General features: G+C 36.0%; 5 protein-coding genes and 1 pseudogene across 5 annotated transcripts; 3 read left to right on the plus strand and 3 right to left on the minus strand.

The window, feature by feature from the left end:
• Positions 1 to 40174: 40174 nt before the first annotated feature.
• Positions 40175 to 46414, minus strand: LOC144346265 (neuronal acetylcholine receptor subunit alpha-2-like; annotated as a pseudogene).
• Positions 46415 to 62139: 15725 nt separating this feature from the next.
• On the plus strand, positions 62140 to 64223 carry LOC146735559 (collagen alpha-1(XII) chain-like). The gene is made up of 3 exons (XM_085505919.1): positions 62140 to 62461; positions 63319 to 63594; positions 63907 to 64223. The coding sequence occupies exons 1-3, from the start codon at positions 62140 to 62142 to the stop codon at positions 64221 to 64223; spliced, it is 915 nt and encodes a 304-aa protein (XP_085362045.1).
• Positions 64224 to 65048: 825 nt separating this feature from the next.
• LOC102809419 (receptor-type tyrosine-protein phosphatase O-like) lies at positions 65049 to 68249 on the plus strand. Its single transcript, XM_085506151.1, has 8 exons — positions 65049 to 65123; positions 65481 to 65571; positions 65702 to 65790; positions 66239 to 66373; positions 66512 to 66634; positions 66791 to 66939; positions 67092 to 67233; positions 67350 to 68249. The coding sequence occupies exons 1-8, from the start codon at positions 65082 to 65084 to the stop codon at positions 67437 to 67439; spliced, it is 861 nt and encodes a 286-aa protein (XP_085362277.1). The 5' UTR covers positions 65049 to 65081; the 3' UTR covers positions 67440 to 68249.
• A 2321-nt stretch (positions 68250 to 70570) lies between these two features.
• Positions 70571 to 90908, minus strand: LOC144357724 (uncharacterized). Its single transcript, XM_085506441.1, has 17 exons — positions 90811 to 90908; positions 90370 to 90486; positions 90014 to 90136; positions 88627 to 88734; positions 87432 to 87554; positions 86434 to 86577; positions 75101 to 75256; positions 74557 to 74857; positions 74357 to 74469; positions 73894 to 74057; positions 73713 to 73802; positions 73105 to 73210; positions 72851 to 72923; positions 72657 to 72714; positions 72453 to 72523; positions 71232 to 71307; positions 70571 to 70840 (listed from the first exon to the last, which is right to left on the minus strand). Exons 1-17 carry the CDS (start codon positions 90881 to 90883, stop codon positions 70697 to 70699), a joined length of 2040 nt encoding a protein of 679 aa, XP_085362567.1. The 5' UTR covers positions 90884 to 90908; the 3' UTR covers positions 70571 to 70696.
• On the plus strand, positions 76790 to 78589 carry LOC146735560 (uncharacterized). The gene is made up of 5 exons (XM_085506265.1): positions 76790 to 76998; positions 77156 to 77276; positions 77424 to 77672; positions 77768 to 77954; positions 78306 to 78589. The coding sequence occupies exons 1-5, from the start codon at positions 76790 to 76792 to the stop codon at positions 78587 to 78589; spliced, it is 1050 nt and encodes a 349-aa protein (XP_085362391.1).
• A 13116-nt stretch (positions 90909 to 104024) lies between the features above and the next one.
• Positions 104025 to 112099, minus strand: LOC146735561 (uncharacterized). Its single transcript, XM_085506152.1, has 6 exons — positions 111897 to 112099; positions 107620 to 107747; positions 105938 to 106103; positions 105248 to 105427; positions 105022 to 105132; positions 104025 to 104617 (listed from the first exon to the last, which is right to left on the minus strand). Exons 1-6 carry the CDS (start codon positions 112068 to 112070, stop codon positions 104441 to 104443), a joined length of 936 nt encoding a protein of 311 aa, XP_085362278.1. The 5' UTR covers positions 112071 to 112099; the 3' UTR covers positions 104025 to 104440.
• Between the last annotated feature and the right edge of the window lie 32080 nt (positions 112100 to 144179).

Genomic DNA, 144179 nt, shown 5'->3' on the forward strand with positions numbered 1-144179 from the left:
TAATTATTTGCATATTGACATGTATGTTAATTATTTGCATATTAACATGTATGCTAATTAGTTATAGTTTATTTACCACTTTGCCGCATGACAATACAGAAAACATATGCATCACAATTGAAAATAATTGTTATAGTTCCATAATGTCAGGGTGAAGCATTGTAGCCACGTCACTCACAATTTATGAAATATGTTGATTGAAATTGCAGCATTGTGATTTGTTGTGACATGAGACATTCATTTATGATGTGTGCTTATAATAACCATGACAATTCAAAAACATATTGTCTAATTTTAAATATACAATTTACTAGCTTTGTTTTGGTATATAATAATATGGGGTTGGATATAGTGTAAATAAATGAAATAACTACCATTTTAAATAATCGTTGAAACTAAAATATTTCAAAAAGTATTACTCCCATTTATGATAATAATTCAGATATGGATTCTATATTAAAATACCTTTCATGTATGTACTACATGATATAATTTGATTCAATAAAGAAACATTAATTTAACCCCTGTTTTTTCGAACATTAGGATCCAATATGTTTCACAAAAATGTTCTGTGTGTTTCCTTTTATTTTATTTTACAAAAATTCAACTATAATTGGTGTGAATAAAATTTCGGAAAAATTGTTTTGAATGACTTTTGATAAATAACAGTCCCGCTTAAATTGTTCATGAATCAAGTTTGAATTTCAATGGTATTGCTACTTATGAAAATGAATGTCCGGGCAATAAAGCTGTGAACACTTCAAGAAGGCAGATTATTTTAACGAAGTGGGTTTGATAAATAAACATAGATAATGGAGGAATAACAACATAAGTTCTATTTGTTAATACAATTTACGATTGCTCGGGAGAAGATTATTTATTTATTTATTTATTTATTTATTTATTTATTTATTTATTTATTTATTTATTTATTTATTTATTTATTTATTTATTTATTTATTTATTTATTTATTTATTTATTTATTTATTTATTTATTATCTTTTCATTCACAAAATAATGGTACATGTCAGAAACGTTTCAGTTCAATTCACTAGAGTAGGGGTTTAGAAAACGTTGGAACGGTGCATTACCTAAAAAAAGTTAATGTCATTTCTAAACTCACTGAATCATTCAAACTACAGTATGCAGAAATTTTATTCATTATTAAATAAATTTTCTAATATTCAATCTACGCATATTACAGCAGCGGTGCAACAATATTATAAACATGCATGTACAGAAATAACCGAAAATGTCATGCGATGAGACAATCCGACTATAGTTAAGTGACGTGTTGAAATTATCTAGAAAACCAACGTATGGATTGTTATTTTTCTGATCTGTCTGTTTAATTTAATTTGTAACGGCATGTTTCGACACTAGTTTTGTGCATTGATGGAACATGGATTTCGCCTTTGAAAACTGAGCTGATTTGACAACACTTATAATAAATGCTGTATAGATACCTTATCTGTTTCAATACCGTGATTCTTCAAAATAGCAATTCCGTCTGTCGACAATGCATTGGATAGGGACAGGGATAACGATTTAAGATGACATTCATCAGTGTTTTCCCGGGAAACGCTGCAAGGCGCGAAATCGATGATTTTAGAGGGATCCATTCTGAAGTGTTGTTCCATATATCGGTGCCCAACTAGAGAGAACAAGGTGTGCCTTGCAAATCAAATACTGCCTACCAGAACCGCATATCAAAAGGTGTATACATACGCCTTGTGTAAAAATAAAGCTCTGCTCATTTGCATTACAGAAATCTAAAATATTACATGGATGACGTCACTGAAACTATTGCAATACCGTGCCCAACGATGCTCATCGAGAACGCTCTAAGCTGAGTAACTTGTGAATGCAAATAAAAGCTGTGATACGTCACTTCAACGACATACTTATCTAGCGAGTGATGAGAATTTCGCAATTCATCCAAGTTTTTTTTCAGCGCACAATGTATTATTTTGTTATGTAAGACATGATGTCAGTACCAAAGCTCACCTACTTGAATAATTAATTAATTACATGCCAATATTTGTTCATTGGTGGGTGATTCCAATGCCATAGAACCATGTAGAAGTTTGATGACACAATTCACAGTCACAGTAAATCAATATACAATCACTGTACAATCAGTGTACAATCAACCATTGTAGGCATTCCGTAAGTTATTTTTGTTTCCAATAATTTCCTTAAAATTGAAGTTGATAATATTTATAATCCCATGGAGGTGACTATACTACTCAATTCACTCCAGTTCACCAGTTTGGTGTGGAGCGATGATATTGATAGATGTTCGCAATCAAAGACTGTACAGGTAATTATACTCAACTGACTGTGTGAGAATGACTTCGGTGTTTCGTCTCAAGATCTAATGGTACCCTCATACTAGAAGCGAGTATTCCCTGATATCCCATTGAATGGCAAGAACGTGTTCCTTTTTTATTTCACAGATGTATGCCAGTTACAGGGCCAATTCACAGTTTTTATTTTAACACAGTATTACTGTGTCACATGATTTTTTATGCTTTAAAGTTATTTTTGTTACCAATAATTTTCCTGGAATTGTTGTTGATATGATAATAATAAAAATCCCCCAGAGGTGACTATACTACTCATTTCACTCCAGTGCACAAGCACACTCCATATATATTATAGTTTGTGTGTTTATGTCGTGGTATTTTCGCCTCTGCGGTTGTTGTTCCTTAAATAAATAAATACATATATATATATCTGTTTAATTCGTTTAAAAAATTCCTCTCATTGGTAAATAGCGCCCTCACTCAACAATATTTAGAATGAGTGGTTGGTCAAAAGTTTGATGAATCAGGTGCATCTATTGGCTAAGCTTGTTGTACATAGATGCAAATGAGTATAGGAACCATTAATGCTGTAGGGTGTACTGGGAGGGGTGGATGATTTCATGTTTGTAATTACTGGTTGTAATGCGGTATCTCGTTGTTTTCAAGATGCAGCCTGATATTTGTTGCTTTCTTGGTTGTTCAATTATGGCTAAAATTTGTGTGGTGGGTGGAAGATGTGTTTATTGTTTGTTGAGTCATTGTTTAGACACCTTGCAGCTTGAAATGGTATGGTCCAAATCCAAATTCGATATGGTGATGTTGAATATCTGTGCGATATGGCAGTGTCGTCTAAAAACCACGCATCAAAATGATTTCTGTTTATTTATTTACTGCAGTAGATCCTGAGAACTAGCCATTGAATATGATGTCGGGAATAAATGGTTTTCTGAACAAGCTTTATTAATTATTGCTGGCAATATTCCAGTATGAATTGGGAGCAAACTGTGACACCAAATCTAGTCGTTGTATTTTTATGCTTCTAAAATATTTTTTTTTTAAATAAAATAAATTAAATAGAAATATTATGTGTATTTTTGTATGTGGAAACATGGATTGCCCACTAAAAAATATAAAGAAGTGTGGTCTGCAGTTCTTTTTTTTTAATTTTTTTTATTTGTGAAAAAACTGGTATTTTACAGAGTGTAAACAATAAAACACTCACAGTGCAAGGCTAGTTCACCAACATGTCTATTCTCTAGCTTGAGTGTGAAAGTACATGGTTTAGTGACTACCTCTTATATTTTTAAATTTTAGAATTTTTTTTTATTTGGGAAGGTTCTTCTATAAAAATAGAACAGATTTAATGAATTAATTTTAATATTTTATTTTAATTTCAGAACTAAAGCAAATTCACTACCTGAGACGTATATCGTGCATGTATTCACTGCGCCTAGGCTACAAAATCTATAGGAACAAGTTATAAGTCATGCCATAGTATGTTTACAGGTGAGTGAATTGTATACCTTCTCTAATTAAAGCATAAGTAGATACTCACTGCGTGTAATATTAATGAATTAATTTTAATATTTTATTTTAATTTCAGAACTAAAGCAAATTCACTACCTGAGACGTATATCGTACATGTATTCACAGCGCCTAGGTTACAAAATATATAGGAACAAGTTAAAAGTCATGCCATAGTATGTTTACAGGTGAGTGAAATGTATACCTTCTCTAATTAAAGCATAACTAGATATTCACTGCTGGTAATATTAATGAATTTAATTTTAATATTTAATTTTAATTTCAGAACTAACGCAAATTCACTACCTGAGACGTATATCGTACATGAATTCACTTCGCCTAGGCTGCAAAATCTATAGGAACAAGTTAAAAGTCATGCCATAGTATGTTTTCAGGTGAGTGAATTGTATACCTTCTCTAATTAAAGCATAACTAGATGCTCACTGCTGGTAATATTAATGAATTAATTTTAATAATTTTATTTTATTTCAGAACTAAAGCTAAATCACTACCTGAGAAATCATATTTTAAAAGATTTCAAATGTGGCTAGACTGACCCCCCCCCCCCAGGGCTAAAAGTTATATGTCATGCCATAGTATGTTTACAGATGAGTGAATTGTATAATTTCTCTAATTAAAGCATAACTAGATATTCACTGCTGGTAATACTAATGAATTTAATTTTAATATTTTATTTTAATTTCAGAACTAAACCAAATTCACTACCTGAGACGTATATCGTACATGTATTCACTGCGCCTAGGCTACAAAATTTATAGGAACAAGTTATAAGTCATGCCATAGTATGTTTACAGGTGAGTGAATTGTATACCTACTCTAATTAAAGCATAACTAGATATTCACTGCTTGTAATATTAGATCTGTTTAATTCGTTTAAAAGATTCCTCTCATTAGTAAATAGCGCCCCCACTCAACAATATTTAGAATGAGTGGTTAGTCAAAAGTTTGATGAGTCAGGTGCATCTATTGGCTAAGCTTGTTGTACATATATGCAAATGAGTATAGGAACCATTAATGCTGTAGGGTGTACGGGGAGGGGTGGAGGATTTCATGTTTGTAATGACTGGTTATAATGCGGTTTCTCGTTGTTTTCAAGATGCAGCCTGATATTTGTTGCTTTCTTGGTTGTTCAATTGTGGCTAACATTTGTGTGGTGGGTGGAAGATGTGTTTATTGTTTGTTGAGTCATTGTTTAGACACCTTGCAGCTTGCAATGGTATGGTCCAAATCCAAATACGATATGGCGGTGTTGAATATCTGTGCGATATGGCAGTGTCGTCTAAAAACCACGCATCAAAATGATTTCTGTTTATTTATTTATTTACTGTTGTAGATCCTGAGAACTAGCCATTGAATATGATGTCGGGAATAAATGGTTTTCTGAACAAGCTTTATTAATTATTGCTGGCAATATTCCAGTATGAATTGGGAGCAAACTGTGACACCAAATCTAGTCGTTGTATTTTTATGCTTCTAAAATATTTTTTTTTTAAATAAAATAAATTAAATAGAAATATTATGTGTATTTTTGTATGTGGAAACATGGATTGCACACTAAAAAATATAAAGAAGTGTGGTCTGCAGTTCTTTTTTTTTATTTGTTTTCATTTGTGAAAGAAACTGGTATTTTACAGAGTGTAAACAATAAAACACTCACAATGCAAGGCTAGTTCACCAACATGTCTATTCTCTAGCTTGAGTGTGAAAGTACATGGTTTAGTGACTACCTCTTATATTTTTAAATTTTAGAATTTTTTTAATTTGGGAAGGTTCTTCTATAAAAATAGAACAGATTTAATGAATTAATTTTAATATTTTATTTTAATTTCAGAACTAATGCAAATTCACTACCTGAGACGTATATCGTACATGTATTCACTGCACCTAGGCTGCAAAATCTATAGGAACAAGTTATAAGTCATGCCATAGTATGTTTACAGGTGAGTGAATTGTGTACCTTCTCTAATTAAAGCATAACTAGATATTCACTGCTTGTAATATTAGATATGTTTAAATCGTTTAAAACAATCCTCTCAATAGTAAATAGCGCCCTCACTCAACAATATTTAGAATGAGTGGTTGGTCAAAAGTTTGATGAGTCAGGTGCATCTATTGGCTAAGCTTGTTGTACATAGATGCAAATGAGTATAAGAACCATTAATGCTGTAGGGTGTACTGGGAGGGATGGAGGGTTTCATGTTTGTAGTGACTACCTCTTATATTTATAAATTTTAGATTTTTTTTTTATTTGGGGAGGTTCTTCTCTAAAAATAGAACAGATTTAATGAACTAATTTTAATATTTTATTTTAATTTCAGAACTAAAGCAAATTCACTACCTGAGACGTATATCGTACATGTATTCACTGCGCCTAGGCTACAAAATCTATAGGAACAAGTTATAAGTCATGCCATAGTATGTTTACAGGTGAGTGAATTGTATACCTTCTCTAATTAAAGCATAACTAGATACTCACTGCGTGTAATATTAATGAATTAATTTTAATATTTTATTTTAATTTCAGAACTAAAGCAAATTCACTACCTGAGACATATATCGCACATGTATTCACTGCGCATAGGCTACCCAATCTATAGGAACAAGTTAAAAGTCATCGCATAGTATGTTTTCAGGTGAGTGAATTGTATACCTTCTCTAATTAAGGTAGCGAGATAGTTTTTTGGCATGGAAAATGTAAACATCTATAATCGGAGTAAATTTTACAAGAACCTATACAATCTATATATGTTTGGAAAGCCCTTGACTTGTACTTTTCTATTATTAATATTTTGTGAACACTGTGTTTGTTTTAGCGTCACGTGATTCTGAAAATCGGCGCGGCTGATAATTAACTAACGTGAATACATTTTTAAATGTCAGCTCTACGGTCATGCATGCGGCCAAAAACTTTACACTGTTTTGAAGCAAAGGTCATGAAGTTTAAATCCGTATTTCTATTTTTTAAATTAAGTTTTTTTTTCCTCTCCAAAAATGGAAAATTTCAAGCACGTTTTTTGGTGTTGAAGTTAGTGTATACCGGTGGTTTGCGCGAGGTTTGTGAAAATACGCGATAGAATTTCGCAAAAATGTAAATACGGATACGAAGCCAACATATTCGAGAGTACGGAAAGCCAAACGGCGACATCGTAGCGCTACTCACTGAAACGCCATTTAAAATTAGGTCAACGGCAATTGCCAGAAATCGAACACCGAGAAATCGGCACTTTTATGATTTTAAACTTCAATCAAGGTTAACTCCCGTTTTAGCAGCAACAATTATATAGGTTGGCAGTAAATAAATTACCTTGAAGGTTGTTTTCAGAAAAAATCATGATTCGACATTTATGTCTGTGAAAAAACTGTATTTTTACCGTTTTCTTTCACGCTATGGAGTTTTGACACGGTCTGTGCTGATAACGAACGGTGACGTCATTCATTACAGCTGGGATTATGCAAAGTGGGCGGTTCTGTTTGCAGGTAGCAAACAACACAAATACTACACTGGGCAGTTGAAGTGTTTGTCAACATAGCGTATTTATGTTTGGGCCGTTTTATTTGCAAACTTATTTTCTTGAGTATTCCACAAGTTTCAAAGTCTTTTAGAGACACAAGAACACTTTCCGACAATAATTATCAGACTCCCGCGAGCAAACTTGCGCAAATTACGGTAGAATAAGAAAATGGAATGACGGCTGTGGGGTAAGTTTTTTTATGTGTGGAATTGGAAGAAATGCAAAGTAAATTTTCAACACGAAAATATTGTAAATCATCATCCGACGAGACCGTTTTTGTTGGACTTGTTATTTTCGGGATGGACCTTTTGTAGTGTTCGAAGGAAACGCTGCCCCTCCTTACCAAAGTGTTCGTCTTACAGCACATTATATGCACTCTTTTTGCAGGTACGTCGGACTTTGGTTTGATTTTATTTTAAGATAGTAACAACCACCATCAGCTAAATTCAAGTCCATTTTGTTCGCAAATAATTGTGCTGCATCAAGTTTTAAACTTGCCACTTTATCGTGAAGATTCTGGCGATCTCGGCAAAGGAAGCTACCGTAGTGTGGCTCCCCAACAGCAAGTATATTGCGGATAACTCTTTTTTTCTCATGATGATAACAGTGATCAATCACTGTCAACAGACTGTAATATTTGTTTCAATTGACGACTCTTTCAACGTAATTCGACCAATGAAAATGCAGTGTTCTAAAATATTGACAGACACTAAACAACCCCACGTGGTTTCTTGTTATGGCTATGACGGGGCTTCAAAGTGTCTTTTTGTCGTCTTTTTGATGCTTTAACCGGACTTTTCTGGTCTGTTTATAATTCACACTTACGCATTGAATACGTCGTACTATCTTGGGAAACATCCTTTACCATTGTGAGTACCGCCGTTGAGGAAACGAAAACTGCTGTGAATGACGGTGGAGTCAATGAAAGTAAATTACTGAACAGCAAACTTCAAGAGGTGTTAGCTGGGGAAGCTAACTGTGGAGAAGAAGATGGCGAATTTGACTTTTTAGACGAAGACAGTTTGAAGGTGAAGATATCACAGATGCCCTTCAAGTATTTGTGAATGACGCTGACGAATCCGACGTTGGGGGCTTTTAGTTTTACAGCCAAAACAAAGTCAGCTTGGACTTTCAGTTGCGAGACGTGACCCAAAAAAAAAAAACGCAGCGAGTGATACATTTCGAAGACAAAAATACAAAACAATCGCAATCAAAGACGCCGACCACGCGCGTTAGAAATAAATAGAACACGCTGTTTCACTGGCTTCTTTCACTCACGCAACATAATTATGCTATTTCCAAACGCTTATATTAATCACTGTGAAAGTGGATATATTCAAACCAGCCATCAAATTAAAAATTCGGATCTCGTTGAATGTCAATCAACACGGAACTCGGTAAGGGTCAAGGCCCCCTGATCTGATCCTAAAAAGCATATAATGTATCAAACAGAAATAAAAAAAAATAAAAAATCTCCAACTGTGACATTGTACTTTTATTTTGACAACAGATTTATTAAAATAACATTTAGAACATCAATTTGTCTTTCCAAAATATTTTTAAAAAAATCTTAAAAAATACCAAACTGCCGTTAAACGGCCCGGGCGAATTTATGGCAAAATCCGGTAACATGTGATACACTCATGTACTATTTTGTTTATACAAAATTTGTTGTGTTTCGAAAATGTTTTTTGTTTTTGTTTTTGCTGTACAGCTTCCTCCTCTTGAAACGAAGCAGTGCACACATCTTATCAGCTGTGTGTAAACTACAAACAGATATCTTATCAGTTGTTTGTAAATAGCTTAGCCCCAGTTCAGTTATGTTTGTTACCATGAATATTAATGAGAAGCACTCATGGGGTGTACACTGGATAAACAAAAAACTTGGGTATTTGTTTGCACACAAGGAAAAAACCAGTTTACTTGTACAAGATATTATTTTTTCAATAAAATAAATACACTAATGTATGTGGCATGCCTTATGGAGCTATGCTTGTGATTTTCAAAAAAAAATGTGAAAAGTGCCCAAAAAACTATTCCGCTACCTTAAAGCATAACTAGATACTCACTGCTGGTAATATTAGATCTGTTTAATTTGTTTAAAAGATTCCTCTCATTAGAAAATAGCGCCCTCACTCAACAATATTTAGAATGAGTGGTTGGTCAAAAGTTTGAACTTTACTTAGAAGTACATCGATTTGGGGTCTTGTTTTCACTGCTGGGACGCTGTAAATATATAATGAAATAAATCAAAAAGACATGTTGATTTGATTGAGAATCGCCCATTTTAATGAAATTAATTTAATAATGTGAATTATTCATTCCCGTCGATCACTGTACAAATATAGTTTATTCCACTAATATTTCCACTACATTGAACAAGGAATGCCTTTCATTCCAAACACTTCCACTTCACACAGGTGTAGATAGTTGTTATGACCTTTCAGTTGTACGGCAACATAACGCCCACTGAGCTGACAATCAAATGTGATCTTTTCTCCATATGTGTTTGCGTTCCAGTCTATTTGATCACCACATTGATCATTTTGACTTATATCAGAACTGTCACCAACTGACACCACTGCTCCATCAATTCTCTCAGCTGAAATATCGAATATGCATGTTTTAAAGGTGTTGAATGTGTTGAGATATATTGAAAACAATAGTGCACGGCTGATTTATGGCATAAATTCAATAAACTATAATTCAATTCAACGTGTATGTGATTTCGACATAATTCAAGATATATGGCATGTTATCATATTAAAATATCTGCTTACAACTGGTTTTTCATCCGTGTCGAAAATAAATGGTCCTTTTGTGCACGTTTTCGACACGGCTTATCAGCAACGTCAAGTGCCAGAACCACGAAATAAACAGCCAATGTCAATAGAGTAGCCTAGGTGTTAAATGGATTAGGTACTGGCATCCAACTACTCTAATCGCATGCTTTTTGGTTGATTTAGCAATCTTTTTTGAACTCATCAGCCCTCAAAACCTAATATAAGAATGAAAGAAATCTGTCGAGATTTCACGTTGGCTGTTGGGGGGTTTGCTGTTCCCTCTCTGGACTCCCTCCCGGCATATACTACCAACTCCTACCATGTCCATGACACATGTCAAGCTATAAACTGGCAACTGTCACTGAACAGTACTCATTTCGCCCAATTTCTTAATTTCCGGCCGGTAAACGACTATATTTTCTCGCTCGCTTGTCCAAAAACTGATCACTGGCACATGAGTTGTCAATATGGTTGTTTTAACGCTAAAGTTTGAGGATACAACGAGTATTAACCATTATTTAATTCTGAACGACACTTCAAATCAAGCAACTTTTTTATCGTTCGCGAACGCAACTTGAACTATGACCTCTTGTTGCGTTCCACAACAAGCTGATAAAGAGCGGGACTGTGTTCCGTTTGAATCCAGGGCTGCTACCTCGTTTCAAAAATATGTTTATCGAGACATTTACGTGATACAGGCAGTGCTAGGGCTAGGGATAGGGCCTTAGGACAGAGAGCAGAGAAACAAGAAACATATTGATGCGTTTTCCGAAAAACAACGATTCTAAATCCATGTATTTAAAATGCGACCGAGCAGATGGGCGATATTTCCGGGTTCGGGCGGTCAAAAAATAAACCGGAAGTTATTTAATAAGCGGTTACAAAAGTGAGTAAAAAATAATCGAAAAGCAAAAGCGAGCAGAAGTTTGGGTGAAATTGGTGCTGTATATTTGGTCGGAATAAACAAGTCCTTTGTGAAAATACGATCGGCCAAGATCTAACATTCTGAAGCACGCCAATTACAATCTCATGGTCCAATCAGTACTGTTGTATTCGTCAACCGAACGTTACAATCCGGACCTGCTAGACGAATATTATTGCAAATGTCATTACTTTCTCCCTGAACAATGAATTCAGAAGCAATTTGGTGTTAGTACATGTATGTTATTTTAGATTGATTTTTATTTGGTTTCACGTGATAGTGAAATATATCATTACAAACTGGAAGTTTACGGCATCGATCAGAGAATGGAGGTAGAAACACTTTCACGATCAGAGTATACACCAGACCACGTTTGTTTTTTGGAGGGACTGTGCTGTGCCCAGACTGCTCGTTTTGATGATTGGTATGGGTGTGGCTTGTGGGTAAGAATAGAAAATGTATTCCGATGAGGTTGTGATTTTTACTATTGATGGGTGGAGTGATGTTAAAAAATAAGTCGTTCATCGTCTTGCGTATACCGCAACAACAAAGGATTACTTTTCAACACAGATCTCCAGTCAAGAGAGTGGCGTTCGATACTGATGCTGCCTTGAGAGGTGTGACGCACAGATTTTAATAAAGTGACTGTGTCTGCAGCTCACTTGTCATTTTTATACCTCGCTGCTGTTCCATTTATTCTCTTTTTATTTAATTCAGTACTATCTCCAGAATATGTATAAAGTAACATTCATGGTTTAGTTGTCGGAGCGAATCAATAAAGTTCACCGCGGGTATTATAAAGAGTAATTCGATTTTTTTTAGAATTGTAACGGATTTTATATTCATTTATTTGTTTGTAATAAATTAACTTTTCCATAGGCTAATTTGTGTAATTTTGAAACTTTTAAATAATCCGATGAACTGAAACACACTTCCCTTTCTACCTTCCTCCGGCACTGCAGTGCATTGTGTACTTTTACGGCGTTCGATCATAGTATTTATTGATCTGCATAGAAAAACCTCTCATTGTAATTAAAATATCTTAATCTGTTGTGTTTAATAAATGATGAGTGGAAGTTTTCCAGTGTTCATCATAACCCTCCTACCCCGAAGTAAAACAGGGCCTAAATTTATATGGAGTAAAACGTAGAATTGGAAGAGCTGTCCATGCATGACCAATCGCACGAGAGTTCACAAATACCAATGAAATATTTGTTATTGTACTTAACAAAGAGGCTTGGCACAAACACAATGGACCGATTATAGGCTTAAAGTTGGATCCGTGTATCATTGTTTAAGGTAGAGATGCAGGTTCGTGGGCACTTGGGAGTGAATTTTATTTTTTTTTGCTTTTTATTATCCAAACAATCTTGGCTATAGACTGTTAAAATTGTGTAGAATTATGAATAGTAGAACATACTCAAAAAACGATTTTAATATATAGATAACAGGTACAAACATTATCTCTTTTGAATGCTTAGCAAGATTTAGCAAGGCTGTACATAATAATAAAAAAGGAACATGGTGAAAAAAAGAAATCACGGGATCTCCATATTATGCACTATATAACTTTTAACAAAACGATAATACATTTAAATTTGGAACTGTTACAGGCATTTTAATTATGAGCATTAGCATTATTAGCATTTTTATGCAAATTAGCAATTATCTCAGCTTCTTGTTAGTGCACATCCCAGAAAAAAATAGCTCCTAGACGCTTTGACCTTTTGTTTTGAAATTTTCAAAAAATGATTGACAATGTGTTTAACTTCAAAACGCCGTCGGGGCATTGTTTTTGGTTGAACAGTGTTACAGCAATCGTACAGACAATTAGCCTGGGTGTTGATTTATGCATAAACTTGAAGTAGTGAAATTTGAGCTGCTGCCCTTCAAAATTGACAACTGGTAGACAGTTTTCAAGACGGCACTTTTTTCATAGTAAACAGATGTACCCATAAACCAATTTTGACAGGAAATAGATGCATGGCTCAGAAGCTATTTTTTTAAATCGCCTTTGACCAAAAAAGCAAATTTATGTGCATACTTCAAACTACAGTGTTCGTAAAAACAAAATTTAAAATTCATACAATAAGCTTTTCGGAAAAATATAGTTTTGTGGACAAGGGAGGTCATCTTGGTTTCCTAATAAAGTAATTAAAATACCTGTCAGGTAAACTGCTTCTCTACCTTAACTGGTATATACTTACAACAACAATCTTGTCGATTGGTTATTACCACTTGACATATAGAGTATCTTTCTCCCAAATCTAGTTTCCACCAAGCATCCTGTTCCTTATCAGTATGGCTACAACTTTCATGAGGATATATAGAATCATAATTTCCATCAATAGCGTAATTAGCTGGACCATTAAAAGCAGTACTGCTTTGACTTGCTATTCCTTTTATTACAACATTTTCTATTTAAGTACAACATAGTAACAATTGGTTAGATCTTATAGGAATGTCATATTTTGCCCAATATACGTTTTTTCATGTTTGTGCTGTTAGTGAAACTAAAGTGTTTTTTTTCAATAATTGATTCATTATCACGCAATTATCAGTTGGATGATCGAAAATATGAAGTTCTCAATTCTTGAACACTTACATTCATCTTCTTTGATATTACTTACTCGGCGGTTTCTCTTCAAACACTTCCACTTCACAAAGATGTAGATAGTTGTTATGACCTTTCAGTTGTACGGCAACATAACGCCCACTGAGCTGACAATCAAATGTGATCTTCTCTCCATATGTATTTGCGTTCCAGTCTATTTGATCTCCACATTGATCATTTTTGCTTATATCAGAACTGTCACCAACTGACACCACTGCTCCATCAATTCTCTCAGCTGAAATATCGAATATGCATTTTTTTATGGTGTTGGGTTTATTGACGGATATTGATTCCTATGGGCGATGAATAACATAACTTCAATAAACTATAATGAAATGAACAATTTAAAGTCTGTGTTATTTAGTCATGAAATTATGATCCCCATTTAATAAATAAGCAGTGACATCTATGAACATAGTGCGTCAATTTTAGAAATATGGGATATGATATATTTCATTTTACGATTCAAATTGTTAATTTCAAACATCTTACAAAGAACGAAAACTGAAATAATAATATTACGTTCCGTGTATTATTGTTTAATTGGTATATACTTACAACAGCAATCTTGTCGATTTGTTATTACAACTTTAGATATAGAGTTTGTTTCTCCTAAATCTAGTTTCCACCAAGCGTCCTGATCCTTTCCAGTATGGCTACAACTTCCATGAAGATATATAGAATCATAATTTCCATCAATAGCGTAATTAGCTGGTCCATTAAAAGCAGTACTGCTTTGACTTGCTATTCCTTTTATTACAACATATTTAAGTACAACATAGTAACAATTGGTTAGATCTTATAGGAATGTCATATTTTGCCCAATATACGTTTTTTCATGTTTGTGCTGTTAGTGAAACTAAAGTGTTTTTTTTTCAATAATTGATTCATTATCACGCAATTATCAGTTGGATGATCGAAAATATGAAGTTCTCAATTCTTGAACACTTACATTCATCTTCTTTGATATTACTTACTCGGCGGTTTCTCTTCAAACACTTCCACTTCACAAAGATGTAGATAGTTGTTATGACCTTTCAGTTGTACGGCAACATAACGCCCACTGAGCTGACAATCAAATGTGATCTTCTCTCCATATGTATTTGCGTTCCAGTCTATTTGATCTCCACATTGATCATTTTTGCTTATATCAGAACTGTCACCAACTGACACCACTGCTCCATCAATTCTCTCAGCTGAAATATCGAATATGCATTTTTTTATGGTGTTGGGTTTATTGAGGGATATTGATTCCTATGGGCGATGAATAACATAACTTCAATAAACTATAATGAAATGAACAATTTAAAGTCTGTGTTATTTAGTCATGAAATTATGATCCCCATTTAATAAATAAGCAGTGACATCTATGAACATAGTGCGTCAATTTTAGAAATATGGGATATGATATATTTCATTTTACGATTCAAATTGTTAATTTCAAACATCTTACAAAGAACGAAAACTGAAATAATAATATTACGTTCCGTGTATTATTGTTTAATTGGTATATACTTACAACAGCAATCTTGTCGATTTGTTATTACAACTTTAGATATAGAGTTTGTTTCTCCTAAATCTAGTTTCCACCAAGCGTCCTGATCCTTTCCAGTATGGCTACAACTTCCATGAAGATATATAGAATCATAATTTCCATCAATAGCGTAATTAGCTGGTCCATTAAAAGCAGTACTGCTTTGACTTGCTATTCCTTTTATTACAACATATTTAAGTACAACATAGTAACAATTGGTTAGATCTTATAGGAATGTCATATTTTGCCCAATATACGTCTTTTCATGTTTGTGCTGTTAGTGAAACTAAAGTTGTTTTTCAATAATTGATTCATTATCACGCAATTATCAGTTGGATGATGATATGACGATATGACGATTTATAGAATCATCATTTTCATCAATAGCATAATTAGCTGATCCATTATCAGCAGTGCTGCTTTGACTTGCTATTCCTTTTTTTAAGTACAACATAGTAACAATTGGTTAGATCTTTATAATTTGAGATACATGTGGAATATCACAATGACCATTCACAGAGACCTACACTATCTCAACTAGAAAGGTGTGACCAGATTAAATTAAAAATCAAACCATATGTAGAAATATCGGTCTTCATATTTTGGCAAATGATATATGCGAGGTAATGAAAAATATTCCAATGAAACCAAAATATGCATACACGTAACAGTGCATGGACCTCCATTGTGGTGGCCTAAAGGCGAGATGAAAACTGGCGGTACAAGCGCGTTGAATGGGTGAAGCGAGAACGACGAATGGGCAACACATTCATATGTTTACACTACCAATACCATGAGGCGGAATTTGTAGCTCATAGTAAGGCGCTTTAAAATGCAGTCAGTACGTTTTAATTGTTGAATGATTACGTACTCGAAGGTGGTGGTGGTGCTTCTGTTGGAGCCTCCGTTGGTGCATCTGTTGGTGCGTCTGTTGGAGCCTCGGTTGGTGCCTCTGTTGGCGCATCTGTTGGAGCCTCGGTTGGGGCCTCGGTTGGTGCTTCTGTTTTTGGTTCTTCAGTCGGCTCAGGGAATACTTTAAATAGAAATATATATGTTGCTTTAGCTAGTAATTATTCTGTTTCATACACTTAAGATTAATACATAGTTCACCTATTTTAACCTTGCCTTGAAAATTAATAAATAAAGTAATAATATATGCAAACAGTTTTTGCGGAGGTAATTAACTATTGATACTATCAAATACAGATTAAAACAATTTTGTCTGAAAATAAACAGAAATAGCTACGTCGTAATATGAAAATTAAAATAAATAATATTCGTATTCGCCACCAAATAAAAGATACTTTTAACTAGGTAACAATTCCTACTGATCACTCAATTACGCTTTCCACAGACATAATCGTCTTCAGAAAGTTCTCTTCTTTGACATATGGTTCAATATTAGTTTGAGGGACAGTCTCAGAGGAAGTGAAACAATTGACAACCTAGACATATACATACATATATAACATTTTTTTAAAGATTCTACTTGCTAATTATGGTTAAATAAGAAATATAAACTCGTGATTACATGTTCCATAACATTTATCAAATTGTACACATTTAAAGTACAAAAAAGTCAAATTTAATGACCAAAAATGTAATATACATTAGTCTCATTCACCTAACAATTATTAGTTATTAGTTTTTAAAATTCTGCGAGTTCATATTTAGTTCACGAGCTTACCTAACTAAATTACAGTCATTTGCATATTCACCTCTATTTTTCATCAAGTATTTTTTGTACATTCAATTATATCATATGTCACAAAGTGAAGATAATAACTAATCATATTTTCATTAAAAAACAGTTAGTATAATATATAATATGTTGCTTTGTTTAGTAGCATTTGTACTAAAATTTATCTTACTTAAAAAACAAGAATTCAAATAATGATTATGTAGTATGTATGAACACTGTACTCACTCAAATTGCCAGGAGACGCAATAGCTGTTACACATTCAGATTCAGGTAATTGTTCTCCCCATTTACCAGTCTCTAAGTCAAGGGCGTGAACACCACATCCGCCTTTTCCAATACCTAGTACGATTCCGTCGGGTTGAATTGAAATGTCGTCTGCTTTCATACCATAAGTTTTCTGGTATTGCCATGTACCATCAATTCCACCAACACGTCGTTTGAGTCCACCAGTTTTAGTAATACCTAAAAGTGTGTCGTCTGGCAGTACATCAATGCGGACAACATCGTTGAATTTACGGCTGGTTGTCCATTCACTGTTCAAATCGGGACGAGTCATCAGTTTTGTGCCTGTGGCGGAAGATACAGCGATGATTGTACCGTCTTGATTTACAGTCACATCCTGAATGCAACAACTGCCGTCAACGACCTTCCAATTGCCAGAATAAATTGACGTCTTAGTATATAATTGATTGTCTTCACCGACTCCAAGTAAACTACCGTCAGGCATAACTGCAATTCTCATCATACAGCATGAATTTTGAAGAGGACCATCCCACTTTCTATCAGCATAACCCTTGGTGTACAACTTCATATCTTCGCCAGTACCAATCAACGCAGGTCCTGAAATAAGAACATATAGTATTGCGTGTTTGTTTGTATCATATTTTATCTATTGATGTATGTAACTACAAAGACGATTCATCTTGGAATGATTAACTCATATTTACCATTATAGTTTCTGGGAATCCGACCACCAATAGTTGCCTATTCAGAAAGTATTGATATTCATAATAATCCGTAATAATAAAAGATGTAACAGGGGCAGTACATTGATATGACCGTGTAATATCTTAACCATACAATAATAGAAACGTGGTAATATAGATGACATATAACAAAAGTATAATTAATTCAATACACTTGTTTTTCTCTGATGTCAGAGAGTGTATTACTCCTGAGACCGTAATACATGTTAACATCCAACAACTTTGGGATTTGTTCATGTCTTTTTACGAATATTTATAGATATCGATCTTTCACTATGATATCGACTAATATGCTTTTACCTAAAAAGCGATGTCAGGTCTGCCTGTTAACTGTGATGGTGTTTTTTGTGTGGAATAGTATATACACGTAACTTAATCATAGAATTGACCCGAACATGACGAACTGACTACCAACACAAAGGAAGTACTAACCGACGTCGCTTGCATTGTGCAAAAACGGCGGTCATTCAATTGGTTCTCCGAATAGGTTTGCGGAATTTGAACCCCCCCCAACAAAACATATCTGTGTAGTGTCAATCAGGAGTTATTACATAACTCACAGAATCAAAATAAAATAATCCACCAAGGATTCATGTGACGACTTTATTAAAATTTACAAGCCAAAATATTATGGTGTATAACATCACAACATTTATGAACTCATTCATTATTATTGACAGTAACAAATATAGATTAACAAACATTAACGATATCACATATTCTTTCCAGTGGACATTAGCACAAAGCATAAAACTATAGCTCCACATAATATAAATGATAGAAGGTGCTTCTAAATTCAAAACTATTGATGATTACTGTCATCTCAATTAATCCATTGTTTTTGAGGTATTGGCGGAAAAAGGCACATCACACATCTAAACATTCATACAGACATATATTCGTTGATTGCGGTCAAAATAATTTAAACACTTATAAACAACATGTTGCAACAATGTAATACACATTGGATGTTCAACGTCTATTAATAAAGAGAAAATATTTAGAAAGGTTAATAAAAGTATTATTAGTCCAGTACTGTGTAGTAATGTACAACAAGAACAGCTCTACTCAATGTTCACAGAGAAGACACTTCAGAATATCGTTTTGATAAACATATATCGTACACTAACCTGCACCTGGAAGACTGCTGCGAGGAGAAACCAAATACCGACCATTTTTACTACGATGTGGATTCGAAGACTGTGGTAGCGCAATCTGTAATGATAGCATGTATGTGGGGCTGTATTTAAATGCAATGTTGATAAATAACCAAGGAGCTAAGGGGTCGCAATGACAGCCCAAACTTAGACTATTTCAATATATCAGCAATTAGACCCTATCTAAAAGCGTAAACGCATTTTTCTTAAGAAAATGTTATGCAATTGTTGTTTGAATAGTCGTTTTTCCAAGTTGAAATAATATTTCTTCCTTATTTTCCAAATGTGATTTGTTATTCTCTCGTCTCTTTTTTTCCGGTTTGCAATTTGAAGCTTACCAGATGTCTGCTAATAAATCACACTATTTCTGGAGTCTATAATTATCAATAAAAGTGCTTGCAATAAGTTCGTGATACCAGCGGTTTTTCATAAAATATTCTGGTAACGTACTACAAAAACATAATTTAGAAGATAAATAGAGCTTCTACAATATGTTGAAAATAAGACAAAATAGAATATTGGATAGATGTAAAGTGATAGATGGGTTCAAGCTTGTAACAATAGGGTGTCGTGATCCAAATAGTAAAATAGAAAACAGAATTAGAACCTGGATTTCTGTACTAAAATAACTAAAAATAATATTTTGAACAACAATATTATACAAATGAATACCAATTTGGCTACTGGAATTAATATCAAGTAACGGAATGTATAAGCGTCCTGGTGAGGGTTTAAATGGTTCGTGTTATTTTACTTATCCCAGCAATGTAAGAAAAGGCTTGTTAATTTGTGAAAATACACTGGTTGATGAGAAGGTTACATGATGGAGTAATGTAAACGCCATTTTGTTTCATTGAATTTTCTTTTGCGAGAATATTGTTATTATATTACACTACATCATGGGGAAAAGGGTCACGTTATATATTGACTAGGCAATATAAGAAATTGGAACTTTTATTGATGAACAGTTGTACCTATCTGAATATTGCTTGAGGTTCACTTCCGCCCATATATTGCAAATAATTCTCTTCATTTCATTTTATAAGACGTGTTACTAATACATTGACGTCCTTCATCAAAGTAAATATTTATTATCACTTCACCAAGCATTATTAAACACCAAACAACAAAAATCACAATATTTGATAGAATGCAAATGCGAATCTGCATATGAAATCCATACAATTTTGACACCCTCAAACAGCTGACCCTGAATTACATTGTATTATGAATCCAACGTAGTAGTGGTATACTGAGCTACAACTTTGTCTATTTCACTTAGTATGATTGTATTAAGAACACAAACACAATGATATTTTGAAACAACTTTACATCCTTGTAAGTACTCACAAAAATAGTTGTGTGGAAGTCGCCAGGTTGTTAGTGGGAGACCACAACATTGAGAGAGATGCACCTAATTTTCATTTTCAAAATGATCGTAAACAATTTTATTTTCAAAACTTGTTTTTTAGAACTGAAGAATCAAATATAATAATATTACAAGGATACCGAAAAAGTTTGCATGAAGACAGTACAACGGGAGTATCGACTGACGCAGAGCGGAGGTCGATGCGACAGCTTACTGCCTGGGTGCATACTTTGTAATATCCTCGTAATAACATTATTATAATTGCCAGCATCCTTTACTCTATGTTTTTGTCATATTACTTCATATTAACTCTATAAATAGAAGTGTGCATGGAATCATGGGAAGAAACGGTGTGCATTGGCGTGTGATAACTGTCATAAATTGACAGGTCATACTTATTTACCATTCTTGAAGGACAATTTGAATCTACCAGGTGTGATTCATATTTACATAACAAAGGATGTTTATAACTTCGAAAGGACAATTGGAATCCACCAGGTGTGCTGTTACAAAACAAGATGTTTATGATCTACTCGCCTAACCAATTGCTTCAATCATCATTCTATGGGACTTGTATGAACTGCTCTGCAATCTCCTACTCTCAGCAGTGCCCTCCAGAATAACAGCGTTCCTCTGCAAGCAAAGACTTCTGTATTTCTTTGTTGTTGTGTTGAAGAAGCCATTGAATGTCCACATCCAATTTCCACATTCTGGAACTGTGAGTTATCACCAATGCACACTTCCCCAGGCAATCCCCTATTATAGTGAATTCATTCAGTGTTTTTTTCTGTGCTTTGTTTCTTGTATTTATTTTAATGCCATTTTAATATTATTTTAAATTGCTCCGCAATCTTCTGCTCTCAGCAGTGCCCTCCAGAATAACAGCGTTTCTATGCAAGAAAAGACTTCTGTATTTCTTTGTTGTTGTGTTGAAAAAGCCATTGAATGTCCACATTCAATTTCCACATACTGGAACTGTTAGTTATCACCAATGCACACCTCCCTAGGCAATCCCCTATTTTAGTGAATGTATTCAGTGTTTTTTTCTGTGCTTTGTTTCTTGTAATTATTTTAATGCCAAGAGCTTTAACTAGAGCTTTTGGTGTATGTGTATTTTATGTCCAGTACTATTGTCTTGTCTAGCCATTCTAGCAGTGACAGAACCCCCTGTCTAGTGTGAGTTCTGTGGGCGGCCCTCTAAATTGCAATAAACAGGCCTTACACTGTGACAATTATACATTTTTTTCCTCTCAAGGATACGTCATGCGAATGCCGAAATTCAAAAAGTTTAGAACAGATTTGGCGAACTTCTTTGTATGGAGTCTGGTCAAACCCTTGGGGCTGCCATGTTTGTTTTCATTATTAGATGACGCTCGCATTTTCTAATATGGTTGGATGAAAATACTCAGTGCAATACCGCAAAATAACTATGGAGTTACAGTAACAGATACAATTATACAAATTATCTAGGTTTGTGTGTCTTCTTATATTACAAGAGTGTCGAACAATGTATCAAATTGTCTGAAAATTCTGAAAGTTAGAAAAGGAAAACTATTCCAGATTGAGCAGGTAGCATATTGAATGATTGACCAATTAAATGTCACCGAGAAAGTATGAATGAGATTTTTAAACCACAAATAAACGTTGTGTTCACAAAATGTCATACCTTTAGGGCTATCAAATCTGTAAACATCTTGCCAACAAAAACTTAATCAACCATTGGATTCTACTCATTCCATGCTATTTATATTTTAATATATTCTGGGTATCACTGTAACTGTCGAAAATAATTATATCAGAAAACATGCTCTTGTTGTCCTTAGGCCCCACTTTGGCAAACCAAATGTTCACTTCCATCTAGATGCCCTTCAGATCATTGTATTTAACGCTTCCTTTTCAATGCAGATTACATCTGTCGTCAACTGACTGGCAAGTGTGAAACAAATCGCAACAAGTATTTTCAAAATTTGAAGAGGGTAGAGATATTTTCTTAGCGGAAAAACAAAATGACTTTGACCTTATACGAATTAACTTATTTGAATATGATGACCAATACCACAACAACTGTTCTATATTAGGGAATCGTCATAATGACATGGAAAATCAGGAGTTATGGTGCTGTGAAAACAACACATGAAAGAGCACAAGATGTAGATGTTGCTTATCTGAGAGTCGATACGAGTCATATTCCCAAGGAAACAGGGAACAGAATACAAGGACATACAAAAGTGAGAGATATGTGACTAAAGATACGGATTCAATAAACAATATATTATCAATTTAATATTGCAGACTGTGATGAACTATGCTACATTTTCTTAGGTGCACCTTCCCCCAGCCTAGGGATAACTGACTGATCAGTATGAAATTGCTGTTTAGGGCAAAAACGGTTTACACCGACTGAATTTTTTCTAGTAGGTGCCCAAGAAAGAGGCAAAGTGCCTACGTATGTAAGCGTACATACCAGTAATCAAGAAGCCTCTACAGAGTCTGTAACCAAGTGAAAGCAATTTCAAATATACGAATTTGAATATAGAGTCATAAACTACAAAATACATGCCATATTTAAAGTGATAAGATAGTGAAGGAAATGAACATATTATGACCGAGAACAGACAGTTCATGGCAAACTAATACTGGAAGCACAAATGGTGTTGATATCGAGCACATGTATTACAACCCAGGGGACAATTGATTGAGGTTTGACATCTGTGAATATTGTGTGATATTACATCCCATAAATCAACAAGTCACGTAATAATAGCAACAAAGTGATTGTTATTGTCTTGCTCCAAACGTGATAAGATTATAATTAGTTTTGATCGCATGACTTTGGTTATTTTTTATGGAATTATATTATGAGCAATAAATACGTCAGCTGTTTTTAATAATGTACTAATATGGTTAACCAATTAAATGTGGTAATAGAGAAGAAAATGAAACGGAGAAGCGGGTACAAAGTAAACAAAAACAAATAGACCGAAGACAGAATAGACAGGCGTGATCCAAAGATCAAAATAGAATGAAAAGAGGATCAATGTGTGAAAGAATCAAAACACACTTAGGTCAAGAATGTAATCCTTATTCTAGTGTGGCTAATTTTGCTAATATTAAGAAGTTCAATAATTAATCGATATAACATACTGGAAAATGATGGTATTGTATTGTTTATGTATTAGTTATTTCAACATTTATTAATTATTTCAATCTCGAGGCCCAAGCGTTGAATTGATAATTGCTACGCCGAATCATGGAGTGTACGTATCTAGGTGGTGAAAAAAAGCAAATGAAAATATTTAATTCGCGCCAAGATGATCTTCTACATGTCTAAGTGACCTGCATCAATTAGCAGGTCAAAGTGCATATCGGCTAGTCTCGTCTCGATTTACCGGTTCATATGGGACAGTTGCATTTCAAATGCGCGCAATGACTCCAGACCAGACATAATGCGAAACGTCGTACAAATAATTTATAGGCTGAAAACAAAATCATGTGTTCCATTCAAAAACCATGTTTCTGTGGGAGGAATTTTTCTTCAATAAAACACCTAGTGGGGGCGGTTATTGCCTAGTCATAACATTAACTGTTTTTTTTTAGTATAATGTTATTATCTGGTTGGATGGTTTGTTGGCTGCTCTTGACGTGATTTTGAATATCGACTTTCTCTACTGAAGTATTATTGTTTACAGTAGCCGATAGACAACTCTTTCATCTAACTTAACCTCACCACTTTAAGGCCAAGGTTTGCCGCGTATTTCAGTACTCTTAGGCACGTAGAATCGTTCATATATCACTGAAACAGCCTAATAATTCTCAATTTTTAGGGATTCGGATATTTAATATACACCATTTTCAACTATATGAAAACAGAATTGACGATTATACCAGTGCATATTTAAATATATTTAAACATCGCCAGAAAAAATGGGTGCAACCTCACAGTTATACAAAAAGTAACAAATTGCAAGAAATGATAATAATGTAAAAAAATAATAATCTAATCTATATTTTTTCACAATGTTGTGTTTTTTGTAAGGAAAATAACAGTAGAAAACGCTTTTGACGTTCTGGCCCTAAAATAAACACATTCAACACACAAAATATTCATAAATCATGTAAACCGTTCATTGTTCAATTTCTATGGAAAAAATATTAGCAATAAACAAGTGATACCAGTAGTTTTTATTGAAATACAATAATAATGAATGAGAGATTATATATACAAGTTGTACAATAGAATGGCGTGTCCAAATACCAAAATAGAACACAATACCAAAGCTGCAAATCAGTGGGGCCCAAGCTAGTATACATCTTTTCTATAATACACGTAATTAGCCTTAGTTTAGTTTAAATCATCAGTAACATTGGGTCAAAATGCAGTCGGCTCTTCTTCAGAAATGTCACTTATCCAATATGTTCATAATAGCTCAGTTTGCATCTCTTTATCTAATAACAGTGCTTGAGATATAACAGTCATACATACTGATGAGATCCGATGACCCCAATCCCATGGGTTTCGAATCCTCTGACCTACCGATATTATATTGCAAAGAAAGAATACATACTAAGAGTGAATTACACTTCCAGGTCAATCGCATCAATACAAATATATAATTGCACATTTTTTTTTAAATCTTGAATTTTTAAAACCACTAAACCATAGGACTTATATCATTTTTTCTTTTAAAAAATGTGATCAAACATGCTACATACCAAATATGATGTTGAAAATGAATTTTCATGCCTTTTTTTCGTTTTAGAGGCCTTCATTGCGGCCAATACCGCATAATCGCTAAAGATAATAATGAGTATTGTTGTAGAACATGATATGTTGTTTATGTCAAACAGTAAACTACCTGTTTTGCCTAAATTCAAAATGGCGGCCAAAATTGTGGACTATTTTGTATGCTGAGGGCAGATTTCTGAAGGTTAAACTACGGTTCACGAGCTCACCTATTTTAGACTTCTAACTACAATTCTAAAAAAATACGCACAATGCAGGATAATTGGACCCTTTAATCGACATTTTCACAATTTTCACGTTTCACATTTTCTACATGTCTGAGTGACCTGCATCAATTAGCAGGTCAAAGTGCATCTCGGCTAGTCTCGTCTCGATTTACCGGTTTATGCAGGACAGTCGCATTTCAAATGCGCGCAATGACTCGAGATCAGACATAATGCTAAATGTCGTACCAATAATTAATAGGCTGAAAACAAAATCATGTGCTCCATTCAAAAACCATGTTTCTGTGGGAGAGGGATTTTTTTTACAATAAAACAACTGGTGGGGTCGGTTTTTGCCTAGTCATAACATTAACTGGTTTTTGTTTAGTATAATGTTATTATCTGGTTGGATGGTTTGTTAGTTGCTCTTGACGTGATTTTCAATATCGACTTCCTTTACTGAAGTATTATTGTTTACAGTAGCCGATAGGCAACTTTTCCATCTAACTTAACCTCACCACTTGAAGGCCAAGGTTTGCCGCGTATTTCAGTACTTTTAGGCACGTAGAATCGTTCATATATCACTGAAACAGCCTAATAATTCTCAATTTTTAGGGATTCGGATATTTAATATACACCATTTTCAACTATATGAAAACAGAATTGACGATTATACCAGTGCATATTTAAATATATTTAAACGTCGCTAGAAAAAATGGGTGCAACCTCACAATTATACAAAAAGTAACAAATTGCTAGAAATGATAATAATCTAAAAAAATAATAATCTAATCTATACTTTTTCACAATACTGTGTTTTTTGTAAGGAAAATAACAGTAGAAAACGCTTTTGACGTTCTGGCCCTAAAATAAACACATTCAACACACAAAATATTCATAAATCATGTAAACCTTTCATTGTTCAATTTCTATGGAAAAATTATTAGCAATAAACAAGTGATACCAGTAGTTTTTATTGAAATACAATAATAATGAATGAGAGATTATATATACAAGTTGTACAATAGAATGGCGTGTCAAAATACCAAAATAGAACACAATACCAAAGCTGCAAGTCAGTGGGGCCCAAGCTAGTATACATCTTTTTTATAATACATTAGTTCACATAATTCGCCTTAGTTTAGTTTAAATCATCAGTAACATTGGATCAAAATGCAGTCGGTTCTTCTCCAGAATGTCACTTATCCAATATGCTCATAATAGCTCAGTTTGCATCTCTTTATCTAATAACAGTGCTTGAGATATAACAGTCATACATACTGATGAGATCAGATGACCCCAATCCCATGAGTTTCGAATCCTCTGACCTACCGATATTATATTCCAAAGAAAGAATACATATTTAGAGTGAATTACACTTCCAGATCAATCGCATCAATACAAATATATAATTGCACAATTTTTTTTAAATCTTGGATTTTTAAAACCAGTAAACAATAGGACTTATTTCATTTTTCTTTAAAAAATTGTGACCAAACATGCTACTTACCAAATATGATGTTGAAAATGAATTTTCATGCCCTTTTTTTGTTTTGGAGGTCTTCTTTGCTGCCAATATCGCATGATCGCTAAAGATAATAATGAGTATCGTTGTAGAACATGAGTTGTGCTTTATGTCAAACAGTAAACTACCGTTTTTGGCTAAATTCAAAATGTTTGCCAAAATTGTGGACTATTCTGAATTATCTCGCAGGAAAAAAATTTAAAAAAGGAAATGGCAAGGATTATACAAAGGTAATGAATGATTTGAGTAAGGTGTTGAGTAGAGGAATTTTCTATATGAAGAACATTGTTGAAATAATGCTTTGGAAATGTTTGGACTTTCCATTATTAAGTCTTGAGGCACATTGCAAATAACTGGTAAGAGGATGCTTAAAGGTAAATTAGTGTTGTAAACAGAGTGTTATGCTTAAATCTGGTATGATGGGCATGGAACGACTCATGGTGCAAAAGCGCACAAGTGTTGACGAAAGACCCAAATGATAGGTATCACCACCGCAATCCATTTGGTCGTAGTCATATAGCCGAAAATACTCAACGTTGTTGTTTTCAATAAGTATATGTGCAGCAACAATAAACTGTACAAAACCAGTAGTTAAGTGTTTACAACATTGTACAAGACAGTATTAAAGACCCATATCAGGCAAAGTTACAAGGTGTCGTACAAATATACCCCCTTAATTTTAGGCTATTGTATCTTCATCCAACTGTTCATTTAGAATGAATAGGTAGTAAAGTAGGTGCAAAGAGTCTATATGAAATATAATTGTACTACATAGGAAAATCACTGCCTTATATGAATGATATCAATCCCATCAGACTGATCGAACCCGTAAATGTCATAAATTTATCGCATGGCAATGGCAATGTGCCATCTGACATACGACCGGAGTGAATTGACAGCATTTTTGGTTTGCATAAGACAGCCAACCCACATGCTATAGGAAGTAAAATCTTGGTATCACTAATGACAGGGCTGTAAATGAGTCAACATCAAACCAGAAACATAGAATGTAAATGCATGGACCTGTTTGTATAGAATACCAGTTCATCCCTCATTATTTATGTGGACCATGTTAAACACTATTATGTGGTCAATAAAAACAAATTCGGTGTTTCCAGTATTAGGGAAATAATTATTGGGTAGCTTGGGCTATTTATTATTAATTTAGATTGTTTTCCCTGTTCAGTCTACATAAAATACAATCATTTTAAACAATTGTTTTTGGCATGATGATAATAATATCTACTTTTCTTCATTTCCATGAAAAAAAGATTTTGACTTAATAAAAAATGGCAACACATGTCATTGTTTCAGATTGAGGTGAGTGACAAGAACTGTTGATCGGTGGCACAATTTCAAGAATGGCAGCTGGCGACATCAACTTTCACTGATGTTCATGTATATGTAGACATCAGCACAAGGAATTGGCCCATATCAGTTTATGCCTAATAAATGACAGTTATGTACATTCCTGCTGTGGCCATTTACCTACAATAGCAACACCATATACATGATAAGAGCATTTCTGATGTACGCATTGCAGCCTAAATCACAAGAAAATTGTAGTGGGCAAAACAATGGCCATGAAAAAGTACGAAAAAGGTACAGCCAACAATGCCAATTCATGTGATGAATTAAATGCAATTATTGCATGACTTTCTGCTCAATATTATAAAATGTATCGTAACCTATGCCGAATAATCAATGGCGTGGTCACAAAGATTAATCATGATCACATACTTCATAGACACTATAACATTACATTAATGGGAAAAGACTATAAATCATATATATGCCCCTAGACACGGGTAAATCCATGGTCATCATTTTGCCAATGCCATTCTCGCAATGACATTATTGCTGGCTGCATAGACCAGACTATTAATGTACAAGTATTTCCACATATCGGCCCTAATTTTTGGCTTTAGATGTTAAATTGAGATGCATCGTGACAACGATGGCCGTGTAGGTCCGGTAGGTTAGGTAATTGGTACTAGTCGCACCGTGCATATGCACATCACACAAATCATATGAGTTCACAGGTCATTGGCCTAGTAAATCGCTGTCATCATTTATGTGCGATGTAATGTTTGCCGATGACATGCTGCCGTGACCGCAATGACAGGTCACGTTTATTTTTGGTCATTAGATTCCCTGATTCATGACATCATTTGCCAATAAATCCTGAAATTCGGCTTTGTTAAGCAATGAAGGCGTTTAGTTCAAAGCTCTGAATAATCATAGCATAGTGTGCAGAGTTTTAGAGGTAAGGCAATTGTTAAGAATATATTTAAATTTGTTGAAAAGAGCACGAGCTTTTACCAATAATATAATGTCTGTACGGCGTCTTCGGCTGGCTGCAAAATAATCTACGTCATCGAAAGGTGTGTGTATGTGTACTGTAGGCAATCTCCATGAAGCTGCATTGCATGCGTGGAATCGACGTCACGATTTTTGCGTGTCAATTTATCTCCGCTTTTTTCAACAAATAATTCACTTTTTTCTCCCACGAAAATGTCGTCAATCTTATTTCATTAACTTGAACTTTGTCTTGAAAGCGCAAATTACATCTAAATAAGCGTCCTTGGTTGATTTCTGGCACCCAAAATTGATTCTCGATTCAGTCCTAATTCAGTGTTTATGAATGACCTGACCTCGCATGAAAATACTGCCGTCTACGGCGGAACCCGGTATCATTGCGTTTAATATCTCGAATGTCACTTTAAAACAATTGAACTAATATGTATTACGCTTGCAAATATCAATATAAGCTCATATAATTTATATATTTTTACTGACCACAGGATGAGTAACGCGCTTCACTTGACCTTTTTTGACATCTTGGCAATCTGGAAATTGCGCGAGAAATCCCACAGAGCGTAAGTGACGTGAATTTTATCTCGCAGTCTCTTAGATGGAAGGTTAGTGATTATGTTTCTTGTATTCAAGCTGTTGAATTTTTGACCTCAATATAAATAATATGCTTTTGAAATGTTGAAATGCATTTTTCTCGCCATCAAAGACCGAAAAAACCAATCAAACACCAGTGTCGATTTGTCATTGTAAAATGAATAATTCACATGTGTGATCAGTTTGTGGCTTGTGACGAGCGTCTTAGAGCGCAGTGACGTTGTTCTCAACTGTTCATCCTCTAGTCATGTATACAATTAACAGCTATTTGACTGACCAAACTATTGTCTTTTCCATTCGTGAGTGCTTATTTAAATGCTAATTACTTGTGTATTCATCGCGTGGCAACTGCAGTGTATAAATACTACTGATTCAAACAATTGAATTTAACATAAGCAATTGTTTGCTATAATCTAAATAACGTAGAGTGCCTAGAGTAATATTACTTTTGGTTTGCTTTGATATTGTCATTATAACTAGAAAATCAAGTTGAGATTATCCCATTCAATTTGGAATGAAGCAATTAACCATTGCTAAAACTCTGCTTGTTCATGTAAATGTTTTCCTAAATATTAAACTAACATACCCTAATGCAATGCATACTAAGGCATTGATGTGAATGATGATCGTATGTTCCTATTTTCCATATGTCAGTGGTACTGGCATTTAATCTATACTATGCAAACTAGTATATCTGGGCCCAATCGTAACCATCTTTGGTCAATAAGGTACTCTTACTGAATGCAGTCCAGATTTATGAAGGCAACTGTGTTTCATTATGGGATTGAATAATTTATTATTATTTTTTTTTATTAGTTCATATGTTCTCAGTCATTTAATAACGCAGAATAGAACAAGTAATGAATTTTGGGTAAGTATATAACTTCAGAGTTTTCAAGTAATACTTGCAGTGTTGTAGTGTTTCTTTAAAATTACTCTTAACAAATTGGAAATAGTACAACCAATTTGTGAACCTTAACTGAGCATGTATTCTTCATTCCAGGTCTACAAGTAAATACTTATTGTTACAAATTTGGGTATGTTTAACTTTCTTTTCTCATATCAAAGAGGTTAAGTCAAAAAGGTTAAATGTATTGTTTCCAAACATTTGGAGGAGAAGCTATCTGCGCATATAATAGCCAAACAGTTTATTTTAAAGGGCAAGCATGTCCATCTATAACTGCTATTACAAAGAGTGTCACAAAAGTGATTCAAGAGTATCGCATGCTTTGCAAAAATAAGATAGAGAGCAGGGTCTGAAAAGAAGGGAGGAGTTTATGGGTAAGGAATACACACTACCATGTCCCAGCCCTACCAGCAAAGCTGTTCAAGTACACCAAAGGGTGGCGACATGGAAGCCTTCGGTTATAAAGATGTTGCATGTACTGTGGCGGGAGAGTTGAAGGAGCTGGCGCAAACCAAAGAGCAGGAGTTTAAATCCCTTCATCAAGTGATTAGGTCTAAGGAAATAATGATTCAAGCACACATATGTAAACTTGAATCTCAAGTATCACAGATTGCGTCAATAGCTGTTCGATTGACCACAAAAAGTTCTGAATTAAAACGGTGCAGAAGTCGTGAAGAGTATTACCGTTCTAAAGTTCAGAAGCTCTCTCACAATGTGGCATCCAACGTTCAAGAATCTCAAAACATCCAAAAATTAAAAAGCTCAATAAGAAATATTTGACCTCAAAGACCGTCTGGATAAGTTTCTTACTGACAAGGAAGAGCTGCTACTACTGTCTGAAGAAGAAGTCATATTGTATGATATTGATGAAAAATGCTACATGTCTGAACTCCAGCATTGTGTTTACACATTGCTGGAGAATCATGTTGGATTGGCACATGTAGGTCCTGTCATTGAGACAGTCTTGAAATTTCAAGCCGCTCCACAGTAGCAATATGAATTTGCAGAGGCTTTCATTGGCACATAAGCATAAGCTGTCAAAAGAGAACCATACAACCTTGTGTACTGATGAAACCAGCAAGTTTGCTTCCAAATATGGCGGTTTTCATGTCATTGATTCCACTGGAAAGTATTATGTGTTAGGTTTGCGTGATATGGTTACCAAGTCCGCTCAAGACACTCTGGAGGTCTTTCAAGAGATTCTGACAAGTATTGATGATGCCTCTAAAACTCAAGACAACGTAACCTCTCGCAGAATTTTGAGCAACATTCCAAGTACCATGTCTGATAGAGCCAGCACAGAGAAGAAATGTAATGTCCTATCAGAAGAGTATAGAAAAACGGTTCTTCCTTACACCATCCACAATTACCATCTATCAGAGGGGGAAGACAAAGGTGTAGTTGGCCGTCTTTTCAATTTCTTTTGTGGCCTCCATAGCCTTGACCAGTATGCTGAAGTCAAAGATGCTCGTATCCTTCAAAGTATGGAAGCAGAATTTGGATCAAATATACCATCATTCACTCCAGCATAAAACAGAAAACAAGTGTCCCCAGTGGCGAGGCTTGTCTGCACTTCTTGTAAAATCTTTGTCATGGTCCATTCAGTGTCTTTGCCAGAGATTTCTTGCAAGAGAAGAGTTTCAGATCCCTACCATTGGTGCCGTACTGAGGTAATCGTTTTAATATTCTTTTTACAAATGCTAGTCATGTGTATTTTCTGCATAAGAAGATGATAGAGCTCTTCGATATTCACAAGTCAAATGTTTTGCATAATGCTGTTCCTCATGATCTTGTCGCATACGACTTATTTACTACTTCCGTGTCACTGAGAATGTTCTAGAACCATACTGTGTTTGGGTGGAATATTCTATATTTTTTTAGAAACTGTTTGAATAGGTAATAGAACACTGTAGTAGGCAATGGAAGGTAATGGAACATTCTAGAAATTTGTAGTAAGATCAAGACTCATTATGTATGCTGATGTAATGGTCTATTTATAGACAGTGCGGGTATATATAGGGGAGTTGTTCAGCACTGAGATCAGATCGGAGATCTCGTTGAATTGTGTTGGAGTTTAAGTATCTAGTTATTGGAGGTTTGTGACGTGTATATTGCATGGACGCCGCAAGTCTGATGACATGTGAAATGTACTAATTTGTCAATACTGTGTGTTGTTGTTTTTGTTTTGGCTTTTTTAAGTTGAACGTTAAAGCAGGAGGGTGGTCACCTGTGCACGCGCGGGAATTGAGTCCCAATCGACGATAACAACACACGCTAAAAACGCAAAGGTTCATGGGTAGATGCTTGTTTGTAAACAATGACACGCCATGGCTATCTTACGCATGCGCAGGCGACGACTCCCCCGCTTTGACATCAATGGAGATATGTGTGTATGATTGTTACGACTGGAACGTGCTACACCCAAGTTGAATGTCAATATGATTGTAGTGTGACGTTAAATGCGGGGGGGCCTTTATGGGGCTACACCGTATTCAGGATCGGGGAGCTTGTCTTTAATGCCGGTCTAATAGTCTTTGTCTTTGGTAGCGTGCTTATCTAATAAGTCTCCTCCCTCTCAGCTCGTCCGCTGTCACGGGGTGGGGATCGTTTGGTGAATGCATATCACCACAACTGAGACTGTGCAGAGAAAGAAATATACCAGTAACGATTATAACAAATCAACACAACACAATATATACGGTTTCCTGTACTTTAATAAACAAATAACAGGGATGCTGGTCACTGGAACCAGCAAGGAGGGGAATACACTGTAAAATAAAATAAATTAGAGACTTGATCGATGCTGCAGGGAACACTCCACTCTCCATTGGACAGCAATGTGCAATGTTGCGTTCCTTCGTATCTGGCACACTGGCGAAGCAGCTGCACTACAATTTAAACTCGTGCTCTGTGTCCAGGGAGTATCGGCAACCGCACTGCTATCTGCTGCTACTGGTAGCACTGGTACAACGGGAGTAGTTCAGGCAGTGAGCTTCAGTGGTTCCTGTTGATCAGCAGGGATTACTGCACAGCACGTCTGCATATGTACCCCTATATAGGGTACAGCTCACTGGAGTCAGGAATCAGCATCACAAGATGTTACAGGATCAAGTCAGGTCACCTTCCTGACTAAAGATTTTCCCTTATGTCTCAACTTAAATACCCTAGCTAATTTATGGCCATGCAAATAATAAAATGTATATAACGAAATGATTGGTTATCTCGAAATAGCCGACAAATCAGTGTACAGAGGATGCCAATTTTGGTAGTGGAAAAAACCACTGTTAATCCAGGCTCTACCAATTTAAAGTAGGAGACTCAGGTCAATGATGTCATATCTATTTTCATTGCCAACAACACTGGGCTCAGCACATTCCAAGGTATTTCACAATCACCATGTCACTGTCTGAGACATACCATTATGCCACAGGGAGAGACAGGATGTATGTATCTCAAATTCTGCTGACAACACAATCCAGTGACTGTATCAGCAGTCTTAAAAATAAACATGTGCAATGGGTTGTTGCAAAGTATCCAAACATGTGCGCTTTTATTTCACACAGCCAGGGCTCTGTACTTTTCACTTACAATTTATGTCACATTATTCCCCCCTGAGTTCAACACACCGGGGTTGATTTCATAGCATTTTTTCACAGACATAAATTATCTTGAAAAATTGAAATTGGTTATACATTTAGTGGTAATTATTATCTGAAGTATATCCTCTCAATCGAAATAGTACACAAAATCAAGGACAGAAGTCACAGCTCAAGTTGACTTTTGACTGCCATTTTGTTTGTCAATTTTAACCTCTCTCCCCAAACTCCCAATGCTGGTCTGCAGCCCAGCAGTAGGAATGTGGTTTGAGATCTTTCTGGCCACAAATAAAATAAAAACTAGTTTTCATGAATACGTCAAAAATAATTAAATATGGAGTAGTTTATTCTTCACGCACAAGTGCGGGTTTTCTACTTTTAAATTTCTAGTTACACTAAATCCAAATGGAAATATATATATGCCACCCAAATAAAGGTAAATACATTTTTCACGGCAGTGCAAATTTCCCATACAGGGTTATTCACTCACAGTTTACAGTTCAGTTCTATTTCATGTCTTCCTCATCTGATTCCACAAAAATGCACTTTGACTGGTTCATAATTTTCACTTTCATCCGATCTCTCCTAATGTCTTCATCACAACCGTCGCATACTCTCGACCTTTCTTTATTCCGAGTTGCTTCCAGCTTCCCCAATTAACTCTCACGGCAGGCGCCAACCGTGACATCTCTTTCCATTTTGGTCTGATTCCGCATTCCTTCGCCCTCTTTACTGGACCTATTTCCGCATCAGCCGTCTGGGCTTCCTTTATCTGATCACCGCTCACCTTAGGTTGAATTCTGACAGCCCGTATCTTGGTCTCCATTTCCGCTTCCACCATCCTGGTTTCCACTATTCCTTTTCCCATATTCACCTTTTCTGTGTCCCTCATGCAAGTGGGAGTATCCTGCAATGAACTGCTATACTCTCCGGCCCTGGAAATCACAGCGCTATGTTTCCCCTGCCAACCACATTTCCCGCATGGTCTCCGTATAACCCGTCAGTTTTCCCGTGGATTTTCCCTGGCCTATAACCTTATACTCGGATTCCCCAAGGACTTCGATCCACCTGGCGAGTTTTCCTCCTGGACACTTAAAACTCAACAACCACCTTAGAGCTGCATGATCAGTCCTGATGGTGAATTTCCTACCGTACAAGTACTGCCTGTAGTATCTCACGAAATTCACCAATACCAGTAATTCTTTCCTTGTGACGCAATAATTCCTTTCCGCTTTACTCAGCGACCTGCTGCCATACCATATCACCCTTTCCTTTTCATCCTGGACCTGTGATAAGACAGCACTAATACCTGTTTCACTTGCGTCTGTATCCAGCACATATTCTCCTGTTTCCTGTGGATACGCTAGTACCGGGGCGGACATCAGACACTTCTTTATTACCTGGAAAGCAATCTCACATTCTGTATCCCAGTTAAACACTTCATTTTTCTCCGTTAATCTGTGCAAAGGTACTGCTATTTTGGCAAATCCTTGTACATACCGGTGGTAGTAGGACGCCATCTCCAAGAAACTTCTTACATTCTTCACACTTTTTGGCGTTGGCCACTCCTTTATGGTTCTCTCGCTTTGTCTGGATCCGTCGCTACACCATCTTTTGACACTATATGACCCGAATACATTACACTGGTTCTGCACAGGTCATATTTCTTTGGCTTGAGTCTTGACCTGGCTATCAGCAATCTGTTCAATACTTTTTCCAAACGCTCTAACTCCTCATATACATCTCTGTCGTACATAATAATATCGTCTAAGGTCTAGGAACTACAACTTGGTTCAATAATACTGGCGTTTAGCATCTTTCTACTTCCAATGCAGGTCTCTGCACCACCTGTTGATATTGTTTTCTTGACAGCAGTGTTTCTGATGCCCCAGTATAGTCATGTACGGTAGGGAGGGGTCTACTTTCCGTTGGGGGGGTCTCTATATCTGGTTCCTCTAGTTTCATTTCTCCTTGCTGTGTACCCTGCCCCTCCGTCTCTGCACCATTTTTACTGCTTGTTGGGGTTGCCTGGGCCTGTCTGCATTTCCGACCCAGCCCTGGTCCATGGGGTTAGTTTTGATGCGTTTCCAGTGTATCTGCTTGGTGGGGTGGTACAGTTTCTCTTTATATGCCTCCGTCCACCACATCTATAACACTCAATTCCTATCAGGCGCCACCTTTCTGATCCTTCCTGGTCCCCTACTGCATGGCTGTTCTGCTATTAGGCTTGGTTGAAATTGTCCTACCCCCATTTCTTTCATTCCTTCATTCAGCTCCATCACCTCCGAGTCACAATCAGCATTCAGCACTCTGCTAAATTTGGGGTACTGCTCAGCCAGTCTTTGTTTCTCTGACATCACGTGTGACTCAGTCTCCAATGCAGCCTGTATCTCCTGGTCAAAAGTGTTTGGATTTGCTCTAAATATACCGTCTCTTATTTCTTTCTCATGGATTGCATTTTTGAAATACTGCCTGCCCAGCCTTTCTTGGGAAGCAGGGTCCATACCTGGGTAGTTCATCTCTGTTAAATCACATATAGCTTCACCCAATTCTTGCAAACTTTCATCTTTCTTGTGCTGCCTAAACCATAGTTCTGCCGCATAGGTATCTGCTTGCCCACTGGGACTAAATCTCTTGTCCAATCTTGCGACTAAGTCTTGGTGTGGTATTTCTCCACCATCTGTTTCTCGGGTCAGCACTTTCTGCGCCAAACTGGACAAACTCACTGCTAAATACCTGGACTTGTGTACCATATCCCAATTATTTACAATTACATTTTGCTCAAAATAGGCTTTGTAATCTCTCCATGGCGTTTCACCTTTAAATTTTTCTGGAATTATGTTAGGCTTTGTCACAGCATACATGCCCCTATGACGGAAAGCCTCCTCTCCTTTCAGTGCTTTTTCTCTGCACAACTTTGGTCTAACTACCAGCTCTGGATCCTCCTTTACCTCCTCAAATAAATCTGAGGTGGGGTTTGTCAGCCATCTGCCAGTTGATTGTGCCCGGGGGTACCCAAGCCGTAAGTCATCTGCTCTGTCAGCTGGTCTCCCTCTCAATGCTGATCGGTACCGTGGTGTGGCTGTATCCAGCCTCCATGGTATATCTGTTTTCCCTGCCACTGCTGGCTTACTCCGCTTTTCAGATGTAAATCTACTGTCAGTCAACAGCTCAGTTTTACTCATTTTTTGGGTCCCATAGGCAGAGGTTGGTGTCACCTGTGGTGGCAGCTCCTCTGCTTTACCCTCTGACTGCACAACCCCCTCTTTTTCAGTCTCCACTGGATCTTTAAGATCTGTAGTATCACCAGCTGCTGCCTGTGCAAACTGTATTTCTCTTAATGTATCAACAAAAATTTGCTGATCATTTCTTTGCTCTGTATCAGCTACTGGTTCAATCTGGATACTCTCTACTGTAATCTGCTCTGCCATATCTGGATCTGCTACTGGAGTCGCCTTGATCTGCTTTCTCTGGTTCACCTCCTCTGCACCAGTTGTATCCCACCGCTGCCACCAATGTGACGTTAAATGCGGGGGGGCCTTTATGGGGCTACACCGTATTCAGGATCGGGGAGCTTGTCTTTAATGCCGGTCTAATAGTCTTTGTCTTTGGTAGCGTGCTTATCTAATAAGTCTCCTCCCTCTCAGCTCGTCCGCTGTCACGGGGTGGGGATCGTTTGGTGAATGTATATCACCACAACTGAGACTGTGCAGAGAAAGAAATATACCAGTAACGATTATAACAAATCAACACAACACAATATATACGGTTTCCTGTACCTTAATAAACAAATAACAGGGATGCTGGTCACTGGAACCAGCAAGGAGGGGGATACACTGTAAAATAAAATAAATTAGAGACTTGATCGATGCTGCAGGGAACACTCCACTCTCCATTGGACAGCAATGTGCAATGTTGCGTTCCTTCGTATCTGGCACACTGGCGAAGCAGCTGCACTACAATTTAAACTCGTGCTCTGTGTCCAGTGAGTATCGGCAACTGCACTGCTATCTGCTGCTACTGGTAGCACTGGTACAACGGGAGTAGTTCAGGCAGTGAGCTTCAGTGGTTCCTGTTGATCAGCAGGGATTACTGCACAGCACGTCTGCATATGTACCCCTATATAGGGTACAGCTCACTGGAGTCAGGAATCAGCATCACAAGATGTTACAGGATCAAGTCAGGTCACCTTCCTAACTAAAGATTTTCCCTTATGTCTCAACTTAAATACCCTAGCTAATTTATGGCCATGCAAATAATAAAATGTATATAACGAAATGATTGGTTATCTCGAAATAGCCGACAAATCAGTGTACAGAGGATGCCAATTTTGGTAGTGGAAAAAACCACTGTTAATCCAGGCTCTACCAATTTAAAGTAGGAGACTCGGGTCAATGATGTCATATCTATTTTCATTGCCAACAACACTGGGCTCAGCACATTCCAAGGTATTTCGCAATCACCATGTCACTGTCTGAGACATACCATTATGCCACAGGGAGAGACAGGATGTATGTATCTCAAATTCTGCTGACAACACAATCCAGTGACTGTATCAGCAGTCTTAAAAATAAACATGTGCAATGGGTTGTTGCAAAGTATCCAAACATGTGCGCTTTTATTTCACACAGCCAGGGCTCTGTACTTTTCACTTACAATTTATGTCACAGTAGGAATTACACTGACTGGCGACGGACAGCCATTTCCAACAAAATGTTTGATGAAGAGACTTGAAATCCATCTATAAGTGTCTGCTATATAATCTATAATCGTCCTCGTCATAGGATTTTAGGTAAAATGATGCCTGCTCCTATTATGAACGTCACCACAAACACTGCCAGTAGAACACGGTCAAGTACAGCGGCAAGGTCCATCCACTCTTGATGAAGCTAGATTGAGAGATAAAATACGGCATATACAGTGGGTAAATTATAAAAACTGTCATGAAATAAAATTAGTATTATTATCTAGGTAGCACATATATAGTAATAATATTCATCATAAAATATAGTGTTATGGACACAAACATAGCAATATTCGTTTGAGAAAGCAAAGCAAAATGCAAATCAGCCCCGAATGAATCTATGTGCACGAGTAATTTGGAGCGCATGCGCATTAGCGTTTTCCTTATCGCAATGAATGAATTTTATATTTACAATAAATCATATAAATAATAATAATAATACTTTTTTTGTCGAAAAATGAAAATTATTTAAACATATTGAAAATACTCACATTTATTCACATTGCCACTTTAAATGGACTGAAGGGGCAATGTTATCATATTACTGCTAATTTGACAAACTTGTGACTAACGCTATTGCTGGTTTCGCATTACAGTAGTTATTTATACTACGAGGATACCGAAAATATGCAGGGAGGCAGTACAGCGGGAGTATCAACCGACGCAGCGGAGATCGATGCGACGGCGTATATCAGCATTGCGCTAACAAAAAAGTCTTCGAACAAACTTCGAAATACAGGTACAATTTGCCCCGCTGCTCGATGTGTAATAACTTTATGTCTGTCCAATGACCCATTTTTATTTCGTCACAGTTGCAAGTGAAACGTTGCAGGAGCCATGTCACATATTTACATAATTGTTCATGCTTTAAAAATTATATCCATGTCTCAGGAATACTTTTAAAAAAGTTAGAGTAATGCATGCGGCTCGTGCACATATGTCGCGAATTATGTAATATCTATCTGTACATCCCAGTACGGTGGCGGTTTGTTCATTAACTATAGTTACGATGACATAATATCAAGTCTCGAAAGACAGCATTAAATACTGCCATGTGGATAGTGATGATATGTGATAAATGAGTAAAATCGTGACGTGGCTTACCATGATCTTATTCTTGTCCGGTATGAAGTGCGTCACCAAAAGTTGAAGCAGCGCCACCATGCGATCTGAGCTCGAATTCCTTTCGTTTTTGGAGATACACAGGTAACTTTTTCGGAAATTGAAATTTTTTCCCAGGTGTCGATGTTCCCCAATATATCGAATCGGAGTTCATTTTTAATTGTTTCTTCGCCAATGTTGTTCTCCCTCTGTCGGTCTTTTTTTGGCTCAAACCGTTGTCAAGGTCAGGAATGGACAACTTCGATTTGATAGTCACAAGCAGAATATTTGCCAGCTTTCCCAAAAACAGATTGTTAATAACACGTGGCATGGGATTGTGATTCATGGGCGTTTTGTAAATTTTAAGGACCAGCATCGTGAATGCAACGGAAAGTCCAATGATCGCCATGTTGAAAAGAAGATACCGCGTGAGATATGGAACCGTGGACGAGGTTGCGGGTAAAAAGTCAATAACCAAGAGGTTGAAGACGTACATCGTAAGCAGTAGCGTTATACTCAGGTCAAGCTTCTCAGGAGAAGACGAGGGGAGGAAGAAACTGGCCATACTAAGAATTGAGACAACTACGCAAGGTAGTATAACATTCATAATATAATAAAGAGGTTTGCGTTCGATGTTGAGCGTAATAATTATACTTGTAAAACTATCGTATCCCTCGTCCATGGCAATGAAAACCTTCGGCACCGCCTCGGCTGTTGATCCGGTAATGTCCCATTCAACGTTTTGAATATAATTTTCTGGCGCCAAATTATCAGCGCCCGGTGATAGACGAACCAATCGATCGAAGTATTTCCAGAGCCCGAACTCGAAGTAGCATGTCTGTATGTCTACGGGAAAGTACGTAATATCCATCAGCAAGGTGTGCGTAAAATGCCAGGTGTCACTTTCACGATATGGCCATCCGGAAACACCTGTACGTCCATGTAAGAAAGATGTACCATGGGATACCCTTGAAAATCACCATCCGCACTGTAATATAATATAATATAAGAAATACGTTACTGTAACAGTATTATCCCCTATTTGTATATACCACTAATTGTCCTCGCCATCGCATTCACTGTTCGAAATAACAGGATTGCATATATCGATGACGGGAGACAATGACACATTTGGGGGAGGCAAACATTCGTGGCTCTTTCGTTTTCAATAAGATAACAGAGACCATGGACGATTGAAGTCTATTGAGATGTAACCTTTCACCTGTTTAGCAGTGACGTGTCAGGGTTCCATATGTAACTCACTGGTACAACTATTACAGTGACGTCATCGTAATTGGAAAAATTCCAACTTAAACGATAGTCATTCCATTCCTGTAATGGATCGAGCAGTAAAAAAATATTCTATCAATTGTGAAAATGTGATATGGTAACGTAATTACACTCAAACTTCTATACAATTCATTAATCCAACCAAATATTACTTATGGCTTAGACATCTGGATTAACACGCATTTGAAAGCATTTTGTTATCGCGCGAAACAAAATGATAGTGCGTTCTAGGACGTTCTTCAATCGAGACGTTCGGTACCTTCATCTAAAAAAATAAAAAAGCCATTTGACATTTATCAACTGCACAAATCAAGATGTAATTCACAATAATACAGCACATTGCCTTATTTTTTCAAACTCCCTGACCATTGAATTTCTTATAATAATTGAAATGCAAAACCTTCTCATTTAGTGTTATACATTGGGCCTAAATTATGGAACCACGTTTGAAATATAATGACCCCCCCCCCACTCATATCATTCGAAAAATTTACTAAACAAATATTTGTTGTCCGATTATCAAAACTTGCCAATTTATTTATTTCCTTTTCTTTTAATTACTGTCCATTTATTTATTGTTTTGGCATTTATAATTCCCGTCAGCGTTTAATATTATCATGTTTACAAGTAGTCCTCTAAAAATATATTTCTTTCCAGTTATTCACAGGAAACCAGACTAGACTAGCTCTATGCCTTTTCCTCAAACAACATATCTTCTCGTTACCGTGTAATTGTTATTGAATGAATGCACATTTATATAAATATGTAAACGTTGGTGTGACGTAGCGAAATTTATTGCTGGTAGATTAATCAAGCATTATGTAAATCAACTTGCGAAAAGGCAGCAAACGACAGGCGCTGTCCTTACCACGGGGTGAGTATGTCATAATATTCAAATGGTGTGGAGTCACAGTCATAAATTGAGATTCATTCATACCCAGCTGCGAATGTTAATGTCCGCAGGCTCGTGCGTCTAGAAATACCCTGCTGCTCACCGGAAGGACATGATAAATGGTCAGAATAGCGATGTTTAGCAACATGTTTGCACTTATATTGAGCACACACACGAGTCAGGGTAATCAACACGTACACGGTTTAGTCGTTTGAGCAAAGCCCACTTCACATACACACACACCGTTCAGTTTCAAATAATGCGGAATTTACCTGGTACATCCATACGTTGATCTTGATCATCTGCATTTTTTCATCCTGAAAATTTACGGTGACAATGTTACAAATGAATGTGGTGAGCACGAGCTAGGACGAGTTCTGTCCATCGTGAAATATGTACGCGACTTTCATAGGATTTCATTTTGTTTTTGGATATCTCTTTTGTAATATCTCAATGTCAAAGTTCGATCTTTCAGTGAGGAATATTGTGTTTTGATACTCGTGCTTTATCAATATTGATCATCATAAAATGTTTATAGCATACTATTATACATCTGTCACCGTAACGCCATAAGTTACAGAGTGCCGTAATTTTGCGGTGTTTTACGGGGTATTTTCATCCTACCATATTAGGAAATGCGAATTCCAAATATGGAATGATTACGCGCGTAAGCGTTCTCTAATGATAAAAACAAACATGGCTGCCACCAGGTTTTGACCGGACTCCATACAAAGAAGTTCGCTGATTCTGTTCTAAACCTTTTAGATTTCGGCATTCCTATGATGTATCCTTGGTAGGAAAAGATATATAATAATAAGGTTAATACGAAGATACCTCAAAGTATGCACTCAGGCAGTACGCTGTCGTATCTTCGTAATAACCTTATATTATTGTGATTGGAAATACCCCAGAAATAGTTTCGCGTTTGTTCAATCCCATGCGATGTTTAATACCACTGCGACGCTATGCTCTTTGTTCTGTTTTTACGTTCGATTTTAGGCAAAACGCGGGATCTCGCAGTGAAAGGGAAATGGTCTACTTAAAGCGATCTGATCTTCTAACTACATCCTATATTCAATCAGACTGTCTGCACAACATTGTTCAGACGCGACTACCGCCATCAACGTCGAGACTTACCACATCGATAAGCTGCACCATCGTCATGTAAAATGAAACCTCGACAGTGCCACCAACGTCGGCAACCGGTCTTACGTCCTTACTATAACATTGGAATAAGTGACGCAGCAGTCGATATTCCCCATTCACACGCTCCCCTTCTACAAATTAATTAGAAAGTAATTATGCATGAAATACGTAGAATGCATTCAGGAAAATTAGTATATACAAGTTGTTCGTCACCTCATAATATAGTAGGGTAATCAAAGCAAATACGTTGAGAGATTTGGAAATATACAAATAGCAACGCGATACAAACAGATATTGTGTAGTGTTTGTTTTTGAGCAACATGTTATAATGAGGTAATAATATTTGCGCTCGGGTATGTAGTAGCTATCAAATACCCTTGCTTGTTGATTCTAACCTCTAATTAATTTTCGCTTTTAGTGTATTTATGTGCACAAGTAAATCGGTTCTGTTATTTTGCTGATTATGAGCACACGCACAAAGTGGCGTTTTAAAGTAAAATATAACGCTATATTTATTCGTTTACGTGTGAAGTACGAGACTGTATTCCCACTGGACGCACAGAGTTTTCCTCTACGCAATCGTTCCACCGCCCGTGCATTAGAATACCACACATTGATAAAAATGACGTATCTTTACAAATAGGTCTGGTCAACAAACATTATTTTTTTTAAATACCTGGTACCTGGTTTCATTATCTAAATTTTCAACAATTCTGAAAGATTACTTTTTAATTAAGTCGTGTTTTACCTCGATAGAGTCCGATGTATTAATTTTTTTTAATAAATTCGCAAAATAAAAAAAAAAACATTCTGAAGATTTTCGAAACACTGTAAATAGCAATCTTGAAAAATCATATACCATTTAATTCAGCTCAATCTTAACATCTTTAAATTTGTCATATGTTGAATATGACATTTAGCTAACGCCTAACGCGAATATCACTCAATTATATGGAGTCTTTCTTCTTTCTTGAACTTTGTTGAGATTTACATATAGCCGACATGCAACTAACGACGAATCTTACAAAAATAGTATAATATGAACAAACACGGATCAAAATATAGTAATTCAGTCGAGTGTATGTTAATATGCTATATATGTAATGGACAACATTGTTATTGTGTCATTTTACGAAGAACAGAGTGGTATTTGATGATTACGTCAAATCACGTGACCTGTAATTGCTGATACACACATCAAAAACAACTCGATGACATGCGTCTCGGGTGACATAATATTATTAGTCTATGTTTATTTTAAATAATAAATATAATACGTTGACATTTACAGAATTAAAGTATACACGATACAGCAACATTAGACGGTGCGAATAACACACACACGACATTATGAATTTTGTTTAATGTATATTATGCATGGCCATTACAAATTGTGGACAGAAGTGAGATAAGAGTACAATTTAAACGTAAACATGTCGGCGGGAAACACTTTCAGGGCAAATTGAATCTAACCCGCATGCATGTGTTCAAGGGAAAAGGGGAATTATAGTTCGTGAACTCGGAAAACGCGGTTATACAAGTATACAACTTGGAACCGCACTCAAGACATGGATGGAAAGGGTGCATAATTGGAACCTGACCGTTGACATTCCGTGGCGACGTCCAAGTTTTCTAAGCGAGAGTGCATGATTGTAATAAAGAAATACGTGACACAAGTAAGAATACACCAGTTCGTCAAGTAGAGTGTCACCGTGGGATTTGTAACTACCAACTAATAGTGGTTTTAGACCAGGACTATCGATGAATGTATAATTATGAATGATCATTTTCAAAATTGTTTCCAAATCCAATAATGGTGTACAGAGAGAGAAAAAATGGGGACACAAAAATATTTTTATAGAAGCTGATGGTTAGTCATGACGATCATTTTGTTACTTGTTTGAGTTCTAACAATTTTGTCATCTCGTATTTGTGTTACATTTGCGTCGCAGTCGGACACTTTTCGTTGTTTACTTCGAAAACAGAAACAAAGTATCCCGTGGATGGATCAATTACTGAACGCAAACGATCGCAGGAAGTATTTTCAGAATAACCACGTGTTATAATTGCACGAAAAAAAATCTGGGTAAATCCATATTATATAAATATTCCACTGCGTTAGTGAATATAATTTGGATACACAAGCAAATTGTGAGCCAAAACGAAAACCATTAAAAAATTGACATTCAGTATTCATTTCGCACAAATTCGTTGATCATTTATTTTTAAAACGGGGGCGTCGTCACCTGCACATGCGTTTACAACCAAACGTTTACCCAGGAGTCTTTGCTTTTTTAGCGTGTGTTGTTATCATCACCTGGGACTCAATTCCCGCGCGTGTGCAGATGACGACCCTCGCGCTTTAATATCTGTCTCAAAATCCAAATGAAACTTTAGCAATGACCTCGAAGTGTATCTTTATCATTCGTATCATTTGCTAAATTATAAAGTAAGAACCACAGGGCATGACAAACTTGCATTGGATTCAAATGTTCATATCAATCCGTGATATTAACAATCTAACGCGATAACCCTGTAAACGAGTAGTGCTCATTATTGACGTCTTCGTTGACCTGTGTTTCTATGGAAACGAATCTGGTCATAATCTCTGAGTCGGAGCTACGTCACAGAACGTTCCACGCTACTAAGACGCGTACCATCGTACCTTGTATTTCTATGGGGTCTGCGAGAACTGCTGTGGAACGCCGTTCGAATAACCGGTGAAAAAAGATAAAGTCGAGAAAACAGCACAAACTCAACTTGGAGGCTAAATGTTGCACACGTACTCTGTTCAGGGGAGTCTCTCAGCATATATCCCAAAGTACCTTTTTCTAAGACTCGGCCTTTGTTTTCACCGTGATGGTTGCCTCCCGGATGTCTGCCCCCAGGAATATCTCCTTCAAGGTTTGATTTAGAAAACATAATGTACTAGCACATTGTCGTACATTTAAAACGTGGTCACTTAATACTGCACATGGCTAGGTACCGTGTGATTCAAGTATATTATCACAACTGTGACGGATATACTCGCCAATCACGTGTTAACCTTCGATACAGCAGCAGTGAGATTATCGTTAGGATATTAGGTTCTCCACTGAATGTGGGAACTATAATTGAAACAAGCATCTGCCAAAACGAGGCTTATCATACGCATTCAAGTTCAAATTAAACATGTCAGGTTTAAAGCCTAACAGACAACTTTCGTATCAAGTCTTGTCTCATTGATCAATTATACTACATGCAATTGCGTTGTTGATGCTGGTCCGTCTAACCCGACTGTACGTGTGGTCATCATCGTTTTGTAGCGTGGGAAACTGTATATCAGAGTAACAACTTCACGTACGCTGGGGTTACCCTTATCAGCTATGTGAAGCATTTCAGTAGTCTGAGCAATGTTCGGGTTTGACTTACGAGTACAGCATTTTGTAATATTTTGTCTGAAGGTGCATTTAATTCTGCATTTGTGTCACGTTCTCGTCACTTTTTCGTCGGCTTGTAGTGGCAAGTCATTAATTGTAAATCGTAGTCAAAGTAATCAGAAGTAAATTGTAATGAGACTTCAGACCGAAACAATGCTTAATATATACCAATCGGCGATGAATATTTACGTCGTATTCTGCACACTCACTGTTAATAGTGACGTCACGTCCGGTGAGTGGGGATATTTCATTCAATCATCACAATAAAGCTAATAACATCTTTTGAAGATGTTCTATGATTATAGTAGGTTACAATCGAATATCATTGACACGAACGTAACTAACAAATAGAACTAGAAATTTAACAAATTGAATTTCATCAAGTTGTGAAATCGAGATAGACATGTAAGTTTTCCCATGTTTTACATATTTCAATATCATTTTTGCCAGAATGTTTTCTTTGTCTTCAAAAAATATAATGTATAAATATATCCGATTGAGTGATTCAAACTAACCATTCCATTTGCTAATAATTTTTTTTCAAAGAATCTTCTTAATGTGTTTCATAATGTACTTTTCAAAATAACAAAACTTTCTTTATATGTTATGTACAACCAGCACATTCTGTTCGGTGTAAAAACTGGCATAATGGCAACTTCATCTAGATCTTCAACTAAAGAGCTTAAGCAAAATGAAGACTTTGTTACTGAATGCGTGTGTTTTTTGAGTCATTGTGGAATTGCATTAGAACTAGTAGCAGACTAATTCTCTAATTCTTCAAAATATTTAATACGGATTTCATAACAATAGCTGCGATTTTTTTTGCAATTTAATTATTATGTAATTGCCAGGGCTGAGAACTAGTTTGAAATGTTATTAATGATACCATATAAGAATAGAATTATGCGAGAAATAGTGGATATTAATGGTCGATGCTTTGAATTACTTTTAGCAGATGTAATACACCGTTTGCGGGTTTCTGGTGCATGTGGTATTTTGTTTGATTACGTCAGTGACGTCTAGCCTCGTCCGTTTTTGCTATATAACACGCACGGTCACGGGTCAGTGGAGCTTGGATAACATGGCACTACTTAACTACAAAGAGTTTCTGATTTCTCGGTATAATTACAAGTTTACTTTTCAAGTTTTATTTATCTGTCAAATTTTGTTTACCTGCCTATAATAGTTAGTACAATATTACAAGCTAGGAACGAGACTTAATAATATGACAAATTATTTGACGTACACGCACAAAAAGATATGTGAACCTGAAACAGTGAATTGTATATTAGGAAATTGTGATTCAAACGTCAAAACGCAAATATGGCAAACATTGAGACGTGCTGAAAAAATGATTGATACTGATTCACACTACATTTCTAATTTCTGTCAAACATTGAGTCGTATGTAATCTTCTTTATTTTGAAAGAAAAAAATATTTTACAGTGAATGACACGCTTGTATATCTGTTATATCAAATGGGATAAAAAAAATAGACGCGCTTTAGAAGTGGAGTTTTAGTGAAACACATCAGATTATAAAAATGACAAAGCATTTAGATGAAGTATGCTGCTGTCTCAACCTTTCCAATATTGCCGTTATCAGAGTGGTTGAATGGGTTTCATTTTTGAAATCATTTCGTTTTATATTTGGTATATTCTTTCAAATTATTTCTATGTGTAAAGTAAAATTGCTTTTCCAGTAATCACATTGTCGTGTGTAGGAATTTAAATTATATTTGAGACATGTGCATCGTCTTTTATCGAAGTTTAACTGTAGCATGGAGCCTTTCTGCGAATGAATGCGCAAATTTGACTAATTTCGGTTGGATTAAATCGCGCGAAATGTTCTGTGCACATATATCATATGTATAAGTCGTGACATTCAGTTGGAATTTTCAGCATCTATTAAGCAAGTGAACTGTTGAGGAAATGTGCATAGTTCACGTAATTTCCGGCTTATTAATTGATATTTACGTCACTTGAATTATTAAGATTTGTTTTTTATTACCTTAGTCTGCAAGGGTTAAGCCACGACAATTTCCCATTGGGCTTATATTAAACACATACTGAGTCAGTGCGCGATGGTCCGCTAAATATATGATCAGTACAAATCCTGTGTTTAAAATGGCGGCCATTTTATGCAAAATGCCTGGTAATCACAGTTTGAGTAAGCGAGCATAATAAGCATTCATTTACTTAGTGGATAGAGGCGTAGTTAATTACCCATGATCACGTGGTGCAATCCATGGGATTGGGCGTTTCCCCTTCAAGGTTTTTCGCATATGTCTACTTCAGAAACGAAAACCGAAAATGTGCACTCCATTAAAGACAACTAAGTACATACGTTTTAATTCAGGCAATTCCAAATCGTGTTAAAACATTGAGTGGGACACTGGCCTTAATTGACGTAATATTGATTTACGCTTTATTTATCCTGTGTCGCTGTCGAGACTCTACTCTGTCAATGTATGTAACGGCGCGTGGCACTGTTCAAGCACGTTGTTGCCCTTAGTGAATTATTGTAAGAGGTCCCTCTCGTTAACCAGGCGCGGACCTCTTTAAATGTCGTGGTTGACAGCTGCATTGCTCATATTTACATGAAAGAGACATGGATAGAACACAGAACTGTGTGCATTTCCTTTCTACACCATTCCTAAGAGATTAACGCGTTTTCACATGTTAACTATAAACACTGATCTTTTAGTTAGGGTTCAAATGGCCAGAGAAAAAATACAGACACACAAAATGTGTAAAAATAGGTACAAAACTAACCTAAAAAAATAAACAAAAATAAATTATAATATATTAATTAATTTAATGAATGGCAATCATTAAATGACGAGAAAACTTCCGTCACTCGACACAAATGTTTTAATTCTGGATATGCTTGAGTTTGTTTTAAAATTGTTGTCACTAGTACCATGTGTGATACCCGTAAGACGCCGTATTTTCGTTAAAAGAACTGAGAATAAATCACGAGAACAGAACTTTGACCGTGACGTCATTATTTAAATTGAATCTTACCTATTTGATACAATAGGGCGGACTGCGACAAAGAATATAGAATTGTTTGAAATCATCTAAAGTTGTATATAAGCTATAATTTCATTTTGTTATGAAAACATATGCTATTTAAGTTCGGCCTAAACAAATTGCGCTCAAAATGCATTTAACACCCGTGAATGTCATCTAATTTCTCACATTTCAATATTATTGCAATTGTTACAGAATTGACGGATATCTAGGCTTTTATACCTAAATATGTAATGTAGATCGATCTTAGAATATTCGCAATGCATTTAAAAATTGTGGGTGTTATCTAATTTCTCACATTTCAATATTATGCCAATTGTTACGCAATTGGGGGATATCTAGGCGTATACACTTAATTATGCATATTTAGATTGATCTAAGAATATTCGCAATGCATTTAAAACTTGTGAATGTCAATGATTGCGGAATTAAAAATATGAAACAACAGACCGTTTGCAATTACGTTAGTAACAATACTCTTGAAAGCGGGGTTGGTGGCATGAACAAAACATACCGATATCACCACCAATAATGAAAGGTCAACTTAACATTCTGATTAGAATTGTGAATTATATGTTTGAAATAAACTCTGATGGATGAATCATTTAAATTCATCATCAGGCATCAGGGCATCAGGCAGACATGGGCTAGCAATGGTCTTTTAAATAGTTTATCTGCTCGAGTAATATTTTCCGTTGGAATTAACGAGTATGCGCAGGCCCAGAAAAAAATGAATTGAGAAAAAACAGAATACGACGACCTATAGTCTAAGGCAGTTTTACAGAACATTTCAGAAATATGACTTTGAAAACAGTCAAAGTGCTTCAGTCCATTGGTAAATTACACCATTAAAACCGAGGATGATGTCTTTTTTAATTTAAGCATGGTACTAAAAATTGTAAAGTCGCATCCAGCATTAGGTCTAGCTTATTCACACGCGAGCTGACATCCATGTGATTCGAAAACCGAAGAGCCCATATTATACTTCATTTGAAGCATATCCAAAACAAAATTATCAAGTCTATGGTTCCTGAGTGTTTTATATTCTTTCACAAGATGTTGCAACGAGGTCTTATGAATACATATCACCTCATCGAACAGGGTACATATCTTTAGAAGACGCATTTATCGGAGTAGTCATGTCTAAAGTCTGTCCGTCCAGACAAAAGAATTTAAACAATAGTTCGTTGAACTTGCTCCTTTCTTCTTCTTCGCGGAGTAGATTGCAGTCCACGGTGTTGCACCAAGTAAAGTGCTGAACTCCTGTCCAGTTTATGAAGCAGAATGCGTCCCGAATAAATAGAGCACATAATTATGTAATCCCGCGCATATAATGTATTGCATAACTATAACAGGAATTTATAGACACATATTCATAGCAAATGATTGAATCAATTTGTAACTTGTAGGTATATAATTTGTTGTAAAAACTCGTAAAAAAAGATCTTTTACAGTTCCCTTGCTCAAACTCACGTATCTCAAATAATATCATAGTCAGCCAGGAAATAATCAATATTCTTGCTATATTACTATTTAGCACAAAAATATTAATAAAATATTCGCTACATATAATCATAAATAGTGTACAGGATAATTATTTGCTATATATTGGTGTTTCTTGGTTAAACATTAGTTTGTATTCTACAGCTCAAAAGTGTTTGCGCGGTTGAAATCACAGTGGACGGAAGCTCGATGAATAGAACGTAAGATAAAACGTATGCAATAATTACATAACGGATGCATAGTGTTGTCAAACGGCTGGCAAGATTTGTTTACGTTTTACATCCCCTTTGCAGCCGTAGTGCAATGGGTATGGGACTTAATCTTATGTACACGTTGGCGTATTTGGATTTGTTGCACATCATTTGACCAAGACACTGCAAGTGATTATGGTGTGCTGACTCTGCATCCCTGTGACGGTGGTATTAGGCAATGTGCCTATCTAACAAAATCTAGTTTCACAAGTTTTAGAGATGTGGTTGAATCAACAAGGTATTAACGTCACCACAGCTGAATTGTGTTTAACAAAATAAACAGATGTTTGGTACGGGCAACGTAGCCTTTAACCACCTCTTAAAATATTTCAGAATTCTATATACTTTTCTGTTGAGGAAATTATTCTTCAGAGTAACGGGATATATTTTTGTTTAGCCCAGAAACTGTACAAAACGGCCTTTTTCAGGGCCAGCACATCATCCAGAACGAGACATGCCGTATTCGTAACGAGTGTGCGCTGTACGGTGTGATTATGTTGTGGGTGCATAAAAATATATATATTCCATAAGGCAATATATTTAAATAAAAACATTGTTTTTCTGATAGAGGAATACCCGGCATTTATTCACAGTATCATCGTCTAAGAAATATAAAAATCGATCAAAACTATAAAAAAACACTCAATACATCATTTAGCTTCACCTATTTATTTTACGTGGAGTAGCCATTTTCAGCGCAAAAGACTAGACGTTATGCTTGCTTCAATGTATGTGGTTATCATAACGAAACATAATCGTCGGCACTGGCATTCGTTTGGATTCGACTAATTGTGATGTTTGTTGTACTACGTTCGTTCGTTCATTATTATCGTGCCTGTGACATGTCATTCATTGTCACTCCGAGACCATGCCAAAGGCTGCGCCTGTGTCTCAAATCGTGGACTTATTTACCTCGGATTTACCTCCTACCATTTTTTTCATAAAAATTACAACAGAACGGCTGGTATTGTACATAAACGAATATATATTTAGTGATTGTAGTTTGATTGCATGTGCTTGCGCCAACAACGCAATCACTGTGTAAACTAATTGTTCCCACTGTTGAAGCAGTAGGGCGTCACTGCGCACGCGCGGGGATTGAACCCCCTAAGCGACGGTAACAACATACGATAAAAACTCAAAGGCTCACGGGTAGACGCTTGTTTGTAAACAGTGACACGGTACGGCCATCTGACGCGTACGCAGGTGACGATTCCCCCGCTTTAATTCGATATATGTATCATAACTATGACACCTGCGTGTTAAAACAATTACATTAATCGCCGCGTGGATGTAATATAGTCTATACAAAGGGATCGCATTTACAGGTGATATTATATCGATGTATTATCTCTTGGGAATCATCAAAACAGTTACGAGAAACACCTTATTTTAATACGGAATATAATGATAATATGAGTGCAGTGATATCAAACTTTTAACATGGAAGAACAGAAATATAAATGAAACGTTCTCGTTCCAGATAAAAATATATAATCATAAGAAGAGTACAGGAACCTCAACCACCTAATAGATTGTGGTACTGTCCGACCTGTGTCTGACCGAGGAAATAAAATACATATCTGTGACATTTTGAATATAAATTATTATGAAACCATGTATTTCATTGCTCATTATGGTTTGTATTATTTTCGAACACTCGAATCGCCCAATCCACAACGAGTCAACGTTCTTCGAATGTTCAAGTCAAACGTTCCAATTCAGCTGACACAATAGGCTTTGGAAAATCATATTACAATGGTTTTAAAACCCGCCTATTCATAAACACGTATAATACTGTTTTGTTTCACTGTGAAGAACACTGACCTAATACTACATGCCCATACTTGCTGAATGTGTGTTCTCGCGAGAATACGTTAGCAATATAGCACAAACTAGTTCAGGTTAATTATACCTTCGAAATATATATTTTCAAAACATGTTGTTCTCAACATATTCTTTCTTTCATTAAATCAATATATTATTCATTACAAGTACTTTGTGTTATTTGTCTCCTTAATCCCGAGTAACAAATGCCTTGTGGGACTCTCAAATTTTATACACAACATACTTGTCTTGCAATCGTTCACCTGTTTCTGTAATACGGTTTTTAGCAAATTTTAATTGCGGGAGAATATCATTTTAACTGCACACGTCATAATAATGTTAAACCTTAAACTTGCTCGTTTTGTCGACGTCACTTATAACATTTTATTTTAAAATCACGCCCAGTTGCATTTTATGCTTGAGAAAATTATCTAAACACCTTTTTATCTTTCGATTTCGTCGTTCGCTATCTTTTCCCCAAACTTCTCCGGCTCTGGATGCAGGGGCGGTAAAAACCGTTCCGAGTTGCCACAGTTGTGACCTCACATAGCAGTCGAACGAAAACTGGGCAGGCGTGATGCACCCCAGGTCACCCAAGGCAACGACGCGAACGCACTCCATATTCCATACTCCCAGCTACCATATTCGTATGTCTACATCCATCCGGGTACCTTCTCCTGAATTTATCTGATTTACGACAATAACTTTTCAAGTGAACACGATACGCGGCAATATATATGAACTGACTAGTTTGTCAGGTTTGCGTTCATTATTTGACTACCTTATTGACAAGAAAACTAGGATTTTGTAGCAATTTTTAGTCGCGATTGCCGTTCGTTTTGCCAGCGCGCTAAGCTACGCGCTTTTTGTAATTCGATCTGCGATTGCGCAGTTCGTCTACCTAAAAATCCTGAGTTGTGGATTTACTTGTGACGGCACCGTTTTGTTTGATTTTGTTATATATTTTACGGGTTTTGACTGTATATCACATATTATGTACAGTGTATTTGTTGAACAAGAATGGTGTTAAACCTATGCTCAAGCAGTGTACAGCTCTGTGCGCAGCTCGTTTCAGTGTTCTAATGCAAACTGGAGCACTGTGTAGCATATAGCTGCGCACAGGATGGCGGCGGATGTGTTTGTAAATATCAATTTTTTGCCAGGTTGATGCTGCTGAAATTGGGTTTATCAATACAACCATGAATTTAAAATTCAAATAGCTGTATAATTCAATCACTGTTGAACCCTTTCAACTTGTATATCTGTGTGCATACATGCCTCCAGCTCTATGAGAATGACCTGGAAGATTTCCATGATTAAGTGCCATAATTTCCGTAAAATAATACAAATGTTCACCCCAAGAGGTGCACACACAGTTTTAGCGACCCGAAGAGCTCATTGTCCACCTCTGTTGGGGTGAACATTTGTATAGTGTAAAAATGAGGCGGAGTGCTATTTTAGCCAAAATCGGCTAGGAAGGTGCCAGGAGAAGGCATCATATGAAACAGGTGTGTGTTGTATACTGTTGACACATTTAAACCACAACCACGATCAAATCACGCAAATATTCCTGGTTGGCACAAGTTTGAAGGGTTTCATCTGTACGTCAGCCTAAAATTCGGATAATCTGTAGCTGTGGTGTCATTACTCCCGAGTATTTTTTTCGTTCAGCTGGGGGTAGTGATACAGCTCTTACGTTACACGTATTTCTCCAGTTGAATGAAGAAAATATTAGAGAATAATATATAATTATAATAGCATTATTACTAACAGTGCATTGTATGACGTCATCGCGGTAGATTATAATGTAACTGATTATTAAGCATTAATGCATGCATATGAATACAATGTCAATTCGAATAAAGAAGAGTGTGTAAAAAAAAGAAAAAAAGAGGTTTTAATAATGATGAAAATGATTCTCATGATTGGCGATTTAAATTCTGCAGATTCCAGATTCAGTGACACTGTAAACCTTTCCCCAAGTGACTTACAACGCTACGCAAAAACAGGAGTAGTAACAAATCCACAGCAAATCTATAATTGTCTCAAGCGCCCTCATGTGTCGTACAATGTGTGCTTTCGCCAATGATAGGCGCCAATTATTTGAACAATAATAAACAACCCGACCCGCCAACCCATATTGGAATTAAGCACACTTTGTGCGACATACATGTGCGAGGAGTGAGCCGAGTATATATGGAGTACAAGTGTGCTTGATTCCATTATGGGTTGTGGGAAGTTCATTGTTGCCGTTGTTAATACCTGTGGATTTACTGCCACTAAAAAGCGGACAATTTGTAAAAAAAAAACTCCACAGTGAGCGGAAGAGTTTCACAGTCACTGGCCCGCGAACCTAACCACAATCTAATATGGCGAATTAGGAATGGAACTAGTTTTATTCCATCAAGCATTAATCTATTGAGTAGACCGGTGACGAATGTGTAGTGTGGAGTAGCATTGTAGTGATCGCCCGAGCGAACGGCACACCGTGATTGTCGCGGCCTAGCACTCCCCCCCCCCCCCGTTGAAACGTAGCTGAGTAGGAAGGTGCCACTGGGTGCTCAAAAGTGTGACCATTTTTATACCTCGATAGTGGCAAAATCATTACCTATCTTTATACCAAAGTATCATTTCCGTCATCGCTGTTTATTCCAAATAAAACAGTTACCGTATTTGCTCTATTACAGGAGCATTCCCAATGTTAGCACATGTAAGCCAAATCACTGAGGAATGTGCGCCTCTCTTTTTGTTAAATTTCTGTTTAAATGTTGATTGATTTGTTAAATTTCTGGGTTGATGTATATATGATTCTGAGGCTGGAATCTGAAGTGGAGATATTCGCTCAAATAAGCACCTACTGAATACCAAATCGTTAATATATTACCGATATTTATACCTATCTTGACCAGAAATAAAAACGATATTTATACATATAATCCAAAAAACGAGACTAATTTCAGCGACACGTTCCCATTAGGCAAGTTCTATGTCCCCTCCTCCAACTACACTAGCTAGATCGCCTCTGTGAACCGGCTGGACCATCAAGGTAGATGTTAATGGCAACTGTCCTGTCGATGTAATATTATTTTCAAATTATATGGGAGGCAGTCGATTTGACGAAAACTTTGAAGTCAAACGAAACTTACAGGCGTAGCGAGCGAACGAACATGACTGGAAAGCTAGTGGGTGTTAGCCATCCAAGAAGGATAACCAACAATTAATTTAATCTGACTGTATAAATGAAGAACACACCTGAGAACACGATTACTTTCATCTGTTCATGCAAATTGTGCCCCGGACTGTGACATTTACCGAGAAGTCGGTCTTTCGGCAATCTCGTTTCGCAAATAGTGTACTACTCCTCAATACTCATAAAAACAGAACAAATTCGCCTCTTTCTGTACTCGCATTCTAGACATATCCCAACTGTGTCACTAGCTTGGATAAATCACCCTCGGTTAACCCTACTTCATCGACACGATAGGGAGAACTAGTCGGGAGACCACCGGGTCAACAAATCAGTTGCGGAATCTTAGAAGCGCGCGTACTAGATGGAAATCTTCGACCGAGCGCGCTTTAGAGTACAGAGCAGACGACGATGCCATTACAAAATTGTCTGATTTCGATATTATAATCCGCTGTTATTGTTTAGTATTAGATAATTATTATCTAACAATTTCTATTCTTTTTAAATAGTTTTTCCACTAATCGTTTTCAAAAACAACATTATATTTATATCCATGGTACGGGGCATTGATACTCAACAATAGGAAACATTATCGCGAATAATCTGTGCAATGACGTAATAAAATCCATTGATAATGCTATAATGTAATGTTTAATTATTCTCGATAGTTATGAGCAATTAGATTTTCCTCTACTGTTTCTTTTGTTTTGCGAGATTTCTGCTGCTTTCATTAAATTCCAAATGCAGGAAATATAATTATAAAGCAGACGCTTTTTATTTATAAACAACTGGCACAAACATAGCTAAATCTCAACAAGTACATTTATTTGTCGGGTGAAAAATATCTGCATTATACGTTTAATAAGTTTTAAAATTGACTTAACAACTCGCGTATTACATGCACTTTTCGCACTGAGCAAAAAATAAACAATGATCGATACTCACTGCACTTGATTCGATGAAACATTTACCGTTCAAAAATATCTTCCTCTCTCTATATATATATATATCCAAATATATCGAATAACCGTTTTTTTCAGGTAACTACTAATTATTGTAATTAGCCATATAGCAGTATGTGCATGGCACTGCTGTCACGTGACTGGATTCACGGTGTGGAGTTGTATATGACTGGTTTATCACACTGTGAAGCGAGATGATCGGCCTTACAATGACCTGGCTGCACCAGACCCTTGTGAATAAATTGAACAATACCGGTGCATTGATCAGCAATACAACAGTAATCACCATCGTTGGGCGTAAACACAAGAGAATAAAGTAAACAGTATATTACAATACTTAATAGTCTAGTGAGTGTAGCTGAAGATTAAGTTTCGGAGGTTTGGGTGGTTTACTTTTATTCATTTCAATTTGTACCTGATGTTAGTACTAATGTTCGTATTTGTGCTGAGTTCGTTTTACATGCTTAAGACGTCGCTCACATAGTCTCGCATCTCATAATATTGGTTCACGTGGAATATCTACACCTCAAACTCTGATATTACAATGACTACCAGCATGGGATATACTCTATTGCTCTTGGTACTTGTCTTGTGTTCAAGCATGACGGTAAGAAACAACGTATATTTTGTTATAATATACTCCAAATACTTTTTTTTCTCTTTCTTAAACGTCTAGGGCAGCACTAGCAAATACAGAAATATCAGTTCAATTCGATTTTAGACCGATATATGATTTTAGTTTACTTGTAGCGAGGGCTCGTTACGATGCTCGGGTGCCGATCGATATGACATATTAGCAATCTGTGACATATTTTAAAAGAAAATTGACGTGAAAACATGACTTCGGTCGCTTTTTGACGTTTTCATTCATATTGAACACTCGAAGTGTCCTGCCATCAACGGGTCAGCGTTATTCTAATGTTCTATTCAAACGTACAATTCAACAACTACAATTGTCTTTTGAAACTCTCATTACAAAGCTTTTAAAACACGACCATTCATAAATGCCTATACTGTAAGCTGGTATATTTAGTACTGCTTTGTTTGATTGTGGGGGACAGTCACCTCATAAGTACGTACCTACATCAAAACATTCCAACAGCACGTACAGCATGTTTGCGGCCGAAGTTATATTCTGGTACAAATATATCTCACACTCAGGTTTACTTTAGCGGCGTGCGCATAATGGTGTGCAGTAGTACTGTAGTTATTAGTTTATTAGTAGCATGTCATATGCTTTAAGAAATACATTTACATAGTATTCTGCTCAACTGCACGTATGGCACATGTAAACAAGTATTCATTTATTTAAGAGGGCTCTATTCAAAAAAATAGCCTCTAAGTAACGAGACACTCGATGTCTACGAGGTTACGCGAGTTCTCGCGAGAGTGCATTGTTTTCAACTTACCATTAAAACATGTATTTTCAAATCACATTGTTGCCAATAAGTCTTTATTTTGGCCGTCAATATAATACATTTTTTATTTCAAGGGTCGATAACCACCATATTCATATTAAATACGTGTACGCAACAAATATTTCATGAAAATTAATCGATCACCCATCAGGACTGTGACTGTGACGTGATTTGATATTTAGTCATCTCTGTTTATGAATGTTTTTGTTTCTTTTATGTACTTTGACACATTTTAATCGTAAAAGGCGCAAGATAATTCATATCTATATTCTTATTTATAACTCCAATGCACTATAACGAAAGGAAAATACTCTAGAAATTGTAAAAGTGTTTTACAGTATAGCAAGCATTTGAATTGTATGTTAATATATGAGATTTGCATACGTGACGTTACATGGTACGACCATATCGAGGACAACGCGTCATGGCAGCTATGAAGGTTTACCCGACCCTATACATATGCAACATATTTGCCATCAATAATATGTATGATTGTACTAGGCGAGTGGTCAGAGTGTAGCGAACCTCATAGCATCGGACGAAACAACAACCTCCATCAGACTACGCTGGGATCCAGCAGACGGAAGTGCCGACTATCAGTATCGGGTACTAATTTTGTCTCCGGATATGACGACACAGTTGGTCACCGACACGACCGATATTGTAATTACGGACCTGAAACCGGAAACAGCTTACACGTTCAAGATTAGCTGTCAAAGTACAAATATAACATGTGCTCAATCGGTGGAGGTAAAAGCAAGAACTCTGGGTGTTGCAGGTAATTTTGTTCTGTAATTAAAAACAACACATTAATTCTCTATTGCGTTCAACAAGGCGAACGCTTGTGTGACGTAGCTATCACGGATGAAAGAAACAATAGCAACAACCAACAAACATTTAGTTTTAGTTACGGACAAAAAATAACAAAATATTAGTCACGCCTATTTTACATATTCAGTTAGAGAATGCAAATAATTTGGCTTGAACTTGAACGTTTTAATTTTCTTATCTGCAATCTTTCGTCGCGTATTTCGACAACCTGATTGGAATTACTGACTTACCATTTAATGTAAGTGATTGTATCTTATTTGTTGTCTCAGCTGATGTCCCACAATCATTTGAAGTTGTAGTAAATGAAGTCACTGAAGATACTATCCGAATCCAGTGGACCACACCTACCGGTGAATTCTCACATTACCATATATCCAGAACACCGGAGGATGGTTTGCCTGTACCTCCGACGACAGTAGCTTTGACGAAAACATCGCAGACCTTTTCTGAACTAACGTCTGGTCAGCAGTATGTGATCACGGTGAAAACCGCGAGTGGTGCTATAATTACTGACGATGCGGTAGGTTCAGTGACTCAGAGAACTAGTAAGTGATTTTACTTTCTATACTAGTAATTATCTACTTCGACCGGGGAATGCCCACCTTAAAAATGTGGAAATATATACCCTGTGAAACGCTATTTCCTGCATTTTTAGGGGCAACTTTTGCTGACAGGAAGGATATCAGCTTGATTTTCGAGGGGCGACGACCCCTTCCAATAGTTTTCGAGAGGGCGATCTCTGCCCCCCTCGCCGCCGCCATGCGGATGGTGAGGAGACCCCCCCCCGTAAAGCCGTCTCTGCTCTGGTGTCGCGCGTATTTGGGAACTGCATTACGAATAGAAATGCCGTTGTAGTCAGTACCCACCAAATAAAAACCAGCTTACTGGAACGTAATTATCTGTGATTTGCAAATGAACAATCCGTTCACTTAATGTAAAATTCGCAACTTACCCAACACATGTGTACAGAAAAAATAATAACTAACTTTCTGTGAAAACACGTATTATTCATATTCGTTTAATATGGCGATTTTGAATTTTCTTGAAAGTTGGGCTCATTTTATTTTTGACGTGTTTTTAACAGTTTCAAACAACATTGTTTTTGCTAATCTTCTAGCCTCATTTTACTAAAGCATCCTTTATAATAACGTGGAACACTTTTAACGTATTTTTCAACACTTACTGAATGTTTAAAATTGAAAAACGTGACTCTCTGCGACGTGACATTCTGCCAATATTTGTGAGTGAATGGGATCCACTGCCTTAATTTCAGTTGTATGTGACAAATGTGGGCCGTGAATTAAAATAAAAAACTTTCAGTGTGATATCAACTAGAAATACGCGATACTAATACATTCAAACTACAAGTGCAATATGCAGGCGCTGATTCATACATAATACAGGCTGGTGGTCGTCGTGTTGCTTCATTTTTCATATGCGACGTATACAAGGCATGTAAACGAAATATCTACATGTTCTGATCGTTCATTATTTGAATACCACCGTTAGCCAAGTTAAAAATACATATGAATCCAAAAGGATGTGTGTGGTGATACAGACATTTCCTTGTATGTATAAAACCATGTATTTTCATGAAAACAATCAAATGAAAGTTGAAACGATCGACATTGGAAACTAAAGATTTAAGTACATTTGTATTCAAATTAGCACAAATCTTAATTCAAATCTTAAAACTTAAAACATTAATTCACATAACAGTCTAGAAAATACGCTTCAGAAACGATCTCATATTGACAGCTCCATTTTTCTATTAATTGTTTTTTTATAGAACCCGAAAGACCCGGCCCGATCGTCATCACCTCCGTCACCGTTAATCGAATTTATATCTCGTGGTCTGAAGCAGCTGGTATTGTTGATCTCTATGAAATCACTTACATTCCCGATAACGGAATCGACAACTCACCGACCTATGTATCGGGAACTGAATACACACTTACTGGTCTGACACCCGTCACTGAGTATAGCATCGCCATTAAAACGACTGCCGGTCAACTGCTCAGTGAAGCTCGACAAACAAACGTGTACACGAGTAAGTTCTGATTCTCTAATCATAAAGCATGAAGGTTTATGGTAGAAAAAAATATCGAAATATTTTCTTGGTTCTACAGGTGATTCAACAAATGTGAAATGCAACACAGGCATGCAATGGTATACCCGTCCCAAGTACCCTTTTTAATGTGCATGATTGTATAAATGTATCTGATTATTGATTTCAATTATTTCTCAACCACAGTGGCACCACCTCCAAGGGATGTTCTAATCACAGACTATGATACGACCTCTATAGATTTGTCTTGGTTGCAACCAGTTAGTGTGAACATTGACCGGTATATAGTTGCTTTAGATCCTCCACGTGATGATGGAGTTGCCGAATTTGATGTCGGCAACACCGATTTAGCTTACACTCTCAGAGATCTCAGACCTGGCAGAGAGTATGACATTGATCTGAAAACTGTTGTGCTGGCTAGAGACAGGGAGATTAATAGTGTTCCTACAACTGTTGTACAGCGAACGAGTGAGTGATCTTGTTTCGTATTGATCAGCTTTATGTATATATGTAGCATATGATGTTAGAAGCCTACTCATAAATTAAAAAAACGCAGAATCTATTCATTTTGAAATAAATTTACCTAAAAAAAGTTGGGGGTCACCAGCCTTTTTTTCGAGAAATTGATGGTTGTATTTTAGTGGAAACTAAAGTCGCCATTTTGACACTATTATAACACTTTTACCACAGGTTCTTATGGCAGAGATATTATGCAATATCTCAAAATCTAGCCTGGTGACATAGGCTGAAAAAATCATATATTGTTAATGATGGAGTACATTTTGTTGTTCCGAATTATTTAAAAAAATCAGGGTTTTAAAAAGTGTCAAAAAATGCAATTTTTCTTTAACATTGTGTGAATTGTTCTAAAAATAGTAATTTTCAAGAAATATTAGAACACGTTTCTCAAAAAGCTTAACTGTAACACACAAAATAATGCTATTTTACTGTACCATGGGACATTATCTTCACGATTGTACATATTAAACTATGACATTGTCATGCGATTTATGACCAATTTTGTCAGAAATGTTATTGAACTAATTAAAGAGGGAGGGTCGTCACCTGCGCAGGCGCGGGAATTGAGTCCCAAGCGGCGAAAACAACACACGCTAAAAACGCAAAGGCTCATGGGTAGACGTTTGTTTGTAAACGTTATGGCCATCTGACTCATGCGCAGGTGACGACACCCCCGTTTTAAACCATAGACACTTATTCTCAACAAAATATTGGTTGGAATGCATAGATTCGTTGATTTTGAGATACAAATTGTCATCAATAATCGACAATTATCTAATAAAAGAATATATATGCTCGCTTCCCAGTTCCAACACCACCACAGAGTATCACAGTCGACCTCGATGACATTGGTCCTACCTATGCAAAGGTGTCATGGCAACCATCTACAGGCGATGTGGATGAGTACGTCATCACGTACCGTCCGTACACAACGGCTTCGGAGCCTTGGATATCGGCGTCGCCATTAGAAACGTCCAAAGATATTGTTGGTTTGGTGAATGAACAAACGTATTCATTTACTATCATGGCGTACAGTGGAGGTCTACAAAGTACACCAGTTACGTCAATGGCAGTGAATTTAAGTAAGATATACAATTGTCAAATAACAAATTATATTAATAATATATACGTAAGGTGATAATTTAACAATTCAACAAACAGAAAATAAAAATTGAATCAATAACTCTAAATCACTGGAATAAATGAAGCGGTATATTGACGGACAAACAAAATAATTTTACTAGTATTAGTCAACCCACTTAGATGAAGTGAATTATTTTCTATCTAGAGGAACCGTGAACTACCACTCTTGGTGATAGATGTGCATGATACTAACGTTAATCTACTAGGCAATAAACTTATGTTGATATATTTTTTATCATATGCACATGTAGGACCATATGGACCTGGTCAAATCCGTGTGGTTGAGGTGACCAGGACAGAAATAACCGTGATTTGGTCGGAAGGATTAACTGGAACGGAGATCTATGAAGTTAGCATTCGAGAATATGATAATGTTGGTGCAAGAACTTTCACCGATACGATATCAGATAGCAGTACATATACGTTCACGAACTTGCAAATATTTGTAAAATATCTCATAACTGTTTGCTCAATCAAAAGCGATCTTAAAAGTCTCGCTTCTACGTTTGAGCAGAGAACATTTGGCGACAGTGAGTATATATTCAAACTATTTGCTTCGGGTAAATAACACTCATTGACTTTCCCGCAATGATGGTGTCATGGAAACAATCTTCACTATTTGAAGGGCAATGTATCCCAGTCAAGGCTGAAATGTATTTATTCTACGAACACTTTGCTTACTCGCACTGTGCTCATACATTTTTCACAATGCTAACTATTACTACTCAATAGTATGTTAAATAATTTATACAACAGTTCCTGGTCCGGTTCGTCACTTCGAGGTTTCCTATCAGCATCCCTTCACTGTAGTGGTGAATTGTGCAGTACGTCTTCGGCGATGGGTACTGCCTAAATACACATGTATTATTGTCAAATATTCTTTGAACAAGTAATAACGTAAACGATAAAAATGTGTCATTACGTTAAAGCGGGAGGGTCGACACCTGCGCACGCGTGGGAATTGAGTCCCAAGCGATGATAACAACATACGGTAAGAACGCAAAGGCTCATGGGTAGACTTTTGTTTGTAAACAATTACACGCTATGGCTACCTGACGCATGCGTAGGTGACGACTTCCCCGCATTAAAGGAATCATCAAACCGAATAACATAATGAACCCTCAAGAAAAAGCTCTACAAATGTAGGAGAATACAATTTAGATAGAGGACTGCATAAATTGATGACAAGTTGAATATCTAGAGAATGAAGAGTGATATAAAAAAAATAATTGTAAATTGCATGTTCTTACATTTGCCGAGCTCTTTTATCTAGGAGTATTATGTTGTTAGCATTGACTTTCCTTTAACATGCTTAATGATTGTATCAACAGTTGTTAAAACATATAAATCTAATACAATTCAGTAATTCTTCTTTTGTTTTATTAGACCTGTTCTAATTGAAGCGTTCGCGGAGCATTATAGACAAATGGCAGCTGATTCTGAGTATCGATTTCAGGAAGAATATGATGTGAGTAATCCGTCTTATTTTACCCAATTCGTTTATTACCTGAAATACACAAAAACACATTCAAACCGTTACCATACACATTTTTCATCACCAAATAAAAAAAACACGTAACGAGAATTTAGTCAAAGTGCATTGATGAATAGAGCCACATTTGTCGACGTCGACGTGCAATGACGATACGTTGTCTTGCTAATGTAGATACAGTTTCTATTTAAGTAGGTAAGTTTGCAGCATTTATTTCTTATGCGCCATCAACGAACGAAACACAGTTACTGTTGTTTTTATTTATTCGAAATATGATGGTCAGGTGTTGATTGGTGTGTGTATTTTTCCATACACTCATTTATTACTTTACAGGATTTACGTTCGATTGGCACAAACTACTCGTCGCTGATTGGCGAACGTGCTGAAAATCGGCTGAAGAACAGATACACAAATATACTTCCGTGTAAGTATTAACTTTTCAATGCATTCTCGTGACAGCATATACACACTGTCACGCCGCTTGACACATAGATACGACTTAGCTCAGCTCATATGATGTCACTCAACTTTGAATATATTTACTCTTCCATCAGATGATCACACAAGAGTTAAGCTGATAGAAATGAACGAAGATGACGAGGAAGACATTGGATCAAGCTACATTAACGCAAATTATATTTCAGTACGTATGTGAACACGTGTAATTATGACCACACCAATTGTTAGGGTGATATGGAAAACCGTTAATACAGTCATAGAAAAGTATCGTTAACACCCTGTGGCAGTCTGAAAATGTTTCGTTATTTTTTAAACGTTCAACGAAATCAATTATCAACTTAATTTTCATATCAAGGTTTTACATTGCTGTTTTACTCGCCCAATTCAGAACACTAGACACTCTCGGATTTGCGCTGGTGAAAAAAAAATTGCCCTCTTCGTGTTTTGGACTATTTTTGTTAAGGACGTTGTTTCTAAAACTTTTCTTTGTTGGTGAATTATTCACATCGGCATTAAACAACTTTGCATGGATTGTAACAAAGACTTATATCGAAAGAAAAATATAAACTACGTATGCTGATAATAAGAACGCATCACTAGTGTATGTAATGTTTGTATGCTATCACACATAGGGATATACCTCACCAAGAGAGTACATAGCAACCCAAGGGCCTCTACCGACAACAAAAGACGATTTCTGGAGAATGGTTTGGGAACAGAATACGCAGACTATAGTTATGATTACCCGGTGTGTTGAGAAAGGAAAGGTGAGGAGACAGCATGAATAATACCTTTCGTCGTAGTTGATATCTTTGTTGGTATTCAAAATGCACTGTAATTTATGTATACGTGTGAATTTGTATTTTTATAACAAATAATGAACATGATTAGGTATATATCTGCAGGTGAGATGTGATCATTATTGGCCATTTGATTCCGATCCGACTGAATATGGGGACATTACGGTTACCATGGCTTCAGAATCTGTTTTACCAGAATGGACTGTACGAGATTTTACTCTAGAGCTGGTGAGAAATTTCAATATGCATATTAACGGATGTGATACAATATCGACTTAAGTGATGACAATACAATCGAATGGCCCAATTAATAGGGTATATTAAGTAGGAAAAACGCAACAATCAATATACTAAAATAATAAGTGTTGGTGTATGTATTCACAGAAACGTGAAGTAAGGTCACTTCGACACTTCCAGTTCACTGCTTGGCCTGATCACGGTGCCCTAGATAGAACAGACTTATTGCTCAGATTCGTTCGTACTGTGCGTGGTCAGATACCGAGAAATGCTGGTCCGACCATCGTTCATTGCAGGTGAGCCCATGTAATTTAAATGCTGATCTTAATCCAATTATCTTCTTAAGTAAATAATGTTATACCTGTTCAAACAACATGTATTCTTACTCGCATTCTTTGTCATGTGCAGTTGCATTTGTGATGAAACACTTCTAATGTTCTATTTCAAGTGCTGGTGTTGGACGTTCCGGTACGTTCGTGGCTTTCGATTTCGTCCTTCAACACCTTGCTAGGAAGGAGAATAAATTCATTGACATATTTGGTGTAGTAGCGAGGATGAGACAGCAGAGATGTTACATGGTGCAGACAGAGGTGAGATTTGAAGAGCGATCAATTCATTTATAGGTGTTTGTCATCCCGGCATTTCAGTAAACATAGTGTTCCAACAATTGTACAACATCAGAGTAATAATTTCTTATTGTTTACAGGCTCAGTACGTGTTCATCCACAAAGCTGTACTGGATGTACTAGAAGGTCGTGTCAGCGATAGTAATTGGTTGTTGACCCCATCCCTGTGAGCAATATACCTTGATATTACCTTCTACTATATCGTCATATGGTTCTTGAAAAATGTCGAGCCCATTTGTAAATAAGTAAACTAGCATGTGTCGATTATATATGCTGCCAGCAAATTTAGTGAGTGAGTGAGTGAGTGAGTGAGTGCTCGTACACACAAGGTTGTGTCGTAGTTGTTATCGGTACAATAGCAAAGTGTCTTTTTATATTAAGCACATCCGTAGAGTTATAATTATTTACATTTAATTATATAAACTTAGGACACGATTTATTATTTTTTTTACTTGAATAAAATAAAATATAATAACGTAATCACGGCATTTGAACAGCTTATCAAATAATGCCAGACGATTGACAACTACAATTGATACGATACGATGATGAACTAATCACGAATTGATTATAGAACTAAGTAGCAGCGAAAGTTTATGAAATACGGAGAAGTGAATTGAAAAGGAATATTTTCATCTCGGCTATCGTTAGTGGTAAAACAGTCAAGTTGTTAATATTGTCAGTTTGACTCTTACGTAACTGAACAAACCTACCAATACTATTTTGTTTCTAGTATGATTAAAGTTAATATCACATATTTAAGAAAAATGTATTTAATGCCTAATATTTGTATTGAATTGTAATAAACATGCATATGCATATTCATATCTAGTGATATATTTGTTAATGCATCAATTAATCGTTATGATGTACGATAATAGCACGCACATAATTTTGAACCATGTTTTTGTAATAAGTAAGTAATCTACGTTAATGCCACTTTACTTTAACTGATTATAAAATTAAACTAATAAAAGGTATGTACTGTTGTGTATTTTATACTTGTGACACGCATGCATGAATGTTAGTTAGTAAGACAACATTACAGTCTGTATTACCAGCCAGGGGAAAGCCAGTTATCCGTGAATAAAACTATAAATATAGCCCCCAATGAATCAATGTACTATTACAGGGAGAACATTAACGCATTATATTATGCTAGTAAATATTAAATTTACCGTTTCTAAAAATGTCGTATCTGGGACATATAAGGGTGTTATCGTCCATAATTATTACTACAAGCAGAACATAATGCCTAATAATAAATCAATAAAAAATAGCATTATCATTGTCGGCTCAAAGCTTTTCGTTTAACCTATTACCAGTCGTATTTTCCATTTCCGGATTACATTTAGACTATCACATATGTAGGTCAACGACCCCCACATTCACAGCCGACTGACGTAAACAAATGGTGTTATAACAAGCTAAACTTTCAAAGTACTGTCTGAATAACATGACATTACCAAATTAACATGTTCCAATTAAGACACAGTACAGCACAATTATCTCAGAATTTAAATTGGGAAAGGTCAACTGAAATATGCAGTATACTGTAAAACATGTTGAAAAAGCGACATGTAATGTTGGTGAATTCTGGTAAAATGACGTAATAGCGAAATGTTGATTTAGCGAATCTCTCTTGTCATTGTTTATTTCTTTGTTTGGCGGTCATTTTGAATTGATAATAAAATCATTAGCGACATCTTGAATTAGCCAATCAGTTCTCTTGCAAAATTCGCGAAAAGGACATATTTTACAGTATACAATTGTTTATACAATCACATACAAAAAACTACAATAGCCCAAACATTATAAAATGGGACCTGACTGAAAATTATAAATACAAGTTCTTGCCTGCATACAAGCATTGTTTGGAAATCTTTTGTAAGCTAGCACTCTCCCAGTGAAAACTAATTATTGGGAAAAAAACATCTCTACATGAGAAACCGCAATGTTTCGATGCTCAATTTATTCTGATAAAATGTACCAATACGCCAAGCCAGCCGTTGCTTAAAATTGCAATTTTGTCTAGCCTCACATTATATCCAGCCATTATTCAGCACACCAATGCTAACTATCAGAATGAAAACTATGTGATTACTCGAATGTATTCCCTGTAATTTATAGGTTTGACCCACACGATGAAAACGAATGTACACAACATGAACACTGGTAACACATAGAGGACAGCATGCAACCAATTTTTGAATATTTATCAATAACATACCTTACTTTTCACTGCCTTTTAAGATGAAACCTAATTGTCACTACTATCCGGTATATAGTGTGTATGAATAAGTTCGATTAGTTCATCTATTGAAAGTATTTATTAGATAGACAATGTTTATTTGCTTTGCATTGCAAAGTGGCTGCGTATTGCATCAAAAATACAGTGTGTAAATTGCTTTTAGGCCAAAAACAATTATGTTGCCCACAAGTCGGAAAATTGAAAAATTGGGTCAGTCCGTCGGATTCCTTTTTTGTGTATCGTAAAGAGCCGAGGTATATGAAAAAAAACGCGACCCGATATTTCATATTTTTTGGTTGGTCGCTGAGGGCAACAAAACATTTTTGTCGGCCTTATAGGTAGTCCAGTCCGTCGCTTAACCACATTGGGCTGCTGTCATATGCAAACTATGGCTGAGACCCATTCAGCGACCTCAGTTGTTCGCAGATGCATCCTCCAGAAAGCTACCACAATACAAGGTTTACGTATGCTTGACGAATTTGGGGTAGCTTAATGGTGGTGGGCCATTCTCGACCACCCGTTGGTTAACCATTTACCTTATTCGGCATAACAGAAAAATTACAAAAACTAATTTTATTTGGGAAACTTATTATGACTCAACAGAAAATTAGCTACAGATCATAGATCCCGAACACATGAATTGAAAGGACTAAAAGCAGATTAGCTTGATCTGTCAGAATTAAGCTTCAGAAAATTAACCGTCATAAACTCATTGATGGATTTCTTGGAAAATAGTGTCCATGCGGTTTAGCTACTTATTAGTGTTTCCTTCGAATAACTATTCTTACTTGTTTTTGATTAAATTACCAGATGAAACCAGTTTTGCATTTCATATAACTTATTTGGTATATTTATGTACATTTATGTAAACTTAGTCAATACATCATAGTGAACACGGAGTGGCATGTCTACGAACCATCCATTCGATAACTAGTGTGAACATTTGCGAGACAATGTATCAGTAACCACTTTTCACTTGAATAGTTTCATATATGACACATATATTTGATTGTTATATATCACACTTTCCATCCTTACAACAGAGTCGACTTTACCCAAATACATCCCATTTTATTTGGTAGCTATACACAATTTACAAATTTTGATATTCGTAAAAATCATTGCGTAAACACACGTACATAATGTATACGCATGTGTGTGGTTTAAACCCATGATTTAAAGATGTTGATTTCTAATATATTTTACATATTGGAATCTTAAAAGTTCGATAAATAGTTGCAGGAATTCCACAATAGTTATAAAGGAGAATCCACAATACAGTCCCATAGTACCTCCAATAGAACCGAGCAACACTTCCTCCTGAAAGTACAAAGTTGTAATTTTTTCAACATCTTAGTAATTAGATCCGCACACATATTTATTCATAATACAGTGTATTATTTTTAAATATCTATTTTACTAACACGGATGATGCAATATCGTCGATATATATACTAGTATCTCATTATAATGCAGAATATTCATAATCGCCACATATATAATTTTTCTTTTCAGCACTGCAATATAATATAATCTGCTAGTATCGTACTTCATCTCTATGTAACGCCATTATATTACGTACACACACACACACATTCGTTTCCTGTGTAGCTTTTTTTTTCGAATACACTATACCAAATAATTGCCTATACGCTTATACACATTTGAAAGTTTACACCAATCTTAACACACACACAATGAAATACGTTACCGTAATTGCAGGTGACTCGGTTATAACTTGATAGTTTAGTTCTTCAAAATATACTTCCAATCGTAAAAAGTTTTGACTATGAAATAAAGATAGTTTTGATACATGTGACGTATATTGTGATTATTGCTTCATGGTGCACGAGTAACGCCACCTGTATTGATCATGTTTTTTTCAAATAAGTGATAATAGTATTAAACCTTTCATACGTGGGCCCTTAAAGCGTTAATGTTGTTTGCAAGTAGTGAGTGGGAAGTCACAATCGACAAGAATGCGCCATGATACAACAGCAGTTAAATACAGAACCGGCGTGTATATTTCTGAGGAGTTTATCCTTGCCGTAAATCCAATATCACTCAAACTACGCAAACTGCACTCAGCGGCCAATGTCATCTTTCCTTACCAGGACATTCGAGTGTCGAATTCCGACGTGTTCACCTCATTGGCGCGCAAATTTTAAGTTAATTTTCGTCTTTTGCCGGATAAGATTGAGCTGCTACGATAGTTATCAATCTGGGAAGACAGTCGGAGAAGAACATACACTCGAGGCAGCGCAATTGGAAATCAAGACACGTGTCCATGAAATTCGGGCGCCTAGGAATAGTAGTGTACATAATTATATATAGGTTTGTGTATGCATTAAGTTTTTCGGCACAACGTTTTCTAGACAAAATCCCGCCAGTGAAGTATTGATTCACGTTGAATGTGTTTTGTGCTAAGTGTAACCAGAAAAACCATCGCCGATGTTGAACGTATGACACTCGCTGTAATACCACAGGAAGTCAAGGAAAATTGAAGACAAGGAAAATGCCATGTCTATAATGTCTACATGGCATTCGGTCGGTCGTCTCTTCAAAGACTACCTTTGAGTATACAAGTACTTCCAAATGCTCCCATTTTAACATATTCAAGCGAAAGACACGACCACCATATCCCCCGATTTGTTGGCTATTTTCATAACTAACTCAACTCCATGGGGCAATTTAATCATATAGAAACACGTGGGTTCCGTTCAAAAAATTAAACATCTCGCGTCCTCGTTTGCTATTGAAGAGTAAGAAGTAACTAGGGGTAAATGTCTTCTTAATGTCTTGTTAAAACATCATGTATTGCCATGACTGACACTTTCTATCATCTAACTATTAATCTGGAATAATAACTGCTGTACCGTAATGACTGCATATACTAAATCCCTCCCGCAATAATACAATACATGTTAAATACCTCACTTGGTCCAGACCGTTAATTCTTCCAGTTTTGTTATTGCTGCTGTGAATTTGTTTCAGCAAGTGTCCCTGTAGAATAGGAGATATGAATTACTATACGTTGCTATACAGTGACCTTAATGGTATGCTCTAATACATAATGCCACACCAATATACTTGTATAAGTTTGAGATCATTTGAACCCATCATATATAATACTTACCAAATATGTGTTTGAAGGCCAAATAGATTGAGATACAGTAGTGTCATACCAAGTTTCCCTGTGAATAAAACGTATATAGTAGGTCATAATAAGTTATATATGTATATAACAAAGTATGCGCATGTTTACACTGAGAAAACATGTTAATTACTGAAATCATTCGAAAAGTGTGTCCGTTTCTGAAATATGCTCACTCGCATGGCTGTTTGCAGCTACAGCCTATTGTTTCTTTCCGTCCAAAGTATCGGATAAGCTGTCTACATACATCTGAAATAACATATGAAGAATTAGAAATAAATTACTGGAATGAAATGTAGATTGTATTGTTACAGTTAATTGGGATAGATAAAGTTTTGTTATTGGATCCGGAGGGTCGTAATGTCAGTTAGTTGATTCTGTGTCTGTGTATGTGTCCTTATGTGACGAAAACGCGTACTGGCATACTTACCCTGTGTCCGATTCAGCTGCATGCACCTAGTGCCATTGCCAAACATTGTATCAACACAGCCACAGTGTTCGAACATTTTTTCTTGCAGACATGTTTCTTCACATGCCTATAAAAAACAGTTCAACTTATCATTGATTTTTTTGCACTAGTGGGCGCACTTCTAAAATACAGAGTGGTATAGTAAAATATCTCTCCCTATGCTAATTCAACGTCAATCTCCTGGCAGCCATAGTAACTACGCCACCGGGAGGCATGAACATCGTATATTTAGCGATTTCGTTCAAGGGTTCTAAATTACACGAGATTAAGATAGTATTCTTCAACGCGTTTGAAAACCCAGATATATGAATGAAAGCTCACGATGTGATCGGTGTGTGTGGTGTGGAATGGTATGGCATGAACCACCACGGCGAGGTTCTGCTCGGTATGTTATATAATAGCATTGCACGGAGCACCGCGGAAGGTGTGGTGTCGTATGGCATGGCGTTGCATGGAGCGCCGCGACGGTGTGTTGTGTGGCGTCGCGCGGTGTGCCCTCATGAAGCCTAATGATGCATATGTTTCATGTGAAGTAATATTCGTATACCAAGTAATAGGTAATACATTACCGTTATTGTGTAATAGTCCCCATATATGGACTTGTATTCACGTATTGTAGAGCAGTTGCCATAGGGATGTGGTTCCCTTTTGATTCGATTCTACCACAAACAAAAAATATGAGTGAAGGAATCATAAATACATTTTACGTCACCGACTTTGTAACAATGTCCAAAGAAGTGAACTTAATACCTCTTTTATACCAAGAGAAAACTTCTTTCCAGGAGCCACGGTTAATCCTTCTGATTGTGGGATAACAGGCACATGTGGTGGATGAATTACCACTCTGGCACCGGAATCGCGACCATATACACTGATGTATTCATCTTGCTCAGTGAAAATGGTCATTTTCAGTCCTGTGTACACAAAATTAAAGAATAATTGGATATTTTTTCATAATATGGCATGATTTATAGTCGTTTGATCAATCGAATCATGGACGCCATAACATTGTATTATTATTATTTTTATTATTATTGAAGCGGGCGGGTCGTCACCTGCGCACGCGCAGGAATTGAGCCCCAAACGACGATGACAACACACGTTAAAAACGAAAAGGCTCATGGGTAGACGCTTGTTTATAAACAATGACAAGCTATGGCCATCTGACGCATGCGCAGGTGACGACTGTCCCGTTATAAATGTGTATTTATACCATATTTAGCGCCAGTTTTCGTAGAATACAGAATGTTACCCTCCGAATTATTGTGGACGGGATTGAACTGGAAACAGTTTCCATATGTTTCATCTTGAAATATCCGAAAGTCCCTGAAAAATACATTAAACACTTCAAATCAGTTTACATCAAAACTAGAATGTCACGAAAAGTTAAAATATAGTGATGTAAAACTCAACATGTTTAAATCACAGATGCGTTCATCGTATGAACATTCTAATACAAAGTCTTCCAGCTGATGTCCTAGCTCCGCTATCTCATCTGCTCTGAGTTTCAGCACGTTTTCTAAGTCACTGTAATCAGGAGTGGAGCTGTATGTGATAAAACCAGGCCAATCCGGAGGGTCTTCGCTTTTAACGCGTCCAAATTGGTGATCGTGGTAGTGGTTATAAACAAAGTCTTCATACAATGTAATGTCGTATGATAATGCAGTGTATATTTTCAGGAGGTCTTTCGCGACAGGTTGATATGTTGCAGTTTCTGTCGAGAAGGGTAACATTTCCCATTCAGTACTTATCTGGTAAAGACCCTTGTAGATTTAGGCAATGACAGAGTAGAATATTCAATCACAATTACTCACTGAATTATCAAGTGTAATTTCATACACAGTAGTATGTTCACTGTTCTGAGACTGATGTGAACCAACCAGATGCTCGTTATCAAATCAGATTAAATATGTGAAATGAATGTATTCAATCTGAATAATTGAACAATGATGCTCACTATTCGAACCCTTGGTGGTCATCCATCCAGTCATTTCTGGGCAGTCATCTTCGTCACCCTCTAACGCACAGTCTACTATACCATTACATTTCTGGTTTAACGGTATACAGGTAAATAAATCGCATTGATATTCGTCTTCTGAACAAGTCACAAATCCTACATATAAGACAATATATTATATTATATTAAAGTGTACACTGAACGCTAGATTTTATTTCATTTTCTGCTATCTTGTATTTAAATATCAAACACCAGAAATTTGTTTTAAAATCCGATGACTCATTTACGAAATATAGCGGATTCTGTTAAAATCGCACGTAAGCTCCCCCGTTTGACCTCGTTTACATGACCTCTTGGATGTGACGTCATAAGTGTGACCGCCCTGTTCAGTTTGCCGCCATTGATATGTAAACCGTATGTAAATGTCGTTCGTGATCAGCTGTGTTATTGTTGATTTTCGTGTATGTTCTACGGTTTTATTTTAGTGATATTGCAACCAAAGACGCGAATTGTTGCGTTTGGGATTTTTTTTTATTCATTTGAGCTTCGTATTTAAACTAGTAATGTCAAGTCGTTGTGACAGACGAGGTAAACGCTGCGTTGCTTTCGGGTGCTGGAACACGAACCTTGACGGTGTTTCGCTTCACGCATTCCCCCTCGACAGACCGTCTTTGAGCAAACTTTGGACGAAGTTTGTTCGGGTGTAGAGAGCTAAATGGCATGGTCTTACGAAGCATTCTGTGCTTTGCGCAGTCCATTTCATAGACGAGTGCTACCCGGCAAAATACAAGTTTATGCGTGCGATGGGACAAGTTCCCGGAAGAAAAACTTTGCACAAAGATGCCGTGCCAACAATTCATACCGGCGTCCTGGCGGAGAGTATTAGTAACAAGACTGATACAAGTCCAGCGTATCCGGCTGTGTCAACACCTAAAAGGCCAAGGATTGCTTTTCTTAAAAGAGAAAATGCTAGGGTAGGTATTTGTATTCGTTCATGTTCGACTATGTGCCGCGCACTGAATTTACCGCGAGTATGTTTACGTTTACACATAACGACTGTCTATGGCGGTAATGCTATTACGTACGTTCACTTGTCTGTTTTTTTCATACATTATTATTTGTAATTATTGTTTGATACAGGTAACTCTGCAGTATTCGGAGGACACCCATGACGAGGACACAAGCCACCAAGTACAGGACACTGATTCTCTTACCGACAGCTCTATTCAGGTACTGAACATTTGCGAGAAACTTGCATGAAAAACATGTATGTATTCTATAAACAGCGTCTTGGTGTGTTTATATTAGTGTGTTTATAAATAAATAAATAAATAATCACTTCCTAAATTTTGTTTCACATTTAAGACTTTAACCAAGGCTAAGACTGTTAGAACATATGGTACTCAAATATCTTACAAGCAGCCTAATAAGAGAAGTGTGCGTGTACAAGTAAGGCCCTTTGGATCAAATAAAGGTATGTATTGTATGTGGGGAGGATAGGAGAATATTTTATGTTGAAAATATTTTTTTCTCGTATCTTGACAATGAATATATTTTTTTTCTCTTACCCTCAGATTTTTTTTTAAAAAAGTTCTCCATCACACTGCCAGGTTTTCAGATGGGACAATTACATTTGGTATTGTATTTGAACTTGACTGTGTTATTTGCATTACAGTTTGCCAGACAGAGATGTTGCATCCCCCAGAAAGAAGAAGCGTTCAAGTACAATGTGATCTCCTGAAACCAAACCAAACAATACAAGTACAAGAACCACCCCCAGACAATGAACTTGACACAACTTGGTCAGGTTCAGAGTCCAATGCAACAACTGATTCTGATGAGACGTATGAACAGTCAGAATGTGAATCACAAGCTTCATGTTCGAGTGCTGATGATTGGTAAGTTTTAATAAAATTATAAAATATAAATGGGAAAATTTGTGAATGAAAGTAGGTAAACATGGTGAGCATTGAGTAGCTTCAGATCACACGGTTTATGGTAAAATAAAATGTGTTATACAATAAATATAGTTTAGTTTATTTCTCTTAATTATAGGTGTATGCAGAAAAATAGATTCTTTGTTGTTGGGGAAGCTCAACTCATGAATCTATTCCACACATGTACCAGATGCTCTTCACCTACATTAGGTGAAATCACACACATATGTGGCACAATGGTAAGAGTGGAGCAGAATTGTGTTTTTTGTGGACTAAGTACAAAATGGAACAGCCAATCCATGATAGGTTCCATTCCAAGTGGAAATCTTAGACTTTCTTGTGGAATTTTGTTAGCATTAGCATCAAAAACTTTACGTGTCCTACAGTTTATGAATATGCCAAGTATTTCAACGGATACTTTCATGAAACATCAAAGGTACTACCTCCAACCAGCAGTAATGGGAGTATGGGGAAACATGCGTGGAAAGTACATTGATGATGCACTTCAAAATGGAAGGTCACTTTGCATAGGTGGAGATGGGAGGTGTGACACCCCTGGCCATAGTGCTAAATTTGGCTCATATTCAGTCATGGACCTTGATAATGGTACTATGATTGACATACAGCTTGTGCAGGTATTTATACATTTTACTTACCAAGTACCTCGTTTTATGTAAACACCAATCTAGTAACAATTTATAATTAAATTGAATTTATTGTTTATATTCAGAGTAACGAGGTGAAAAGTAGCTGCCACATGGAGAAGGAAGGTTTGGCAAGGAGTGTGGCATTTTTACAGGGTCAAGGTATTAATATCTACAAAATAGTCACAGACCGTCATGTTCAAATAATTAAATGGGTCAGAGAGAACATGACAGATACTCAACACTGTGTGGATGTGTGGCATGTTGCTAAAGGTAAGCAGTATTCTCTCCCCACAATCTTTGAGAGCAGCTGTTTTATCATGCTTAAACATTTTTCCATTGTTCTATTGGTATGCAAATGATCCACTGTTATCCATGGTCTATTGATATCAAAAATTGATGGGTACTAGGGTAGAACAGATTATTTTAGATGAAATTGTTAATCCTTGTAGGATATTTTCAATTTATTTTAGTCAAATACAGCATCAGTGATATTGATAATATTCAATATTCAGAGCAATTTAAGTGCAATTTTATAACATGACCAGCAAATTACCTTGCAACAGTTCAACTATAATCATGACTGAAAACACAGAATACTGATGATAGGATTTATTCCTTAAGGTCTACAGAAAAAAATGCTAGCTCTTTCTAAAGAGAAAGAGTGTGGTATATTACAAGACTGGATCAAAAGTGTCACCAATAATCTTTATTGGACTGCTGCCTCAACACCTGATGGAAATGGTGATTTGATGATGGACAAATGGACATCTGTTGGAAACCACATCCAAAATATTCATGAGGGGCATGGAACTTTCTTTCCCAGATGTGAACATGAGGATTTAACAAGACAAGAGAGAAGAAAGCGATGGTTAAAACCAGGTATTTCTCTCTTATTCACATTTTAACACACTTTGACTAGGGTGGTATATGTATGCTGTTATTATAATGCCTAAATATTATATATATATTTCCAGGAACTAAACCCTTAGAGAAATTGATAACGCTCCTCAATTCTCGACAAATGAAGAAAGATATATCTAAGTTGTCCACAATACAACAGACTTCGGAACTGGAAGGATACCATTCTGTGGTGAATCAGTTTGCCCCAAAGATGCATGGGTTCTCATACAATGGAATGATGTGCAGGTAACTGCGTACTTGTATTAATCAACATTGAAAATAAACAAGTAACTTTGCGGTCAAAAGAGCTTTGTTGTAATATACTGTGAGTTGGAAACGTAGGCTGGAGTGATGTTGATAAAGTTTGGCACCATAAAAGAAACTTGTCATTGTATTATTTCACAATGTGTACCCCCCAAAAAACTACCTTCCAACTGGTACAGTTGTCTAATAGCAGCAAAATATATTAACATTGAAATGACGACCTGGAATTCAACATTTTTGAAAAAACATTGGCCCTGGTAGTTCTGGCTAACAAATTAGTAGATTAAATTAGTACAAATATCATAAGTTTTATCACATTAAATTCTACAATCAAACAGAGAACAACATATTGTTTACAAATCAACAGGTTTGGAGACGTGTGTAATACACAAGTTCTCATTACTGTCTTTGACTTTAATTATTTACTGACAGGTCTTATCCCTATGATAGAGCCTTCTAACTTCAGAAGTTAGCAATCACAATTGATGTAGTATGTAACAAGTATTCTAACACTCAGAATATGTAATTCTATTAAGTCCTTAGTGGTAAAATACAGTATATCATAATGCATGGTTGTTCTATTTATAGGCTTGTCTTGGCAGCAATGCATTATAATGAAAATGGTGGGCGACATGCTGCTGTTACTAAGCAGGGAAATCCTTGCTATAAAATAACTTATCCAAAATTTAAAAAAGGCAGTTACACAGTGCGTCAAGTAAAGACAGAACCTACCTTCAGTAAGTACTGGTATAAAATGTTCTACATGCATGTACACTAGCAGCTTTATATATTTGCATGACTGAAGCTACTTAAAATCACAACCACAGCTCAGTTTTTCAACAAATAAAACAATAACAATAATTAAAAAAATAAAATATTCTTTATTACAGATTATGTACAAAATGTGACAACTAATGTCACTGCAAGAGTGGTAAAATGTACCATGTCACAGGCAAAAGGTGATGTGTTGAACAAAGTACCTCCTGCACTCTGCAGTGAGTTCAAAAGACCGAATAAAGAAGTGGCAGTTTCTGACTTTCAGTCGAGGTTTTTTAATCAACATAATTAAATCCCTGATAAACTCCATTCTGTGAAGGATATGTTTCTCTGATAAGATGAACTGCACATGATGGGAGTGGAACTCTGATATCTTTGCCTAAATATCCCCAGCACCATCGGACAAGTTGCCTGTAGGCAACATACCTGTATCTCCTGCAAGGAAAATAAATTGAATGTACAAATTCTGTCTACTGCACACAGTTTATTCCAACCTAATAAAATGCCTATACTTCTATTGGACATGAGAGAATACTGTTAGTACACAATTACAAATGTAATGTAGTTGGTATGGCCCTCAACAAAATACTGAGGTTCTGGTTGTACATATTTATGTGTCAACCATTTTCAGTTCACAAAGTTCAGAAATTTCTAGCAAAACATAATTGTAATTGGTCTGACATTCATTAACATTTATGCACATCTACCATAATACATTTCCAGTGTAACAAAAACCATGATATATTTTGTCCGAATAAAATTGTGTTCATACCAGACCAGTATGTGCGACTTTTAATACTTACTCAGAGGATTCCGGAATAGTTCCATGGTACTGTCTATATACATGATAAGCTGTTAGCAATACATACTTGTCCAGACACACTGGCCTAAATCCAGGATGTTCTGTGATGCATGCTGTATTTGGAACTTCATCACAGACAGCTTTCACCTGCATTATTTCATAACAGCATCTACATTCCTCAGCAGAGGGCATGACATGACATCTGTTGAAGCAGGTATCTCAGCAAAAATGAAATTTACTATCTTGTTATTTACCTCCTAAATACAGTATAATTATTTGTGAGAACAAATTATTACCATATCAGAACTATCAAAGGTAAGTTGTCAAAATCTTAAGATTGATATTTTTTTGCATATTTTCAAAATCATTTATTCCTGACACTTGAAAATACGGTCTTCACCTTAATATTCATTAGGCATTACCTCTACGATATAGCACCATCTCACCCCAAGTCTCAAATAAAAAAACAAAAACATCACAGCAACTTATTGGGAATAAGTTGTTTAAGCCTCTTCCCAAATACTAACATTCTGGCCCCTTACAATTTAATTGTATGTGTTGTGGTTGTCATGATCTGTCTAATATAATGCTGGATGTCCAATATACAAAATAATTTCAATTTGGCTAATTAGTAAATGTCTTGCTTAAATTCGACTTTATAATTTATAATTACATCACAGTTGGGGATAGAGGGACTGTGATCACATGCATCACAAATATAAGCTCCTATGCATACAATTTAATCATAAATTGTAATTAACTACTAGGGCAATAATATGAAGCTTAAATGGTAGCTGTTGTGTCACCGATCGTATTGTACTGACTTGCAAATATAATGTCAACAGATACAGAAAACTTAGTGGGCTATGCATGTCTGAGTTCCGTGATTGAACGTAATCAGAACATTTCGTTCTGGGACTTAAACTACTCCGAAATACAGGTTAATAATTATTCAAAATATGCGGAACTCCGAAAGTTAATGTGATCAAAACCAGCTGATTCGACCACTTACCACTCGGTAGTATTCAGGCGATCGCCCAAAGCATCACCGACATCGTTTTCTTCAGCAGAATCACTGTGACTGTCGTCGTTAAATTCGGGCTCAAATTGGTAGGGCCGTATACCTCCGTCAACCGATGAACCCTCGACATCGAAGTCAGAAGACTCGTAATTCAACTCAAGCTCGCAATCACGGCTTTGCGACGACGCATCACTTGGAGTTGACGAACTTTCAGCACTATGAGTTGGCGACGCCATTATTCCTTAGGGTTATGTTTGGGTCACACTTGTGACGTCACAGATTTGACGCCCATAAATGACGCGGAGTTCCTGACAGCCAAATGAGCATCGACGCACCGATAAAAATGCTAACATTGATCGCCCATAACAAAGCTCATGGTGCGTGAATTTTGATGAAATTTTCGGTATTGTCACCAATTTATTTATTGAAATATAATATCTTTGACGAATTTATCGTTCAGTGTACACTTTAATACATATCTGTCACCGTATCGCCATTAGCTACAACGCGCGTTATTTTACGGGGTATTTTCATTCTGCCATATAAGTAAATGCGAATTCCAAATAGGGAATGATTACGCGCGTAAGCGACCTCGAATGATAAAAACTGATGGCAGCCACCAGGGTTTTACCGGACTCCACACAAAGAAGTTCGCTGATTCTGTTCTAAATTTTTTGGATTTCGGCATTCCCATGATTTATAAAGATGAGATGTATAATAATAAGATTATTACGAGGATAACTCAAAGTAAGCACTCAGACAGTACACGGTCGCATCGATACTTTCGCTGTACTGTGTACTGTGTATTTGTGCATACATATAGGCATCCTCGTAATAATCTCATAGAACAGGTTTACATTCCTGAAAAACGTGTTATAATAACAGGTTGATTCTATTGATAATAATACAAAATTGTTTCTCGCCAGCATAACTGTAAATAATTTGGCGATAATGCATTACTGAGTGATGTAAACTACTGAAATATTGTTATACTATTAGGAGGCCAATTATATAACGGGTTGTATCGTTGTCATTGTTATTGTTTCTCCTATGTTTTTTGTATTCCTATTCTTCCGCCGTTTTTTCGTTACCATGTATGAGAGAACAGGAAGCGGAATGCGGTCATATCAGGAAGTAATGAACAAGCGCGCCTGATTTTCATAATTGTGATTGGTCACTTGGTTCGGGGCCATGATGGATTGACTCAAATCCGGAAGTGGTTTATTTGACCTACGTTCGGTGGTCTTTTAGCATCATTGGTATATGTTCTACCAATATCACAAATATAACTATAGAGGGTCACGTGACCCTTTGCGCTATAATTAAAAAAATCCTTTTCATCAGAAACACTAGTATTATAACACTTATATTTGCTATTGCAGTTTGAAAACGTTGTGGCGATTGACCATTTGGCTCAGCGCTAGTAGTATTAAGAAATATTTTTTTTTGTTCTACTTGTTATATTATATATACACCAACAGCAACCACAGCAACCACAGCAACGCGATGATTGGTTGTATCTGTCACAAAGTCCAGGTATTATGTGTTACTATTAGATGTTCTAATTAATTGCAATAAATATTTATAAAAAAAGTTGGATTTGTATTGTGGAAAGGTGTGTGTGGAGTATGTGTACGTTTCGAATACACTACGCATGTTCATTAACTCACGGTATTAGCATATTTTTATGTGAATGGTTGAGTATGGCAATGCAGTGATGCTGATGAGCCATGTCGCTGTGACTTTGGTGTGGTTTGATAACATGTGGTGTTTGTCCCTTCCTCATTCATTTTGATATTTCAATACATTGGCCATTCAATGACATTTTAAGTAAAATAATCAAACATGTCTAGTGAGAAGTTCGATGCAACGAACGCAGTTTAAAAACGCAAATGCGAACTCTTACACTAGGCAATCTACCCCACTAAGAAAACACTGGTATTTGTGATAAAGTTCGTTATGATGGTATTGGTTTCGAATATCGTATGGGATATTTGTAACTTTAAATTCGACTGTTCCTCCATTACATAATGGTTTCGTGCATATGTTTATGATTGAATAATCCTAATCCTATAAAATTCTTATGTAAAAGCAATTTAAATTAATCTTGACAGATGCACAATGTATTATTAATATCCAAGATGAGTGTGAAACTGATTGATGCTGCCTTAGTGCAGCAGTATAGAAACTGGTTATGTAATTGCTTGAAAATATAGTTCCCAGAGATTTATTATAGATACACATGTAAACTAACAGGTAGACTGGCTCAGTCGGGGCGACTAATTTGTTTATGTAGTTTAAATAAAATTCGCGAAGTGGAGGTGTTAGCGCGAAATCCCCTGTAACTGCGAAATCAACCCGACTGGTTTATTCTGCATGGCCCTCTATCAACACTGCATAAATCCGTCGATTTTTCAACGGGTAATTATGTTAATGAGTGTTCTAATTGACAATCATGTAAGCCAATCACAACGTTTCTTCAACTGACCTCTGACCGAGAAGACGTCGGCTGATTGTAGCAGCCGATTTTTTTTTTAATTCTACGACTAGTACGAATTATTTTTTTACTCATTGTGATGAATTAGAAACGGCGACTACGACAAACTCGAATTTCAACGTGTCTGCAGTGTGACCTTTACCATGTTGACCCCATTATGCACGTATTTCCGCGGCCACCTCATTATAATATGTGCATAATATGAATGTATATGCATATTTAATAGCAATGAATTTCCTGCAGAATCAACCAGTCGGGTGATGCCGCGCTAACACCTCCATTTCGCGAATTTTGTTAGTTTATTTAAACAACAAAAACAAATTAATCGCCCCGACTGCGCTAGTCTAACTAACAGTGTACTGTGAAGGACATCATCTAAAACCTGCTGGTTGTATAACCCTATGTAGCCAGCCTACAAATACATATATAAGCTGTGCAAATCGTTTTAGGCAGTATTTTGTATCATTTTGATATGGATCGGAATTGTGAATTGCCGATCCCAATAAAAAATGCTATTAAAACAGTATATTATCAGTTAGCTCAAAAGTCAAATCTATACAATAAACAGCCAATGTTTAAAAAAATAGTAAGTATTTGCACATCAAATGCTGCATATGTATGTCTCTAATGTGTGGTTTGTAGTCAATTACATGTAATTTCTTCAAATCAGCAGCCCTCGAAAACTAATTACGTGTAATAACTTAAATTACTCGTAAAGGTTTCACGTTTTCCTTGTAAAGGTGTGTCGGCGGTTTGCTTTCTGGACAATATAGCTAAGCACTAAACACAAATGAAAGTTTATTGGATTAAAGTAGAATTTATATCGTGTTATAATCTAAATCCTCCTTTGAAAAGTTGTAAGTGGACATTGGCTTATGATTCAGCTGTTTTAGTCATAATTCAAGCTGACACACAAGCTGTTTTGCGTAATGTTTTTCTAAAGATTCAGTTCTTATTACATTACTACCATCGTTTTGATAGTTGCATTTAACCCAATCAACACCCTCAGTCAACGATATTTAGAATGGGTGGTTGGTCAAAAGTTTGATGAGTCAGGTGCTTCTATTGGCTAAGCTTGCTGTACATAGATGCAAATGAGTATAGGAACCATTAATGCTGTAGGGTGTACTGGGAGGGGTGGAGGATTTCATGTTTGTAATGACTGGTTGTAATGCGCTATCTCGTTGTTTTCAGGATGCAGCCTGATAGTTGTTGCTTCTTGGTTGTTCAATTATGGATAAAATTTGTGTGGTGGGTGGAAGACGTGTTTATTGTTTGTTGAGTCATTGTTTAGACACCCTGCAGCTTGAAATGATATGGTCCAAATCCAAATTCGATATGGCGGTGTAGAATATATGTGCGATATGGCAGTGTCGTCTAAAAACATGGCATCAAAATGATTTCTGTTTATTTATTTACTGTTGTAGATCCTGGGAACTAGCCATTGAATATGATATCGGGAATAAATAGTTTTCTGAACAAGATTTATAAATTATTGCTGGCAACTTTCCAGTATGAATTGGGAGCAAACTGTGACACCAAATCAAGTCGTTGTATTGTTATGCTTCTAAAAAATGTTTTTCAAATGTCTTGAAACAGATTCAAATATAAGGATATGGATTGTAAAATATTAAGATTATATAGTGTCCAACACATTAATTTGTAAATGTTAAATATATTTTAAAGAATTCAGTGGCAATATTATATTATAAAATAAAACAAATTAAATAGAAATATTATGTATATTTTTGTATGTGGAAACTTGGCTGGTCCACTCAAAAATATAAAGAAGTGAGGTTTTTAGTTCCTTTTTTTTAATTTTTTATTTGTGAAAAAACTGGTATTTTACAGAGTGTAAACAATAAAACATTCACAGTGCAAGGCTAGTTCACCAACAAGTCTATTCTCTTGCTTGAGTGTGAAAGTACATGGTTTAGTGACTACCTCTTATGTTGTATATATATATAGTCATCGTTAAATAAGTCAATTACCTGATGCAATTACCTGTACATTCAAGTTCTATAATATATTCCGGAAAAAGCAAAATAACGTATGATAATACTGGTATCGAATTTAGACTGTGTTGTAGAGTTAGCCCTAGCAAGTTTGAAGTATTGTTCCCAAGGGCTAAAATCACAGAACAATCCACAAATCAAATGAACATGATAGTTCAATGAGAAGAGAATGGTACTAATTTGTAAATACTTCACAGTTGTTTCCAAGGGCCTTGTTATTTTGAATCTCTAAAACCCGATCCGGTATCCGCCGGATATTGGCAACAAAGTCGTTTAATCTAGTCTATTACCAATATTAGGGTGCATTTTATCATTCCCTGGGTGGTTTTTTGCATATTTAAAAAAAATAAAGCGTGATAAATATTCAACGTTAATTTAAAATTACAATGTTCATATTATAATTTAAAATGTTCACATTTTAACATTTATTTAATTTGAATATATATTTGAATGAATAATATCAGTATACTCACCAAAAGACTGTGGTGCTGCCTGTAGTGGACAGTTGTCCTCATCTTTTCCATTGATACAGTCCGGCACACCATCACATTCCCAGTATATTGGAATACACTGATAAAGGTCACACGCAAATTCAAAAGGAGAACAAATCTGTATCTCTGTAACAGTAAATACAATGGATGAGTTGTCCCGTTCACTGTGAGGTCTCGCTTAAAGTGATAGACGTGGCGAAAGTGAATGATTTGATATTGAACTTTAATTCCAATTGTTTTGGACCTCAATGCCAAATGCCGATCTGTCTAGGGGGGATTTGACTTTCACGTTTGTCGAAACGAACACGATGCCTTGACAAAGCCGCAACGCTATGACCATTGTCTGTTCTGTTTTTACGTTCAATGTCATATTAGTTCAACCTGGTGATTGCATATTTGACAATAATGGATAACACGCCTATAGTTATTCAAAAGTCGTATAGGGAGATTTAAAAGATTGAAAACACAAAATAAACAACATTTAAGAAAACGAGAACTACACAAAAACGCAATGTAGTACTTAGCAAATAAGCTTGTAAATGTATACTTGCTATTTTTATGAAGCTGTCAATGTCAGTGCCAAATATTTAATTGTAAAGTGTCTCGTCATTGTCTGGGAACATTTGGTGCATGTATAACGACTTCTGTCATAACATAATTGCTCATCAGTCAAGAATCATTTACATAATAATGTTAGTAAGCATGTGTAGATGAGCCTGCATTTGTGACAGAAGATATCTAACTTGATCTAAATTCGATGAAGCTTTTATATAACCATCCGTATGTCACGTGCTTAGATTATATTACTCTACTTGTTATTAATAATTAGTAAAAAAAAACAGTATCAAATACGGCCACGTGGTCTAAGCCCGAATGTGTGATGCACGGCTACCCATTATTTGCAGGGAAACAATGGCAACATCATTTAGTACTGTGTGGTAGTATACACACGTATAAAAAAAATATAGTCTATGTATCACCTGGGTCACCGCAGTCCTCTTCATCAGTCCCATCCGGACAATCTTGCAAATTATCACATAGCCATTCTGGAGGGATGCACAAACCATTACATTCTAAATGATCGGATGGACATTCAGCGCCACCTACGGATATTATAATATGTGAAACAGTGTCCAGTAGATACCAATGAAGGTCGAAATAATTTTAACATTTTGTGTTATACTTTACGGCAATTGGTGTTATCTTTAGTTTTCTATACTGTCACAAGCTAATAATGAACCACTAATATCAACATAACGCCAGATTATAGGTTTCATGAATTTACAACATATTATTATACATCTGTCACCGTAACGCCATAAGTTGTAAAGTACCGCAATTGTGTGGTCTTTTACGAGGTATTTCCATCCTACCATATAAGTAAATGCGAATTCCAAATATGGAATGATTACGCGCGTAAGCGTTCTCTAATAATAAAAACAGGGTTTGACCGTTTTGGATTTCGGCATTCCCATGATGTATCCTTGAAAGGAAAAGATGTATAATAATATGGTAATAACTTCATATTACTAGTATGTCATTGTATGCGAGGTAGAAAATAATATCCGCGTGCGCGAGATATATGTGTCTCATATAAACAAAGATGGCGACTTTGATTGTTGCGCAGGTCAACGGGTACAAACTGAGACGTTGTCAATCTTTAATTAGGTATTTTTATGTGATTGGAAGGTATCGAAGGAGTCACCGGCGATAATTAGTGCAAGGCGCACCCAGTTCAGACAACATACACATTAGAAGAGCACATTGGATTGTGGGTAAATCAATGATCATCAACACAAATGTTGCACATGCGCAGCGCGACGACTGCCGCACTTCAAACTACGAATATGGTGTTGAAGATTTTCGTGGTCGTATCAATATATTATGGCGTTGTGTTTTTAGAATTTTAGAATAACCAAAGCAATAAAATAATAATAGTGCGCCACCAGTGAAACAGTACGACATTGTGCATGTTAAGTGTTTATAAGCGATATGTTTTATGAGTCGCATGGCAGCAAACAAACATGTCAAGACGATATCCCTTTTAAAATTGAAAGTGCGAGTATTAGCGTATCACTGAAATGCACAAGACTATAGCGTTTGAACTTAAACAACACATGTATTATTACAGACTATATGCTCGTCAAAACATGCATCCCAATGAGACATGCTTACATTCCTCTTCGTCACTGCCATCATTACAGTCTATGGAGTCATCACATTGCAATGTACCATCAATACAACGCCCAGTGTCGCCACACTTGAATTCTTTTCTCTTGCACACTGTGATATGAAAATTATTTAAATAAGTGGACGTTTGTGTAATATTTATTATAATTAACGGGGAAAATATAATAAGCACTCAACCTTTTCAATTTTAAGTACATGCATACCCTCGAATAAATGGTGTTCTATCATAATCACAATCATGAATGTCTGCATAATCGCCCCATGATTAATATAAATATTTTGTCATATATCTCTTGATTTCGAAAACTGTAACTCCCCTTCATTGTAGATATATGAGACAATAATAGAGAAATACAATAACTGTATTTTAATTGTAATATTTAATAATATGTACAATAACTGTATGAGGCTGCCCTCATATTATTAGAATTATTGGAATTTGCTATTTATAATGTTTATTTGAAACACATTGTATTATATCGTCATTTATTTGTTCTCAGCAATTATTGTAGAAAAATAAATTCTAATTAAATTGAATTAAATTAAATTAAATTAAATTTAAAATATTTTTCCTACATTAATATGAGACGAATGTATTTTTTAATGCACAGCCCAGGGATGAATAAAATATCTTTTTGGTAAAATGGAGATAACATACTACGTTACACAGAAGTCGTAATTTGTCATTTAAAAATCCACAAACCACAAAAAAAAAACAATCTCGGGGAGTCATCCAGACTTATTCTTAATATTATAGGTGTTCAGCCAAACAAATGCTTAATGTATAATGTTGGTAACTTCAATTTAGCATGTAGTATAGTTACATAGGGTGGAAAATAATGTGTAAATTGAAGTCGCATTTGAAAATTTGAATTTTGTTTGTTTGTTTCTTTCTTTTTTTTGAATTGCAGCTGAAAGCACCATATTACAAAATACGTAACTCATGTATAAAAAAAATATTATTTATCAAATAGTATTTTACTAGATTAAAATACTGTATTGTCACCCACAAACACAGTCTTTATCATAGTGTTCCTGTTGCAGGATTAATATTTGGCCAATACCTGTCAGCATCCTTAAGTAAATTAAAACATAGCCTTTTTTGGTTTTCGATAATCTAATTCGATAATGTTAACTGTAAAAATAGTCTCCAAACTAAAATAGACTAAGTTAAACCTATTAATAGCTTAGTACACACACTGTCTCCATTGGTTCCGATTATCCCAAGTCACGATGCGTTTATTATTAAGAATAATTCTATAATTATTCTTTTTCGTATCATAGTTCTACTGACCAGATACATTGAAAAAGAGTATTTTCACAAATTTCCCAGTAATATCAGGGCAGTGAATTGGTATTTAAAACAACATACCACAATCGTTCTCGTCTTCGCCTTCATAACAATTGAATTCACGATCACATTTAAATTTTTCGTCAATACATGCGCCTGTGGGGCTTCCAGAAACGCATTTTATTTTTCCAGCATCGCAGTCCCCTGAAAGAAAACAATTCAATTAACATCAGAACAACGTTGCGTCATAAAGTTGCGAGGTTATTCAAGATATTGCCACACCTGGTAGTTATTTTAAAATTTAATATTATTCAACACATAAAATGAAACATAACATTCCAAAGAATAACAACACCAGCATAATCTAGTTATTGCACATAGCACTGGAGATGATGACTCCAATGACAGACGTTGGAAATATATTAGCGTACAAGTACCATAAACGCAGCCAGACTCGTCACTCTTATCCCCACAATTATCAATTCCATCACATTTGAGATATGTCTTAACACAACCACCATTTGTGCACTGAAAATCTCCCTCTAAACAGTCACCTGAAAAGATACCAACAACAAAAATAGAGCACATATAATAAACAATGATCGCACTATAAAGATTCTATAAAATAATTCTCAATCAAAAACCTATTGTGTGGGATGCAGATGTGTTGTTACTGTACTGTTTTTCAAAACTATTACCAAAATGTATAAAATGGTATAATACACGAAGACGAAAATGTTTAGCAGCTGATTCTCGGACCATATATAGTGTAGACACGTCACATTAAAAATTAATTTTTAATTAATTTCGGTAAAAATTGTATAATTCATTTCAAAAAATGCAGAAATATCATACAACAATAAAATATGTGTTCTCACCAAAATATGGCTCAGCGATGCCAGTATCAACCGTCAGAAGCTCACTGTATTCGGACTCAGATACAGCAGACATTCGTAGTTTGTTTGTATTGCATATAGAGACACTTGGAAATGGCATTTGTGGAGCAGTCACAATTTCAGTCTGTTCACAAAACATGTTTAATATAATCGACAGATTGTTGTCATGGATGTACAATTAGACAGATTAGATCAATATAAAAAAAAGTGTATTGGTAATATGACAGTACGCCAGGTACGAGGATATCACTGTGTTCAGAACATATCCTTACAAACTTACCTTTACAGAAACATCACGTGCAATGAAATGTTTCACCAGCAAGCCTATTTGCCATATGGAAACCGCAATAGCAGAACAAAATATTAATACCCAGAATAAACTTAGCCATAAACTTCTTCCTTCAAAGGCTCTTGGTAGACCATGGGCTGTGGTACTTGACATGAAGTTGTGAACAATACTCGATTGAGATTTTCTGTCAGCATCGTTAACATCGTTCATTGAGTCCATTCTTTGTAGTTTCTGCTAATGAAGTATTGAAAGCATTTTCTATGCGTACCGTCTCTCTCTACGTACACCTATTCACGAGCAACTTCTTATCATGCCAACATTAACCCGGCTGTTTTGTCCATTATAGATGGCGGCATAAATAAATGACGTTTAGTTTTTAAAGTCGTTGTTGTCAACACTGTCATGATTTACGATAAGCAGCACTCATTCATCAACCATCATATGTATATTTAACAGTTTTTATTGTCGCGGAATTCAGACTACCTTGGTTACATCCTTAGGTCACGTCAGTGTACGATTTATATAATTTGGGGCTCGCGAGCACACAGGCTTATTCTTTTACCCTAACCAAATAATGTGAATTATATTCCGATGAAGGATGTTTTCATATTACATAAAGTCAGTGTCTTTAATAGAAATGCACTATTGGTCTTAAAATTATGAGTTATGCCAAAATTACCTGAATAAACGTTAGGTAACACTGTGCATCAATTAGTTTTGGTCAGATTTGAATACCTTTTATCGAAAAGCAATTTATCATGAACTTCAGGTAATGTTATGTTAGAATAAGTGTCCTAATAGTTTGTCTATACTTCCAGCTTATCAATTTGTAAAACTGCATTGTAATAATTCCTGCTGGCAATAAAAACATTCATTGTAGAAAACAATTGCAAGTTAATAAATAACCTCGCAGTGATGAGAAAATACAGTACTATTAGATTTTATGTTGTATTTCTGTATAAATACGTGCTGAGTCATACAAAAAGGAAAGGTAATTTTACTGCTGGATGATGGCCCTGTAGAAAAGTTTATGATGTATATATATAAATAAATATCAAAATCCTTAACATGGTATGGATTTGACAGTGATTATCTTAATCTCATAAGAAAGATTAAAGTTATATTTATTAATCATATTCACAGATTGTACAGTTGCTAGTTCCAGTGTAGCAGGAATTAATTTCATCCTAACGAATGTATTTTTACTACAACTGGAATTTTGTTAAAGGCTGACACGACACTCGTTAGTATTTACTAACCGTCATTTGACACTTGTACATTAGAAAAGAATAATATATGTGGTGTGTACCAATGTTATCACATGAATTATACACAGAGATTAAAACACGAAGACCGAACTGTAAAGGGGGAATGAGTATATTTACAGTAACTAGTAATGCCTATAACCAGTTATCAATGAAATTAGCATAAAACAAAGGACATACATATATAAATACAGTTGGCTTTCCAAACAAGTGTTCAGGTTACTTTGCAAAACTACGCCCTGAGTCTGAATATAATTTTTGTGAGGGAATTATATATTCATGCAAATGTATGGATGATAGCTTTCTACAAAATGTAATAATATATCTATTCTACATAAGAATTGCATGTGGTGTATTTCAATTTTATCACATGAATTATACACAGAGATAAAGAAATAAAGGTGGACTGGGTATATTTACAGTAACTAATATTGCATATAACCAGTTATTAATGTAACTAGCACAAATGAAAGGGAATACATACATACCGTTAGCTTTCAAAATAAGTGTTCCGGTTACTTTGCAAAACTATGCCAAATGACCTGAGTCTGAATGTAATCCGTGTGAGGGAATTATATATTTATGCAAATTTATGGGTGATAGCTTTCTATTTTTAAAATAATCTGACACAAATTTGATATTATATTGCGCTTTGTAAGCATCAACACATACGGATTATAGAGGTGAATCCCTCATGTCAATCAGCAACATCTAATTTAGTGTTTGTGTTATAATATGTCAAGATGTGAATTTCAGTAAAAAATGTACGATTGACATTACATCACAGTGCTGATTTCGAGTTTAAGATTGGCGAGTATGTCAGTGTTAATTAACAACCCGTCAATGTATGTTTCTATTTTTATCTAACCTCCATAAACTAGTCATTGCAAACACAAACGCAAACGATTATTGCTAGCTAACCAGTATTGTTGTCCAAAGTGATCTAGAAAACATATTGCCTCCGTCCTTATTTGTCAATATTCCTACAAAGTAGAACCCACTCATTGCTATAGAAAGTTAGTTAAACTACATTACAGTGCTCATTTCAATTACTATGTACAAATATGGCGTTAGAGTAAACAGTTAACGGTATTTTGTTTATTAAAATACTGCTATACTTTGAGATAATTTGACAAATAATAACACCAAATTGCTAATTTTACGGAAACTCAATAGAACACAATGTTAAAAAAAATATTAACGTTACAATAATTCAAAATAACACATAATATTCATCTTTTTCTCGAAAAAGGAGACTGGGAAAGCATGAGTGAATATAATGCTGCTTCATTACAGTACACACAGGACTGGCATAATTACGCATACTCTCTCTCCTCTTAATTTTTTAGCAATACATTTTTTAATTGACTAATCTGAGAAAATGATACCAATAAAAATGAGGTTGGCTAATAATATTTGTTATAATATGTAAAATTGTATATTATTTGTCTATACACACATTTACACGAATTATTGACAATCGTAAAATATACAAATTACAAGTATTACAAGTATTGTAATGGATATATATAGATATATACTGTAATTCTAATTATATTTCACACGATTTCCTAAATCATGGTATACTTAGCCCGAATAATAAACAAGCCAAACGGTTCATTCAAAATGTTAATCTTTCAGTTGTTGTTGTTGTTGGGGATCTTTTTTCTCTTACTGAAACTGACATCATTTTATGAGACACTGGCCACTTTTTTTATCAAGTAATCCATTTGACCCTCTTTCGAACATTTCTCACAAAAACCGATTCTCCCATATCAAAGGTTCTGAAATTTGCACGTTAATGCCATGGTATTGTTTGTGATGAAATGTACGTTGCACTACATGTCCTTGTACTTGGTTTTTGCCGTAAGAAGAATTCAGCTGTACTATGTGTAGCTCATACAAGAACACGTAGTGCAAAATCTTTTTCCTCAGAAACAGCTCCCTAAAATATGAATTGTTTGTAAAAATGAAGGGTTATAAAAAAAAATTAAAAAAATTGGAGTCTCATACCTACATCAGATTTTATTCAGATTGGGAACCAACCCTTTGTGAATGACAGCATAGACAGTTCATTTTTTTATCCTCGTTTATAGCTGATTGTTCCTAGTCTCGTGTGTCTACTATTAAGACTAACTGCAATTTATTGCAACTTCCTACTAAAATGTCAATTCAGTTTATCATTATTTTTTATTTCAATTGTGATTTCAGATTTCAGTCTCATTAGATTGTAACGATATTTAATATTAGTATTAGTGTGTAGCAACGAGGCTGTGAAATTGTTTTAGACAAATTTCAAACAGTTGCTCATAGCAGAATGTCTTCCAATTTATCAAATAATGATTTTACATTGGTGATTTAATGCGCATATTTGTAATTTTAATTTTTATAATTGTGACCAGTGTTCATGGAACTCATTAGTTTGATTATTTTAATGTTCCTTTTACCTCTGGTGTGACAAGGGCTCACAGAATCTTGTTATCGAGTTTGAATTATTGTACTTAACAAAAACAAACGTTTTACCAATATCACCTGTGATGGCGCATTTTATAACATGTGGGTTCCTCTGTGGTGACCTTTAACCCCACCTGCCATCTTTTGTGTGTTCTTAGGTGAGTGATTTTTGTCATCCTTATCAAGTTTTATCAAGATGGTAATCCGTTACATCCCACATGTTGAACTACTTTTATGAGTCGATAATGTGTTACTCTTTGTTGACATGTAATTTATGGAACTTTTTGATCATTCTATTGTACCTTTTGAGATCGATAAAAATTGTTGATGATCGTCCCATTGCTATGTACAGGCTGCCGTGTTGCCGAATACTTTTTCTTGTTTTGATATGAATAATATGTATTGTAAAAACCCCACCTGCCATCTTTTGTGTGTTCCTAGGGGTTCGAAGGAGAAATAAAGATCAGCAACGTAGAATCGGTTCATCAATCCACAATTGCAATCTCTGGTGTGTTATTATATTTTCATGTATGATCACCCAAAATTATATATACAACGCAAATCTACGACTGACCGTCGAGAAGCCCTTCCACATAATTAGGAGTTTTTTTTGTTTGTTTTTATTTATTTATTATTATTTCACCAAATAATAAAAAATACAAGACACACACAGAAAAAATAATGGAAAAAAAACAAAACAAAAAACATATGTTCACAATAGCTGATCTAATAAACTCCAATATAATCTGAAAGACTTTGATTTTACATTGTATATCCTTATTTTGTACATATCTATTTTCTTTTGGTATGCTAAATAATTACATACATTTACAAAAGATGGCTTTACATTCTTGTACCTACAATTGAAAATATATTTTTTTTATCAGCAGTAAAAGGTAATTTAAACAAAGTATGTAGTCTGAATTTACATTAGAATCATGTACATTTAATCCCAAGATGACATCTTTTGATGAACAATTTACCGAAATATTACAATTATCGTCAAGGGTCAATTCAAGATCGTGACGCACTGAGGAAACATACATACAATTATAGAACAAATGAAGCAGTGTTTCAGGAAAATTGTTACAAAAAGTACCTTTATCAGTATCAACTATATTACGTATTTTTAAAAACATGTTTGTAGTGGTAATTCTATTAATCAGACTGTATGATTAGGAGTTAAGGTAGCGGAATAGTTTTTTGTGCACTTTTCACATTTTTTTTTGAAAATCACAAGCATAGCTCCATAAGGCATGCCACATACATTAGTGTATTTATTTTATTGATAAAATAATATCTTGTACAAGTAAACTGTTTTTTTCCTTGTGTGCAAACAAATACCCAAGTTTTTTGTTTATCCAGTGTACACCCCATGAGTGCTTCTCACTAATATTCATGGTTAACAAACATAACTGAACTGGGGCTAAGCTATTTACAAACAACTGATAAGATATCTGTTTCTAGTTTACACACAGCTGATAAGATGTGTGCACTGCTTCGTTTCAAGAGGAGGAAGCTGTACACTTTCGAAACACAACAAATTTTGTATAAACAAAATAGTACATGAGTGTATCACATGTTACCGGATTTTGCCATAAATTCGCCCGGGCCGTTTAATGGCAGTTTGGTATTTTTTAAGATTTTTTTTTAATTATTTTGGGAAGACAAATTTATGTTCTAAATGTTATTTTAATAAATCTGTTGTCAAAATAAAAGTACAATGTCACAGTTGGAGATTTTTTATTTTTTTTTATTTCTGTTTGATACATTATATGCTTTTTTAGGATCAGATCAGGGGCCTTGACCCTTACCGAGTTCCGTGTTGATTGACATTCAACGAGATCCGAATTTTTAATTTGATGGCTGGTTTGAATATATCCACTTTTACAGTGATCAATATAAGCGTTTGGAAATAGCATACTTATATTGCGTGAGTGAAAGAAGCCAGTGAAACAGCGTGTTTTATTTATTTCTAACGCGCGTGGTCGGCGTCTTTGATTGCGATTGTTTTGTATTTTTGTCTTCGAAATGTATCACTCTCTGCGTTTTTTGGGGGGTCACGTCTCGCAACTGAAAGTCCAAGCTGACTTTGTTTTGGCTGTAAAACTAAAAGCCCCCAACGTCGGATTCGTCAGCGTCATTCACAAATACTTGAAGGGCATCTGTGATATCTTCACCTTCAAACTGTCTTCGTCTAAAAAGTCAAATTCGTCATCTTCTTCTCCACAGTTAGCTTCCCCAGCTAACACCTCTTGAAGTTTGCTGTTCAGTAATTTACTTTCATTGACTCCACCGTCATCCACAGCAGTTTTCGTTTCCTCAACGGCGGTACTCACAATGGTAAAGGATGTTTCCCAAGATAGTACGACGTATTCAATGCGTAAGTGTGAATTATAAACAGATCAGAGAAGTCCGGTTAAAGCAACAAAAAGACGACAAAAAGACACTTTGAAGCCCCGTCATAGCCATAACAAGAAACCACGTGGGGTTGTTTAGTGTCTGTCAATATTTTAGAACACTGCATTTTCATTGGTCGAATTACGTTGAAAGAGTCGTCAATTGAAACAAATATTACAGTCTGTTGACAGTGATTGATCACTGTTATCATCATGAGAAAAAAAGAGTTATCCGCAATATACTTGCTCTTGGGGAGCCACACTACGGTAGCTTCTTTTGCCGAGATCGCCAGAATCTTCACGATAAAGTGGCAAGTTTAAAACTTGATGCAGCACAATTATTTGCGAACATAATGGACTTGAATTTAGCTGATGGTGGTTGTTACTATCTTAAAATAAAATCAAACCAAAGTCCGACGTACCTGCAAAAAGAGTGCATGTAAATGTGCTGTAAGACGAACACTTTGGTAAGGAGGGGCAGAGTTTCCTTCGAATTTGTCTGAAAATCGCTTTAGGCTTATTCAGGTAAAATGAAAACTAAACTTGCACGAACACTACAAAAGGTCCCTCCCGAAAATAACAAGTCCAACAAAAACGGTCTCGTCGGATGATGATTTACAATATTTTCGTGTTGAAAATTTACTCTGCATTTCTTCCAATTCCACACATAAAAAAAACTTACCCCACAGCCGTCATTCCATTTTCTTATTCTACCGTAATCTGCGCAAGTTTGCTCGCGGGAGTCTGATAATTATTGTCGGAAAGTGTTCTTGTGTCTCTAAAAGACTTTGAAACTTGTGGAATACTCAAGAAAATAAGTTTGCAAATAAAACAGCCCAAACATAAATACGCTATGTTGACAAACACTTCAACTGCCCAGTGTAGTATTTGTGTAGTTTGCTACCTGCAAACAGAACCGCCCACTTTGCATAATCCCAGCTGTAATGAATGACGTCACCGTTCGTTATCAGCACAGACCGTGTCAAAACTCCATAGCGTGAAAGAAAACGGTAAAAATACAGTTTTTTCACAGACATAAATGTCGAATCATGATTTTTTCTGAAAAACAACCTTCAAGGTAATTTATTTACTGCCAACCTATACAATTGTTGCTGCTAAAACGGGAGTTAACCTTGATTGAAGTTTAAAATCATAAAAGTGCCGATTTCTCGGTGTTCGATTTCTGGCAATTGCCGTTGACCTAATTTTAAATGGCGTTTCAGTGAGTAGCGCTACGATGTCGCCGTTTGGCTTTCCGTACTCTCGAATATGTTGGCTTCGTATCCGTATTTACATTTTTGCGAAATTCTATCGCGTATTTTCACAAACTTCGCGCAAACCACCGGTATACACTAACTTCAACACCAACAAACGTGCTTGAAATTTTCCATTTTCGGATAGGAAAAAAAAACTTAATTTAAAAAATAGAAATACGGATTTAAACTTCATGACCTTTGCTTCAAAACAGTGTAAAGTGTTTGGCCGCATGTATGACCGTAGAGCTGACATTTAAAAATGTATTCACGTTAGTTAATTATCAGCCGCGCCGATTTTCAGAATCACGTGACGCTAAAACAAACACAATGTTTACAAACTATTAATAATAGAAAAGTACAAGTCAAGGGCTTTCCAAACATATATAGATTGTATAGGTTCTTGTAAAATTTACTCCGATTATAGATGTTTACATTTTCCATGCCAAAAAACTATCTCGCTACCTTAATATTCAATTGTTAGTACAACGCTATTTGGTGATACAGAAGAAGCTAGATTTAAATCCATAATCAAAATAACAATAATAAAACGTATACAATCGTGACGAATAATAAAAAAGAACATTTAGTAAATAAATCATAGAATAAAAATGTATAGACCTTATCGTATACATAAAGTGTGTCACAATGTAAGGCCTGCTTATTGCAACTGAGAGGGCCACCCACAGAACTCACACTGGACAGGGGGTTCTTTCACTGCTAGAATGGGGTAGACAAGACGATAGTACTGGAAATGAAATACAAACACACCAAAATATCGAGTTAAAGCTCCTAGCTTTAATACCTCTTAAATAAGTACAAGGAATACAGCACAAAAAAATACAATGAATAAAGTCACTAAAATAGGGGATTGCTTAGGGAAGTGTGCATTGGTGATAACTCACAGTTCCAGGATGTATTAATTGACGACAGCCAATGGTTCCTTCACACAACAACGATGAAATACAGGAGTCTTACTTGCAGAGGAATGCTGGTATTCTGGAGGGCACCGCTGGAAGCAGGAGATTGCAGAGCAGTCCATACAAGTCGCACAGAATGATGGTTGCAGCCTGTATTACTTGTCACACAATATCGTAGCAGCAAACACTGGATACCAAGTTGAAATGATGGACCCCAACTGTCCTGAATCTGACCAAATTATAGGCCTGATTCAGTGTCCACATGATCCAATCATAATGTGATCTTGCTAGCAGCTGTGTCACGTAGGCAACTCAGTTGATCATAAACATTCTTAGTTATTCAAATAACAGCACACCTGGCAGATTACAACTGACCTTCCAGAGCTGAAAAGAAGTATGACCTGTCAATCACCTTTATGACAGTTATCACAATGCACACCGTGTCTTTCCATGATACTATGAACACTTCCATTTGCAAGCTTTGAGGTAATATGACAAAAACATAACATAAAGGATGCTGACTGAAATTTCATAAAACATTGTTAATTAAAGTGAATTTTGTAAGTCAGAACGTGAAACCATTTTGACCATACAACAATGAACAGAAATCAAAAAGCAATTCTTTTCACATAGTAGTAAAGATCAGTGCTCCAAAACACATATGGGCCTTCGATAAAATTGTTTGTGAGCCACTCAGTTGTTGGTTATCAAAAACAAGTAATATATATATATCTGTTTCAGTATTGTAAAATAACATAAATATATGGCTATATAACGCCTTCTAGCATTTGTTGGGAATCATGTTTTCTCTCATAATGGATGACTGTTTTAATCTATCAAGGAGTGATATAATTGGCCTATTATGTTACGGATTCAAATAAGCATGATTCACTAAATTGAGAGGAATGTAACACTTTTTTTTTCTTTTTTGACCATTGTTAATTACGTAATTTGAGGCACTGGAATAAAATAGTTCAACCCACTTTCTGAATGGTTCCCAAAAGTTTAGAAAATCTAGCGTTTTGTCAATAAAATTTCAAGAAAGCGTATCAAACGCTATTGTAAAATCAAGCCGAAAAAGCATGCCCGGAATGTTTTTTACAATGAGCCCACGCAATGCATCGAAAACTAAACGCGTATTTTCACCACTGTTCCGACCTTTTAGAAAACCCTTTTGATCACTATGAACAATACTAGGCAACACTTTCCTCATTCTACCTGCCAAAACACCCGTTGCAATTTTATACTCTGTATTTAACAGTGAGATAGGGCGGCAGTTGTTTAAGAAATATATATCTTTATCAGATTTTGGGATGCAAGTAACTATACCACGGCCTTGTGTTTCTGACAATGACCCCGAAGAACATGCTTCGTTTAATGAATTTAAAACAAACTGCCTAAAGTCAGACAAAAAAACTTATAAAACTCGGCACTAAAACCGTCCAACCCCGGACTTTTATTATTTTCCATATTTGTAAGCACTGCTGTACACTCGGTCATTGTAATCAACCCTCCCATTGTTAAACGTTGAGTATAAGTAAGCTTTGGCTGAGTGCTGTCAGGAGATAATAAACAGTAAACGCTGTATAGATTAGAATAAAACTGCTTTTTTGTCTAAAATTGTATTGGTTATAACTGAACCATTGATATTTAATTTACCTATTGTTTTATGAAGTCTAAGTACTTTGATGGTTGTTCACCTTCCGCCGACCAGCGAGAACGAGAACGAATTCTCGCTCCCTCCATATATCTTTCTCTGATCTCAGCTAATCTACGTTTACTTTTCTTCAGTTCATTCATCAACAGAAGGGGCTAACCTATAGTCTTTTTCTAAATTTTCAATTTTCATTACCATAATACCGAATAAGACATTGTGGCACCGCGAATTGTCATTTTTAAAGTCTCCCAAAACAGCTGATGAGAAATACTGAACGTATTAGTGGCAGCTGGGGTGTCGATTTTATACTCAAAAATGGTTTCGTAAATAATTCTTTTAACAAGGCTGGTATATTGTTCGTCTTTCAAAAGAGATACATTGAATTTCCAGAAAGCTTTACCTCGGACAGAATTGAGAAATTTGGAGTTTAATGAAATTAGGGAGTGATCAGTCTTATATCCAGCACTGATGTCTGCAGCTACAGTCATATCAGCCAGATCAGATGTAACAAGAAAATAAAGGACGATGTCTAAACCACGTATCCCCCCCCCCCATTGATTGTGAAGCGTACGCCAAATATCAATACACTAACCAGTATCTAAATTGAAATTCACGACTGTTTTCCATTCACCAACCCAATTATTTGAGTCATCACCAAAATCTAACACGTCCATTTTTATATTGTGGAAAAAGTCTGCATTTGTCCCGTAAAAACAAACCAATGTGAAGCGCTTCTCATGAATCGTACGATCGAGTAAAACATATCTGCCATCATATGACAACTTTTGTTTATGTAGAATATATTGAAAATCATTATTGAATAAATTGGTAACACCTTTGCTGTTACTGGAACCCATACAAAAGAAAGCAGGAGCCCCCATTCTAACCGCCACCTGGAAACATCCTTGTCAGTGCAATGGGTCTCCTGTAAACAAATAACCGACACATTTTTAACCCTCAGCCAATCAAATACGTCCCTTCTTTTAACATAGTCCATTAGACCTGGCACATTCACTGATACTATTTTGAAATCCCCAGCCATAGTAGATATTTTTGTTGACGAATACGTACAGCTACTGAAAAAACTCGAAACAAAGAAAATGACATGTTACATAAAAACGATTAGTGACAAGCGACAAAAAACAATAGGCAATAAAAATACAAAAAATGGCGCAGAAGCCTGGCCATTGGCTGCGCAAAAAATCAAACGGACACTGCTATGAAAGAAAGTAAAATAGTGCATGTTGATAGCTCCCCAACGAAAACCAAACCTTTAATTATTTTTTGAATGCTTATTTTACGTAAAGTTAAAGCCATATCATTTATTAAATACCCAATTGACAAACGAGTTTTTTTTTTAACAATGAAAGTTCATTAACTCACAAGGTTACCTTTCTTATTTTCTTTAAATGCTCTTTCGTTTTTAACCCTTTTTTAGTTTCCAAGGTATTTTTCCCAGCCTTATTTACTTGGTAAGTTACCTATAGCCAACCACCCAGTCTGTCTTTGATTAATTGCATGCAAGTTGGTGACCTGCTCACTGATATGTTCCGCGCAAATAGGACATTCCAAGAATCTATTACCTGTCAATTATCATTTTATCCTTCTTCAAGAGAATAGGCATCAACCAGGTTACAGTGATCTATATGTTCATTGACTGTTTTTTTAGGGCTGACTGCATGCTGGGTTACTCTGTGAATATCTTGTTAGATATCTAAATGCTACTGATCAATGGTATAAAAAACTCTTATAGTTTCTTGTCGTGACGGATCATACAGATCCAGACAAGAAACAAAGACTGTCGTCGGAACACAGGACACAGTTAAAATTGTGCATAGAACACCATTTCGTTATTTGAGCGTTCTAAATCACCAATACCAAAATTGAAGTTTCAATAATGATCCCCCACAGCGTCATATTGAATTCATTCACCTTTTTCTAAATAAGAAGACATCCTGAAAATTTCACAGCTGTATTATTCGAAAAATATAGACTTTATTTTGTAGTAATTCATTTGAAATCAGTTGAAACGCTCATCAGAATAACTTAATTACTGTTATTATAAAACCAAGAGTCAATATGCGCCTGGAGTTTGGCAACTGACAACACAAGGAATGGGAAACATGCACAACAGGGGTGGTTCAGGCGACGAGTCATGCTTTCAGTTGCCTCGTGTAAATAATAATACCGTATGCAAGCTTCGCGTTGCCTCGTGCGTTGCTCGATCAGTTGTCATATTAATAACCAATGTATAACTCGGCTTTTACATTTCTCGCCTACAATGCACCCGTTAATGAATATCGACAATACTAAGGAGAATCTGCGAAGCTATTGGTTGCTGTTGAGTACAGCAAACAATCTAGCACTGGATAAATTCAATTCAATTCCACGTTTAGATTAACAAAGCATATTATTATATCACCATCATGCATTTCAGGGGAATAAACACAGCAAACAAATGGAGAAACCATGTACGTGCATAAGAACTATTTATTCAAATATGATAATTATTAAGCATGTCCATTAATACACATATTGCCAAGCAAATACTAATCTATTCATGCAATATATATAATATAATACAGAAAAACTTGTTCACATTTTAAATGCTGAGAACAGACCATTCATAAAAGAACTAATTAAATACATATAAACAGCATATACGACAAGAAAACAATACTATCAATGTTAAACAAAAATTCATGGAAATGTAATATTTTAGTTTCTACCTTCACGTATCAGCAATATTTCTTTACTGTATCTTTATGATAAGTATGGTTTTAGAATAGTTTGTTATACCTTACATTTGTATTCACCTAAATTGAATTTCTTTTAATATGGTTGTAATAAAGGATTATCTTATCTTATCTTATCTTATCTTATCTTATCTTATCTTATCTTATCTTATCTTATCTTATCTTATCTTATCTTATCTTATCTTATCTTATCTTATCTTAACTTATCTTATCTTATCTTATCTTATCTTATCTTATCTTATCTTATCTTATCTCGTGTAAATATGTTGCATGACTTCAGTTTGCCACTCCGATTGGTCAGAATACGATTACGTGATATTGCTCATGTGTTTTGTAAAAAAATACAAATAAATAAATGACTATTTCAAAAAGGTAAATATGTTCTGTTGAACATTCGGTATAATATCGGTATTTGTCAATATTTCATCGATAGCAAAGATTTTGCTGAACCTTGGCCAATAATTTTATCTTTGGGTCATTAAAACCGAATATTGACCTCCACTATAGCAATTATTTGTTTTGTAATCAATACACCACCACCAGCCAGTGATTGTTATACAGCGCAATTATATGCTAATCATTAATGTAGGAAGTATATACATTAAGATGACATGAATGTTTACGCGATTTTGTAGCGTGCCTTTGCTACGTCTATGCGGAGTTGGGTACTGCAAAAAGACGTGTACTTGTCACCTCCATAGATACCTTGTATGATCTCATTACTGTCAGCATAAACGAAGAAGCCACATGACTGACGGTGGGTCGGCTGGTTTGCAGGTAGAACCACGCGGTGTATCTGTCAAATTAATTTAAAAAAAAAACATTGACTACTTTGACGATGTATTATACTTTACAATACAATATTACTTTTGTAAAATCACCTGGAGATATACAAATTGTTAACAATTTATTATATATAATATAATATACGATTCATACTTGCTACTTAAAGTATTCTATATCCATTTTCACAAATCGGGTTAATGAAGATAAGCATAGGACACCCTTTTCATTTGTATCCCTCTGAATACTTTCTATGACTACTTGCTACCAATACTTCCATAGTCAACGCTCAACCAAACAAACAAATAGTTTCTTTGATATTATATAGCGGATGTCTTTCATTTGAAATAGCGGTATAGTGTACGAACTATAACCGAAATTATAAATACATGACCTCTGAACACAATGTTTACTTACCGCGGCTTTCAATCTATCCTCTGACCACATTTCCATTTGCTTTCCAATTATCATTATTATACCGTCTTTTGTAAGTGGCACATCCACCCACTCACCGGATTTATCTTGGAACTTGCGATGTAAAAAATTAAAAGTTTGTAATTCACTATGTATATTTGAAAATTACGTCAATTTTGAAAACTAAAAGTGTTTAAAGTTTTAATAGATGTGTACATTCACTCCATACCTGCAAACCTGGCTCATCTGAGGTAACGAGAAATGTGATCATACCGGAATCATAGTGAACCCCTAATTTTACAGGATCATTATCATCTTTCTTGTCTGATGTTGGATACCAATTATGCAACAATTGGGTGTGATTCTCAGATTTTCCCACGTGTTTGAATTTTTCAGTAAGATCCTTTTCCTTTAATGAGAAAATGTTTTTTGACGACATTCAATTGTTTTACTCACCATAATTTCGGAGAACTATAACTAAAGCACACAAAAATGATTCTAATTAAAATTTGTCAACCACCCGAGTATGTGTTATGAACCCCAGTTCTATGCTTTACCACAGATACACTACAGTTATTATTTAAACAGTAAGGGTATTCGCATTAAAAATAATATGTTGTACATAAATAATATATACTGAGTTACTAGGCGTATCATCACGTTTTGAGGTCTGCTCAGTCCAAAAAGATAAACTAAATGAACCCAAAAATTGATTTTCCAGTACTTTTTATTTAGCTCCTAAGCTAAAAACGTGCACAGCAAGGATTATTAAAAAATATTTTCATATGAAGTATGTATAATCATGAACCTTTGTTATTATCGTCACACAGGATTCAATTAAACCATAAATAGATTGAATAAGCTAGTTGATTCCATATCCATCACAAAGCAATTAAAATCAGAGACATTATCAACTTACATCAACGTTTAGGGCTAATGCCAACGGCTTCAGTGTCTGCTTGAACAGATCTGTCATGTCATTAAACAGCGATTTGTTAGCATCCTTGAAGTCATCCAATAAAATTTCACTTTCAATGGTTGGGTGATAACGAAACAGTTCTCTGGTAGATTGGAATACGTCTGATCTGCATGTGTATAAATCAATTCAAATATTTCAATATAATTGGATTTGTAGGGAAAATAAACGAACAAATTCTCATAAGAACGATAGACATTTTGCTAATTTTATACACAGCCTGATACAATGTGATTCTCAAATAAGTGAATTAGTATGTCAAATACAGAATAATCAACTTAAATATAGCATTACTTGACCAATGACATTTTGCACAATGGGTGACACTTCATACTCGACTAAGGACATCACATGATTGACAGTATGTCTTAAATTTGGCATGCATGGTCGGCCAATAGTACTAAAATAAAACGTTTTCACTGGGTCTTGTTGGTTTCCTAGTGCCAAACCAAAATCGAATCAAGATCTTCTTTCGATCATGCGTTGAAGGTGAATTGACACTTATAATAATTACCCTTCAACATTCTGTGATTTTAGTATTTATAATGAATCATTTTTTTTATTACATTGGCCTTTTCTCTTGCAGACAACGGGGAATGGTATCAGAATCGCGACTCGAAAATAGAGATAGCGCACGTGACGGACCAGTATTTTCACTGATGATAAGCACATTTTAATATGTTATTCAATGATATGCGAATCTTATGAACCGAAACTCTGGATGCCGATGCCGATGATCGATGTCTTTTGAAAGCAAGTTTATTCTTTGATGTCGGCGGTATTACACATTCAATGAAAGTCACCATGTCACAAAGAATTACAATGCTGCACATTCGGTCAACATATTCGTTGAGCTAGCTCACGTTTATCAAGATTTCCATATGAATGAAATAAAAGCGGTTAATAAATTAACGAGCGGAATGCTGTGGTTACAATCGTATGGCCCCACCCAGACAAATTGAGGTATATAAATTAGTTTCACTTGTGATGCGGTGTATTTTTATTGGATTCACTTGTCAAAATTTGGTTTTAGTTTGCGCCACCTCCTTTTTGAAAATAACATCCAAACCCCACAATCGTTCGAGCAAACAAACTTTCTGTCACACAGAACATCTGACAGTTTTTTTTTTGTGATCTGATCAGTTGATCCTGTCCATTGCAATTACTAGGAAGAGGGGGCTAGGGGGTTAAATTTTACAGGTTACAGGGAAAAAAAGCAATTTACGTTTTTACAGGGAATATAAATAAAAAGTTCCATTTACAGTAAAAAATAGATTTTTACCCTTTACAGATAAAGCAATTTCCTAATTACATTTAACATTTTTATAATATATTTGATAAGTGGTGTTGAAGAATCAAATTTGGAAATTGCGTACGTATTACGACATTTGATGTTGTAAATGCTTTATACGCTTACAAAAAATAAGATATTTGTGCAAATTAGGGACGAATTAAATAGCTGATTACATTTTAAACCCTGTCTACGATTAATTTATTTAAATTACATTATTACGAAAATAAAAACAATTTATTACAGCTTACGAAAATACACCTTGCCGACCCTCTAGGAAAAATGCCGACAGTTGTGTTTTTTATTAGTATGTTATTATAAAATAATCACTTACTTTTTAATATCATGGTCTACCGGAATGTAACCAAAGGCGATAATACTCTCTTCCAGCATTGCACACGGCACCTTCTTCTCAGTCGGGAGTTGGTAAAACTCACATGCCGCTCGAAATGTTTGTCTAAACTGAATATATATATATATGAAAAGGAATAATAATGATGTGGTCGCATTAAAAAAACATTTGATTTAGGAACTGTTACGAATGATAAGATGCTCGTCTACAGGAGTTACACATTGTGTATTTGATATAGAGTACAGATAATGGTAGCTGTGCCAATGGGAGTCTAATGTTTATATTAGACAATATTTATTGACACAACTATTTGCATATTCATGAGCGTCTTTATGTTGCTACGTCATCAGTTTCTGCAAGCTGTACACGTGCTTGAAGCAGTCTATTTGACTCTTGAATATTATATACTTTTCGCTTCTGAAATGGAAAGTTCTACCACTGATAGAGGCAGGAGTCGAGGCGGGAAACGCCGTGCTCCTTCGCCAATACCAAGTCCAGTCAGAGATGAAAACGCTCCTCGGAGACGGGGAAGAAATATCAGAGGCCGTGGCCGGATGATTTCATCAACGACAACTAACGACGGAATCAACGCATCAACGTCGAGAACATCAAATTTGCGAGCCTTGGGCACCACAAACCCCAAAAATTGGACAGTACGTCAAATTCGACAAAAACTTCAGGACATTGGCACACTCTTACCGACTACCATGAGCAAGAAAGAAGCGATCAACTTGTATAAGCTAAATAGCCAGCAACAAAGAGGCCCATACGCTGCCAACATTAGCGTGACGAATGCTGCGACAGAATTAGATTCAGATCCCGAACCCCCAACTCTGCCTGAGCAGGAATCAACTGGTGTAAACAGAAGATCTACGACTTTCAACACGGACAATTTATTTCCAGGCGAAATGGATTTATTTCAACTAGCACGCTGTCGCAACTCAAATCAATCATCGGATACCAGGCTGGCGGTAAACAACATGGCAGCCGCCCCATCGTGTGGGGTCGATCTTATTCACACTGATCGTGGGCCTTCAAGCACGCCTGTTTATGGACCTCCTTACGCCTCAGATTTTACACCACCTGCGAGGAGGAGATTTGGGATTGCGTCACACGACCTGCCAAGAATGTTTGCAGTTACTGATGCTATGAGGAACAATATAACCCAATGTAAATATGTCAACCTAGCAACGTTACTGATACCCGCACATGAAAGTATAGAGAGTCGTTCTATTTTGGACGCCATGGGAAATGAAATACGACTAAAGGGTAATCTCGATCCCCGACTCAACAAAGTGTTAACTCATAACGAGTTCTTGGTTGCGATTGGCAGATATAAATCCATTATATGTGGAGTTTTCCCACATAGACGTGAAGAACTAGACTGTTACCGAGACCACATAACGGACATGGCCATTAGCTTCTGGGGTAGCCTATTATATGAGTACCATGTCGAATTTGCCACTCGTGCAACAGCTTGGTTACTTCAAAGAAACATCAAAATTGACTGGTCGATCCGAGATGCGGATATTGTTATGCGCCTCACCGCCGGACGTAAAGCTAATGCGTGCTCAATTTGTGGTAGTACAATTCATTCGTCAGATTTTTGTCCATGTAAGCAATTCTTTACACCCAACCAACAACAGGCTAATTCAACTGTCGACGTTAGAGGACGCCCCAAGACTTATTTAAATGGTAAAGAAGTGTGTAATAACTATAATACCGACGGTAAAGGGTGTTCTAGATATCCATGCCCTTTTTTGCATGCCTGTACTTCATGCAAATCCAGCCACCCAGTATATAGTTGCCCCAGGTCATTCAATGCAGCCAGGGCTCCTAAATCCATTGCTGTTAATCCTGGTACCACTCAGTGACTGCCTACACCTAGCACACCGGTTAAAGTTGATTTATTGGAAGAATATTTGACCAATCACCCAGATTCAGACTTTGTCAGCCAATTATGTTCAGGCCTTCGTCATGGCTTTAAGACTGGCATTGAGGACGCACCAACTGTTTCCTATGAAAGCTTGAACAATTTGTCTGCTCAGAGAAATCCGGAACCTGTTACACGTTTATTGCAGACTGAGTTAGACAAAGGATATGTAATTGGTCCTTTTGATTCACCTCCATTTCCAGTTTACCGGATTAATCCTTTGGGTCTGGTTGAGGGCAAATATTCCAAGAAACTGCGACTGATTGTTGACATGTCTGCACCACGTGATAAACCACAAGTCTTAATGAGCTCATTGACAAGGACACGTATTCTATGTCATACATCAGAATTGATGATGCCTTTGAAGAAGTTAAACGATTAGATGGCAATGCATTCATGTGCAAATTCGATATCGCTGATGCCTTCAAGCAGTTACCTCTACACCCATCAGTATGGCACTTACATGGTGTTAAATGGAACAAAAAATAGTTATTATTTTTTCGTCCGTTTGGTATTCGGGGCCAGATCAAGTCCGAAAATTTTTGATACATTGTCACAAGCTATCTGTTGAATAGCAGAGCACCGATTTCAAGTGAAATTTATCCTACATTTGCTAGATGACTTTCTTACTGTGGACAAGTTGGAAGAGACTGCTGCTCGTTCGATGGCTATAATGACAATGATTTTCAAATCGATAAACATTCCCTTGGCAATGCACAAGACTCTCGGGCCAGTACAAGAAATTGAGTATTTAGGACTCATGATTAATTCTAAGGACATGCTTGCCTACCTACCAGATAACAAGAAAATCAGAAGTATTGCTAAGATTTCTGAATTTCCTTCACAGAAAACAATCACCAAACGACAATTACTTTCTTTGCTGGGTCATCTTAACTTCGCGGCTAGGGTGATCCTGCCAGGAAGATCATTCATCACTTACATGCTGAGACTAGCTTCCTCTGTATCTAAGTTACATCACCACGTCACATTGAATAAAGCTTGCCGTTTAGAGTTGCGTATGTGAGGGCTATTTTTGGAATCTTGGAATGGTATCCACTTATTTCTGAACAGTGACATAATTAGTGCTTCTGACCTCCATATTTTCACAGATGCCTCATCAACTAAAGGGTTTGGAGGTTATTTCCAGGGACACTGTGAGGTTTGGCCTTCACAGTTGATGATAGAGCAACGAGATGATTGGTCAATGGCATTCCTTGAGTTGTATCCCATTGTTGTGGCTGTACTGGGAGTGGCTGTACTGGGAGGGGTGGAGGATTATATGTTTGTAATGACTGGTTGTAATGTGGTATCTCGTTGTTTTCAAGATGCAGTCTGATATTTGTTGCTTTCTTGGTTGTTCAATTGTGGCTAAAATTTGTGTGGTGGGTGGAAGATGTGTTTATTATTTGTTGAGTCATTGTTTAGACACCCTGCAGCTTGAAATGGAATGGTCCAAATCCAAATTCGATATGGCGGTGTTGAATATCTGTGCGATATGGCAGTGTCGTCTAAAAACCACGCATCAAAATGATTTCTGTTTATTTATTTACTGTTGTAGATCCTGAGAACTAGCCATTGAATATGATGTCGGGAATAAATGGTTTTCTGAACAAGCTTTATTAATTATTGCTGGCAATATTCCAGTATGAATTGGGAGGAAACTGTGACACCAAATCTAGTCGTTGTATTGTTATGCTTCTAAAATATTTTTTTGTAAATAAAATAAATTAAATAGAAATATTATGTGTATTTTTGTATGTGGAAACATGGCTGGCCCACTCAAAAATATAATGAAGTGTGGTCTGCAGTTCTTTTTTTTTTTTAAATTTTATTTATTTGTGAAAAAACTGGTATTTTACAGAGTGTAAACAATAAAACACTCACAGTGCAAGGCTAGTTCACCAAAATGTCTATTCTCTTGCTTGAGTGTGAAAGTACATGGTTTAGTGACTACCTCTTATATTTTTAAATTTGAGAATTTCTTATATTTGGGAAGGTTGTTTTATAAAAATAGAACAGATATATATATATATATGTTATTATAAAATCACATCTAAAACCAGCGATGCAACAGTACTATAAACATGCGTGTACGGAAATAATCAAAAATGTCATGCCATGATAAAATCCGACTATAGTTAAGTGACGTGTTGAAATTATTTAGAAAACCAACATATGGATTGGTATTTTTTCTGGTCTGTCTGTTTATTTTGTTTTGTAACGGCATGTCTCGACACTAGTTTCGTGCATTAACAAGGAAAATACAACTTCGCCTTTGAAAACTGAGCTGATTTAGCAACACTTATAATAAATGTTGTATAGATACCTTATCTGTTTCAATACCGTGATTCTTCAGAATAGCAATTCCATCTGTCGACAGCGCATCGTATAGGAACAGAGCTAAAGATTTAAGATGACATTCATCAATGTTTTCTCGGGAAACGCTGCAAGGCGCGAAATCGATGATTTTAGAGGGATCCATTCTGAAGAGTTGTTCCATATATCGGTGCCCAACTAGAGAGAACAACGTGTACCTTGCAAATCAAATATTGCCTACCAGCACCGCATATCAAACGGTGTATACATACGCCTTGTGTAAAAATAAAACTCTGCTCATTTGCATCACAGAAATCAAAAATATTACGTGGATGACGTCACTGAAACTATTGCAATACTGTGCACAACGATGCTCATCGAGAACGCTCTAAGCTGAGTGGCTTGTGAATGCAAATAGAAGCTGTGATACGTCACTTCAACGACATTCTTATCTAGCGAGTGATGAGAATTTCGCAATTCATCCCAGTTCTATCAGCAGACAATGTATTATTTTGTTATGTAAGACATGATGTCAGTACCAAACCTACTTGAACAATTAATAAATTACATGCCCATATTTGTTCATTGTGGGTAATTCCAATGCCACAGAATCATATAGAAGATATGATACATGATTTTTAAGTCACAGTAAATCAATGTACAATCACTGTAGCTGACACAGTCAGCAACCAATGTAGGTATTCCGACGGAAAGAGTCAAAGGAGATGTACTGAAGTAACCGGACACAAACTTCCACCAAACGGCGAAACATTTGTGTTTACTTTTTAAGTAAGGTCGGCTGCGACTATTTTAAATATACAAACGTTACACCAACAAGAACTAATCGAGAAAAAAACGCGCAACGCTACAATACTGGTGCGAATTTGTGCCACCGCTCGGTGTATCTAACATCGATGTATGCTAGTTACAGGGCCCATTCACAGTTTTTATTTTAACACAGTATTACTGTGGCACATGATTTTGTATGCTATAAATTTATTTTTGTTTCCAATAATTTTCTTAAAATTCAAATTGATATGATAATAATACAATTCACTCCAGTTCACCAGTACACTTCATATACATTATCGTTCGTGTGTTTATGCCGTGAAACTGATCACAATCGCGTGGTATACTCGCCTCTGCGGTTGTTGTTCATTACATATATGTAAATATATAGTTTATATACGGGTACCGTCTTGGAAGTCGCTGCAAGTATTGCATAACTATCTAATTAATCAAGTTGCGTAATATAGCCAAGAGTTTTGTTCTCTTGGTGGGCTATCATTGCACACACTTACAGCAGCGCATATATGTTTTATGTTACTTGTTCTGTGTTTTAAATGTTTTGATTTTCCCTTGGAATTTGGCAGGGGGGTTGGTACCCCCTTAAGTGCGAACCGGTGTCACCGGCCTGCCTACGGGCTTCCAAGGTGTTTTTGTACTGTTACGTGATCGTCTTTTATTTTATTTTACCCGTGAACCAAAAAGCATAATATAATATAATACAATCGGGTGAACGCGGTGCTTTTCAGCGCTCCCCGATTTTCTGCCTGTTTTGCGTTTTTGCGCTCGTTGTGCGCCCGCGTTTCTACACAGCTGTATATATAGTGTGTCTACCCTTTACGTGAGTAATTTATAGTTGTTGTTTTCGTTATTATTGTGGGTTTTGGAAGGTTTTTGCCTTTGCCTTGGCAAGGTGGTCGGCAACCAAGATGGCTGCCGCTCACACAAGGCCACCGTCAACACCAACAGGTCACCTTACTAGAAACCATGCGGTACGGTGTGATAACATTGATGGCATTCCTGTTGAAACTTATGTGAAGTCGGTTGCAGATTTAGTCGGGGCCAGTAATATTGTGGCTGCATCCCGTATGAACCGATCGGTTGTTGTCTTTTTAAATAAGGTTACATGGGTCGACATGGTTTCTGCCGCTGGCCTTGACATTGGAGACCTCCATGTTTCTGTTGAACCTCTTGTCCGGCCCTCTACAAAAATTGTGCTATCAAATGTTCCCCCTTTTTTACCTGACAATTTTATTACAGATGCCTTAGCTAAATACGGGCGTGTCATGAGCGCGGTGCGAGCGATCCCACTCGGGTGCAAAAGACCAGCACTGAAACATGTAAAGTCTTTTCGCCGCCAAGTTTATGTATATTTAAAAGATCTCAATATCAACTGTTTATTATCTATTACTTTTCAAGGTCAGACATATAATATTTACGTTTCGTCTGACGAATTGACGTGCTTTTCATGTAACATGAAGGGACATACACGTAAAACTTGCCCAAACTCTCAAACAACGAATATGCAAATGATGAATGATGAAAACAATAGTGCCCAAAATAGCACTCAAACAGACTCTCAACAGGTGAATGTAATAACTAATTTAAATTCCCCTGACACATTGCACGACAAAGACGATGACATAACTGATATAATTAACACCCAAGCATCAGATACTGAGATAAACAATCATGAGACCGATGGTACAACATATAACATTGAAATTGAAACTGAAATGAATACAGATTCATCCAAATATATGAGCAAAAATCGCACGCGCTCTAGATCACCAGTTCATAAAGAAGAACAAAACAATGACCAGTTAAATGACGAAAATAAATGTGAACCAAGTTCTAAAAAGCGTAACGATGAAAATGCAATCGAAATTGTTGAACAAAATTGTCCGATTGATGAAGAGAGGGTACGAACCCCTCCTTCCCCTTCCATTGCACCACCATCGCCTCCCCCACCCCTCCACCCCACAAACCCTTTCCCCACGTATATACCAATGTAACAGTGTGCACTCCAAAGCCACAGCCGAAGCTTACGGAGTCGGCCCCATTTCCATCATCTCCCTCACTTGAGTTCACAGTTGATCCCCGCGCGATTCGCCGCTATCCGAACTCCCCATTGATTTAAGTGGTTTAACTGATCAATCACAAGACCTTTTCAGCACACCTATGTCACAAAATAAAACCGCTGATGATATGGAGGAAACTGCCAGCGAATGTAGTGAGAATGAGGGGTCTATCATTTCAAATGTTTCAACATGTACTGATAACAGCGAATCAACAATATCAAACGCTAATATCAAAACCTTTTTAGTGTCTACACTTCACTCACGTAGATTTATAGACAAGTGTTTTGAATTTTGCCCCAATCTTAAAATATTAGTTCGACATCTGATAAACTACCGCAATACCAGGCAGTTGAACACATCTGATAAATCTCGCATGCACAGACTCATTAAAAAAATTAAACAGCAAATCAAAACGGGTAACTTTATCGCTGATTTTTAATTTCCCTTGTTATGATGGCAAACACAATTACATGCGCAACTTACAATGTCAATGGTTGCCGGGACGCCCTAAAACGGTACAGTGTTTTCAATTATCTCAAGCGTGACCATCCCTGTAATATTTATATGCTACAAGAAACACACTCTCTTGTCTCCGATGAAAATATTTCAAATTGGAAACTTGTGTGGCGTGGCCTTGGTATTTTTTCTCATGGCACTGTTAATCGGGCGGGTGTGGCTATTTTGTTTTCGCCAGGAGCAACTGTGAATATTTTATCACAATCTCAGATCATGCCTGGGTACGTGTTGCACGCTCATGTTCAAATTAATGAAAATCTTGTTCACATAATTAATGTCTATGCACCTATTAATGGCACTGAGCGTGTGGAATGCTTCACTAAAATTGAACAATTCATCAGTTCTCTAAATAATGACCCAGTAATCATGGGAGGCGATTTTAATTGTACTACTGAACCCGACATTGACCGTAATAGAGGGACTGAACCGAACATGCGCACTGCAAAGCTCCTCAAATCTGTCCTGAATCATCACAAACTGTTTGATGCATGGCGCCAATACCACGGGAACACATTAAACTTTACTTGGGGGCGTGGTGGTACGCTTGTGCGCCTTGATAGGTTTTATGTCAGCAAATGTATGCGTGGGAAAATTAAGAATATTGACATAAGCAATGGCGCATTAGCTTTTTCTGACCATTCCCTTGTCCACATCAACATCGCCATTGGTGACAGTAAAAACAAAAGTCCAGTGTGGTGTATGAATACAGAAATTCTGCGCGATGAAGTGTATGTGGCAATCTTAACTGATTTTTGGGCGAAGTGGCAAACACTTCGAAATAATTATGTAAATATACAGACATGGTGGGATATTGGCAAAAATAAAATAAAGTTACTCACACAACAGTATTGCACACTCAAACAAAATAAATACAAAACCGAAAAACAAGCATTGGAAATGGAAATTAAAACCATCGAACGTTGTACTGCACACGATGCACCGCTCTTAAACAGTTACACTGAAAAGTAAAAACTTCTCGCACGCCTTGTTCAACGTGAACACAAAGGTAGTGCTACGCGTGCGCGACATCAGTTTTTAAATGAAAGTGATGTTTGCAATTCCTTCTTTTTCCAGTTAGAGAAAAAGAAGGGAACCAAAAAGGCGATCATTCAGTTGAGGCACCAGGATAATACTCTTACTGAAAATCAAACTGAAATACGGAAAATCATACACACCTTTTACAATAACCTGTATACACCTGATAACATTGACATTGAAGCTCAAAATAGCCTCCTTGAAGGGCTACCTCAACTAAATGAAACAGATCGTGATGACCTTGACAAACCAATCACGTTTGACGTTTGAATGTTTTGATTTTCCCTTGGAATTTGGCAGGGGGGTTGGTACCCCCTTAAGTGCGAACCGGTGTCACCGGCCTGCCTACGGGGTTCCAAGGTGTTTTTGTACTGTTACGTGATCGTCTTTTATTTTATTTTACCCGTGAACCAAAAAGCATAATATAATATAATATAATATAATATAATATAATATAATATAATATAATTAGAACAATATAAGAAAGCGACGTTATCTGTAGTTTATTTATATTGGTATCTAGGTTTAAATGGTTTGTCAACCGATGGACAGCTGTACTGGAGTGATGGGCAACCATTGATATACAGTGATTGGGATAAAGACGGGTAAATAAAAAGTACATTATTTTGTCTGTCAGCCAATGTTTCGTCATGGCCTATACTCTGAATTCTATTCCACGCCCGGGTGATCAGTTACTATTCTGCATACATTTAGGAGAGTTAAACAATTAATAATAGTGACTGCTGCTATGCTTCTCATGTTGTTACTGGTTATTCGCTGCAATTGTGTAACAATCCAAAATATAGCTGCATTGCAGCAATGTCGGGTTTCGAGCCCACTGACTTATTAGCAGCGTTCCAAAATCAGCATCATTGACAATAATATATAAAAGGAAATTGCATGGCCTTCATACTAAACATGTTACATGTTCCTGTCTGTAACAGTGCTTAGGTATTACAATCTCGCATATTTAATGATGTCCAATGACCATATATGGTCATCTGATGTTTTTGTCAGCTCTGTTGTGCAATAACTTCAATATTGCATTGGTTGCATGTTCCTATCTGTAACAGTGCTTGAGATATAACATTTATGCATATTTGATGAGGTCACATGACCATATATGGTCATCACATTAGTTAGTCACATCTCTTGTTCCATAGATTCGATATTGCACAGATTGCATGTTCCCGTCTGTAATAGTGCTTGATTTATTACATTTATGCTTATTTTATGAGGTCACATGACCATATATGGTCATCGGATATGTTAGTCACTTCTGTTGTGCAATAGCTTCAATATTGCACTGGTTGCATGTTCCTATCTGTAACAGTGCTTGAGTTATTACATTTATGCATATTTGATGAAATTACGTGACCATATATGGTCATCACATTAGTTAGCCACATCTCTTGTCTCATAGCTTCGATATTGCATAGGTTGCATGTCTCTATCTGTGATTCTGCTTGAGATATTACAATTATGCATATTTAATGACGTCACATGACCATATACGGTTATCACATTAGTTACTCACATCTCATGTCCCACAGCTTCGATTTTGCACAGGTTGCATGTTCATGTCTGTAATAGTGCTTGAGATAATTCAATTATGCATATTTAATGAAGTCACATTACCATATATGGTCATCACATTAGTTAGTCACATCTCTTGACCCATACCTTCGATATTGCACAGGTTGCATGTCCCTAACTCTTGCAGTGCTTGATATATTACATTTATGCATATTCAATGAGGTCACATGACCATATTTGGTCATCTTGTTTGTTAGTAAAATTTCATGTACCATCCCTTCAATATTGCACTGGTTGCATGTTCCCGTCTGTAACTGTGCTTGAGTTATGACATTTATGCATATTTGATGAAGTCACATGACCATATATGGTCATCACATTAGTTAGTCACATCTCGTGTCTTATAGCTTCGATATTGCACAGGTTGCATGTCCCTATCTGTAACAGTGCTTGATATATTACATTTATGCATAATTAATGAGATCACATGACCAAATATGGTCATCTTGTTTGTTAGTAGAATTTCATGTACCATCACTTCAATATTGCACTGGTTGCATGTTCCTATCTGTAACAGTGCTTGAGATATTGCAATTATGTCTAAAAAATGAGGTCACGTGACCATGTAAAAGAACAAAAAAATATGGAAAAACATTCTAAAATCTTCTTATAAAAAACGGCTTATCGCCTGGACACAATATTTTGGAATTAAATACTATGTCATATGATCTTTCAAAGTTATTCAGGGTTAGTTGATTTGTCGAAAATTATGCAAATGAGATGCAAAACAAAATTTAAAAAAATTCTAAAAAAAAAAGTCACGTGACCGCTAAAGTTTTTTTTGATGAACTTTGCAGCCCTTGTCGCACTGCTACTATCATAAAAAAATTGGAGCACTCAGACCCTCAGAAAGGTGCGCAATTCGGCATTGAAAATTTCGCATTTAATCCAAGATGGCGGCCTGGTCATGTGACCTATGTGTCTGAACTTAGGATATGCACCAGATCTCATACAGCTTTACAATTGTGGCAAGGATGGAACTGATCGGTCCAACGGTGTTGACATAAAGCGTGACCAAAAATTTAGGCGGAATCATAATAATAATAATAAATATAGCTGCATAGCAGCAATGACCGGTTTTCAAGACCATGGCACATGGCCAAGTCACATGCAATGCATGGCCATGTATGACTGTTTGCAATAGCCCTGAAAATTAACGTTGGTTCCATGTTTGTATATGTGACAGTGTCTGAGATATTATAGCCATGCATATTTAATGATTTCCATGACCATATATAGTCATCAGGTATGTTTGTCAATTCTCTTGTTCAATGTCTTCAATGTAGCACTGGTTCCATGTTCCTACTTGCAACAGTGCCTAAGATATCAGAGACATGCATATTTAATACCATATATGGTCATCTACTATGTTGCTCAATTTTCTTGTCCAATGTCTTCAATATAGTGTTGGTTGCATGTCTATACTTGCAATAGTGTCCGAGATTTTAGGGACAAGCATATTTAATGATTTCTATGACCATATATGGTCATTGATTGTGTTGGTCAATTCTCTTGTTCAATATCTACAATATAGTGTTGGTACTATGTTTGTACTTGCAATAGTGCATGAGATATTAGGGACTTGCATATTTAATGAGTTCTATGACCATATATGGTCATTTTATATGTTGGTCATTTTTTTTGTCCAATGCCTTCAATATAGGTTTGGGTACATGTTTATATCTTTAAAAGTGATCGAGATATTATGGATATGCATATTTAATGAGTTCTATGACCTTATATGGTCATTGAATATGTTGGTCAATTCTCTCGTCCTATGTCTTCAATATAGCGTTGGTTCCATGTTTGTACTTGCAATAATGCCTGAGATATTAGAGACACGCATATTTAATGAGTTCTATGACCATATATGGTCATCAACTATGTTGATCAATTCTTTTGTTCAATGTCTTCAATATAGCATTGGTTCCATGTTTGTACTTGCAATAGTGCCTGAGATATGAAAGACATGAATATTTAATGAGTTATATGACCATATATGGTCATCCAATGTTTTGGTACATTTTCTTGTCCAATGTCTTCAATACAACGTTAGTTCCATGTTTGTACTTGCAATAGTGCCTGAGATATTAGAGACATGCATATTTAATGAGTTGCATGACCATATATGGTCATCCAATATTTTGGTCAATTCTCTTGTCCAATGTCTTCAATAAAGCGTTGGTTCCATGTTTGTATATGCAATAGTTCTCAATATATGGCAATACAATGTGTATCGTATTAAGGGCCCTCCCCCCTTTCCCATAATGCATCATTGCTCACTATTTTATATAAAATGTGAAAAATATTCATAAATCAACTCCTCCAAAACTGTTGGTCGCACTTTCATGATTCTTTGATTAATCGGTAGTATGTATGATGTTCTTCAAAATTATGGCGTGGAATTTTGATACGATCAAAATTATGCAAATGAGATGCAAAACAATATTTCAGAAAATTCTAGAAAAAAAAGTCACATGACCGTTCAACTTTTTTTTCATGAAATACGTAGCTCTAGGGCCAATGCTTCTTTTAAGCGAAAGTTTGAGACTCCTAGACCCTCAGAAAGGTGTTTAAATGAGCATGCCATATTTCGTCTTAAATTCAAAATGGCCGCCGTACCACGTGACCAACATGCGTCATCTTAGGATATGCACTAGATCTCATCAACCTTTACAAACATATGAAAAATTTTTCCAGATATGTGCAACGGTGTCGAAATGGCGCTTAGCGAAAAAATCTGGCGGAATAATAAAAAACATAACGATTACAATAGGTTTCCAAGACATGTGTCTTGAAAACCTAATAAACGGAACAATTTCAATAGGGTTTCGACCAAATGGGCTCGAAACCCTAATAATAATAAACGGAACAATTTCAATAGGGTTTCGACCAAATGGGCTCGAAACCCTAAATATAGCTGCGTTGCAGCAATGTCGGGTTTCGAGCCCACTGACTTATTAGCAGCGTTCCAAAATCAGCATCATTGACAATAATATATTAACGGAAATTGCATGGCCTTCATACTAAACATGTTACATGTTCCTGTCTGTAACAGTGCTTAAGGTATTACAATCTTGCATATTTAATGGTGTCCCATGACCATATATGGTCATCGGATGTTTTTGTCAGCTCTGTTGTGCAATAACTTCAATATTGCATTGGTTGCATATTCCTATCTGTAACAGTGCTTGAGATATAACATTTATGCTTATTTGATGAGGTCACATGACCATATGTGGTCATCACATTAGTTAGTCACATCTCTTGTTCCATAGATTCGATATTGCACAGGTTGCATGTTCCCGTCTGTAACAGTGCTTGAGTTATTACATTTATGAATATTTAATGATGTCACATGACCGTGTTTGGTCATCAGATGTGTTAGTCATCTCTCTTGTGCAAGACCTTCAATATTGCACTAGTTGCATGTTCCTGTCTGTAACAGTGCTTGAGTTATTACATTTATGCATATTTGATGAGGTCACATGACCATATACGGTCATCGGATATGTTAGTCATCTCTCTTGTGCAAGACCTTCAATATTGCACTAGTTGCATGATCCTGTCTGTAACAGTGCTTGAGTTATTACATTTATCCATATTTGATGAGCTCACATGACCATATATGGTCATCACATTAGTTAGTCACATCTCTTGTCTCATAGCTTCAATATTGCACAGGTTGCATGTTCCCGTCTGTAACAGTGCCTGACTTATTACATTTACGCATATTTGATGAGGTCACATGACCATATATGGTCATCACATTAGTTAGTCACATCTCTTGTCTCATAGCTTCAATATTGCACAGGTTGCATGTTCCCGTCTGTATCAGTGCTTGATATATTACATTAATGCATATTTAATGAGGTCACATGACCATATATGGTCATCTTGTTTGTAAGTAAAATTTCTTGTACCATCACTTCAATATTGCACTAGTTGCATGTCCCTATCTGTAACAGTGCTTGAGATATTGCAATTATGTCTACAAAATGAGGTCACGTGACCATACAAAAGAACAAAAAAAATATGAAAAAACATTCTAAAATCTTCTTTTAAAAAACGGCTTATCGCCTGGACTTCATATTTTGGAATTAAATACTATGTCATATGATCTTTCAAAGTTATTCAGGGATAGTTGATTAGTCGAAAATTATGCAAATGAGATGCAAAAGAAAATTAAAAAAATTCTAGAAAAAAATTAGTCACGTGACCGCTAAAGTTTTTTTTGATGAAATTTGTAGCCCTTCTCCCACTGCTACTGCCATAAAAACTTTGGAGCACTCAGACCCTCAGAAAGGTGTGCAATTCGGCATTGAAAATTTCGTTTAATCCAAGATGGCGGCCTGGTCATGTGACCTATGTGTCTGAACTTAGGATATGCACCAGATCTCATCCAGCTTTACCATTGTGGCATGTATTGAGCTGATCGGTCCAACAGCGTTTACATAAAGCGTGACCAAAAATTTAGGCGGAATCATAATAATAATAATAAACGGAACAATTTCAATAGGGTTTCGACCAAATGGGCTCGAAACTCTAAATATAGCTGCATTGCAGCAATGTCGGGTTTCGAGCCCACTGACTTATTAGCAGCGTTCCAAAATCAGCATCATTGACAATAATATATTAAAAGAAATTGCATGGCCTTCATACTAAACAAGTTGCATGTTCCTGTCTGTAACAGTGCTTAAGGTATTACAATCTTGCATATTTAATGATGTCCCATGACCATATATGGTCATCAGATGTTTTTGTCAGCTCTGTTGTGCAATAACTTCAATATTGCATTGGTTGCATTTTCCTATCTGTAACAGTGCTAGAGATGTAACATTTATGCATATTTGATGAGGTCACATGACCATATGTGGTCATCTTGTTTGTTAGTAGAATGTCATGTACCATCACTTCAATATTGCACTGGTTGCATGTTCCGATCTGTAACAGTGCTTGAGATATTGCAATTATGTCTATAAAATGTGGTCACGTGACCATATAAAAGAACAAAAAAATATGAAAAAACATTCTAAAATCTTCTTATAAAAAACGGCTTTTCGCCTGGACTTCCATATTTTGGAATTAAATACTATGTCATATGATCTTTCAAAGTTATTCAGGGTTAGTTGATTTGTCGAAAATTATGCAAATGAGATGCGAAACAAAATTTAAAAAAATTCTAAAAAAAAAAGTCACGTGACCGCTAAAGTTTTTTTTGATGAAATTTGTAGCCCTTGTCGCACTGCTACTATCATAAAAAAATTGGAGCACTCAGACCCTCGGAAAGGTGCGCAATTCGGCATTGAAAATGTCGCCTTTAATCCAAGATGGCGGCCTGGTCATGTGACCTATGTGTCTGAACTTAGGATATGCACCAGATCTCATACAGCTTTACCATTGTGGCAAGTATGGAACTGATCGGTCCAACGGTGTTGCCATAAAGTGTGACGAAAAAACGGCGGAAGAATAATAATAATAAATATAGCTGCGTTGCAGCAATGTCGGGTTTCGAGCCCACTGACTTATTAGCAGCGTTCTAAAATGAGCATCATTGACAATAATATATTATAGGAAATTGCATGGCCTTCATACTGAACATGTTGCATGTTCCTGTCTAGTAACAGTGCTTAAGGTATTACAGTCTTGCATATTTAATGATGTCCCATGACCATATATGGTCATCGGATGTTTTTGTCAGCTCTGTTGTGCAATAACTTCAATATTGCATTGGTTGCATTTTCCTATCTGTAACAGTGTTTGAGATATAACATTTATGCTTATTTGATGAGGTCACATGACCATATATGGTCAACGGATATGTTAGTCACTTCTGTTGTGCAGTAGCTTCAATATTGCACTGGTTGCATGTTCCTATCTGTAACAGTGCTTGAGTTATTACATTTATGCATATTTGATGAAGTTACATGACCATATATGGTCATCACATTAGTTAGTCATATCTCTTCTCACATAGCTTCGATATTGCATAGGTTGCATGTCTCTATCTGTGATTCTGCTTGAGATATTACAATTATGCATATTTAATGACGGCACATGACCATATACGGTCATCACATTTGTTACTCACATCTCATGTCCCATAGCTTCGATTTTGCACAGGTTGCATGTTTCTATCTGTAACAGTGCTTGAGATAATTCAATTATGCATATTTAATGAAGTCACATGACCATATATGGTCATCACATTAGTTAGTCACATCCCTTGACCCATACCTCCGATATTGCACAGGTTGCATGTAACTAACTCTTGCAGTGCTTGATATATTACATTTATGCATATTCAATGAGGTCACGTGACCATATATAGTCATCTTGTTTGTTAGTAAAATTTCATGTACCATCACTTCAATATTGCAGTGGTTGCATGTTCCCGTCTGTAACTGTGCTTGAGTTATTACATTTATGCATATTTGATGAAGTCACATGACCATATATGGTCATCACATTAGTTAGTCACATCTTGTATCTTATAGCTTCGATATTGCACAGGTTGCATGTCCCTATCTGTAACAGTGCTTGATATATTACATTTATGCATATTTAATGAGATCACATGACCATATATGGTCATCTTGTTTGTTAGTAGAATTTCATGTACCATCACTTCAATATTGCACTGGTTGCATGTTCCTATCTGTAACAGTGCTTGAGATATTGCAATTATGTCTAAAAAATGAGGTCACGTGACCATGTAAAAGAACAAAAAATATGAAAAAACATTCTAAAATCTTCTTATAAAAACGGCTTATCGCCTGGACTTCCATATTTTGGAATTAAATACTATGTCATATGATCTTTCAAAGTTATTCAGGGTTAGTTGATTTGTCGAAAATTATGCAAATGAGATGCAAAACAAAATTTAAAAAAATTCTTAAAAAAAAAGTCACGTGACCGCTAAAGTTTTTTTTGATGAAATTTGTAGCCCTTGTCGCACTGCTACTATTATAAAAAAATTGTAGCACTCAGACCCACAGAAAGGTGCGCAATTCGGCATTGAAAATTTCGCCTTTAATCCAAGATGGCGGCCTGGTCATGTGACCTATGTGTCTGAACTTAGGATATGCACCAGACCTCATACAGCTTTACCATTGTGGCAAGTATGGAACTGATCGGTCCAACGGTGTTGACATAAAGCGTGACCAAAAATTTAGGCGGAATCATAATAATAATAATAATAATAAACGGAACAATTTCAATAGGGTTTCGACCAAATGGGCTCGAAACCCTAAATATAGCTGCATAGCAGCAATCACCGGTTTTCAAGACCATGGCACATGGCCAAGTCACATGCAATGCAAGGCATGTATGACTGTTTGCAATAGCCCTCAAAATTAACGTTGGTTCCACGTTTGTATATGTGATAGTGTCCGAGATATTATAGCCATGCATATTTAATGAATTGCATGACCATATATAGTCATCGGGTATGTTTGTCAATTCTCTTGACCAATGTCTTCAATATAGCATTGGTTCAATGTTCCTACATGCAACAATGCCTAAGATATTAGAGACTTGCACATTTAATGAGTTCTATGACCATATATGGTCATTTAAAATGTTGGTCAATTCTTTAGTCCAATGCCTTCAGTATACGTTTGGGTACACGTCTCTATCTTTAAAAGTGCTCGAGATATTATGGATATGCATATTTAATGAGTTCTATGACCATATATGGTCATCAACTATGTTGGTCAATTCTTTTTTCCAATGTCTTCAATATAGCATTGGTTCCATGTTTGTACTTGCAATAGGGTCTGAGATATGGGAGACATGCATATTTAATGAGTTCTATGACCATATATGGTCATTTTATATGTTGGTCAATTTTTTTGTCCAATGCATTCAATGAAGGTTTGGGTACATGTCTTTATCTTTAAAAGTGCTCGAGATATTATGGATATGCATATTTAATGAGTTCTATGACCATATATGATCATCGAATGTGTTGGTCAATCCTTTTGTCCAATGTCTTCAATATATCATTGGTTCCATGTTTGTGTTTGCAATAGTGCCTCAGTTATTAGAGACATGCATATTTAATGAGTTCTATGACCATATATGGTCATCGAATGTGTTGTTCAATTCTCTTGTCCAATGTCTTCAATATAGGTATGGGTACATGTTTATATCTTTAAAAGTGATCAAGATATTATGGATATGCACATTTAATGAGTTATATGACCTTATATGGTCATCGAATATGTTGGTCAATTCTTTTGTCCAATGTCTTCAATATAGCATTGGTTCCATGTTTCTACTTGCAATAGTGCCTGAGATATTAGAGACATGCATATTTAATGAGTTGCATAACCATATATGGTCATCCAATATTTTGGTCAATTCTCTTGTCCAATGTCTTCAATATAGCGTTAGTTCCATGGTTGTATATACAATAGTTCTCAATATATTTCAATTCAATGTGTATCGTATAAGGGCCCTCCCCCCTTTCCCATAATGCATCATTGCTGACTATTTTATATAAAATGTGAAAAATATTCATAAATCAACTGCTCCAAAACTACTGGTCGCACTTTCACGATTCTTTGATTAATCTGTAGTATGTATGATGTTCTTCAAAATTATGGCGTGGAATTTTGATACGATCACAATTATGCAAATGAGATGCAAAACAATATTTCAGAAAATTCTAGAAAAAAAAGTCACATGACCGTTCAACTTTTTTTTCATGAAATACGTAGCTCTAGGGCCAATGCTTCTTTTAAGCGAAACTTTGAAACTCCTAGACCCTCAGAAAGGTGCTTAAATTAGCATGCTATTTTTTGCCTAAAATTCAAAATGGCCGCCGTACCACGTGACCAATATGCGTCATCTTAGGATATGCACTAGATCTCATCAGACTTTACAAACATCTGAAAAAATTTTCAAGATATGTGCAACGGTGTTCGAATGGCGCTTAGCGAAAAATCTGGCGGAATAATAATAATAATAATAAAAAACATAACAATTACAAAAGGTTTCCAAGACATGTGTCTTGAAAACCTAAATATAGCTGCATAGCAGCAATCACCGGTTTTCAAGACCATGGCACATGGCCAAGTCACATGCAATGCATGGCCATGTATGACTGTTTGCAATAGCCCTGAAAATTAACGTTGGTCCCATGTTTGTATATGTGATAGTGTCCGAGATATTATAGCCATGCATATTTAATGAGTTCCATGACCATATATAGTCATCGGGTATGTTTGTCAATTCTCTTGTCCAATGTCTTCATTATAGCATTGGTTCAATGTTCCTACTTGTAACAGTGCCTAAGATATTAGAGACTTGCATATTTAATGAGTTCTATGACCATATATGGTCATTTAAAATGTTGGTCAATTCTTTTGTCCAATGCCTTCAGTATAGGTTTGGGTACATGTCTATATCTTTAAAAGTGCTCGAGATATTATGGATATGCATATTTAATGAGTTATATGACCATATATGGTCATTGAATGTGTTGGTCAATCCTTTTCTTCAATGTCTTCAATATAATATTGGTTCCATGTTTGTGTTTGGAATAGTGCCTGAGATATTAGAGACATGCATATTTAATGAGTTCTATGACCATATATGGTCATTTTATATGTTGGTCAATTTTTTTGTTCAATGCCTTCAATATAGGTTTGGGTACATGTCTATCTTTAAAAGTGCTCGAGATATTATGGATATGCATATTTAATGAGTTCTATGACCATATATGGTCATCCAATACTTTGGTCAATTCTCTCGGCCAATGTCTTCAATATAGAGTTGGTTCCATGTTTGTACTTACAGTAGTGCCTGAGATATTAGAGACATGCATATTTAATGAGTTGCATGACCATATATGGTCATCCAATACTTTGGTCAATTCTCTTGTCCAATGTCTTCAATATAGCGTTAGTTCCATGTTTGTATATACAATAGTTCTCAATATATGTCAATTCAATGTGTATCGTATATGGGTCCTCCCCCCTTTCCCGCAATGCAACATTGCTGACTATTTTATATAAAATGTGAAAAATATTCATAAATCAACTGCTCCAAAACTACTGGTCGCACTTTCATGATTCTTTGATTAATCTGTAGTATGTATGATGTTCTTCAAAATTATGGCGTGGAATTTTGATACGATCAAAATTATGCAAATGACATGCAAAACAATATTTTAGAAAATTCTAGAAAAAAAAGTCACATGACCGTTCAACTTTTTTTTCATGAAATACGTAGCTCTAGGGCCAATGCTTCTTTTAAGCGAAAGTTTGAGACTTCTAGACCCTCAGAAAGGTGTTTAAATGAGCATGCCATTTTTTGCCTTAAATTCAAAATGGCCGCCGAACCACGTGACCAATATGCGTCATCTTAGGATATGCACTAGATTTCATCAGACTTTACAAACATGTGCAAACATTTTCAAGATATGTGCAACGGTGTTTGAATGGCGCTTAGCGAAAAATCTGGCGGAATAATAATAATAATAATAAAAAACATAACAATTACAAAAGGTTTCCAAGACATGTGTCTTGAAAACCTAAATATAGCTGCGTTGCAGCAATGTCGGGTTTCGAGCCCACTGACTTATTAGCAGCATTCCAAAATCAGCATCATTGACAATAATATATTAAAGGAAATTGCATGGCCTTCATACTAAACATGTTGCATGTTCCTGTCTGTAACAGTGCTTAAGGTATTACAATCTTGCATATTTAATGATGTCCCATGACCATATATGGTCATCGGATGTTTTTGTCAGCTTTGTTGTGCAATAACTTCAATATTGCATTGGTTGCATTTTCCTATCTGTAACAGTGCTTGAGATAAAACATTTATGCATATTTGATGAGGTCACATGACCATATGTGGTCATCACATTAGTTAGTCACATCTCTTGTTCCATAGATTCGATATTGCACAGGTTGCATGTTCCCGTCTGTAACAGTGCTTGAGTTATTACATTTATGCATATTTAATGATGTCACATGACCGTGTATGGGCATCAGATGTGTTAGTCACATATCTTGTCTCATAGCTTCGATATTGCACAGGTTGTGTGTTTCTATCTGTTACTGTGTTTCAAATATAACATTTATGCATATTTGATGAGGTCACATGACCATATATGGTCATCACATTAGTTAGTCACATCTCTTGTCCCATAGCTTCGATATTGCACAGGTTGCATGTTCCCGTCTGTAACAGTGCTTGAGTTATTACATTTATGCATATTTGATGAGGTCACATCATCGTATATAGTCATCACATTAGTTAGTCACATCTCTTGACCCATAGCTTCGATATTGCACAGGTTGCATGTTCCTAACTCTTACAGTGCTTGATATATTACATTTATGCATATTCAATGAGGTCACATGACCATATATGGTCATCTTGTTTGTTAGTAAAATTTCATGTACCATCACTTCAATATTGCACTAGTTGCATGTTCATGTCTGTAACTGTGCTTGAGTTATTACATTTATGTATATTCGATGAAGTCACATGACCATATATGGTCATCACATTAGTTAGTCACATCTCGTGTCTTATAGCTTCGATATTGCACAGGTTGCATGTCCCTATCTGTAACAGTGCTTGGTATATTACATTCATGCATATTTAATGAGATCACATGACCATATATGGTCATCTTGTTTGTTAGTAGAATTTCATGTACCATCACTTCAATATTGCACTGGTTGCATGTTCCTATCTGTAACAGTGCTTGATATATTGCAATTATGTCTATAAAATGAGGTCACGTGACCATATAAAAGAACAAAAAAATATGAAAAAACATTCTAAAATCTTCTTCTAAAAAACGGCTTATCGCCTGTTCTTCATATTTTGGAATTAAATACTATGTCATATGATCTTTCAAAGTTATGCAGGGTTAGTTGATTAGTCAAAAATTATGCAAATGAGATGCAAAACAAAATTAAAAAAATTCTAGAAAAAAATTAGTCTCGTGACCGCTAAAGTTTTTTTTGATGAAATTTGTAGCCCTTCTCCTACTGCTACTGCCATAAAAAATTGGAGCACTCAGACCCTCAGAAAGGTGTGCAATTCGGCATTGAAAATTTCGTATTTAATCCAAGATGGCGGCCTGGTCATGTGACCTATGTGTCTGAACTTAGGATATGCACCAGATCTCATCCAGCTTTACCATTGTGGCAAGTATGGAGCTGATTGGTCCAACAGCGTTGACATAAAGCGTGACCAAATATTTAGGCGGAAGATGCATGGCCTTCATACTAAACATGTTGCATGTTCCTGTCTGTAACAGTGCTTAAGGTATTACAATCTTGCACATTTAATGATGTCCCATGACCATATATGGTCATCGGATGTTTTTGTCAGCTCTGTTGTGCAATAGCTTCAATATTGCTTTGGTTGCATGTTCCTATCTGTAACAGTGCTTGAGATATAACATTTATGCATATTTGATGAGATCACATGACCATATATGGTCATCTTGTTTGTTAGTAAAATTTATTGTACCATTACTTCAGTATTGCATTGGTTGCATGTTCCCATCTGTAACAGTGCTTGAGTTATTACATTTATGCATATTTGATGAAGTCACATCACCATATATGGTCATCACATTAGTTAGTCACATCTCTTGTCTCATAGCTTAGATATTGCACAGGTTGCATGTTCCCATCTGTAACAGTGCTTGAGTTATTACATTTATGCATATTTAATGAGGTAACATGACCATATATGGTCATCTTGTTTGTTAGTAAAATGTCATGTACCATCACTTCATTATTGCACTGGTTGCATGTTCCTATCTGTAACAGTGCTTGATATATTGCAATTATGTCTATAAAATGAGGTCACGTGACCATATAAAAAAAAAATATGAAAAAAACATTCTAAAATCTTCTTATAAAAAACGGCTTATCGCCTGGACTCCATATTTTGGAATTAAATACTATGTCATATGATCTTTCAAAGTTATTCAGGGTTAGTTGATTAGTCGAAAATTATGCAAATGAGATGCAAAACAAAATTAAAAAAATTATAGAAAAAATTAGTCACGTGACCGCTAAAGTTTTTTTTGATGAAATTTGTAGCCCTTATCCCTCTGCAACTGCCATAAAAAATTGGAGCACTCAGACCCTCAGAAAGGTGTGCAATTCGGCATTGAAAATTTCGTCTTTAACCCAAGATGGCGGCCTGGTCATGTGACCTATGTGTCTGAACTTAGGATATGCACCAGATCTCATCCAGCTTTACCAATGTGGCAAGTATTGAGCTGATCGGTCCAACAGCGTTGACATAAAGCGTGACCAAATATTTAGGCGGAATCATAATAATAATAATAAACGGAACAATTACAATAGGGTTTCGACCAAATGGGCTCGAAACCCTAAATATAGCTGCGTTGCAGCAATGTCGGGTTTCGAGCCCACTGACTTATTAGCAGCGTTCCAAAATCAGCATCATTGACAATAATATATTAAAGGAAATTGCATGGCCTTCATACTAAAGATGTTGCATGTTCCTGTCTGTGACAGTGCTTAAGGTATTACAATCTTGCATATTTAATGATGTCCCATGACCATATATGGTCATCGGATGTTTTTGTCAGCTCTGTTGTGCAATAACTTCAATATTGCATTGGTTGCATTTTCCTATCTGTAACAGTGCTTGAGATGTAACATTTATGCATATTTGATGAGGTCACATAACCATATGTGGTCATCACATTAGTTAGTCACATTTCTTGTTCCATAGATTCGATATTGCACAGGTTGCATGTTCCCGTCTGTAACAGTGCTTGAGTTATTACATTTATGCATATTTAATGATGTCACATGACCGTGTATGGGCATCAGATGTGTTAGTCACATATCTTGTCTCATAGCTTCGATATTGCACAGGTTGTGTGTTTCTATCTGTTACTGTGTTTCAAATATAACATTTATGCATATTTGATGAGGTCACATGACCATATATGGTCATCACATTAGTTAGTCACATCTCTTGTTCCATGGATTCGATATTGCACAGGTTGCATGTTCCCGTCTGTAATAGTGCTTGAGTTATTACATTTATGCTTATTTGATGAGGTCACATGACCATATATGGTCATCGGATATGTTAGTGACTTCTGTTGTGCAATAGCTTCAATATTGCACTGGTTGCATGTTCCTATCTGTAACAGTGCTTGAGATATAACATTTATGCATATTTGATGAGGTCACATGACCATATATGGTTATCGGATGTGTTAGTCACTTCTGTTGTGCAATAGCTTCAATATTGCACTGGTTGCATGTTCCTATCTGTAACAGTGCTTGAGTTATTACATTTATGCATATTTGATGAAATTACATGACCATATATGGTCATCACATTAGTTAGCCACATCTCTTGTCTCATAGCTTCGATATTGCATAGGTTGCATGTCTCTATCTGTGATTCTGCTTGAGATATTACAATTATGCATATTTAATGACGTCACATGACCATATACGTTCATCACATTAGTTACTCACATCTCATGTCCCACAGCTTCGATTTTGCACAGGTTTCATGTTCATGTCTGTAACAGTGCTTGAGATATTGCAATTATGTCTATAAAATGAGGTCACGTGACCATATAAAAGAACAAAAAAATATGAAAAAACATTCTAAAATCTTCTTATAATAAACGGCTTATCGCCTGGACTCGATATTTTGGAATTAAATACTATGTCATATGATCTTTCAAAGTTATTCAGGGTTAGTTGATTTGTAGAAAATTATGCAAATGAGATGCAAAACAAAATTTAAAAAAATTCTAAAAAAAAAAGTCACGTGACCGCTAAAGTTTTTTTTGATGCGATTTGTAGCCCTAGTCACACTGCTACTATCATAAAAAAATTGGAGCACTCAGACCCTCAGAAAGGTGCGCAATTCGGCATTGAATATTTTGCCTTTAATCCAAGATGGCGGCCTGGTCATGTGACCTACGTGTCTGAACTTAGGATATGCACCAGATCTCATATAGCTTTACCATTGTGGCAAGTATTGATTTGATCGGTCCAACGGCGTTGACATAAAGCGTGACCAAAAATTTAGGCGGAAGAATAATAATAATAAATATAGCTGCGTTGCAGCAATGTCGGGTTTCGAGCCCACTGACTTATTCGCAGCATTCCAAAATCAGCATCATTGACAATAATATATTAATGGAAATTGCATGGCCTTCATACTAAACATGTTGCATGTTCCTGTCTGTAACAGTGCTTAAGGTATTACAATCTTGCATATTTAATGAGGTCACATGATCATATATAGTCATCACATTAGTTAGTCACATCTCTTGACCCATTGCTTCGATATTGCACAGGTTGTGTGTTTCTATCTGTTACTGTGTTTCAAATATAACATTTATGCATATTTGATGAGGTCACATGACCATATATGGTCATCACATTAGTTAGTCACCTCTCTTGTCCCATAGCTTCGATATTGCACAGGTTGCATGTTCCCATCTGTAACAGTGCTTGATATATTACATTTATGCATATTCAATGATGTCCCATGACCATATATGGTCATTGGATGTTTTTGTCAGCTCTGTTGTGCAATAGCTTTAATATTGCACTGGTTGCATGTTCCTATCTGTAACAGTGCTTGAGATATAACATTTATGCATATTTGATGAGGTCACATGACCATATATGGTCATCGGATGTGTTAGTCACATCTGTTGTGCAATAGCTTCAATATTGCACTGGTTGCATGTTCCTATCTGTAACAGTGCTTGAGTTATTACATTTATGCATATTTGATGAAGTTACATGACCATATATGGTCATCACATTAGTTAGTCATATCTCTTGTCACATAGCTTCGATATAGCATAGGTTGCATGTCTCTATCTGTGATTCTGCTTGAGATATTACAATTATGCATATTTAATGACGGCACATGACCATATACGGTCATCACATTAGTTACTCACATCTCATATCCCATAGCTTCGATTTTGCACAGGTTGCATGTTTCTATCTGTAACAGTGCTTGAGATAATTCAATTATGCATATTTAATGAAGTCACATGACCATATATGGTCATCACATTAGTTAGTCACATCTCTTGACCCATACCTCCGATATTGCACAGGTTGCATGTAACTAACTCTTGCAGTGCTTGATATATTACATTTATGCATATTCAATGAGGTCACATGACCATATATAGTTATCTTGTTTGTTAGTAAAATTTCATGTACCATCACTTCAATATTGTACTGGTTGCATGTTCCCATCTGTAACTGTGCTTGAGTTATTACATTTATGCATATTTGATGAAGTCACATGACCATATATGGTCATCACATTAGTTAGTCACATCTCGTGTCTTATAGCTTCGATATTGCACAGGTTGCATGTCCCTATCTGTAACAGTGCTTGATATATTACATTTATGCATATTTAATGAGATCACATGACCATATATGGTCATCTTGTTTGTTAGTAGAATTTCATGTACCATCACTTCAATATTGCACTGGTTGCATGTTCCTATCTGTAACAGTGCTTGAGTTATTACATTTATGCATATTTGATGAAGTTACATGACCATATATGGTCATCACATTAGTTAGTCATATCTCTTGTCACATAGCTTCGATATAGCATAGGTTGCATGTCTCTATCTGTGATTCTGCTTGAGATATTACAATTATGCATATTTAATGACGGCACATGACCATATACGGTCATCACATTAGTTACTCACATCTCATATCCCATAGCTTCGATTTTGCACAGGTTGCATGTTTCTATCTGTAACAGTGCTTGAGATAATTCAATTATGCATATTTAATGAAGTCACATGACCATATATGGTCATCACATTAGTTAGTCACATCTCTTGACCCATACCTCCGATATTGCACAGGTTGCATGTAACTAACTCTTGCAGTGCTTGATATATTACATTTATGCATATTCAATGAGGTCACATGACCATATATAGTCATCTTGTTTGTTAGTAAAATTTCATGTACCATCACTTCAATATTGCACTGGTTGCATGTTCCCATCTGTAACTGTGCTTGAGTTATTACATTTATGCATATTTGATGAAGTCACATGACCATATATGGTCATCACATTAGTTAGTCACATCTCGTGTCTTATAGCTTCGATATTGCACAGGTTGCATGTCCCTATCTGTAACAGTTCTTGATATATTACATTTATGCATATTTAATGAGATCACATGACCATATATGGTCATCTTGTTTGTTAGTAGAATTTCATGTACCATCACTTCAATATTGCACTGGTTGCATGTTCCTATCTGTAACAGTGCTTGAGATATTGCAATTATGTCTAAAAAATGAGGTCACGTGACCATGTAAAAGAACAAAAAAATATGGAAAAACATTCTAAAATCTTCTTATAAAAAACGGCTTATCGCCTGGACTCAATATTTTGGAATTAAATACTATGTCATATGATCTTTCAAAGTTATTCAGGGTTAGTTGATTTGTCGAAAATTATGCAAATGAGATGCAAAACAAAATTTAAAAAAATTCTAAAAAAAAAAAGTCACGTGACCGCTAAAGTTTTTTTTGCTGAAATTTGTAGCCCTTGTCGCACTGCTACTATCGTAAAAAAATTGGAGCACTCAGACCCTCAGAAAGGTGCGCAATTCGGCATTGAAAATTTCGCCTTTAATCCAAGATGGCGGCCTGGTCATGTGACCTATGTGTCTGAACTTAGGATATGCACCAGATCTCATACAGCTTTACCATTGTGGCAAGTATGGAACTGATCGGTCCAACGGTGTTGACATAAAGCGTGACCAAAAATTTAGGCGGAAGAATAATAATAATAAATATAGCTGCGTTGCAGCAATGTCGGGTTTCGAGCCCACTGACTTATTAGCAGGGTTCCAAAATCAGCATCATTGACAATAATATATTAAAGGAAATTGCATGGCCTTCATACTAAACATGTTACATGTTCCTGTCTGTAACAGTGCTTAAGGTATTACAATCTTGCATATTTAATGATGTCACATGACCATATATGGTCATCACATTAGTTAGTCACATCTTTTGTTCCATAGATTCGATATTGCACAGGTTGCATGTTCCCGTCTGTAACAGTGCTTGAGTTATTACATGTATGCATATTTAATGATGTCACATGACCGTGTATGGTCATCAGATGTGATAGTCATCTCTCTTGTGCAAGACCTTAAATATTGCACTAGTTGCATATTCCTGTCTGTAACAGTGCTTGAGTTATTACATTTATGCATATCTGATGAGGTCACATGACCAAATATGGTCATCACATTAGTTAGTCACATCTCTTGTCCCATGAATTCGATATTGCACAGGTTGCATGTTACCGTCTGTAACAGTGCTTGAGTTATTACATTTATGCATATTTGATGAAGTCACATGACCATATATGGTCACAACATTAGTTCGTCACATCTCTTGTCTCATAGCTTCGATATTGCACAGGTTGCATGTCCCTATCTGTAGCAGTGCTTGATATATTACTTTTATGTATATTTGATGAGGTCACATGACCATATATGGTCATCTTGTTCGTTAGTAAAATTTCATGTACCATCACTTCAATATTGCACTGGTTCCATGTCCCTATATGTAACAGTGCTTGAGATATTGCAATTATGTCTACAATATGAGGTCACGTGACCATATAAAAGAACAAAAAAATATGAAAAAAACATTCTAAAACATGGCCATATATGGTCATCACATTAGTTAGTCACATCTCTTGTCTCATAGCTTCGATATTGCACAGGCTGCATGTTCCCGTCTGTAACAGTGTTTGAGTTATTACATTTATGCATATTTGATGAGGTCACATAACCATATATAGTCATCGGATACGTTAGTCACATCTCTTATTCCATAGCTTCGATATTGCACAGGTTGCATGTCCCTATCCGTAGCAGTGTTTGAGATATCACAGTTATGCATATTTGATGAGGTCACATAACCATATATAGTCATCGGATACGTTAGTCACATCTCTTATCCCATAGCTTCGATATTGCACTGGTTGCATGTTCCTATCTGTAACAGAGCTTGAGTTATTACATTTATGCATATGTGACGAGGTCACATGACCATATATGGTCATCGAATATTTTAGTCACCTCTGTTGTGCAATAACTTCAATATTGCACTGGTTGCGTGTTCCTATCTGTAACAGTGCTTGAGTTATTACATTTATGCATATTTGATGAAGTCACATGACCATATATATTTTCATCACATTAGTTAGTCACATCTCATGTCTCATAGCTTCGATATTGCACTGGTTGCATGTCCCTATCTGTAACAGTGCTTGAGTTATTACATTAATGCATGTTTAATGATGTCACATGATCATACATGGTCATCGGATATGTTAGTCACCTCTCTGGTGCAATACCTTCAATACTGCACTACTTGCATGTTCCTGTCTGCAACAGTGCTTGAGTTATTACATTTATGCTTATTTGATGAGGTCACATGACCATATATGGTCATCGGATATGTTAGTCACTTCTGTTGTGCAATAGCTTCAATATTGCACTGGTTGCATGTTCCTATCTGTAACAGTGCTTGAGATATAACATTTATGCATATTTGATGAGGTCACATGACCATATATGGTCATCGGATGTGTTAGTCACTTTTGTTGTGCAATAGCTTCAATATTGCACTGGTTGCATGTTCCTATCTGTAACAGTGCTTGAGTTACTACATTTATTCATATTTGATGAAGTTACATGACCATATATGGTCATCACATTAGTTAGTCACATCTCTTGTATCATAGCTTCGATATTGCATAGGTTGCATGTCTCTATCTGTGATTCTGCTTGAGATATTACAATTATGCATATTTAATGACGTCACATGACCATATACGGTCATCTCATTAGTTACTCACATCTCATGTCCCATAGCTTCGATTTTGCACAGGTTGCTTGTTCATGTCTGTAACAGTGCTTGAGTTATTACATGTATGCATATTTGATGAAGTTACATGACCATATATGGTCATCACATTAGTTGGTCACATCTCTTGTCTCACAGCTTCGATATTGCACAGGTTGCACGTTTCTAACTGTAACAGTGCTTAAGATAATTCAATTATGCATATTTAATGAAGTCACATGACCATATATGGTCATCACATTAGTTAGTCACATCTCTTGACCCATACCTTCGATATTGCACAGGTTGCATGTCCCTAACTCTTACAGTGCTTGATATATTACATTTAAGCATATTCAATGAGGTCACATGACCATATATGGTCATCTTCTTTGTTAGTAAAATTTCATGTACCATCACTTCAATATTGCACTGGTTGCATGTTCCTATCTGTAACAGTGCTTGAGATATTGCAATTATGTCTATAAAATGAGGTCACGTGACCATATAAAAGAACAAAAAAATATGAAAAAAACATTCTAAAATCTTCTTATAAAAAACGGCTTTTCGCCTGGACTTCCATATTTTGGAATTAAATACTATGTCATATGATCTTTCAAAGTTATTCAGGGTTAGTTGATTTGTCGAAAATTATGCAAATGAGATGCAAAACAAAATTTAAAAAAATTCTAAAAAAAAAAGTCACGTGACCGCTAAAGTTTTTTTTTATGAAATTTGTAGCCCTTGTCGCACTGCTACTATCATAAAAAAATTGGAGCACTCAGACCCTCAGAAAGGTGCGCAATTCGGCATTGAAAATTTCGCCTTTAATCCAAGATGGCGGCCTGGTCATGTGACCTATGTGTCTGAACTTAGGATATGCACCAGATCTCATACAGCTTTACCATTGTGGCAAGTATGAAACTGATCGGTCCAACGGTGTTGACATAAAGCGTGACCAAAAATTTAGGCGGAAGAATAATAATAATAATAATAATAATAATAATAATAAACGGAACAATTACAATAGGGTTTCGACCAAATGGGCTCGAAACCCTAAATATAGCTGCGTTGCAGCAATGTCGGGTTTCGAGCCCACTGACTTATTCGCAGCGTTCCAAAATCAGCAACATTGACAATAATATATTAATGGAAATTGCATGGCCTTCATACTAAACATGTTGCATGTTCCTGTCTGTAACAGTGCTTAAGGTATTACAATCTTGCATATTTAATGATGTCCCATGACCATATATGGTCATTGGATGTTTTTGTCAGCTCTGTTGTGCAATAACTTCAATTTTGCATTGGTTGCATTTTCCTATCTGTAACAGTGCTTGAGATATAACTTTTATGCATATTTGATGAGGTCACATGACCATATATGGTCATCACATTAGTTAGTCACATCTCTTGTCCCATAGCTTCGATATTGCACAGGTTGCATGTTCCCGTCTGTAACAGTGCTTGATATATTACATTTATGCATATTCAATGAGGTCACATGCCCATATATGGTCATCTTGTTTGTTAGTAAAATTTCATGTACCATCACTTCAATATTGCACTGGTTGCATGTTCCCGTCTGTAATAGTGCTTGAGTTATTACATTTATGCTTATTTAATGAGGTCACATGACCATATATGGTCATTGGATATGTTAGTGACTTCTGTTGTGCAATAGCTTCAATATTGCACTGGTTGCATGTTCCTATCTGTAACAGTGCTTGAGTTATTACATTTATGCATATTTGATGAAATTACATGACCATATATGGTCATCACATTAGTTAGCCACATCTCTTGTCTCATAGCTTCGATATTGCATAGGTTGCATGTCTCTATCTGTGATTCTGCTTGAGATATTACAATTATGCATATTTAATGACGTCACATGACCATATACGGTCATCACATTAGTTACTCACATCTCATGTCCCACAGCTTCGATTTTGCACAGGTTGCATGTTCATGTCTGTAACAGTGCTTGAGATAATTGAATTATGCATATTTAATGAAGTCACATGACCATATATGGTCATCACATTAGTTTGCCACATCTCTTGACACATACCTTCGATATTGCACAGGTTGCATGTCCCTAAATCTTGCAGTGCTTGATATATTACATTTATGCATATTCAATGAGGTCACATGACCATATATGGTCATCTTGTTTGTTAGTAAAATTTCATGTACCATCACTTCAATATTGCACTGGTTGCATGTTCCCGTCTGTAACTGTGCTTAAGTTATTACATTTATGCATATTTGATGAAGTCACATGACCATATATGGTCATCACATTAGTTAGTCACATCTCGTGTTTTATAGCTTCGATATTGCACAGGTTGCATGTCCCTATCTGTAACAGTGCTTGATATATTACATTTATGCATATTTAATGAGATCACATGACCATATATGGTCATCTTGTTTGTTAGTAGAATTTCATGTACCATCACTTCAATATTGCACTGGTTGCATGTTCCTATCTGTAACAGTGCTTGAGATATTGCAATTATGTCTATAAAATGAGGTCACGTGACCATATAAAAGAACAAAAAAATATGAAAAAACATTCTAAAATCTTCTTCTAAAAAACGGCTTATCGCCTGTACTTCATATTTTGGAATTAAATACTATGTCATATGATCTTTCAAAGTTATTCAGGGTTAGTTGATTTGTCGAAAATTATGCAAATGAGATGCAAAACAAAATTTAAAAAAATTCTAAAAAAAAAAGTCACGTGACCGCTAAAGTTTTTTTTGATGATATTTGTAGCCCTTGTCGCACTGCTACTATCATAAAAAAATTGGAGCACTCAGACCCTCAGAAAGGTGCGCAATTCGGCATTGAAAATTTCGCATTGAATCCAAGATGGCGGCCTGGTCATGTGACATACGTGTCTGAACTTAGGATATGCACCAGATCTCATATAGCTTTACCATTGTGGCAAGTATTGAATTGATCGGTCCAACGGCGTTGACATAAAGCGTGACCAAAAATTTAGGCGGAAGAATAATAATAATAATAATAATAATAATAATAATAAACGGAACAATTACAAAAGGGTTTCGACCAAATGGGCTCGAAACCCTAAATATAGCTGCGTTGCAGCAATGTCGGGTTTCGAGCCCACTGACTTATTAGCAGGGTTCCAAAATCAGCATCATTGACAATAATATATTAAAGGAAATTGCATGGCCTTCATACTAAACATGTTACATGTTCCTGTCTGTAACAGTGCTTAAGGTATTACAATCTTGCATATTTAATGATGTCACATGACCATATATGGTCATCACATTAGTTAGTCACATCTTTTGTTCCATAGATTCGATATTGCACAGGTTGCATGTTCCCGTCTGTAACAGTGCTTGAGTTATTACATGTATGCATATTTAATGATGTCACATGACCGTGTATGGTCATCAGATGTGATAGTCATCTCTCTTGTGCAAGACCTTAAATATTGCACTAGTTGCATATTCCTGTCTGTAACAGTGCTTGAGTTATTACATTTATGCATATCTGATGAGGTCACATGACCAAATATGGTCATCACATTAGTTAGTCACATCTCTTGTCCCATGAATTCGATATTGCACAGGTTGCATGTTACCGTCTGTAACAGTGCTTGAGTTATTACATTTATGCATATTTGATGAAGTCACATGACCATATATGGTCACAACATTAGTTCGTCACATCTCTTGTCTCATAGCTTCGATATTGCACAGGTTGCATGTCCCTATCTGTAGCAGTGCTTGATATATTACTTTTATGTATATTTGATGAGGTCACATGACCATATATGGTCATCTTGTTCGTTAGTAAAATTTCATGTACCATCACTTCAATATTGCACTGGTTCCATGTCCCTATATGTAACAGTGCTTGAGATATTGCAATTATGTCTACAATATGAGGTCACGTGACCATATAAAAGAACAAAAAAATATGAAAAAAACATTCTAAAACATGGCCATATATGGTCATCACATTAGTTAGTCACATCTCTTGTCTCATAGCTTCGATATTGCACAGGCTGCATGTTCCCGTCTGTAACAGTGTTTGAGTTATTACATTTATGCATATTTGATGAGGTCACATAACCATATATAGTCATCGGATACGTTAGTCACATCTCTTATTCCATAGCTTCGATATTGCACAGGTTGCATGTCCCTATCCGTAGCAGTGTTTGAGATATCACAGTTATGCATATTTGATGAGGTCACATAACCATATATAGTCATCGGATACGTTAGTCACATCTCTTATCCCATAGCTTCGATATTGCACTGGTTGCATGTTCCTATCTGTAACAGAGCTTGAGTTATTACATTTATGCATATGTGACGAGGTCACATGACCATATATGGTCATCGAATATTTTAGTCACCTCTGTTGTGCAATAACTTCAATATTGCACTGGTTGCGTGTTCCTATCTGTAACAGTGCTTGAGTTATTACATTTATGCATATTTGATGAAGTCACATGACCATATATATTTTCATCACATTAGTTAGTCACATCTCATGTCTCATAGCTTCGATATTGCACTGGTTGCATGTCCCTATCTGTAACAGTGCTTGAGTTATTACATTAATGCATGTTTAATGATGTCACATGATCATACATGGTCATCGGATATGTTAGTCACCTCTCTGGTGCAATACCTTCAATACTGCACTACTTGCATGTTCCTGTCTGCAACAGTGCTTGAGTTATTACATTTATGCTTATTTGATGAGGTCACATGACCATATATGGTCATCGGATATGTTAGTCACTTCTGTTGTGCAATAGCTTCAATATTGCACTGGTTGCATGTTCCTATCTGTAACAGTGATTGAGATATAACATTTATGCATATTTGATGAGGTCACATGACCATATATGGTCATCGGATGTGTTAGTCACTTTTGTTGTGCAATAGCTTCAATATTGCACTGGTTGCATGTTCCTATCTGTAACAGTGCTTGAGTTACTACATTTATTCATATTTGATGAAGTTACATGACCATATATGGTCATCACATTAGTTAGTCACATCTCTTGTATCATAGCTTCGATATTGCATAGGTTGCATGTCTCTATCTGTGATTCTGCTTGAGATATTACAATTATGCATATTTAATGACGTCACATGACCATATACGGTCATCTCATTAGTTACTCACATCTCATGTCCCATAGCTTCGATTTTGCACAGGTTGCATGTTCATGTCTGTAACAGTGCTTGAGTTATTACATGTATGCATATTTGATGAAGTTACATGACCATATATGGTCATCACATTAGTTGGTCACATCTCTTGTCTCACAGCTTCGATATTGCACAGGTTGCACGTTTCTAACTGTAACAGTGCTTAAGATAATTCAATTATGCATATTTAATGAAGTCACATGACCATATATGGTCATCACATTAGTTAGTCACATCTCTTGACCCATACCTTCGATATTGCACAGGTTGCATGTCCCTAACTCTTACAGTGCTTGATATATTACATTTAAGCATATTCAATGAGGTCACATGACCATATATGGTCATCTTCTTTGTTAGTAAAATTTCATGTACCATCACTTCAATATTGCACTGGTTGCATGTTCCTATCTGTAACAGTGCTTGAGATATTGCAATTATGTCTATAAAATGAGGTCACGTGACCATATAAAAGAACAAAAAAATATGAAAAAAACATTCTAAAATCTTCTTATAAAAAACGGCTTTTCGCCTGGACTTCCATATTTTGGAATTAAATACTATGTCATATGATCTTTCAAAGTTATTCAGGGTTAGTTGATTTGTCGAAAATTATGCAAATGAGATGCAAAACAAAATTTAAAAAAATTCTAAAAAAAAAAGTCACGTGACCGCTAAAGTTTTTTTTTATGAAATTTGTAGCCCTTGTCGCACTGCTACTATCATAAAAAAATTGGAGCACTCAGACCCTCAGAAAGGTGCGCAATTCGGCATTGAAAATTTCGCCTTTAATCCAAGATGGCGGCCTGGTCATGTGACCTATGTGTCTGAACTTAGGATATGCACCAGATCTCATACAGCTTTACCATTGTGGCAAGTATGAAACTGATCGGTCCAACGGTGTTGACATAAAGCGTGACCAAAAATTTAGGCGGAAGAATAATAATAATAATAATAATAATAATAATAATAAACGGAACAATTACAATAGGGTTTCGACCAAATGGGCTCGAAACCCTAAATATAGCTGCGTTGCAGCAATGTCGGGTTTCGAGCCCACTGACTTATTAGCAGCGTTCCAAAATCAGCATCATTGACAATAATATATTATAGGAAATTGCATGGCCTTCAT

The sequence above is a fragment of the Saccoglossus kowalevskii genome, chromosome 12, assembly GCF_978046115.1.
Source record: "Saccoglossus kowalevskii chromosome 12, keSacKowa6.1, whole genome shotgun sequence".
In the NCBI taxonomy this organism is placed as follows: domain Eukaryota; kingdom Metazoa; phylum Hemichordata; class Enteropneusta; family Harrimaniidae; genus Saccoglossus; species Saccoglossus kowalevskii.

Excerpts from the sequence above, each read along its gene's own strand:
- LOC146735561 (XM_085506152.1), bottom strand. The coding sequence starts at position 112,070 with ATGGAACAACTCTTCAGAATGGATCCCTCTAAAATCATCGATTTCGCG. Across the intron at positions 106,104-107,619 it reads GTAGACCATGATATTAAAAA|ATCAGACGTATTCCAATCTA; the intron begins GTAAGTGATTAT and ends ATACACATGCAG. Across the intron at positions 105,133-105,247 it reads CAGATGAGCCAGGTTTGCAG|TTCCAAGATAAATCCGGTGA; the intron begins GTATGGAGTGAA and ends TTACATCGCAAG.
- LOC146735560 (XM_085506265.1), top strand. The coding sequence starts at position 76,790 with ATGTTGCATCCCCCAGAAAGAAGAAGCGTTCAAGTACAATGTGATCTC. Across the intron at positions 76,999-77,155 it reads TGTTCGAGTGCTGATGATTG|GTGTATGCAGAAAAATAGAT; the intron begins GTAAGTTTTAAT and ends TCTTAATTATAG. Across the intron at positions 77,673-77,767 it reads TTGACATACAGCTTGTGCAG|AGTAACGAGGTGAAAAGTAG; the intron begins GTATTTATACAT and ends GTTTATATTCAG.
- LOC146735559 (XM_085505919.1), top strand. The coding sequence starts at position 62,140 with ATGTATCTGATTATTGATTTCAATTATTTCTCAACCACAGTGGCACCA. Across the intron at positions 62,462-63,318 it reads AACTGTTGTACAGCGAACGA|TTCCAACACCACCACAGAGT; the intron begins GTGAGTGATCTT and ends CTCGCTTCCCAG. Across the intron at positions 63,595-63,906 it reads GTCAATGGCAGTGAATTTAA|GACCATATGGACCTGGTCAA; the intron begins GTAAGATATACA and ends ATGCACATGTAG.
- LOC144357724 (XM_085506441.1), bottom strand. The coding sequence starts at position 90,883 with ATGTCTGCTGTATCTGAGTCCGAATACAGTGAGCTTCTGACGGTTGAT. Across the intron at positions 87,555-88,626 it reads TGGCAGTGACGAAGAGGAAT|GTGGCGCTGAATGTCCATCC; the intron begins GTAAGCATGTCT and ends TAATATCCGTAG. Across the intron at positions 74,058-74,356 it reads GAAAACTGGCGCTAAATATG|GACTGAAAATGACCATTTTC; the intron begins GTATAAATACAC and ends TTGTGTACACAG.
- LOC102809419 (XM_085506151.1), top strand. The coding sequence starts at position 65,082 with ATGGCAGCTGATTCTGAGTATCGATTTCAGGAAGAATATGAT. Across the intron at positions 66,374-66,511 it reads GGTGTGTTGAGAAAGGAAAG|GTGAGATGTGATCATTATTG; the intron begins GTGAGGAGACAG and ends ATATATCTGCAG. Across the intron at positions 67,234-67,349 it reads GTTACATGGTGCAGACAGAG|GCTCAGTACGTGTTCATCCA; the intron begins GTGAGATTTGAA and ends TATTGTTTACAG.